The 142,595-nt window shown below is 46.6% G+C and overlaps 3 protein-coding genes and 3 long non-coding RNA genes across 12 annotated transcripts; 4 read left to right on the forward strand and 2 right to left on the reverse strand.

The window, feature by feature from the left end:
- Positions 1-4,144: 4,144 nt before the first annotated feature.
- Positions 4,145-6,718, reverse strand: LOC308460650. The gene is made up of 2 exons (XR_013978687.1): positions 6,309-6,718; positions 4,145-4,749 (listed from the first exon to the last, which is right to left on the reverse strand). It is a non-coding gene; the product is annotated as an uncharacterized lncRNA (long non-coding RNA).
- WNT9B (Wnt family member 9B) lies at positions 5,697-25,805 on the forward strand. 2 transcript variants are annotated; one of them, XM_080976948.1, is made up of 4 exons: positions 5,697-5,915; positions 20,794-21,050; positions 22,341-22,606; positions 23,443-25,805. In XM_080976948.1, the coding sequence occupies exons 1-4, from the start codon at positions 5,806-5,808 to the stop codon at positions 23,917-23,919; spliced, it is 1,110 nt and encodes a 369-aa protein (XP_080833074.1). In that variant the 5' UTR covers positions 5,697-5,805; the 3' UTR covers positions 23,920-25,805. The 2 variants fall into 2 exon arrangements, with proteins under 2 accessions (XP_080833074.1, XP_080833075.1); XM_080976949.1 differs by lacking the exon at positions 5,697-5,915 and adding an exon at positions 18,389-18,420.
- Positions 25,806-28,580: 2,775 nt separating this feature from the next.
- LOC308460691 lies at positions 28,581-31,786 on the forward strand. The gene is made up of 2 exons (XR_013978727.1): positions 28,581-31,520; positions 31,604-31,786. It is a non-coding gene; the product is annotated as an uncharacterized lncRNA (long non-coding RNA).
- A 35,722-nt stretch (positions 31,787-67,508) lies between these two features.
- Positions 67,509-81,984, forward strand: GOSR2 (golgi SNAP receptor complex member 2). Of its 2 annotated transcripts, XM_080977126.1 has the most exons (6): positions 67,509-67,636; positions 73,476-73,540; positions 75,533-75,641; positions 76,952-77,084; positions 77,534-77,674; positions 81,275-81,984. In XM_080977126.1, the coding sequence occupies exons 1-6, from the start codon at positions 67,608-67,610 to the stop codon at positions 81,434-81,436; spliced, it is 639 nt and encodes a 212-aa protein (XP_080833252.1). In that variant the 5' UTR covers positions 67,509-67,607; the 3' UTR covers positions 81,437-81,984. The 2 variants fall into 2 exon arrangements, with proteins under 2 accessions (XP_080833252.1, XP_080833253.1); XM_080977127.1 differs by lacking the exon at positions 77,534-77,674.
- On the forward strand, positions 81,945-117,910 carry LOC308460438 (la-related protein 6-like). 5 transcript variants are annotated; one of them, XM_080976851.1, is made up of 4 exons: positions 81,945-82,039; positions 111,216-111,386; positions 113,906-114,119; positions 115,976-117,886. In XM_080976851.1, exons 2-4 carry the CDS (start codon positions 111,226-111,228, stop codon positions 117,086-117,088), a joined length of 1,488 nt encoding a protein of 495 aa, XP_080832977.1. In that variant the 5' UTR covers positions 81,945-82,039; positions 111,216-111,225; the 3' UTR covers positions 117,089-117,886. The 5 variants fall into 5 exon arrangements, 2 of the variants coding, with proteins under 2 accessions (XP_080832977.1, XP_080832976.1); XR_013978565.1 differs by lacking the exons at positions 81,945-82,039; positions 111,216-111,386; positions 113,906-114,119; positions 115,976-117,886 and adding exons at positions 84,088-87,670; positions 88,525-88,625; positions 89,667-92,304; positions 92,896-94,993; XR_013978566.1 differs by lacking the exons at positions 81,945-82,039; positions 111,216-111,386; positions 113,906-114,119; positions 115,976-117,886 and adding exons at positions 84,088-86,073; positions 87,572-87,670; positions 88,525-92,304; positions 92,896-94,993.
- On the reverse strand, positions 97,831-100,153 carry LOC308460692. Its single transcript, XR_013978728.1, has 2 exons — positions 99,874-100,153; positions 97,831-98,188 (listed from the first exon to the last, which is right to left on the reverse strand). It is a non-coding gene; the product is annotated as an uncharacterized lncRNA (long non-coding RNA).
- Positions 117,911-142,595: the final 24,685 nt, after the last annotated feature.

Consider the following 142,595-nt stretch of genomic DNA (forward strand, 5'->3'; position numbering starts at 1 on the left):
AAATAATAAAAAATTTAAAAACAAGAGCAAAAGAATTAAAAACAAACTTTAGAAGCTCACTGTAAGGGATGGACTCTTAAGTGCCTGCATAGTCCTGGCTTCTTAGGGTGTATTGAATTTTTCAACTTTCAAATTCCGAAAATGAGGGATGCTAAAAAGTTGTAACATGGCTTGGGAATTGAAAAGATATTTTGGTTAAAATAATATAATTTAGTTTTGCTTGGTAAGTAAAAAGTGTGTAAAATTGCATAGAAATCATTTAAAATGATTACCACATACATACAGTTATCTTGTATATTATGATTATTTAGCATGGCATTTTCAGAAGGTAAAATTAAAATTCTTTGGTTTTCTGTAAGCAGTTTATGCGCTGCTTCATCAAACGCAGACTTGCCAAGCTAAATATTGTCGGCGCACAAAAATAATAGCGTATCTGAATGCCTCACACCCAAAAACCCCTTCTCTGAAGAAATTTGCAAAAATTAAGTTTCCCCCCCTAAGATGACACATCCTACTAGCTGGGCTAGGTGATATCTGGTTTTCAACATCCTGATATATCACCATCTAGACATCACAATATACCAATATATCACAATGTCTGAAATAAGGATGGAGCTATGTAGAGGCATCGGCTGGCTTCACGGTTTTTCCTGCATCGTGATTTTTGCCACGACCTGCTCTGGTGAGTTGCTGCCCCCTACATGAGGCAGGGGAAGGCTGAGTTAACAGGCTGAAGAAATCGAGAGAAGCATTACAGTACAGTGGTGCCTCGCAAGACGAAATTAATCCGTTCTGCGAGTGTCTTTGTCTAGCGGTTTTTTCGTCTTGCGAAGCAACCCTATTAGCGGCTTAGCAGATTAGCGCTATTAGCGGTTTAGCGGCTATTAAAGGCTTATCGGCTTAGTGGCTTAGCTGCTAAAAGGCTATTAGCGGCTTAGCGGCTTAGAAAAAGGGGGGGGGAGCAAAAAAAATATCTCAAGACTCGCAAGACATTTTCGTCTTGCAAAGCAAGCCCATAGGGAAATTCGTCCTGCGAAGCAACTCAGAAACGGAAAACCCTTTCGTCTAGCGGGTTTTCCGTCTTGCGAGGCATTCGTCTTGCGGGGCACCACTGTAGTTTGCTTCCCAGTTTTTCCCACGTGATTTTTGCATAGGGCACACACACACACACAATTGTGATTCACAAAATATTGCCAGGTCAAAAATTATGAAACCGATATCACAATACGGACTTCAAACCGGTTTTGGACGATATATCAATATATTGCCCAGCCCCACATACTAGCCTATGCATAGCCCTGGCAGAATAGAAGTTTTCAGCAGGTTTTAAAAAGTTGGCACAGATCGCTCCCACTAGCAGGGGACAAGACCAATGACACTATGCTATGTTTGGAGGAGAGATATTTCTTTCCTTCACGGGCAGCACAGAGATGCAAAGGGCTGCTGGAGGGAGGGAGAAATCATTTTGGATCAAATCTGTGCTTCCAGGTGCTATAAGAAAGCTGCAGAGACAGCACAGGATAGTGCGCACCCCGGAAATGATCTCTTTCAGCTTCTGCCTTCTCGAAGAAAGTACAGGGTTATAAAGACTAGGACTAGCCGCCTGAGAAACAGTTTCTATCCAAATGCAATTTTGCTTTAAAACGCAATGTAAGGAGTTTCTATGGGGGTGTATTGTATTTTAAAAATGGGGTATCAGAGTTTTTAGGGGGCTAACCAGGTTGGGATAGCTGGGATAGCAGGCTTGTTGGTTTTGAATGTCTTATGTAGATTTCCCCCCCAATTTCGTTGTTCTGTATGGGACAATGACAATAAAGATTATCGTATCGTATACCTAGTCACCTTCATATAGTTCCTCATCACCTATAGGACCTCCTTCTCTCCTCGGAGCCTGTCCAGTCATGAAGAGTGGCTTGGGAGGGGCCCTGTTTGCATCCCACCAGTGCTTGAATTGCATCAGGTTGGGTCACAAAGCGCGACGTTATTTTTTTGCTGGAATTTTTTGAAGGATGGGCAAGAATGACGGAGCCATGCTCCACTCATGCTGTGTTGCAGCTGGAGCCAGCAGAACGGCTGCCAGATCCGACGCACACTCAGCGCAGGAGAGGAGGAAAACATACAGAACGCAAAATAAAAGAGCAGTGTCGAGAAGACAGGTGTGCTCTTGGTGTCCATGGAAGCATCACCAGAGTTCACCTGCCATGTGTGCATGATGCCTGCAGCGACAAGGACCAAATGTGATGTGTAGAGAGAGCGGGTGGCGCTGTGGTCTAAACCACTGAGTCTCTTGGGCTTGCCGATCAGAAGGTCGGCGGTTCGAATCCCGTGACATGGTGAGCTCCCGTTGCTCTGTCCCAGCTCCTGCCAATCTAGCAGTTTGAAAGCATACCAGTGCAAGTAGATAAATAAGTACCATTGCGGTGGGAAGGTAAATGGCGTTTTTGTGCGCTCTGGTTTCCATCATGGTGTCCCGTTGCATGAGAAGCGTTTTAGTCATGCTGGCCACATGACCTGGAAAGCTGTCTGTGGACAAAGGCCTGAAAGCGAGATGAGCACCACAACCCCATAGTTGCCTTTGAGTGGACTTAACCATCCAAGTGTCTTTTACCTTTTGAAACCTGCATCATGCCTCCAGCGGCAAGGACCAAATGCAATGTGGAGAGCTGATTTGTGCTGTCAAACTGGGGAGAGGATGTCTGTCATGTCATCACACCCCCAACAACAGAAGGAACACATAGTTTTCTTAGTTTGACTTAAACCTAGGAGAAAGTTGCAGGAATAAAGGAAGCAGGCTTTTCGGTCATGGGAAAGATGAAAAACATATATCTCTGAGTTTCATACATTGACAGGTATGGGTAATGTTTTATCATTATTAATATTTTATTGGAAGCATTTCATTTATAAAGAGTGAGAAAAGAAAGGAAGAAATGAATGAGAATAAAAAAAGAAAAAAGACAGTTACATTACCATACATTAATATAAAGGTAAAGGGACCCCTGACCATTAGGTCCAGTCGCGGATGACTCTGGGGTTGCGGCGCTCATCTCGCTTTACTGGCTGAGGGAGCCGGCGTACAGCTTCCGGGTCATGTGGCCAGCATGACTAAACCGCTTCTGGCGAACCAGAGTAGCGCAGGGAAACGCCGTTTACCTTCCCACCAGAGCGGTACCTATTTATCTACTTGCACTTTGATGTGCTTTTGAAATGCTAGGTTGGCAGGAGCAGGGACTGAGCAACGGGAGCTGTGGTTTAACCCACAGCACTACCCGCGTCCCTCTACATTACCATACAGGTATGTATATTCTTATTCTAATACACATACAATTGTCAATAACCTAATATATTCTCTGTAAACTCATTCCAAATATCATTGCATTTATCCAAAGTCTGCATCTATAAACTATCTGTTCATATATTGCCGATGATGTCCTGTTGTCAAGCCACTAATTAAGGGGCATCGTATCTCTGTTCTTCCAATTCATCAGTATCCCTCTCTTGGCTACCATTAGGGTGCACTACACATATAAATAAGTATCATATTTTAAACAGTCATGGCTTCCCCTGAAAGAGTCCCGGGAACCGCAGTTTGTTACGGGTGCTGAGAGTTGCTAGGAGACCCCCATTCCCTTCACAGAGCTACAATTTCCAGAGTTCCCTGGAAAGAAAGATTAACTGTTAAACCCATTTTGGGGGAAACCGTAACTGTTTAAAGTGCTTTAAATGATGATGCTTTAAATGTATAGTGCATATGGGGGCCCAATACTCTGCAAGCATCCCAGGGAAAAATGGGACACCCTATTTTTCCACGAGAGAACGGCGGCCATTTTGGTTGCTGTAACCTTGCGCAATTTCACAATGAAATCTCATCCCCCCCCCCCGAAAAAAGTGCCTTTTCAGGGCCACGATCCCAAAATGTGCATGGGAATCAGCGTGGGGAACATAACTTCTGCAAAGCAGAAAACATATCCCTCCCTCCCAGGGCCAGATTTAGGTTTGAGGAGGCCCTAAGCTACGGAAGGTAACAGGGCTCTTTATATGTCCAGCTGTTCTTTGTCAGCAACAAATTGTCGCTGGTTTTTTGTGTTGAATGTATGCTATATGTTAATTTCTGGACCTAGTAGGTATCTAAAGCCATTGGCGCATGTTGCCATGCAACCAGACCATGCAGAATGCAGGCACCCTATATATAGAAATGAGCAAACCAGTGATTTTATTTTTTCCCCAATTTTTTTAAAATAAATTTCCCACAGTTATAACAAATATGACATAGAAAAAAAGAAAAGAATACACACAAAGAAAACACAATACAATGTTGAACAAAAACAAAAGCCAAAATGGGATCTTAAACACCTATCCCTTAAAGAAAAAAACCCAATTTCCCTTGCATTGTTAACTGACCTCCTCAGATCCCTCCCTTTTGAATTTCATTATATCTGCAGGTAACAGCTCTCCAGTAACATTCTTAACTAAAATTAATTCCAGCAATTAACTATCTTATTCTCATTTCCTACTATTCTAAATCTAACTTACTCACAATCGCATCCTCATTTAATCCTAGGCCTATTTGGTACTTTCAAATGACTTCTAATTATTTATATTACAGTATTTATTTAAACAATCCTTAAATTTATTCCAATCTTCTTGATATTCCTCTTCTTTCCGGTCGCGGATCCTTCCAGTCAGGTCGGCTAGCTCCAAAAAGTCCAACATCTTCCAGTGATATTTTAGGGAGCAGGCGGGGCCCATTACCTACATCACAGGAGTCGACACAACACAAAACACTGTTACTCTATGTAGGCTTTATTTTATTTGTTTTTTATCTGATACAGTGGTACCTCTAGATGCAAACGGGATCCGTTCTGGAGCCCTGTTCGGATCTAGAAGCAAACGTAACCAGCGACGGCACGTCAGCGCACGTGTGTGTTGCTTTTCGCCGCTTCTGCGCATGCGCACGACATAATTTTGAGCGTCTGCGCATGCGCAAGTGGCAAAACCCAGAAGTAACGTGCTCCGTTACTTCTGGGTTGCCGCGGAGCGCAACTCGAACGCGCTCATCCTGAAGCACCTTCAACCCGAGGTATGACTGTATTTTGGAAATGTACATCCAGGTTTTTTCCTTTAATTTTTTTTTGGGGGGCCCCCAAGAGAGTGGGGCCCTAAGCTATACAGTGGTACCTCAGGTTACATAGGCTTCAGGTTACAGACTCTGCTAACCCAGAAATACTGCTTCAGGTTAAGAACTTTGCTTCTGGATGAGAACAGAAATTGTGCTCCGGTGGCGCAGTGGCAGCAGGAGGAGGCCCCATTATCTAAAGTGGTGTTTCAGGTTAAGAACAGTTTCAGGTTAAGAACGGACCTCCGGAACGAATTAAGTACTTAACCCGAGGTACCACTGTAGTTTGTTTAGCTTATACGTAAATCCGGCATTGATTGTTCAGCATGATGCTGTGCTGTTACACCGCGGAGAGGGTAGGCGCCAGAAGAGAGCGCACTCTGCACATGGTCAGGGGCGCCCTTCCCGCGCTTCCCTTCGACGTTCTCCTTCCTTCCCTGGGCGCGAGGGCCAGTCCCAGGATCTCCGGGCGCCTCTGGCGAGGTCTCCGCCCCGCACCCCATCCCACCCCGGGCGGCCCTTCGCCTCTCACCTTCCCGCTGGGGGGCGGGGCCGAGGGAGGGCGCGCCCCTCCCGCCCCGCCAGGTGCCCTTTTTAACGGGCTGCCGAGGCGCCCGGGCGCCGATTGCGCAGCGCCATGCCGAGCCCGGGAGACGGCGGAGGATCGCGACGCAGGAGCAGCGGCCGGCAACATGCGCCCGCCGGAGAAGCCTCTGCTGCTGCCGCCGCCGCCGCCCCTGCGCGTCTCGGTCGCCGCGGCCGCTTGCTGCCTGCTGCTCCTGCAGGTGGACGCGTATTTCGGGTCAGCGGCGCTTCGCTTCCCTCCCTTTTGCGCGATCGGGCTTGCTCAGACTTTCCGCATGCAATTTCCCTTACATTTTCCCTTCCCCAATTTTTTGGTGAGATTTCCCCTCCCTTTTTTGCACTTACACTCCTTTTTCTGTCTGTAGTTTCTCTTTTTTGTTCTATAATTTTATATTATTATTTTCTGTTTTGCATTTTGAAATATGCATTTAAACAACCTTAAAGTATCAATGACTTATTCTCTTTCCGTGGCTCATTTTGCATACATAAATCCCTGCATATTTTTACATCAACTATACCATTATTAGTCTCTTCCCCCCCCCCCTTTTTTTTTGTGCGATCCCGGCTCTTCTGTTTTGAAGTTCCTTCCATTCCTGTGCGCAAATTCTACCTTTTCCTTCTCGTTTTGCTTTTCTTTTCCTCCCTTAGCTTTCGACTTTTCTTCATTTCCTCGCCCTGCTTTTCAAAGTTCACGCGCTCCTCTTCTTCACTTTGCATCTTGTTTTCGAAGGTCTTTTTCTTCGGTTAGCCAATCTGCTGGGTTAACTTGCCTTGTGGATTACAGCTTCACGACCTGGCTGCGATCCTAAACACACTTCAAGCCAGCCCCGCAGAATCCGGGATCCTGCTGCACACCAGCTGCTAGGTTGTTGCACATAGTTGAGACACTGGCTCGTGCACATGCACTGGGAAAATGTGGGAGCATTGAAGGGTCCAGCCTCCTGGGTCCTGCATGCATTTTAGGGGTGTTGCAGAATGAGATTCTCTTCCTCCCCTCCTCCTGCCGCTGTTTAGTGAGCTTGTGTTTCCACTTGTAGCAGCAGATCTCTACCAGCAGAAATCTCTTTCATCTGCAAAATGCATCGGAGCAATTGATAGAAAAGTGATGTTGCTTTGCACAACAGCAATTTGGGGGTGGGAAGAGATCTGTCAGTGTAAATATTCAAGACTGGAGTTTTCAATGCAGGCGATGTTTTCGTGCATGCATGTGTGAATGTAACTGTTTTTGCACAGAGGTTGATATTTGGATCTTTCCTTTCTCCATTTTTGTCTGTGAATTTGAAACCGCTTGCATTCAACCTGATGATGTTTAGGGTTTGTATGACTGACATACATATTCTGGAGTTCGCTTGTCTCTGTTTATTTCTTGTTTTAAAAAAAGAGCTTTATCCATAACTCTTGCTAGCTGAAGTATGAGTGAGTTTGTTCTGTTGTGCTTGGGGCGTAATATGCAGGTTGACCTGTGGAGGGGGGGGGGGAGACAAATGTCTTCATTATATTCATCATAGAATTATACAGTTGGAAGGGACCACAAAGGTCATCCAGCCCAGCCCCCTGTAATGCAGGAATCTTTTGCCCAACGTGGGATTTGAACCCATGACCCTTAGATTAAGGGTCTCATTATTATTCTCTGTATGTAAACAGGAGCTCTATGGTCTGGTTTAAGAAGGGAAATGCCCCATTTCAAAGCAGTTCCATGCGTCATCTTGCAATCAATTGCATATTTTATGTCTCTTAATCCACAAAGAGTTCTTCACCTGCTTATCCTTCCCTGGTCTTTCCAGTAAACACAAGGATCACATGGATGCTGTTTTACAACATCTGGGTTTGTACTGGAATGGGTGCAAAATTGAGGGATGGACATGTGTGTGCGTGCCTCTGTCTTGAAACGCAGTTGTGTGAAAATCTGGGTTTCTTAAGACTTGGATTTCAAGGGTGCATATTTGTGTGTTTGAAGTATCAAATGACTCTCCCGCTTTGGGGTGAAAAGCACGTGAGTTCCAGCTCTTGAAACGGAAAACTTATAGTCACAAACGTATTTGACACTGAGCTCCACTTAACTTGGCAATACTGTCTTAAGAGTAACATCCATGGGATTGTGCTGTCAACATTTCAATATTCCGAGGCGATAAACAGTGTATATCGAACCCTTCTTGATGACGTGTGGGATTCTTGTTTCGTTTCTCTCTTTTTGCTTTACATGCAAGTTTTGGATTCTCAAAACGCAAGCTTCCATTTTGCAAAACTAAGTTCTTAACTCTGCACTGGCAAATGCAAGTGTTGCTGTGTTTTGATAAAGAAAGAAATGGTGCTCCACTGCGGGCTATTTTTTTTTAATATAATGGTGGATCACAATATTATTATTGCTGATCTTATTATTCTATATGTATTACCTTTCAGTTCTGAGTTTGCACCTCTGCTTGAAATGTTGTTTCTTCAATTGCGAAAAAAAATATCAAGCTTCCCTTTTTGCAGTCTGAATTTTGAACAGTCAACTTCTACATCAGGTTAGATTAGTACATCAGTTCTTCCCCTCTCCCCCAAACAGAACGAGGGAGCTCTGGAAATAACACCAAATATAATTAGAATAGTCTCATTCTTCATTTGTAAGAAGGCCTTAAAAATGATTCAAATAGACACATGCTGTGTGATCCATTCATTGGGGCTGGCTTCTGTGTTACGCCTGGATAAGTGCAGCCTTAGGGGAAATACTGAATCTAAGACTGCAACCCTATGCACACTTTAAATAATACTCATTGCTTCTTATTTCTGTGAGTAAATATACAAAATTCTGAGTTTCAAACTTGGCACCCCTGGGGCTGAACCAGAAAAAACAACAACTTGTCAATCAGATTTCTGAGAAAGATGTACTTTACAAAGTTGGGAAAACACTAAGAATGTGAAATCTTGAATTTCAAAAGTTCAGAATTTTGAGGTGGATTCCATATGCATGTACAAAGGTCATCTGCATTCCTTATACAGTGGTACCTCGGGTTACATACGCTTCAGGTTACAGACGCGTCAGGTTATAGACTCTGCTAACCCAGAAATAGTACCTCGGATTAAGAACTTTTCTTCAGGATGAGAACAGAAATTGTACTCCGGCGGCAGCAGGAGGCCCCATTAGCTAAAGTGGTGCTTCAGGTTAAGAACAGTTTCAGGTTAAGAATGGACCTCTGGAATGAAATAAGTTCTTAACCTGAGGTACCACTGTACAAAGGGACGCGGGTGGCGCTGTGGGTTAAACCACAGAGCCTAGGACTTGCCGATCAGAAGGTTGGCGGTTCAAATCCCCGCAACGGGGTGAGCTCCTGTTGCTCGGTCCCTGCTCCTGCCAACCTAGCAGTTCGAAAGCACATCAAAAGTGCAAGTTTCCCGGCGGGAAGGTAAACTGCGTTTCCGTGTGCTGCTCTGGTTCGCCAGACCCGGAAGCTGTACGCCGGCTCCCTTGGCCAATAAAGCAAGATGAGCGCCGTAACCCCAGATTCGTCCACAACTGGACGAATGGTCAGGGGGTCCCTTTACCTTTTTACCTTACCACTGTACAAGGAACTTGTTTTGGCTGTGGGAAGTGATAAGAGTGCTCCTGAGTTTGCGCAAAGTGCCTTTTCCTCACAAGCGAGTGGCTCCACTCTGCCTCCACATACCGAGGATTCTTCAGGAGAAAGGTTTTGTGATTCCTGGGCAAGCTTGAGCATCTGAACCTTTTGCAAGCATGTGGTGCCGTAAGATGCACCCCAGAGTGAAAAGCAAGCTTGGAAACTCAAACAAGTTGCAAAGTTCCACGGGTACAACTGAATAACCCTCATCCTTAGATGCATAGTGAGGGTGGGTCATGATATGCACTTTCTTAATCAGAAGCCCAGGAATATAGCTGGCCATCCATTCTAAGGCCAAATGGATGAAATACTTCTGTTTGGGTGCTTTTCGCATCCTGTGTTTTATTATCCTGCGAGCAGCACATGCCAGGAATTTATTATAACCTACTTCAGTGTAAGGGACACGGGTGGCGGTGTGGGTTAAACCACAGAGCCTAGGACTTGCCGATCAGAAGGTCGGCGGTTCGAATCCCTGCCATGGGGTGAGCTCCCATGGCTCCCATTTCAACCTAGCAGTTCGAAAGTACGTCAAAGATAATAAATAGGTATTGCTCCTGCGGGAAGGTAAACGGCGTTTCCGTGCGCTGCTCTGGTTCGCCAGAAGCGGCTTAGTCATGCTGGCCACATGACCCGGAAGCTGTACGCCGGCTCCCTCAGCCATTAAAGAGAGATGAGCGCCGCAACCCCAGAGTCAGTCACGACTGGACCTAACGGTCAGGAGTCCCTTTACCTTTACCTTACTTCAGTGTAGAGTCTTAGACTGGGAAACAGAGATATACTGTATAACATTCTTTTTAAAAAGAAAAAGGCAGAAAACAAAGGCTCTCAAGCTGATCCTTACAAAGGCAGGCCCAAACTATTGGTGTAGGGTGTAAGATAGACGCCCCCCCCCCCCCGTGAGTTGGCAAGTCCCTAATTTCAAATCATAAATCCAATACAGTGGAACGTCAGTTTTCGAACGTAATCCGTTCCAGAAGACCGTTTGGCTTCTGAAAAGTTCGAAAACCGAGGATGAATGGGCTGGTTGCAAAGTCAATGGTGGGGATGGGCGGAGAAGAAAACTCCCCGGAGGCCGTTCAACTTCCAAAAAACGTTTGAAAACAGAAGCAATTCTGGGTTTTCGGCGTTCAGGTTCCAAATTGTTTGGCTTCCGAGATGCTCGAAAACCGAGGTTCCACTGTAATTAATCGCCTAAGGCCCCCTAAGTTCAAGACCTGTGCTCTTCCAATATGGGACAAATAATACTAGCCTGCCATTTAAAAGGGCTGTTGTTGTAAGCATTAATTTGTGCGAAATACTTGATAAGTGCTAAATGTTAGGTTTCATAGTTCCTGTTCAGCAGAGGGAGCCTCATAACCAGGCCTTTTTTTCCCAGCTGGAACTAAGTTTCGGCACCTTTCAGGTGGGTGCCATTGCCATTTTAAGAGGACATAAACATGTAGGGCCAAGGAGGAGCCTTTCCGCATCTGAAGTTTTGTTGTTGTTTAGTCGTGCCCGACTCTTCGTGACCCCATGGACCAGAGCATGCCAGGCACTCCTGTCTTCCACTGCCTCCCGCAGTTTGGTCAGACTCATGTTTGTAGCTTCGAGAACACTGTCCAACCATCTCGTCCTCTGTCGTCCCCTTCTTCTTGTGCCCTCCATCTTTCCCAACATCAGGGTCTTTTCCAGGGAGTCTTCTCTTCTCATGAGGTGGCCAAAGTATTGGAGCCTCAGCTTCAGGATCTGTCCTTCCAGTGAGCACTCAGGGCTGATTTCCTTCAGAATGGATAGGTTTGATCTTCTTGCAGTCCATGGGACTCTCAAGAGTCTCCTCCAGCACCATAATTCAAAAGCATCAATTCTTCGGCGATCAGCCTTCTTTATGGTCCAGCTCTTAGTGGTAGGTTAAGGAAGTGGTTCACTTCCTTGATCACAAGAATCACGATGGTTTGTAGATGAGGATGTGTTGTAGTAAGTATTGCGTCAGACCTAGCGCTTTTGAGTTGTGCCTGAAAGCCAACAAAGCCGCCGTAAATGCTGTTAACACAAGTACAAATTGCTCCTAGCATAACGAGCCTTTGGCTAATTAAGCAGTCTTTTAAACTATGTGGGGGGGGTAGTGGTTATTGTTTCTGTTGGTTATTATGCTGTAGATTTTTGTGTTTTTACATTTAAACTGTGATCTTCGGATGAAGGGCGGTAGAAAAAATAAATAAAATAAACACTGGCCTGGCCCCCATCAAACCTGAATTTTTGCAGATGAAACAGCCTTTTGATGGCCTGGAGAAAAGTGATAGTGCTTGCTCTCTCGTTACGCAAATTGAATTGCTGCTTAATGACACAAGAGAGGAGAGAGGCTGGTGAAAAAAAGCAGGCAACTTTCTCCTGGCAACTCGCCTCCTTTTTAAGCTCAGAGGTTGAGTTCTCTCCATAGCTGAGATAGAAGAGGCTTTGCTCAACTTGATGAAACCTGCTTCTTTTGCATTTAAAGGTACCGCACAACTCTAGAAGTGCCTGGGCATCATTTCCCTGGACTTAGTACAGATTTGTAAACCTAGGTCCCGTCCCCCCCCCAAAAAAAACCCCTTGTATGTATGTTTTGGAAGACTGAAGGATTCGCAGTCAATCCTTTTGTTTAAACCTATTTTCCTGGCTGCCCAAGTTCATATTTACAACCACACGTGGCAGCATACAGTGGTGCCTCGCAAGACGAAATTAATCCGTTCCGCGAGTCTCTTCGTCTAGCGGTTTTTTCGTCTTGCGAAGCAACCCTATTAGCGGATTAGCGGATTAGCGCTATTAGCGGTTTAGTGGCTATTAAAGGCTTAGCGGCTAAAAGGCTATTAGCGGCTTAGGAAAAGGGGGGGGAAAGCGAAAAAAATCTCAAGACTCGCAAGACATTTTCGTCTTGCGAAGCAAGCCCATAGGGAAATTCGTCCTGCAAAGCGCATCGAAAAACGGAAAACCCTTTCGTCTAGCGGGTTTTTCGTGTTGCGAGGCATTCGTCTTGCGGGGCACCACTGTACTCACTAATACCTCTTTAGGCACTGGGTGGTACGTAACTTCGTTTTACTCATAGCAGAACCATTGAAATCATTGGATTAGACCAGTGTTTCCCAACCTTGGGTCTCCAGCTGCTTTTGGACTACAACTCCCATCATTCCCAGCTAGCAAGACCCAGTTGTCAGGCATGATGGGAACTGTAGTCCAAAAGCAGCTGGAGACCCAAATTTGGGAAACAGTGGACAAGTCCAACGACTAGACTAAAACTTGTTGAATACCACCCATTGCTCCTTACTCCTGAGCTCTCTTGTCCATGTTTACCTGTTCTCTGTGGAAACCAGTGGCCTGAGACTTCTACTTTGCAGCGGGTTGGGCTGGATGACCCTTGGGGTCCCTTCGAACTCTACAATTCTATGATTCTATAATTTACTCACCTGTGAATCCTATCAACAATGCTGGCTCCCAGTGTCCTCAGTTGTCCTCTTGTCTATGTGTAGGGATTGCCAGTGAAGACTATGGAATTCTGGGACTGGCAGTTCTTGAGAGCACATGTCACTTAGATTGGCATGTTGTTGTTTTTTCCTCTTTGAAGCATCAAGTCCCATCAGTCTTCGCCAGCATGGCACCCTCTAGTTGTATTGGACTACAACTCCTATCAGCTCCACTTAGCATGGCGGTGCTCATGTTGACATCCATCAGTCTTGAGAGACAATGGAGTGCGCCTCTGGGGATGAAGTCAAACCAAGGGGGAAATATGTCAAAACAGGAGGGTTTCTCAAGAAGCTGCAGGGTATCTCTGGATTGTGGCCAATCCACCAGCAATGAAAGTGTGCTCTGGAGTTTGTGTTAAGTTTTAGACTCTGCCTGCGCGTTGGCATCCTGTTGTGTTTTTTCAGAGTCTTGGTTCTCCTCTTCCCAGATTCGACAGTCTCTGCTCAATACTGTTGGAGCACCTGTTTCGTTCGGTTTTTTAATTTTTGTGGGGGCGGGGAGAGCGGCCCTAGCAGGGTCAGAAGCCACTTTTAATTGCAGGGAAATTCCTGGAATGGACAGGATACCAAATGGGATTTTTCTCCTTTCAGGAAGTGTACACACACAAACACACACTCATCGGGACTTCTACTAAGCAAGAAGAGGCAATATTCCCTTTTCCTTCCAGCTATCATTTCCTTAACACAAAACAAATATTGGTTATTGCCTTAGGTGCCTTATTGCCTTTGGTTGTTTAAGCAACTTAAGGGAGCAGCAGCCTTGTGACAGCTGCCTGCCTTTAATTCTCGGAACATTTCACCCAGCTGTTTGTCAGAAACGGTGTGTTGGTCTTCAGACTGTCGTTTTTGGGTGGAACTCTTATTAGGGGTTTCTCAGCCACAACAAGAAACTGAGTAACGGCAGGGATCTTCCGTGAACTTGTCCATTCTTCTCCTGCAATGCTCAGATGCAGGAAGTTCTGGGCACCTGTGTTGCGTTCTCAGTACCTGAAGAGTGATGAGGATGCCTTTTAATCCTGACCAGCACTCTCTCTGACAAACTTGCTGAGGTTGCAAAGTAGATAAAGGTAAAGGGACCCCTGACTGTTAAGTCCAGTTGCGGACGACTCTGGGGTTGCGGTGCTCATCTCGCTTTACTGACTGAGGGAGCCGGCATTTGTCCACAGTCCATGTGGCCAGCATGACTAAGCTGCTTCTGGCGAACCAGAGCAGTGCGCAGAAACACCGTTTACCTTCCCGCCGGAGCGGTACCTATTTATCTACTCACACTAGTGTGCTTTCGAACTGCTAGGTGGGCAGGAGCAGGGACCGAGCAACGGAAGCTCACCCACTGAGCCCCTTGGGCTTGTCGATCAGAAGGTAGGGAGTTCGAATCCCTGCAACGGGTTGAGCTCCTGTTGCTCTGTCCCAGCTCCTGCCAACCTAGCAGTTCAAAAGCACACCAGTGCAAGTAGATAAATAGGTACCGCTGCGGCGGGAAGGTAAACGGCGTTTCCATGCGCTCTGGCTTCTGTCATGGTGTCCTGTTGTGTAAGAAGCAGTTTAGTCATGCTGGCCACGTGACCCAGAAATCTGCGGACAAACGCCAGCTCCCTCATCCTGAAAGTGAGATGATTGTCGCAACCCCATAGTCACCTTTGACTGGACTTAACTGCCCAGGGGTCTTGTACCTTATATATATAATTGGGGCAATTTATTCCAGTAACATCCAGCACAGCTATCACCCTTGACACTTGCCTTGCTTTAGTAGGGCAAAACCACTGACTTGATCTCAAAAGGGAGCTAGTGGGATGGCCTGTAGTTTGATGTCAGAACATCTTCTTTGTAGAAAACCCAAGACGGACTTTCTGTGCCCAGATCTCCCTATTCCCATCATGCGCTGCAGTGCGGAGGTCTTGGAGCATCAACAGGCACTGGCATTGTAGCCATTATTGTGGGGTGGCAGTCACCAATGGTGTTCGTGGGGCAGGAAAGAAATACAGTGGTACCACGGGTTACATACGCTTCAGGTTACAGACTCCGTTAACCCAGAAATAGTGCTTCAGGTTAAGAACTTTGCTTCAGGATGAGAACAGAAATCATGCTCTGGCGGCGCGGCAGCAGCGGGAGGCCCCATTCACTAAAGTGGTGCTTCAGGTTAAGAACAGTTTCAGGTTAAGTACGGACCTCCGGAACAAATTAAGTACTTAACCTGAGGTACCACTGTAATGGAGTTGGCACCTTGCCAGACAGCTCTGCTTCTCTGTTGTTGTTCATTAAATTTGTATACCGCCCTATAGCAGCGGTTATAACGTAAAATCATAATCTAAAAACACAAAATACTTAATAAAAACAAAATCAACCCAATAACCCCGCCCCTCCTCAACAGAGTTATAGACAACAGTAGTTAGGCTTTTCCGCCAGCCAAAGCTGATGGAAGGCACACCGTGCCATGGAGGCCACCTGAGTCTTAGGTAACGGTAAAGGATCCAGGAATAACCCCAAGCTACTGCTGCCTTCCCATCAAAGAGCCTTTATGCTCCTGAGATTAAATGCCTTCCCCTCCATGGTGACCAAAGGTAGATTCTCACATACAGTGGTACCTCAGGTTACATACGCTTCAGGCTACAGACTCTGCTAACCCAGAAATATTACCTCAGGTTAAGAACTTTGCTTCAGGATGAGAACAGAAATCGTGCTCCGGTGGTGCGGCAGCAGCGGGAGGCCCTATTAGCTAAAGTGGTGCTTCAGGTTAAGAACGGTTTCAGGTTAATTACAGACCTCCGGAACGAATTAAGTACTTAACCCGAGGTACCACTGTGCTCCATATCAAGCCTGTCTTGTGTGCCTTGAACCACAGAGTACCAGATTCAATGGACCACATTATCTTTGATTGCTCTCTACGCAGTAGACCTCGCCAACTGATGCTAAGCAAAATGTTGGACCTCCGGCCTATAACTCGGAGAAGTCGTCAAATGAGGTTTCTCCTGGCAGATCGGGACAAAGATATTACTGTTTTAGTAGCTTCCTTTTTAGCCACAATTTTACCCAAAAGGGATCCCAACGAACTATCCTTTCAGGGAACAGACAGGGCAAAGCAGAATGTCTAAGTGCACACGATCACAGTGTGGCCTTATGGCCCTTGACAGCTTCACCCTTGTCCTTTAATTATCCCAGTGACCTTAAATGTTTATACTACATTGGCTCCCAGTACGTTTCCGAGCACAATTCAAAGTGTTGGTGCTGACCTTGAAAGCCCTAAACGTCCTCGGTCCAGTATACCTGAAGCAGCGTCTCCACCCCCATCGTTCTGCCCGGACCCTGAGGTCCAGCGCCGAGGGCCTTCTGGCAGTTCCCTCGCTGCGAGAAGCCTAGTTACAGGGAACCAGGCAGAGGGCCTTCTTGGTAGTGGCACCCGGCCTGTGGAACGCCCTCCCACCAGATGTCAAAAAGAACATCAACTACCAGACTTTTAGAAAACATCTGAAGGCAGCCCTGTTTAGGGAAGCTTTTAATGTTTGATGCATTACTGTATTTTAATATTTTGTTGGGAGCCGCCCAGAGTGGCTGGGGAAGCCCAGCCAGATGGGTAGGGTATACATAAATAAATAAATAAATATTATTATTATTATACTGTGGTGCCAATAGAGGTATTTGATTAGATAATCCCAAGCTACGAACGCACTCCTTCAGAGGAAGTGTAACTCCATCAAGAGCAGGCAGCCTCCCAGCGATCAGTCTTATCTGGATTGGGTTTAAGGTGGTTGGCACTCATCATTATCGAGGCAAGACACCGGTCCAGCTCTTCCACTGCCTCACCTGCAGATGTAAAAGAGAAGAAGAGATGAGTGACCGGGAAGGACGTCTGGATGCCTTGTTCAAGGGTCCTTGGAGTCCACTAAGCGTGTAGAAACAACTGTCTTCTTTTGGGGTGGGGCCTGTTTTACTTCCATAACCGATAGAAACCTGGGAGTGAGATGGATGGAGTTGCAGGGAAAAGGACTGCAGCTGTAAAAGGGTGCCACCCCGACCTAGGGCTTACATCTCCTTGAAGCTGCTACCATCTTGATTTGGTAGTTTGGAAATTTACTCGTTTAATGATTAACCGCCGCCGCCCACTGGCCGGAAGAAGAGTTCTGGAGAGTGGAGATGGTAGGAGCATTCCACTGCCGGGGTTGTGGAGGGAGGGCAAGCGATAAGCATCTCTCTGTTGGCTTGTTCTCCTAGTGCTGGAGGCCTTTTGGCTGCACGATGGCAAAGGCATGCTTGATAGATCACAGGTTCTATCGCACAGCATCTTCAGGGGACAAGCTGTGTTGTGTTGGGTCCAGCAAGGGTCCAGCTTTGGGACTGGGCTTTTTGCATTGCAAAAGAAGCGGCCGACCACCAGTTACCCTACTAAAGGGAGCATCGGGAGAGAAATATAAAGGGATCATGCTTTTCCTGCTTGCCAAGACAAACCCAGGGGCAAATTAATTGTGAAAAGGGGGGAATATGGTTTGTGAATTTGATTGCAGCAGAGATTCTGTGTCCAGGGCAGCTGTCTACCAGCTCCATCTGGTATGCAGGCTGAGGCCCTACCTGCCCGCAGACTGTCTTGCCAGAGTGGTGCATGCTCTAGTTATCTCCCGCTTGGACTACTGCAATGGGCTCTACGTGGGGCTACCTTTGAAGGTGACTCAGAAACTGCAATTAATTCAGAATGCGGCAGCTAGACTGGTGACTGGGAGTGGCCACCGAGACCATATAACACCGGTCCTGAGAGATCTGCATTGGCTCCTAGTACGTTTCCGAGCACAATTCAAAGTGTTGGAGCTGACTTTTAAATCCCTAAACAGCCTCGGCCCAGTATACCTGAAGGAGCGTCTCCATCATTGAGCCCAGACACTGAGGTCCAGCTCCGAGGGCCTTCTGGCAGTTCCCTCACTGCAAGAATGAGGTTACAGGGAATCAGGCAGAGGGCCTTCTCGGTAGTGGCGCCCACCCATCCGATGTCAAGGAAATAAACAACTATCTGACTTTTAAAGGATATCTGAAGGCAGCCCTGTTTAGGGAAGTTTTTAATGTTTGATGTTTTATTGTGTTTTTAATATTCAGTTGGGGGGGCCACCCAGAGTGGCTAGGGAAACCCAGCCAGATGGGTGGGGTATAAATAATAAATTTTTACTACTACTACTACTATTATTATTATTATTATTATTATTATTATTATGCAGGGGGCTTGCGCATTTCAGCCCTTCCCCCCACCCTCACAGGTTTTTCAATCCCTGCTCCCAAGCTGCTTTCCCACTTACGGGAATAAAATATGGGGACTGTCTTTTGGTTCTTTTGCAGATGGCAAAGCAACTTTGCTGGGGGTCAGGGTTTTAATTGCAAAAAATAGCCTGTAGTGAAAAGGAACAAATTTTGCAGACCTGAAGGCTATGCGTTTCATTTTAGACTTTTAAGATTTATTTATAGGACCAGTCGTACATCCTTTCATTTGTAGCTTGGCTCAGGGTTTCGCTGCTGATCACAGTTGTTATTGTGCTGGCTGTATGCTGGTGTTGTTCTCTTCAATTGGTGAGAACGATGACATTGGTGACAGCGCTGGGCCCTGGTTTAAGATTAAGCAAAGTCTTGGGGTTGAGGGAAGGAGTGGCCGGCAGATGTGTGTTAACTTTATTGGGTGAGCTGTTGCAATAATTTCCATTGTTGGTGTTAAAGGAGTGGTGTCCTGCATGAGTAACTGATATTTCCTCCCTAACTTTTCAGTCTCGTTGGCCAAATACTTTCTTCCTCTCAACTAGCACAATGTAAAGCTTGTGCAGTCACAGATACCTGGTTCGGATTCAATAGACGCTTGTCGGTGATGTTCAATATTAATAAGCAGCAAAGGCTGGGAAGACACCAAGAAGGCCAATTTATTATATTTATAACATCACTCACGACATGTCCCAGACTCCCCAAGGAAGCTAACAACAGGATAAAAGCTATTCATAGCACCAATTAAATATCAAGCACAGCAGCCAGTAAAATTATGAGGAAAAACAACCAAAGGAGGAAGAGGGCAGCATAAAAGCCAACCGGCAATGAGGCCAAAGGCCTGACAAAACCGGTAGTGCGATGCCATAGAGGAAGAGCAACATCCTGGGGCAAGGAGTTCCATAGGTGAGGCCGTGGGGAAAAGGTGCTTTCTAACTTTCCTGCCAATTACCAGAAAGGTGTAGCAAATACGCAGGAGAACTTCCACAGCTGGCCTTAGTGGAAGGGCAGGTTGTATTGGAGAAGAAAATCCTGTAGGTATCCCGGTCCCAAGCCATGCAGGGATTTTAAGCTAACAAGCTTGTGTCTAGAAATCTTTCGGGATTGGTTCCTAAACCAAGCTGTGCTTGAAACCCTAGCAATTGTGTTTTGCTTGCAGAAGCTGGCAGCTTCCATCCATGTATACTGTGTTGACGTCGACCTGTCTTGATTTGACTTAAGACGTAGAATCATAGAATCATAGAGTTGGAAGAGACCACAAGGGCCATCGAGTCCAACCCCCTGCCAAGCATGAAACACCATCAGAGCACTCCTGACATATGGTTGTCAAGCCTCTGCTTAAAGACCTCCAAAGAAGGAGACTCCACCACACTCCTTGGCAGCAAATTCCACTGTCGAACAGCTCTTACTGTCAGGAAGTTCTTCCTACGTATGTGAGTCTAGCAAGCTCTGGGCTATCCTATCCAGAAAAGAGCTGCTATCGATCAATGTAGACAATACGTAGCTAGACTCTGTATAAAATAACTTCCTATGCTCCTAGGTGTTTTGGGTCCCACCCATATTTTGTATGATATCAGGAGGGATTCTTGGCCTGTAGATACATCTTCAACAAACCATGTAGGTACCACCTCATGGGAGTCAGTTGGAGGGTTGCAATTTGGTTATATTTTTTCCTCCTCTAGCTCTTAATACCGAACATTTCCTTTAACTAGTTCCTCACAAGCCCTCAAGCTCAGCTTTATATTTTTAAATAATATTATAGGGGGTTTTTTCCATATAGAAAGTGAATTTGTTACTCGACAATTACATTCCGATTCAAGAAAACTAGTGACTTCCCGCTCACGCGACATCAATGTTTATAACCCGAATTACATAGAATTGTGTTTTAAGGTTCCATTTTCTCTAATTTCATCTTCTCAAGCACGTTTCTTAATATATTCTGCTATTTTCTTACAATTCAAACCTTGCTGTGGTCTTCATACATGGGAAGTAACTTTTGATATAGACTAGAAAGGGTTTCCAGTCCTCTTTAAAAGGTTCTAAATTTGTATCTTTTATCAGCGCCGTCAATTTTGCCATCTCTGGATATTCCAAGATTTTCATCAAACATTCTTCCTTGGAGGGCGTTCTCTCCTTCTTCCATTTCTCAGCATAGAGGATCCTTGCCACTGTAGTCACCTACATAAATACCGTCAAGGCTTTCTTTGGGATTTCATTCTGGACACTATTCAAATCTTGGAAGAAGAAGAAGAAGAAGAAGAAGAAGAAGAAGAAGAAGGAGAAGGAGAAGGAGAAGGAGAAGGAGAAGGAGAAGAAGAAGAAGAAGAAGTGCTTTTAAAAAAAATGTTTAGGGGTGTTCTCAATTTCCTACTCATATTGAAATACTGCCCCTCAATGAGGCCAAACTTAGATTCACAAAAATGTTTAGGAGTATGCGTACCCCTGCGTACCCCAAGAAAAAGTGCACTAATAATAATAATAATTCATTCTTCTGCATATCAGAGCCAGTGTGTATCTTGGGAGCACTGCACATATAACTACATAGAGAGCTTTCCTAGTTCATCTTGGCCTGCTATAATTTTCAGTGGAATCGGTTCACACATTCCCTTGCCATTCGTCAAACGGAGAACCACTTGATTTCTTACTTGCATGTGTGAACCAGACCTGTACACACCTGGGAGACATCCCAGGGACGGGTATATTATTGATGGTTTGCCAATGTTAATCTGCAGCAGGGAAAAAGCTGTTGCTGGTTCTACTCTGTTTAAGGCCATAACGTATTTCTTCTACCCTTCAGCCTGACTGGGAAGGAAGCGCTAACTCAGTTTCCTCTGCTGGGGCCCTCGACCAACCCTGCCCACTGGAAGGCTCACCTGAAGCAATGCGACCTGCTTCGCTTATCCCGTAAGCAGAAAAGGCTTTGCCGCCGAGAGCCAGGCCTGGCTGAGACCCTACGGGATGCCATCCGTCTCGGGGTCGTGGAGTGCCAGTATCAGTTTCGCAACGAGCGCTGGAATTGCAGTCTGGACGGACGGGCCGACCTCCTGAAACGAGGTATGAGTGCCTGCTTGTCGGTCAGCTTCCGAAAACTAGGGTGGGGAGAAAAATCTAGGCTTTCTCCATTTGGGTCTTCCCCCTTCTCCTCACCCCCCAACGCCATCATGGAAGAAAGAAAAGCAAACCAGGGTGGAGGTTCAAAGGTTTGCATTTCTGAACACCTTACGGCCAGAGTCGATCAAGTGATAACGTAGAACCCCCTGTGAAAACCTTTGCCAGGCTTGTTCGCTACTCTGAGCAACTAGGGTACCTGCTGCTGTTAAAAAACAGTTGCTTATTTATTGCGGTTCTATCCTACTTGTTTTTTCGGGACGCGGGTGGCACTGTGGGTTAAACCACAGAGCCTAGGACTTGCCGATCAGAAGGTTGGCGGTTCGAATCCCCGCGATGGGGTGAGCTCCTGTTGCTCGGTCCCTGCTCCTGCCAACCTAGCAGTTTGAAAGCACGTCAAAGTGCAAGTAGATAAATAGGTACCGCTCCAGCGGGAAGGTAAACGGTGTTTCTGTGCGCTGCTCTGGTTTGCCAGAAGCGGCTTAGTCATGCTGGCCACATGGCCCAGAAGCTGTACACCGGCTCCCTCGGCTAATAAAGCGAGATAAGCGCCGCAACCCCAGAGTCGGTCACGACCGGACCTAATGGTCAGGGGTCCCTTTACCTTTACCTTTATCCTACTTTTTGCTCCAAGGATCTCATTATTATTATTATTATTATTATTAATAATAATAATAATAATAATACCCTGCCCATCTGGCTGGGTTTCCCCAGCCACTCTGAGCGGCTCCTAACAGAATATTAAAAATAGAATTAAACATTAAAAACTTCCCTAAACAGGGCTGCCTTCAGATGTCTTCTAAAAGTCAGATAGTTGTTTATTTCCTTGACATCTGATGGGAGGGCTTTCTACAGGGCGGGCGCCACTACCGGGAAGGCCCTCTGCCTGTTTCCCTGTAACCTCACAGTGAGGGAACCACCATAAGGCCCTCGGAGCTGGAGCTCAGTGTCTGGGCTGAACAATGGGGGTGGAGATGCTCCTTCAGGTATACAGGACCGAGGCCATTTAGTGTGGCATATATGGTTCTTCCACTCTTCATGTAATCCTCACAGAAACCCTGCAAGGTACGTTATGGTTAGGCTTGCCCAAGGTCGTACAGTGAGCTTCATGGCCAAGCAGGATTTGAACCCGGGTTTCCCAGTTTGTAGTCGGACACCCTTGCCATTCTTCCACACTGGCTTTCCTACTCTTTCTTACTTCCTTTTCTCTGGGTTCCCTGGCTTCCTCTTCCTCAGGTTTCAAGGAAACGGCCTTCCTGTACGCGGTGTCCTCGGCAGCTCTGACCCATTCCCTTGCGCGGGCCTGCAGCGCTGGGCGCATGGAGCGCTGCACCTGCGACGACTCTCCGGACTTGGAGAACCGCAAGGCGTGGCAGTGGGGAGTGTGCGGAGACAACCTCAAGTACAGCACGAGGTTCCTGAAGAACTTCCTGGGCCAGAAGAAGGTCGGGAAAGACCTGCGCGCCAAGGTGGACATCCACAACACGAACGTGGGCATCAAGGTGAGGACAGAGGACCCACACAATTTGCCTAGAGAGAGAGAGAGAGAGAGGAGTAGCAAAAGCAGATTGTCCCTGGTTATCCCCAATCTCCAGTCTTCACCTCAAGAGCCAAGCTAGGCCCGGTAATGCCATATCTTTGTCTTTCCCTGAGAACGAATATTCTGTGCTGTGTGCCTTTTCACAGTTGCACAGCGCAAGTGTGTATTAAGCAATAGGACACTAGAGCTTTTCTTTGGAGAGTCCCAACTCTCTGCCTCAGAATCATTTTTCACGGTGCGGGCCATGTTTACCACATGGGGAACCTTTCAAGGGACGCACGCTAGTGGTGGACAGGGTCCAGAATAAGGGAAATGTGTGCTTTCTACAGGGTGCACATTAACGTCTGAGTTTTTATTTTGTTTTATATCTGTTGGAAGCTGCCCGGAGTGGCTAGGGCAACCCAGCCGGAGGGGGGAGGGTACAAACAATAAAATTATTATTATAAAGAGAGAGCACACGAGATAAAGGTAATAACAAAAATGGAAAAAATAAAGAGGACTTCCGTTCAACTGTGACTAGATTTTTAAAAAACAAATACAGTCATACCTTAGTTCTCAAACGGAATCCATTCCGGAAATCTGTTGGACTTCCGAAAACATTCAAAAACCAAAGCGTGGCTTCCGATTGGCTGCAGGAGCTTCCGTTCGAGTCGCCAGGCGTTCGAGAACCGAGGTATGAATGCAAAAGAGTGCACAACTGTTCAGTGGCCTCAGGATTTCCCCCCTTTATTCCCTCGCAGCGTTTTGGCTTTCCACTCGTGACCCTAGCAAATGCCTGTCTTTCTCTCCCTCCCGCAGGCCGTGAAGAACGGCCTCAAGACCACGTGCAAATGCCACGGGGTTTCTGGCTCGTGCGCCGTCCGGACCTGCTGGAAGCAGCTGTCGCCATTCCACGAGACGGGGAAGCTCCTCAAGCTTCGCTACGACGGCGCCGTCAAGGTCTTCAGCGCCACCAACGATGCGGTGGGCCAGTCGGAGCTGGCGAGCCCCCAGCCCCACAGCCATTTGCCGAAAGTCCCTGCCGGCCCCCGCCCCACCGACTTGGTTTACATGGAGGACTCCCCCAGCTTCTGCCGGCCCAGCCGGTACTCAGTGGGCACGGCCGGGAGGACGTGCTCCCGGGAGGCCAACTGCGACAGCATGTGCTGTGGCCGGGGCTACAACATCCAGACGCGCATGGTGACCTTCTCCTGCCATTGCCAGGTGCAGTGGTGCTGCTACGTTGAATGCCAGCAGTGCATGCAGGAGGAAGTGGTTTATAGCTGCAAGCAGTGAGAAGCGGGCGCTGGCAAATCTTGCGGGGAGACCGGCCTGCTCCTCCTTGGACCGCACGGAAGGCCGGCAGCTCGACTCGGTCCTCTCCTTTACATCGGATATGGAAGTTAGCAAGGAGTGGGACTTGTAAGCTGCTGGAGTTCTGCAGCCCTGGATTTTACGGTTCTGTGGACCAGCAGCCAATCTCCAGGACTGCCTCTGCTTTGGGAAGGCCGGCGCCAAGAAACTAGTCAAGGACCTATTCTCGTAAGATTTCTAAGGAGCTGCCTTGTGTTGTCGATCTAGCCTAGTCCAGGACTCTTGGCTGGGAGTGGCTGCCTGAGGTTTTGCGCAAGGGGTCTTCCTCAGCCAATTTTTCTAAACGGCAAATGAAACTGGAACCTGAGCTGTGTAAAGCATGGACCAAGCTGCCAGAACTTCTCTAAAACAAGGCCCAAGGGTCTGTTTTAAGACAGGGGTCTTGAGTCGCAGCTAGCCCAGGAAGATCTGTTTCGATGAGCTTCCAGGAGGGTGAATGAATGGGTTTTCCATGGCCGCTACACAGCATTTTCTTTGAACCATGTGCCTCTTTCTGGGTAGCGCTGCAGCCTTTAGTCGCAGCCCCAGCTTCGGCCGATAGCACCATCAGGCAGCTGCTGCAGCCCCGCCAGCAGGGTCCACTGCTGATTTCTACCCCGGTACCCCTTTAGAGAAGCAGCAGAGCACCTCCGTTTAAAGCTCTCACAATGCCTGGCGTAACATTGCTTGAGGTCATTGTGATAGATCTAAACGGTTGCCCCTAGCCGGCCGGTGCTCGATTCAGGCTACTGTTGCTGCCAGGACTCACTTGAGGTGTCTTATGTGAGAAGGCACTTTGTCGTGCCCCACCAAAATTTGGACCTGATCCTGCATGGCCCCACACGACCTGCTCAAAGGGGAACTGGGCTGTGCACCCCCAGTGGTAAGCATCGTCTTTGGTTCTGCCCTGCAGTGGATTTGGGGTGAGTTGTGGGGTATCATGCCTGAGAAGGCAGAGATGAGTTGCTGCGTTCTTAAGGGACCCGAGCACATACAGGAGGAGCAGAGAATTCAGGAAGTGCGAATGGACAAAGGCCAGCACCTGCCCCCATTTTGTTAGGTTTTGGAAGAGCTAAGATTTGGGGGAAGAAGAAGAAGAAAACTCTCATAGCTTGAGTTTGCAAATAGAAGCATCTATTGGGCAATGACGGGGGGCAAACCTAGGAATGTGAACACTATTTCCAGTGGAACTATTTATAGTTGCGGGTGAGGGTAGATGGACAGGTCCACTTGTTTTTATGTGAAACGAGCAAAGAGTTAAAGCGGCTAAGGACTGGGCAGCTTCCATGACAGGTCTGTCTGTAAGCCTGGGTCAAACATACTTGCTTTCTTTCATGTGATTTTCTTGGTGTGTGTGTTTTTAAAAAGAGTGTTTTAGATGCCGTTCATCATTCATTGCCCTCACAGCCCTTGGCCTCAGCTGCCCACAATACTGGTGTGTTTTTTTTGGTCACTTGGCTGTAGCGGCTTGTGTGATCTTCGTTAGTGTCATGATGCTAAACCAGACGTGATGTCGCAGCAACAAAGGAGTAAAACGGACCAAAAATCTAAAGTGACCCACCCAATATCTGAAGGAGGGAGCCAGTTTGATGCTGTTTTTACTTCAGCTTGATGCTGGGGGCTTTTTGGCCTTCCCTGAGGCGGAAGTGATAACTACCCATAGAAAACAACAGAGAAATCTTTACTTTTTGTGTAGCTGCGGTTGGGCGGTAACGTTGCTGCTCGGGTAACTAAAAAGATGGGAATTTTTGTTTTGTTTTTTAAAAAACTTTGGTCTTATGTAACTTTTTTTTTTTAAAGGTTCATGAATATATATATATTTAAAATTATCCTTCCAATGCTAATAAAATCCATTGTTGCTATCCCCATATCGTGGGGCAGAATGGGGGCTGTGGCTAAGGGAGCCTGGCTTACAGCAGCCCTGCAAAGTATTAAAGTTTGATGGCCATATTGGGGGAGGGGGAGTGGGACAAGCGTATGGCGGTCTTTGTCAACTTGGCGCCCTCCAGGTGTTCTGCACTACAATTCCCATCAGCCCCTGCTAGCACACTGGCTGACCTGGGAGAGTAAAGTTCAGCCTCCCTGCTCTGCCACAAAACCTTAATGCCAGCCATTCCCCTTCAGTGAACTTGACCTCCCCTAGGATTGCTGTGAGAATAAAAGGAGAACTGTTGAACAAGAACGGGTTAAAAAAACTGTGATAGCTTGGATTTCGATGCTATGGAGGGAAATAATTTATCTCCTGCTTACTAAAAGTCCTACGCAAGCAATTCTTGTCAGATTCTCAGCTGGTCCCTTGCTGGGAATCCTAGTTTCCCCCAGCAGCTTTGACAAACTACAGTTCCCAAAATTGTTTGTGCTTTAAATGCATGGTGTGTATGCGGCCTGGCGGTGATATAGAGAAAGTAGCGACACGTCAGCAGCACAGCTATAGGTGTTGTTGGCATCCGTCTGTCTCGAGGGACAATGGAGTGTACCTCCAGGGGTGAAGTCAAACAGCACCGAAGTGATGTTCTTGGCTTGCAAGCCTAGACAGTGTGTCTGGAGGTCCTGGGCTGCCCACACGACAAGACCCCCTGTTGGCCTCGCTGATGGGGTCTAAAGGAAAACAGAGCAGTACATTTGGCACCAGCTTGGTTGCAGGAGTTGCCGGAAGGAGGCGTAAAAGGCGCCATCCAACCATCTTAGGGACTCTACTTTAGATTTGTGTAGGGTTTACTCCTTGCTTTTTCTTCTCCTGAAGATATCCCGCAAGGCAGCGGAGGTTTAGGACCAGAGTTTTCCTCCTTCTAGATGGGCTACCTTCCCAGGTTGACATGCCCCATTTGTCTTCCCTCTACATCACATGCAGAAACTGCCTTCTTGACCATTGGACCCACTGTTGGTCAGGTCTGCTTGATCCCCCGGAGCCTGTCTTCTCATGCAGGGGAAGTCCCTAAGTCACAGAGCGGTTGAGACCCATTTGCTACCCTCACCCAATTTAGCCAGCCGGTCAAAGCCATTCCCAGGATTTGGCCACTGTCACATGCTGACAGCTTCTAGGAGCCACAGGTGAGAGCCGAGTGCAGGACCAATGTACTTAAAGATCAGCTGAAGGAATGGGGAACCTCAGGCTCAGGATATAATAATAATTATATATATATATATATATATATATATATATATATATATATGCATGCGCTACCCATCTTACTGGGTTGCCCCAGCCACTCTGGGCAGATCCCAACAAATTATAAAACCACAGTAAAACATCAAACATTAAAAACTTACCTATAAAGGGCTGCCTTCAAATATCTTCTCATCATCCCTTTGCAATCCCTATAGGTCATGGACCCTCCCAAGCCACAACCCTCACCAGCTCTGCTTTGCACCCTTGGGTCTCCCCTGTGTACTGAGCTATCTAGGGGATGCGGGTGGTGCTGTAGTCTAAAACACTCAGCCCCTTGCCGATCAGAAGGTTGGTGGTTCGAATCCTTGCGATGGGGTGAGCTCCCGTTGCTCAGTCCCAGCTGCTGCCAACCTAGCAGTTTGAAAGCACACCAGTGCAAGTAGATAAATAGGTACCGCTGTGGTGGGAAGGTAAACAAAGTTTCCATGCAGTTTGGTCATGCTGGCCACATGACCCAGAAAGCTGTCTGTGGACAAACGCCGGCTCCCTCGGCCTGAAAGTGAGATGAGCGCCGCAACCCCATAGTCGCCTTTGACTGGACTTAACCGTCCAGGGGTCCTGTCCCTTTTACTGAGCTATCTGCCAACACACACAGGAGCAGGTCAGATTATTCCTTCTGTCTTCCACCCCAGCCATTGCTCCTAGCAGCCCTGTTTGTGACCAAGAATGGAAACCTTCCTTTCTTTACAACAAGAGGTTCTCTGGATTCCATGTTGGGGACCGCATTCTATGTTCCATGGGCCACTGGGGGTTTCACCTTCTCTTTTAACCAGCGCACAACTGCTACATTTCTCCTGGCGATCACCCATACTCTTGCATTTGCCAAAGGCATCCTTGGAGCTCAAATCCCATTTGATGCAATGATAATCTCCACATGTTTGCCAGCTGGGCTCTAATTGGTCGTTATTCTCAACCACCCTAAGTACCCTGGCAATTATTAAGCATGAGCTGACCCATTATTTATGTGTTAATCCTTAAGGAACATTCTCTCTGAGGCTTCCCACGGGATTTGAGGACATTTGGCTGGTTTGCTAGATCAAAGGAGGATGGGGGGGGAGAGAAGAGGAGGGACTTTTTTTATTTATTCTCCCTCCCCCACAACAATCTGCATACAGTACTAGAGCCTGCAGTGGGTCCATATGCAGAGGACAGCTTGACCAAGCCTGTGGTGCTAAATAACTCCAAATGAGTCAAGCCAGTTGCAGGAGCTGGCTCACATGACTTTTGACTTGCCATGCTCCACACAACCTAGTGTGTGGACTACCAGGTTGGTTTTGCAAGTGTGTTGGGGGGAACTGATCCAATGAGCTGTACATGCATACCCTCCAACATTTCTCTGATGAAAATAAGGACGTCCTATTCTATTATTATTATTATGGCACTCTGGGCGGCTTCCAAAATAATAATAATAATAAAACATTAAACATTTTTAAAAAAACACTTCCCTATACAGGGCTGCCTTCAGATGTCTTCGAAAGATTGTATAGTTACATATCTCCTTGGCTCGGGGGTCGCATCACTCCATACCGTCAAACATTTCTCCAATGAAAATTAGGATGTCGTATTTCATACTACAGGGACGTGGGTGGCGCTGTGGGTTAAACTACAGAGCCTAGGACTTGCCGATCAGAAGGTCGGCAGTTTGAATCCCCGCAACGGGGTGAGCTCCCATTGCTCGGTCCCTGCTCCTGCCAACCTAGCAGTTCGAAAGCACGTCAAAGTGCAAGTAGATAAATAGGTACAGCTCCGGCAGGAAGGTAAACGGCGTTTCCGTGCGCTGCTCTGGTTTGCCAGAAGCGGCTTAGTCATGCTGGCCACATGACCCGGAAGCTGTACGCCGGCTCCCTCAGCCAGTAAAGCGAGATGAGCGCCGTAACCCCAGAGTAGGTCACGACTGGACCTAATGGTCAGGGGTCCCTTTACCTTTATTCCATACTACTACTACTAATAATTTTATTATTTACACCCCGCCCATCTGACTGGATTGTGCCAGCCGCTCTGGGCAGCTTCCAAATTAGATGAAAACATGAAACATTAAAAAACTTCCCTATACAGGACTGCCTTCAGATGTCTTCTAAAGGTTGTAGAGTTACTTAACTCCTTGGCTCAGAGGTTGCATAATGCCATACCCTCCAACATTTCACCAATGAAAATAGGGACATCCTAAGGGAAAGTGGGACACTCTGGAATCAAATCAGAAACTGGGACGGCTTCTCTAAATCCGGGACTGTCCCTGGAAAATAGGGATACTTGGAGGGTCTATATTAGGCACTGTGGTTCAGAGGTTCCTTGCTGGGCGGCTGGCAAGGGCAGAAGGCTTTCCTAATCCTGTTACCCAAGATCTTTTAACTGGAGATGCGCAGAATTGGTGCTGAGCTCTTCACGTCCTCTATTTTACTTGGAAGCTGAGCTGAGGCCTGGGTGGACCTCAAATGAGGAAGGATTCACAAATGAACTCAAACAACTTTGACAAGCGTTTTGATTTGATGTTTGCACGTTTGGTGCACGGTGACAGATAGGGCTGGTCAATATCCGGTTTTCAGCGTGGCGATACATCACCAATTAAACATTGTGATATACCAATGTATCACCATGTCTGAAATGAGGATGGAGCCATGTACAGTGGTACCTCGGGTTAGGAACTTAATTCGTTCTGGAGGTCCATTCTTAACCTGAAACTGTTCTTAACCTGAGGTACCACTTTAGCTCATGGGGCCTCCCGCTGCCGCCACGCGATTTCTGTTCTCATCCTGAGGTACAGTTCTTAACCTGAGGTACTATTTCTGGGTTAGCAGAGTCTGTAACCTGAAGCATCTGTAACCTGAAGCACCACTGTAGAGGCATTGGCTGGCTTCACGTTTTTCCCCAGATTGTGATTTTTGCATAGCGCACACACATCTTGATTCGCAATATACTGCTAGTTCCAAAATTATGAAACCAATATCACGATAGGGCCTTCTAACCAGTTTTAGATGATATATCTCCCAGCCCTAGTGACAGAGCGACTGGAGTCATAAGCGTGTGACTTGGTAGGTATTTGAATCATTGCAGAGGATAGTAGATGGCGTTTAAAATTTCCAAATCTTGGGGAGGTGAAATTGGAGATTTTCCAAGTAGATGGTCTAGGCAGTGGCAGTTAAGGTTTGGGTATTCAAGTGTTGATGGGCTCCCAGGGAATATGGGAACTGTAGTCCAGCAACTTTTCAGTTCCAGAAATGTACTCTTGAGTAAGAACTAGATGTTTGTGGACCCTGACTTTGACAATCCTGTAAGGAAGGCAAGAATTAATAATGCTGAAAGAATTCTCTCTTTAGTAGAAACATGCCTCCAGAGCAATGCATTGTGGGTACTGCTGACCTGTTTTTTTAAAAAGGGAACGGTCTGTTTATCTTTGTTAATTTAACTGCTGGATGCAATGCAAAGTACTGACTGTAATAAACTCTTAATTCCATTAAGGGAAGATGTGGGTTTTTTTCCTACCTCAAAAAATGTACAGCTGTTTAGGCTGGGAGAGAATATTTATATTATTTATGTCCTTTGTACAGTTCCCATAAAGTTGTATGGATAGGGTTTTGTCACTGTCCTCATTGTGTATGACTTTTAATTGTACTTAACACAGTGTATGCCTTAATTTTTAATGGGTATATATAGATATGTGTATCTTGTACTGCTGTAGCTTTTGTGCTTTTCCAGAGCTGTTGCGCTGATCTTTGACGTGCTCATAAATCCCATAAATATCTTTTGTTCAGTTTTCACTTTTAAAAGGAGCTCTGTTTGTTCGGTTTTAAAGTGCATATGGTCATAGGGGAGGTGGTTGCTGAGCAGAGTGAAAATTATAGCAGTTCAAGGATGCATACACAGTAGACACTGAGGACACTTCCAGAAAAATGAGTATATAGGTTTTGAGTACACTGGATACCTGCAAACCACATTCTTCAACAATTGGGGTAGTTCCTATTTTGATTAAAGTTAGCTGCGTCAACCCATTTAAATCACATTACTGATTATTCATCACCTGCCACACTTACAGTATGGTGTTAAACCAGGAGTAGCCAATTCACTGCCCTCCACATATTTTTTTGGGACTACAACTCCCATCAGTCCTAGCCAGAATGATAAATGATGAGGGATGATGGGAGTTGTAGTAAAAAACCCCTGAAGGACACCATCTTGGCTACAACTCTGGGTTAAAGTTACAGACTTGGAGGGAAAGACCCACATTCAAATACATACATGGCCATGAAGCCCATTAGGTGATCTCAAACACTCTCAGCCTAACATTTCTCATGGGATTGTTTTGAGGCCAAGTCTGCTGTCTTGAGCATCGAACGAAAACCTCAGTGTTATGTACTGAGCTTGGATCCCAGAAAAATAGGTAGGATCCTAGAATGCAACAATCTTATTGGCCTGCAGGAGCAGCCCAGTCAGGCCCCAGGAGGAAGTTAATCAGCCTATTAGGTCAGTAGGATCCTAGAATGCAACAACCGATTGGCCTGCAGGAGCAGCCCAATCAGGCTCCAGGAGGGAAGCATCGTCAGCCAATCACACAGGACCCATTGTGTAAATAATGTATATAAAGCCTGAGGTTTTAGGGGGGAAGTCATTCACTGTTTATGAGCTGCAATAAAGAGCATGAAATCACTACGTGACTTGGAGTATATTTCACTCAGCAAAGCAGAGGTGCCTTTCAGAGTTGCTGAAAGAGGTTTGAGAGAACTTGCAATTGGATAGAAGCTATTGTTTGTTGCGGAATGACCATTGGAAAAACCATTAATGCTTCCATTTTATTTCCCTATTGCATATCTCATAGCATGAAAACATGGGAAAGGGTTTAGAAGATGGTGGTCTTGTTGACCGGAATGGCTGCTGCTAGAACAGGGTCTAAGATGGAGGGCAAACATCCATGGTGTCCTTAAAGTATGGTGAAATTCTCTATGCATTCCAGATGGGTTAATAAAAAAAGCAAACATTGGCTATGAGAACTTCTCTCATCCCTGTTTCTTCAGAAGCGGGCCTATAGCCAACTGTCAACTACCACCAATCCATTGCTTATAAAGTTTTATGGAGGTCTGGGGGGAAGGGAGGGAGGAGTGGAGAAGGGAGAGGGAGGCAATGGGATTTTCAGCATGGATGAACAGATTCTTGCTCACTCGGTTTGCCAAGGAGCCATTTCCCATGACATTTTAATCCCAGTTTTGATGAGAACGAGGGAGCCTGAGAGACTTTCTCAACCCTGTTACCTCAGCACAGTTCAGAGGCGAGATGTTTGTGGGCATCAGGGAGCAACATATAGTTTAGGCTGGGGCATACGAAGGTAGGAGATAACAATGAAAATGGCCAGGTTTTTAGGAGCTCTTCGGGGCTTCTCTATGGGGCCTCTTCTACAAGTGAAGCGAAACAATGACTAGTGCAGCAAAAACATGGCCCCAGAGAGAGCTTTTTAGTGGTGGCTCCACAACTGCGGAATTCTCTTCCTGAGCTGCTCAGCCAAGTCCCATCTCCTGACTTCTAAGCGGGCTGTGAATAGGTTTCTATTTCACAAGGCTTTCAAATGAGTCACTTTCCCCTTAGCTCATGTCTATTTTGCAACACCAATGTGTGTGTGTGTGTGTGTGTGTGTGTGTGTGTGTGTGTGTGTTAAGACAGGCTACAAATGGTGGAAACATACTGATAAAAGAAATAAAACCTTTGTATGCTTCACTTGAAATGCAATGCTTTTCAACAGAATATGTTCCCACACTGAGCTGTGAAGAATGAAACAAATATTAAGGAAAGAGAAATCAGAAAATTGTGCACCTGTATGCACACGGTTGACCTTGATTCTCATCCTACGCCTGCTAATTCATCCCCCCATAACACTCTCTGCATTTGTTCTCCCAACTGACTTTTCCTCCATCTAGCCAGATCTTTCTCCATTCACCTTTCTCCAGATCTCTGAATAATAATAATAATAATAATAATAATAATAATAATAATTATTATTATTATTATTATTATTATTTATTTATTTATACCCCACCCATCTGGCTGGGTTTCCCCAGCCACTCTGGGAAGCTCCCAACAGAATATTAATAATGATAATAATAATAAAAGCGATAAAAGATCAAACATTAAAAACTTCCCTAAACAGAGCTGCCTTCAGATGTCTTCTAAAAGTCAGATAGTTGTTTATTTCCTTGACATCTGACGGGAGGGCGTTCCACAGGGAGGGCACCACTACAGAGAAGGCCCTTTGCCTGGTTCCCTGTAACTTCTCGCAGTGAGGGAACTGCCAGAAGGCCCTTGGCGTTGGACCTCAGTGTCCAGGCTGAATGATGGGGGTGGAGACGCTCCTTCAGGTATACTGGGCTGAGGCCATTTAGGGCTTTAAAGGTCAGCACCAGCACTTTGAATTGTGCTTGGAAACATATTGGGAGCCAATGTAGGTCTTTCAAGACCAGTGTTATGTAGTCTCAGCGGCCGCTCCCAGTCACCAGTCTAGCTGCCGCATTCTGGATTAGTTGTAGTTTCTGGGTCACCTTCACAGTAGTCCGTACTTCATACTGTAAAAGGTAAAGGTAAAGGGACCCCTGACCATTAAGTCCAGTCGTAGCCGACTCTGGGGTTGTGGTGCTCATCTTGCTTTATTGGCCGAGCGAGCCAGCGTACAGCGTATGTGACCAGCATGACTAAGCCGCTTCTGGCGAACCAGAGCAGTGCACGGAAACGCCATTTACCTTCCCACAGGAGCGGTACCTATTTATCTACTTGCACTTCATGCTTTCGGACTGCTAGGTTGGCAGGAGCAGGGACCGAGCAACGGGAGCTCATCCCGAGCAACGGGATTTGAACCGGCGACCTTCTGATCGGCAAGTCCTAGGGCTCTGTGGTTTAACCCACAACGCCACCCGTGTACTGTAGTGACTTTTAATTACAGGTGCATGAAATAATCTTGAATTTCAGATAGGGGTCTCCTCCCCAAACAGTGCAGACAGTCTTTTATGGAAAATCTGGGTTCACATATGGCCACTGGGCCATATTTGACCCACCAAGAGAGGTAAATTCTACCTACACACTCTTCACAGGCAAACAATGGACAAAGAATATTAGACAAAGTGGTATCTGTGGCGAAAAATATTTGCTGGCAGGCAAGTTTAGAGTTGTAGTGGCTGAACCACTGGCCTGCTACTGATCACCCTAATGGCCCTCCAGGAAGTCTAGCTGATGACCATGAATCCCTCTGATAATGAATTCCTCATAATTTGCAAAGGAAGCAGTTACCAGAATGGCTTCATGCCGTTCCCAAATTGCACGGCCTGCAATGGAAGTTATTTGGTGGTTGTGCAGTCCCTAAGAAAGCCCAAAGACCAAGACTTGGGGAAAACCGATGTCTTAGATTGACTACAATGTGCCAAGCACTTTCTCTGAAGGTGTCCCATTGTGTCACTCTTCCAGTGGCTGGTGACTCCTTGGAAGTCAACGAGATATATTGGTCATTTATATCTTTTAATCTATCCCTCCAAAACTTTGACTGGGGGCACACACCATTTGTTTAAAGTACACTCCCTATAAGAATCATGAAGATTGTAGCTTCCCCCTCACAGAGCTACAGAGTATAGATCCCAGGATTCTTTTGCGTGAAATGTGAGGACAACGGCCAAGATGACCTGGAAACCAAGCCGTATGAGGAATGGTTGAAGGAGCTGGGTATGTTTAGCCTGGAAAAGAGGAGTTGTGATAACCAGATATCTCAAGGACTGACACATGGAAGATTGAGAAAGCTTGTTTTCTGCTCTGGAGGGTAGGTCTTGAACCAATGGCTTCAAGTTACAAGAAAGGAGATTCCGACTACCGTGGTACCTCGGGTTAAGTACTTAATTCGTTCCGGAGGTCCATTCTTAACCTGAAACTGTTCTTAACCTGAAGCACCACTTTAGCTAATGGAGCCTCCTGCTGCCGCCGCACCGCTGGAGCACGATTTCTGTTCTCATCCTGAAGCAAAGTTCTTAACCCGAGGTAATATTTCTGGGTTAGCGGAGTCTGGACCTGAAGCGTATATAACCTGAAGTGTATGTAACCTGAGGTACCAATGTAAACGTCAGGAAGAACCATCCGACAGTAAGCTGTTAGACTTCCTCGGGAGGTTGTGGATATTCCTTCCTTGGAGGTTTTTAAGCAGAGATTGGTTGGCCATCTGTCATGGATGCTTCAGTTGAGATTCCTGCATTGCAGAGGGTTGGACTAGATGACCGCCGGGACCCCTTCCAACTTTACAATTCTATGATTCTATGAAATGTATGGTGTGCATTAATGAGAGACTTAATGCTGATATTTGTCTTATATCAAGTTACTACAATGACGACGAAGCCAGACAACTGCTTTTCTTTTCTTTAAACTTACTGTGACTTTTAAAAATGTATTTGTTGAGCAGTATTACTGAAGCAAGAGTTTGGCCATCTTTTGTAAACCCCACGCAAGGCCTAAAGTGCTAAGCACCAAAACATTCAAAGAAGCTTTGTGCTACAGCTTTTAGATGATTATGGGAAGCTGCCTTCTGCTCGTAAAGCACCAACTGGTGTCGTGTGCCTCCTTTCTCTCTTTTGCAATAAGTTGATATTAGATCACACACATATCTTGCTCAGACATATATATGTATGCATTTTCCCTTCAGGGCCCAGGTGTGACCTTATTCATAAAGGCATGCGTGTATTCTTCTTAGGTTTCAAGAGCTTCCCAACTTTGCAAACTGCTGGCTACCTTTGCTGTGATGATATTGCAGGTGCTGGGGCTTTTTTCCAAAGTGTTACCTAACAAAGCAGCCACATTCCATACCACTCTCCTAAGGACTTGGCGCACGCTGCCTCTCCTCCCACCGCTCGTGCGGCATACAGGTGTTAAACCTCGGGAGTTTCCCAGAATGCTTCTCTTGAAGGCCAAGGGCCCTTCTGATATTTATATATCTAGCTGATTTCTACATCACAAGCCTGACTAATGGTTATCAGGAGGGCTTGTGGACAGACAGAAAAAATCCAACACTAGGAAAATTATGCTTCTGGTGCAGAATGTGCAGCTGGGGTAGACATAATAATAATAATAATAAAAGGTAAAGGACCCCTGGACGGTTACGTCCAGTCAAAGGTGACTATGGGGTTGCAACGCTCATCTCGCTTTCAGGCCGAGGGAGCCGGCATTTGTCCACAGATTATGTGGGCAGCATGACTAAACCCCTTCTGGTGCAATGGAACACCGTGACGGAAACCAGAGTGCACGGAAACGCCGTTTACCTTCCCGCCACAGCGGTACCTATTTATCTACTTGCCCCTTCTTATGTCTTCTTTATCTTTAAACTGGACTCAGACCAGATGTCCCTTCAAATACAGTGGTACCTCGGATTAAGAACTTAATTTGTTCTGGAGGTCTGTTCTTAACCTGAAAGTGTTCTTAACCTGAGGTACCACTTTAGCTAATGGGGCCTCCTGCTGCCGCTGCACAATTTTTGTTCTCATCCTGAAGCAAAGTTCTTAACCCGAGGTAATATTTCTGGGTTAGCGGAGTCTGTAACCTGAAGCGTATGTAACCTGAAGCGTATGTAACCCGAGGTACCACTGTAGAGGAATAACCTCTGGCAGCTGTCCAGATGGACACACGGCCACCCAATAAACACAAATTTTCTGGACACATCACTTGACTGACCTGAAGAAACCACAGCAACCAAGTCAAGGCAGATGCAAGAAATGTTATCCTCAAATTGCTTGGCAAACAGGCCTCAGCTTGCTTCTGAAAGCAGAGGGGGAAATCGGACAGGATGTTGGGTGGTAAAGAAATTCATTCCGTAAAAATTCCCCTGGAGCTTAGAAGAGATGCAATTCCCCTTGCTCCGCGTCCGTTTCTCCTCCTCCTCCTCCTCATGCTTAGGTTCGAACTGAATTGCAATATGTTATGACTGGGAAGAGATGTGCAATGTACTGTACCATTATTCTGCTCCAACAGTAATTTGAGTTGTGTTGTGATTTATGGGAAGAAAAAACTCTGGTTCCAAACCTCCGCTGCTTTGCAGGATATCGTCAGGAAAAGAAAAGACTAAGGAATAAGTCCTACCAGTGGTGGCCAAACTCGGCCCTCCCGATGTTTTGGGACTACAGTTCCCATCACCCCTGACCACTGGTTCTGTTAGCTAGGGATGATGGGAGTTGTAGTCCCAAAACACTTGGAGGGCTGAGTTTGGCCACCACTGCAGTGGAGTCCCTAAGAAGGGTGAGTGGTGCCTTGTATCCCTCCTTCTGGCAACTCCCGCAGCCAAGCCGGTGCCCAACGTATTGCTCTATTTTCGTTTGGGCCACGTCAGCGAGGCCAAGAAGGGGTCTTGTCATCTGGGCAGCCCAGGACCTCCAGGCACACTGCCCAGGCTTGCACCCCAGGGAGGTCACTTCGGTGCTGCTAACACAGCGTTTTGGCTTCACCCCTGGAGGCACACTCCATTGTCTCTCGAGACAGACGGATGCCAACAACAACAACAACTATTTATTTATTCCCTGCCCTTCACCATGTTATAAGAATTCTAAGGAATGTATGTATGTATGTATGTATTTGCCTTGTAAATTTATGAACATAAGTTTATAAACCACATGTCTGAAATAGTAAAGGTAAAGGTAAAGGGACCCCTGACCATTAGGTCCAGTCGCAGACGACTCTGGGTTTGCGGTGCTCATCTTGCTTTACTAGCTGAGGGAGCCGGCGTACAGCTTCTGGGTCATGTAGCCAGCATGACTAAACCGCTTCTGATGAACCAGAGCAGCGCACAGAAATGCTGTTTACCTTCCCGCCGGAGCGGTACCTATTTATCTACTTGCCCTTTGACGTGCTTTTGAACTGTTAGGTTGGCAGGAGCAGGGACCGAGCAACGGGAGCTCACCCCGTCACGGGGATTCGAACCGCCAACCTTCTGATCGGCAAGTCCTAGGCTCTGTGGTTTAACCCACAGTGCCACCTGTGTCCCTTGTCTGAAATAGTACAGGAGAACAAACCTGAAGCCATTTTGACTCTTCCAGCCACCTCAAAAATTCTCTGCAGTGAGGAAGAAAATGGGAAAACCTCCCCATTTGTCTATTTGCTCACAAATCCTGTCTTAAGGGTATATTGTGTATGTATAGGGTGAGCCTGTGATCTGGATTCAGGAACTAAGTATTTAGCATCTCAAAAGGAATGGCCAGGCTGGCCATGTGAAGCAATCAAGTGACCATTATCAGTATGCTGCCAGATAGGATGTCTGCTGTAGCCTGCCTCCTGCTGCGATGTATGTATGTTTTGGGAGATGGTCTCTGGACGCGGGTGGTGCCGTGGGTTAAACCACAGAGCCTAGGACTTGCCAATCAGAAGGTCGGCAGTTCAAATCCCCGTGACGGGGTGAGCTCCTGTTGCTCGGTCCTGGCTCCTGCCAACCTAGCAGTTCGAAAGCACATCAAAGAGCAAGTAGATAAATAGGTACTGCTCTGGCGGGAAGGTAAACAGCCTTTCCGTGCACTGCTCTGATTCGCCAGAAGCGGCTTAGTCATGCTGGCCACATGACCTGGAAGCTGTATGCCGGCTCCTTCGGCAATAAAGCGAGATGAGCGCCCCAACCCCAGAGTTGGCCACGACTGGACCTAATGGTCAGGGGTCCCTTTACCTTTACCTCTGGCTACAGGGTGGGCAACTTCCAAAGTCTATATAACGGCATGCACACCGTTATTTTAGGTCCCTCCTGCCTCCTGCGTGTGGTTGTGAGCACCCTGTTGCAACAGTTAATAAAGATCAGGCTTTCTCATACCGATAGAGAACCTGCTTAAGGACTCTACATGGGCTCTTGGATACCCCATAAGGGAAAGGGAGCAGTATTTTTCTTATGAAAACTGTAAGGTCCCCGAGTGGGTTACAGCATTAAAACACAACATTAAAAAGCAGTTTAAAACAACCTAGAACTGCAAATAGAAAAAGAAGGAAGAAAACACTCCAGGCCAGACTTGCAATGGCCTAGAGAGCTTTTTTTTGTACTTTCCCCTATAGCATGGAGGACAAATCTGTGACCCTCTGGGTGATACTCACACCAGTCCCAGCCAGCAGGGTGAATAGTCAGGGGTGATAGAATCTGTAGTCCAGCAACATCTGGGGCGTCTTGGTACCACCAATCCTGTCCTACACATATATAAAGCCTCAGACCCGGCCTAGTATTAGCTCCTCTGACTGACAATACCTTTTCTGCGTATTTCCCAGCCCTGCAAATGGAGATCCATTAACTGAAAATAGCTGTTGTTGTTTAGTCGTTTAGTCGTGTCCGACTCTTCGTGACCCCATGGACCAGAGCACACCAGGCTCTTCCACTGCCTCCCGCAGTTTGGTCAAACTCATGTCGGTAGCTTCAAGAACACTGTCCAACCATCTCGTCCTCTGTCGTCCCCTTCTCCTTGTACCCTTCATCTTTCCCAAAATCAGGTTCTTTTCCAGGGAGTCTTCTCTTCTCATGAGATGGCCAAAGTATTGGAGTCTCAGCTTCAGGATCTGTCCTTCCAGTGAGCACTCAGGGCTGATTTCCTTAAGAATGGATAGGTTTGATCTTCTTGCAGTCCATGGGACTCTCAAGAGTCTCCTCCAGCACCACAATTCAAAAGCATCAATTCTTCGGCGATCAGCCTTCTTTATGGTCCAGCTCTCACTTCCATACATCACTACTGGGAAAACCATAGCTTTAACTATACTGTTACTGTGCAATTACCTGATTTATATCCTCCTTTTTGGGCTAGTAATGTAGTTGTTAGAATGGGCTGCTTTTTTAAATGTTTATTCCACTTCTCTGTAAGAGTAACCAATAACAAATCTAATTTAAAATTTTTATTAAAAACAAACAAACCTAAAATGCAAATGAAATGAAAACCAGAAAACCTTGCAGGGAAATAATCAGCTGCACATATTAAAAAAATAATGTCCTGAGAAACTGAGTTCAAAAGCCTTGTGAAAGAGCATATATATTTCATACACACTCTTTACAGTCGCAAACCTCAACAGGGATGGGGTTCTTCCACCACAGCCTTGGGGCTGCGATTCACCTTCAGATGTTCTCTCATGGCAAGAATTCCCAGGGCAAAGCCCTAGACCAGGTGTGGGGAACAAGAAGTTGCTGAGCTACAGCTCCCACCATCCCTGCCCGTTGGCCATGCTTGCTAGGGCTGATGCAAGTTGTTGTTCTGCAACCTTCCGCTGAGCAAACGTTCCCTAGGTCAGTGACTGTAATCTACAAGGGAACTTGCATTCCAGGTGTTTAAAGTGTTAAGAGATGCATCTATCCCTACCATTGGGCAGAATGAGGCAGTGGCCTGAGGCAGCAGAAGGCTGCGAGTGGCAGAGAGGTCTTGAAGGACAGAGCTGTGTGGCATGGATGGTATCAAGCTAAGCTGGCTTGTTGTTGCCTTCAGGGTGATGGAAGACGATGGAGTCGGATTCAGCTGCTGTTCCAGTTGGTTTTTGTGTGTCATATTCTTCTCTGCCTCAGGCGGCAAAATGTCTTCAGGCCTTGGAGACGCATTTCAGGTTTCAAAACACTTGGCATGCTTTGCCACAGTGACACAGACCCTCCAAGTGTCCCTATTTTCCAGGGACAGTCCTGGATTCACAGAAGCCGTCCCAGTTTCTGTTTTGGTCCCAGAACGTACTGCTTTTCCTTTGTTGTTGTTGTTTAGTCGTTTAGTCGTGTCCGACTCTTCGTGACCTCATGGACCAGAGCACGCAAGGCACTCCTGTCTCCACTGCCTCCCACAGTTTGGTCAGACTCATGCTGGTAGCTTCGAGAACACTGTCTAACCATCTCGTCCTCTGTCGTCCCCTTCTCCCTGTGCCCTCCATCTTTCCCAACATCAGGGTCTTTTCCAGGGAGTCTTCTCTTCTCATGAGGTGGCCAAAGTATTGGAGCCTCAGCTTCAGGATCTGTCCTTCCAGTGAGCACTCAGGGCTGATTTCCTTCAGAATGGATAGGTTTGATCTTCTTGCAGTCCATGGGACTCTCAAGAGTCTCCTCCAGCACCATAATTGAAAAGCATCAATTCTTTGGCGATCGGCCTTCTTTATGGTCCAGCTCTCACTTCCATACATCACTATGTATGGAACCATGGCTTTAACTATACGGACCTTTGTTGGCAGGTGATGTCTCTGCTTTTTAAGATGCTGTCTAGGTTTGTCATTGCTTTTCTCCCAAGAAGCGGGCATCTTTTAATTTCGTGACTGCTTTTCCTTAGGACATCCCTATTTTCATCAGAGAAATGTTGGAGGGTATGAAGTTATCCCCGGGCCAAGGAGATCAGGAACTAGACAACCTTTAGAAGACATCTGAAGGCAAAATGGACTGTTTCAAGAAGTGGCAGAGAGATATTTCTAGATTTGTCTGGCAGGGCAAGAAGCCTAGAATAAAATTTAAAATACTAACAGATGCAAAGGAAAGAGGTGGATTTGCCCTGTCAGACCTTAAACTTTACTATGAATCAGCAACTTTTTGCTGGTTGAAAGAATGGCTGCTTCTTGAAAACACAGACATTTTGGATTTAGAAGGTTTTAATAATGTATTTGGATGGCATGCATATCTGTGCTATGATAAGATCAAAGCACATAAAGCATTTAAGAATCATATTGTCAGGAAAGCATTGTTTAATGTCTGGATAAGATATAAGGATTTATTGGAAAATAAAACCCCAAGGTGGTTGTCACCGATGGAAGCGAAAGCATTGAAAAAGCTCAATATGGAGGCCAAATGGCCGAAATATTGAGAAATTCTGGAACAAGAGGGAGACAGATTGAAACTGCAGAGTTTTGAGAAACTAAAAAACAAAGTGTGAGATTGGCTTCATTATTATCAGATAATGGAGGCATATAATTCGGACAAGAAAATTGGCTTCCAGGTGGAAAAATCAAAATTAGAAACAGAACTGTTAAAACCCAAAACTAAGACTTTATCAAGGATGTATAACTTGCTGTTGAAATGGAATACTCAGGATGAAACGGTGAAATCTGCTATGATTAAATGGGCACAAGATGTTGGACATAACATAATGATGGCTGACTGGGAACAGTTATGGACCACAGGTATGAAGTTTACGGCATGTAATGCCTTAAGAGAGAATATTATGAAAATGGTATACAGGTGGTACGTGACTCCAGTCAAGCTTGCAAAAATCTACCATTTGCCCGATAACAAATGTTGGAAATGTAAAGAAACTGAAGGTACATTCTTCCACCTTTGGTGGACATGCCCAAGGATTAAGGCTTTCTGGGAGATGATCTACAATGAATTGAAAAAAGTATTTAAATATACCTTCTTGAAGAAACCAGAGGCCTTTCTCCTGGGCATAGTCGGCCAACTGGTGCCAAAGAAGGATAGAACTTTTTTTATGTATGCCACAACAGCAGCAAGAATACTCATTGCAAAGTATTGGAAGACACAAGAGCTTCCCACACTGGAGGAATGGCAGATGAAGGTGATTGACTATATGGAACTGGCGGAAATGACTGGCAGAATCCGAGACCAGGGAGAAGAGTCGGTGGAAGAAGATTGGAAGAAATTTAAAGACTATTTACAGAAATATTGTAAAATTAATGAATGTTAGAATGATGTTGGATAGAAATTAAATGGTTTTTAGCTGAAATATTATAAGGGAATATGAAAAATGGATTACTAACAGGTAAAAATTTAATGTTACAATACTTTAAGATTAAAGATTAGGATAAACAAAGAGGGGAAGGATTTGCTGAACCAACAAACTGAACTGGAATACAAAAAAGGGAGGCATGAGGAGGTCCGGGAAACAAGCTAATGAAAAATAAGTAATGGAAAGATTGACTTGTTTTTAACTATTTTAATTTTGTATTTTTTCTTTTTTCTATTTTTATTTTGTAATATTTTGAAAATCTTAATAAATATCTTATTAAAAAAAATAGAAGACATCTGAAGGCATCCCTTTATAGGGAAGTTTTTAAATGTTTAATGGTTTATTATGTTTTTAAATATGTTGGAAGCCACCCAGAGTGGCTTGGGCAACCCAGTAAGAGGGATGGAGTATAAATATAACCACCACCACCACGGAATAGAATGATGACCTAGTATCATTCTGGGAAACTGCAAGAAACCACAAAGTGGCCAGACCCGCTGGCCAAGGCTAGATCAGCCTGCCACAGCCCACTGACAGAGGAAGGGCCCCACAAGAGGACATGTCGAAGAGAGCCCCTCAAACCTAGAAGTGGCTCCGTCTCTTGGGCCTGATCCAGAAGGCCACCCCAAGAGTGTGACATTGATGAGGTTTGAAGTGTGGGAGGCGGCCCTGTTTAGGGAATTTTTAATGCGTGATGTTTTATTGTGTTTTTAATATTCTGTTGGGAGCCGCCCAGAGTGGGGGAGGCCTGGCCAGATGGGCGGGGTATAAGTAATAAATAATAATAATAATAATAATAATAATTATTATTATTATTATTATTATTATCCTCAATCATTCAAACTTCACCAGCTCAAATGGCCTTTGCGATGAAGGCAGTATATAAATGTAAAGGTAAAGGTAAAGGTAAAGGGACCCCTGACCATTAGGTCCAGTCGTGACCGACTCTGGGGTTGCGGCACGCATCTCGCTTTATTGGCCAAGGGAGCCGCCATACAGCTTCCGGGTCATGTGGCCAGCATGACTAAGCTGCTTCTGGTGAACCAGAGCAGCGCACGGAAACACCATTAACCTTCCCGCCGGAGTGGTACCTATTTATCTACTTGTACTTTGACGTGCTTTCAAACTGCTAGGTGGGCAGTATATAAACAGTTGTATATCGGCCTTTCTCAGAGAATGGAGGAACATTCCAAGGGAAATGAATATTCCCCACCCCCTTGCCAGCAATTTACTGCCCTTGTGCCCGGACTAGCCCGGGAGGTTTAGATACCAAACTATTTTCAATACTCCTGGCTTCCATTCAGCTTCAGCCCCTGGCATGCCTTGCTCTGAGTAAGGGAATGAAATAGAATCCAGGGAGAAAGGGGAAATGGGGGGGGGGGGTCATCCGAAACCGGCATGTTGCAGATTAAGAAAAGTTCTTCTTTACCCCCCATCCTCCTCCTCCTCCTCCTCCTCTTCTGCACCATGTCATTTCTAAGCCTAAAGGCATCCAAACGGCATAGGAGCACAGGTGTGCGCCTTTCCTGCTCCAGAGAAGGGATCAAGGAACTGCTGATGGGGAAGGTATTTGCGGAAAGAGACACGCAAGTGACATTCTCTCCCTCTCGCTCAATCGCGTGCACACTCGTTCGCACTCTGCAACCCCGTAGCTGCCAGCCTTGCTTCTCATGTTTCCTCCCGCTCAAAGTGCAGAGGATGGCGGGTCAGGTTTAAACATGAGGAATCTCCTGCGACTATTAGCCCCAAGGGGGACTGAGAGTAGGATTCTTTTGGGACAGACAACAACATGTCCCGAGAAATAATAATGCCTTGTGGTGCTCAACTTTGAACTCTGAGGTGTAACTAAAACCAGCGGGTGTGTCTCCAGGAATGTGCAAGGATGCGATAGCACAACGCGGCATTCTTGCAATCGAGCTTACGCACCCCCCCGCCTTATTGCGGGGAATCAAGGCAGGTAACGTGACGTCACTGGAGTTAACACAAAAAACGTGAGAGAGCTAAACACGGCCTCCTCGTTGCTGGCCCCAAAGACACAAGTCCGTCTAGCGGGGCATTGCGTGTCAGGGTTGGAAGTAAGAAGAATCGCCTTGTCGAGAACCCAGCAGAAATCGCCTGGTCCTGTTTTCCATCCCCAGGAGTGCACAAGTCAGATGTCGCTGCAAAAACCCCCAAGCGCAACTGCTAATACCGGGCACACGGAAATAAATGAAGGAATGAATGAAACTGGAGGCATTCCACTCCAGTAACACATTAATGTGCCCCAACCCATAGCTTGGGAATGACTGTTTTACACAAAACACAAGGAACAATTCATTGCCACAAGATAATGGGGTGACTTGGAGGTTGCCTAACTTCTCATTGAAACACAACAAATGCTCCTGGAATCCCAGCCAGCCAGCCAGCCAGCCAGCCAAGCCCTATCCCATCAGACTCCATTCCAGCTCCACCACCCCTGTCAGTTTTCCTCCCCCCACCCCACCCAACAGTCAGCATTTTGTGTCCACACAGCATGCTCAGACCTTGTTGGGCTGTTTTAGTTCCCCTATTATTATTATTATTATTATTATTATTATTTAATGAATTTATACACCACTCTATATGCAGAGATCTCAGGGGTCCCTTAGATTCCCACTCTCCCAAACATATATATTCCCCCCCCCTCCAAACTTCTGCAATGTTGGGGTTCCCCCAACCCTGCAGATACTAACTCTGGTGCGTGGAAGATGTGTCTAATAAAAACTATTAGCCATTGTAAGAGAGAACGAAACGTCCATGTTTTTTTAAAATGTATTTTTATTACAGATTTATTGGTTTACAAAAGTAGGTGCAATGTCTCTTTTTTTTTTCAAGTTACATTTTCTACAGGTCAGTTTCATTTGTTGAGACATTAGCAAAGAGAACCTGCACAAACGACGCTGACACAAAACCCCACACATAGATTAAGTTAAACGGAAGCATTGCCGCATCGTTCTGGCCGGACGCTGAGGTCCAGTGCCGAGGGCTGTCTGGCGGTTCCCTCATTGCAAGAAGCAAAGCTACAGGGAACCAGGCAGGGGGCCTTCTCGGTAGTGGCGCCCGCTCTGTGGAACGCCCTCCCATCAGATATCAAAGAGATAAACAACTGCCTGACATTCAGAAGACATCTGAAGGCAGCCCTGTTCAGGGAAGTTTTTAATGGGTGACATCTTATTGTATTTTTGGTCTTTGTTGGAAGCCGCCCACAGTGGCTGGGGAAACCCAGCCAGATGGGCGGGGTATAAATAAATAATAATAATATAATAATAATAATAATAATAATAATAATAATAATAATAATAATTGGTGGGGCCTGATGCAAAAAATACTCGGGATTATGCTTTTTTCCTCCCTACTCTCACACTGCCCTTGGATGGAATGGAACGGAACGGAATCATGCAAAATCGCAGAATCGTAAGAGACCATGAGGGATTTAGTCTAACCCCCTGCAATGCTTCAATCTTTTGCCCATCATGGGACTTGAACCCACAACCCTAAGATTAAGAGTCTCATGCTCTACCGACTGAACTATAAGAAACCACCAAAGTACCATGGACTGGAGGCAAACAGGTTTCCTCTAACTTACTCCGAACCACTCTTAGGTTTGCCACCTTTCCTTATTCCCTACTGAACTCAGGCCCACACCTGCTTGCCCCCGTGCTGCCCCAGGATCAGATCTGCTTGACCAATCTCTCCAGCTGTCTCTGTCACATACGTGTAGGTTCCTCTGTTGCTGCCAGTGGCTCCCTCATCTCCACCACAACAGGGGTGGAAAAACTGTGGCTATGCAGATATTGTCAGCGGCCAACTCCCCAGCCCATGGGTAGAGATCAGTGGCGTAGCGTGGGGGGTGCAGGGGGGGCTGGCCGCACCGGGCGCAACATCTGGGGGAGGGGCGCACTCGCACTCGAGTGCTAAAATCCATGGGTTAGGGGGCGCAAATTACTTGCCTTGCCCCGGGTGCTGACAACCCACGCTACGCCACTAGTAGAGATGCAAGCAGCAGTCCAGCATCTGGGGACACTTGCGGTGGAAACAAGGAACAGATGTCCTGTTTTGGGAATATTTGAGAAGACCAAAGAGACACGCACACTGGCAAACTTAACTGGTATGGCTGGTTTAGCTGTAGCGGCTAAGGAGCTGAACTATATCTCAGGAAAATTGTGACTTGAATCTCACCTCTACCCAGTGTCATTTCTCTGGAAAAAGAGGTGCTAGAACTCACCACAAATGCCTCCTGTGTTAGAAAGGCAATGGCGCCCACCTGAGAGGTGCCAGAACTGAGTTCCGGAAAGTTCCAGCTGAAAAAAAAAGCCCTGCCTGTACCATCAACCCGTAGGTAGGCAAACTAACCCCTGTGTTGGAAAGAGAAGGTCAGCAATGTCTAGGCAACACGATGACCACGTACATACACAATAGGCAATCTTTATAGAATACCTTCAAACCATAGCAGTACAAAATGAAATCTTTAGTCTCAAAGTCTCTGAAAATCTTAAAATGAAGCGAGGTACCAGACTTTGTATGATGAAAGACAAGCTGTGAAGTTTTGTGTATTCAGCAAATATGATGTCCAACGCTGAAAAGTGATTCCGGATATTGACTACTGTTTCGTAGAATTCTTCGTCAGTGTGGTGGGAGGATATAGAATTGCTTCATAAACCCATCTTATTTTGAATGAATGTATGTAAATGAAAATATAAAATGCTGTAGAACAGTGCTCATGTAATAATGACTATTACATGAGCATTGATATTTTCAATTACCTACATTCATTCAAAATAAGATGGGTTTATGAAGCAATTCCATATCCTCCCACCACACTGGTACCTCGCTTCATTTAAAGGTTTTCAGAGACTTTCAGACTAAAGATTTCATTTTGTACTTATTAGGGTTTGAAGGTATTCTATAAAAAATGTCTATCGCGTATGTACATGGTCATCATGTTGCCTAGACATTGCTGATGTACCATCAAGAAGAAGAAGAAGAAGAAGAAGAAGAAGAAGAGGAGGAGGAGGAGGAGGAGTTTGGATTTGATATCCCGCTTTATCACTACCCGAAGGAGTCTCAAAGCAGCTAACATTCTCCTTTCCCTTCCTCCCCCACAACAAACACTGTGAGGTGAGTGAGGCTGAGAGACTTCAGAGAAGTGTGACTAGCCCAAGGTCACCCAGCAGCTGCATGTGGAGGAGCGGAGGTGCGAACCCGGTTCACCAGATTACAAGTCTACCGCTCTTAACCACTACACCACACTGGCTCTCAACCCACCAGGTGGCCTTCAGCTGTGGGGTCTGCTTCCTTGGAGGTTTTTGTATGAGGCAAGAATATGCTGGAGATGTGTTGGGTACTGTTCCTGACAAATAAGACTTCCCCTTGACCACCAGCGGCCTTACATGCACATCCTGTTCCCAGAGGCAATCGGTTCACCTCTGCTCATCACCTCTCCTCAACACCACCGCACGCCCCACCGATAGCAGCTGCAGAGGACAATTATTTTCATTCTTCAGGGGCTTTCCCCTCACTCTTCTCCTTCTCCCGACTCCCTCCCACCAGTGCCCTTTTGGTTGCTTGTCAGTTTGGATTACAGACCACTGTCATTCCCTTTGACTCAGCTTAAAATACTTGCGGTTTCATAATGTGTCAGAAGACCTGCATAAGGAGAGAGCTTTGCCCGGATGATAGAGGGTGTCAAGGAAGGAATGCATTGCTAGGAATTCCTCAGGGCAGTCATTTATTAGATTCCTCATGGACTATCAGAGGGCAAACGTGTTGGGAGGAGTAGAGGAAGGGATTGCCACTGCCGTAGATGTTTGCTCGAAGAAGTGCCTGAGGTGCGAGGCTGGCAACACGCTAATATTTTGTTGATTCAACTAACAACGAAAAAGGGAGGGGGCAGAAGAAAAGTTGGGTTCTCCAAAGACACTGGACTTTGCCAGGCTCCATTTATGTTTTCCCAGTTTTTGCCAGGCACTGCCTGCAATATCCCACTCTGTTGTCCCTAACCAACTTGCCAATCGAAATAAATTTAAAAATTAAAAAAAAAATGTCCAGTAGCACCTTAGGTAAAGGTAAAGGGACCCCTGACCATTAGGTCCAGTCGTGGCCGACTCTGGGGTTGCGGCGCTCATCTCGCTTTATTGGCCGAGGGAGCCGGCGTACAGCTTCCGGGTCATGTGAAAACACTTCCGTGTCATTTAAAAACGTATCTCTTTTTCCACAATGAGATGGTACTTATTCCCAAGTCAATCTGTTTAGCATTAGGACCACAGAAGGAATGCCAGTGCTACAATTGTTTTAAAACCTGAAGTTGCATATACTCAGAATATTTATTCATTAAAAGAAAAAGAGAGCGAGAGAGAGATCAGGGTTGGCAAACTCTTTTTTGTTTGTTTGTAGGGAACATTAAAAGAAGCAGCAGAGCATGGAAAGGGGAAGAAACATGTTCATTGCGTGCCCCATAAATGAAGTAACACACATGGCTGTCAAAAGCACCCCTCTCCCTCGGGTAAGACCATTAAATCCAAGCTGCACCACCGATATTCTCCACCAGCTGCCTCAACCAGTCTCCATCTTTGCTCTTTCTTTTGAAGCATGGAGGAGACGCCCACTCAGGAGACAGGTGTGGGAAGCTGGTAGTCTTCCTAGGAAAGAGGGTGTGGGAAAGCAGTCCCAATAGAACAAAAGGAAGTTGTAAATATGAGTCAGAAAAATGCAAATATAGGCCCAATACTAAGTTCACGGAACGTGCCCCAGCAGTGGTGTAGCGTGGGCTGCCAGTGCTCAGGGGCTGTGCGGAGGGGAAGGAGGGAGGGAGGGAAATGGACCGAGTACACATGTGCATTCAACTGCCTAACGGCAACTGTGTCACCCAGGAGATAAGAAAAGAAGAGCTGTTCCATTGTCTGGAGAGGTCACTTCCTGGTTTGCATGGAGAAGCCGTTTTCAACGGAAATGCACAACAGTATTGAGGCAGCAATAGGGACGCGGGTGGTGCTGTGGGTTAAACCACAGAGCCTAGGACTTGCTGATCAGAAGGTCGGTGGTTCGAATCCCTGCGACAGGGTGAGCTCCCGTTGCTCGGTCCCTGCTCCTGCCAACCTAGCAGTTCAAAAGCACGTCAAGTACAAGTAGATAAATAGGTACCACTCCGGCGGGAAGGTAAACGGCGTTTCCATGCGCTGCTCTGGTTCGCCAGAAGCGACTTAGTCATGCTGGCCACATGACCCGGAAGCTGTATGTCGGCTCCCTCAGCCAATAAAGTGAGATGAGCACCGCAACCCCAGAGTCGGTCACGACTGGACCTAATGGTCAGGGGTCCCTTTACCTTTTATTGAGGCAGCAGGGGGTGTTGAAATGTTGCACCCTTAACCATTATGTGCCCGGGGCAACCGCCCCTTTGTCCTGCCCGTGCTACGCCACTGTGCCTCAGCTCTCCATAAGGCCTTCTTGTCAGAACACTTGGTAGACGCCATTTTGGGGAGACGTGGAAGGGGAAGCCTCAACAAGGCTCACACACAGGCCTTGATGGGACTTTCGTTTCGTGACTCCCGGTTGTGCAACCTTGCCGCCCTTGTTCTAGGCAGGACAGCTGGTGAGCAGGCTGTCCACGTGATACACCTTTCCAACCAAAAATGGTGGAGAAAGTAATTATGGCTTCCATCGTGGCTCTGCCTCATGGAGTGGGTGGGGTGGGGCGATGGGAGCCTGGGGCGATGGGAGATGCATTAAAGATTAAACCAGAGACATGAAGAATAAAGGTTGACGGCTGGCGTTGCAGGTGGGAGCGAAAGGAAAGGAATAAATATGTTGGAGAGACTCCAGAACAGGCCAGGCCTTGGCCTCGACAAACGGCTGATCTCCTACTTAGCTGCAGCCCCACACCTTAGATCGCTGAGCTGAACAGCATCTCGCCTGAGACGCCTGCAGCTAAAATTCCACCGCCTGACCTCACAGGCTTCCTCTACCACCAACAGAGCAAGCTGAGAGGTGCAGGGCAGGGGGAGCGCTGAAGAAGAGAGGTCAACCTCTAAGCCCGCACCTTCACTGTGCCTCCTGAGAGGATGCAAGCTTCAGGCTCCCATATACCGTGTCTACATTATACAGTGGTACCTCAGGTTAAGTACTTAATTCGTTCCGGAGGTCTGTACTTAACCTGAAACTGTTCTTAACCTGAAGCACCACTTTAGCCTATGGGGGCCTCCTGCTGCTGCCACACCGCCGGAGCACGATTTCTGTTCTCATCCTGAAGCAAAGTTCTTAACCTGAGGTAATATTTCTGGGTCTGTAACCTGAAGCGTATGTAACCTGAAGTGTATGTAACCTGAGGTACCACTGTATATCCTAAGCCAGCTTTCCCCCAATGTAGTGCCTTGCAGATATTTTGGACTTCAGTTCCCATCGGCTGTACCCGGCACACCTGTGTGGGTTCGTGTGTGAACCACAGCATGAGGGAAGGAACTTTTATTCTTTCCTCCTCCGTCATACTCCCAATGACCCCCTGCACACACACACTGTTTGCTCCCATAGTGAGGGAAGAGGGTGGTTTTTGTCAGCCCTCCAGCAGGGGAGAAAGGATATTTGGGGCAGGTTCCCAGATCAGTGATAGAGCATGTTTTGCATGTAAAAAAAAAACCCCAAATTCATTTCCCTGGCATCTCCAGTTAAGGAAAAGTCCTAAAAGTTTTGGAAAGTCTCTTGTCTGAAATGCTGGAGGGAGCTGTCACAGGTTAGTCTAAACAACTTGGAACCAGAATAATCATGGCTCGATTCTCTGGCTTGCTATAAGGCAGGTTGCTAGGTTGCTAGGTCAGTATTCTTAGGAGGTGAAGTTCAGAGACAGTCGCTTGCTGAAGGCTTATGGTAGAGGTGAGATTCAAACCACAACGTTCCTGAGATGTAGCTCAGCTCCTTAGCCACTAAAGTGGTACCTTGGTTCTCAGACTTAATCCGTTCCGGAAGTTCGTTCCAAAACCAAAGCATTCCAAAACCAAGGCATGCTTTCCCATAAAAAGTAATGCAAAATGAATTACTCTGTTCCAGACTTTTAAAACAACCCCCAAAACAGCAATTTAACATTAATTTTACTATCCAACAAGACCATTGATCCATAAAATGAAAGCAATAAACAATGTACTACTGCAGTCACACAATCAATCAATCAATCAATCAATCAATCAATCAATCAATCAGTAGCTGAACTGGGTTCCACACAGTCACAAAAACAAAAAAAAAGAGCCGCAAAAACAAAAAACGCAAAATAAATAGCAAAAACAGACAGAACAGACCTCAGCGTAACACTCAAAACTGAAGTGTGGGACTCAAAACGGAAGCATAACACTCAAAACGGAGCACGTTCGGCTACCAAAAAAAGTTCACAAACCAGAACACACACTTCTGGGTTTGCAGTGTTTGGGTTCCAAGTTGTTTGAGTACCAAGGCGTTTGAGGACCAAGGTACCACTGTACAGCGAAACCAGCCATACCAGCTAACTTGAGTAGTGTGGGTTTCTCATTTGTTTTAGGCTAGCCAAGGGTGGAGTAAACACCAACACCAAACTGATAAAGAGATAAATCAAATGCTTTCATTTGCCCTAATGGGGCAGCTTCTACCAAAAGGACTCAAGCACCAATCCACTGAGAATTAAGTTCCCCCCTTCACCCCACCACTGCTGTCTAAGGACATTTCTCAACATGCCTTTCTCATCCATTCCTTCTCTGGCCACCCCATTTTTAGCTGCAGTCCCTCCAGCCAGACTTTCTTTAACCTCTCTTGTAAAATACCCTCAGCGATGAGTTTGACAAGTTTTTCTCCTGAAGTGTGTCTTTCCTTTCTCTCTCTATCTTCATCTCCCTCAAGGCAGGAATCTACACACACACACACACACACACACACACACACAAACTCCACCTTCTTTCAGACAACCTATCTTGTGTGTAACAACTTTGCCCTGTACTATTTGTGACACCGAAATGAGCAGCTGAATCTAATGGGTGGGCCGGTGATTAGAAAAGGTCTTGACATGGTCAGCTTCAGCCATTAGTGCAAGGTCAAAGGTTTCTACAAACATTTAGCATTCATTAAAAGCTGAAAACTTCTGTCTGTGTGTGTGTTGTGGGTTTGCCTACTGCTTCAGGCTAGCCACTGGCATGCTTGTGGAAGAGCCTGTTGCGCTATCAGATATACAGGATGGCCTGGCTTTTATGGAGTCGCTAGCAATATCCTCCACTCAAGGCAACTAGCTCCTAAATTGAACAGTGCTTTTACTCAGATCTGACTCTGTTTTCTGACGGGGGAGCAGAGTGACAGCCTGCCTTCCTCTTTTGCCACCTGAGGCCTTTGTTCTACCTTCAAGACCACCAGACAGCCAGATGAGAGTATTCGCGTTCAAATTGGACGTGCACGCGTAAAATCCAACATGCATATGTCCAGTGTACACAGTAAATAACACAGATTAAAATCTAGGCATTGGCTACACCAGGGGTAAAGGTAAAGGTAAAGCGACCCCTGACCATTAGGTCCAGTCGTGACTGACTCTGGGGTTGCAGCGCTCATCTCACTTTACTGGCTGAGGGAGCTGGCGTACAGCTTCCGGGTCATGTGGCCACCATGACTAAGCCGCTTCTGGCGAACCAGAGCAGCGCTCGGAAACGTTGTTTTCCTTCCCGCCAGAGTGGTACCTATTTATCCACTTGCACTTTGACGTGCTTTTGAACTGCTAGGTGGCAGGAGCAGGGACCAAGCAACGGGAGCTCACCCCGTTGTGGGGATTCGAACTACTGACCTTCTGATCGGCAAGTCCTAGACTCTGTGGTTTAAACCACAGTGCCACCCGCGTCCCCCACATAAGCATGCCTAGATCCAGATTGTGTAGCCCAGGGGTAGTCAACCTTTTTATACCTACCGCCCACTAATGCATCTTTCTTGATGGTAAAATTTCCTTGCCGCCCACCAGTGCTTGATGGAAGGAGGATTCAGATAATAATAATAATAATAATAATAATAATAATAATAATGTATTATTTATACCCCGCCAATCTGGCTGTGCTGTAGAACCCGCTACCGCCCACCTAGAATCCTGAAACGCCCACTAGTGGGCGGTAGGGACCAGGTTGACAACCCCTGGGCTACACAATCTGGATCTAGGCATGCTTATGAACTGTCACTTACCTGCATGGATGTTTGGCAACGTTGGAAGTGAGACAGCTGCGTCTGCAGGATAAGAAGGGAATGCGTTCCCTTAAAAGAAAATTATATAAAGATGTTTTATCGATGGTATATTACACCAAGCAAGCTGACAAAACCAGCTCAAACCTTTGTCGGAGATGGAAATAATCTGAGGGAACAATGCACCACATGTGGTGGAAATGTAAAAAGATAAGAAACTTTGGGGAAATTAAGGTAAAGGTAAAGGTACCCCTGCCTGTACGGGCCAGTCTTGACAGACTCTAGGGTTGTGCGCTCATCTCACTCTAGAGGCCGGGAGCCAGCGCTGTCCGCAGACACTTCCGGTTCACGTGGCCAGCGTGACAAGCTGCATCTGGCGAGCCAGCGCAGCACACGGAACGCCGATTACCTTCCCTCTGGTAAGTGGTCCCTATTTATCTACTTGCACCCGGGGGTGCTTTCGAACTGCTAGGTTGGCAGGCGCTGGGACCGAACGACGGGAGCGCACCCCGCTGCGGGGATTCGAACCGCCGACCATGCGATCGGCAAGTCCTAGGCGCTGAGATTTTACCCACAGCGCCACCCGTGTCCCCTCCACGCCACCCGCGTCCCCTCCTTGGGGAAATTATTTATAATGAATTTCTAAAAAATGTTTAAATTAACTTTTCTCAAAAGACTGGAAGCCTTTATTTTAGGAATCATCGATGCAGATATTCCGAAAGAGCTGAGAAAGGTATTCATGTATGCAACTACCGTCGCGGGAATGTTGATAGCTAAATGGTGGAAGGGAGATAAAATACCAACTAAAATGGAGTGGCAGGTGAAAGTACTTGAATATGTAGAATTGGCAAAGATGACAGGAAAAATTAGGAACCAGACAGACCAAAAGTTTAACAAAGAATGGGATTTATTCAGATTATATTTAAAAGAACATTGTTCTCACATGAAATCCTTGACATGCTTTGGTTAACTTCTGCAATGTAATATGCTACAAAGATTATGGATAATTCATGTTAAGTTAAAGAATATACAAATATGCAGTCAACAAGGAAACGAAGGACCCATACTGAGGGTGACGGAAGTCTCAACATATGGAAGAACTTTATTTTATATGTAACATTTTCTTTGTATTTGATGTGATTTGTTTTTGTTGTTCTTTTTGTGGTGAAGGGACTTAATATTTAAAATCAATAAAGATTAAATTGCAAAAAAGGGAATGCATTCTGTTGCAGGAGGGTAATGAAGACGATGAGGGATCCATCATCATCATCACTTTTAATCTGTATACCGTATTTCTTTCTTATAATACCCAAGGCAGCTTACAAGCTGAAGAAACAAAGAATGTACACCTTATAACAATCCACTACAATACAAAAATGTGATGATAATAAAACATAACTTTAAAATAAGCAACCTGTTAAGTTGTGGGTGAACATATCAGACGACACAGTGATTCTTCAAACAGCTCTTGCTTATTCACTGGCCAGAACAGAACTGGTCTGAAGGGTTCAGCCAACCTGCTTATATAGAGAGAGCTCAACTACAAAGCAACAGTAACAACTTTCTGTAACTTTCTGTAGCTGTCCAATCACTGAACGCCACTTTCAATTCCTTATTTGAATATGTGGACCTGAGTGAAAACTATCTACAGTATCCCTCTGCTGGCCCAGGGTGAGAACTTCAGTACATAACAAATACATCAAATAATCCAGAAAACAAGTCCAATGAAGAACCATAGCTGTCAAGTGTCCCTTATTTGAAGGGACAGTCCCTTATTCCAGCGCCATGTCCCGCTGCTGTCCCTTATTGATGGATGTCCCTTAAATGTCACTTAAATGATGTCCCTTAAATTTCAAAGGAAGCAGCTCCTCTCCCTCCCTCCCTGCCGGCCAGGGAGGAGGGAGGCTCCAACTGTGTTGCTTGGCTGTGTTGCTCACCCAATAAGAAGTCTAAGAACGACTGGGGGGTGGAACTTGCATGCCTTGTGTGTGGCTAGTTAATGCAAGCTGAGGGGTTTTTTGAATGCTGGACGCCATTTTGTTGCACGTGCTGCTGCAAACTTTGCAGTGCAAAGCCAGGCCGGGGAGCCATCTTAAGTTGAGGCTGCATAGGCCTTGTGGTGCATGTGATTCAGATTCTATTCAGTTGAACTTCTGGTTACAAATTTGGTTGGACAGTGTTCTCGAAGCTACCAGCATGAGTTTGACCAGACTGCAGGTCCCTTATTTTCAAATCTGTAAGTTGACAGCTATGTGAAGAACAGTAGAAAGAACTGGGTGTACTCAGCCTGCAGAAGAGAATGTTGATGGAAGGTGTGACAGCTGTTTTCAGATATATCTGAAGTGCCATCATGCAGAAAAGGGAGCAGATTTGGGATGTACGCACCATACAATGAAATCGCATTAAAAGCACCTTGCTTCCCCCCACCCCCCAAAAAACTTGGGAACAGTAGTTTATACCCCACAGAGCTACAATTCCTGTACCCGTATAACAAAACACAGTTCCCAGGATTCTTTGGGGGAAATCACGTGCGTTGAATGTGCTTTCAACTTGTGGTGTGTACACAGCCTTCTAGAACCAATGAGTTGAGTGGGCAGGGAAGCGATTTTGGCCAAACAAGAGAAGACACTTCCTTGGGGTAGGAGATGTTCTGCAGTGAAACAGTCTGCCTCCGAAAGTTTTCTTTTGCTGGAGATATTTAAGCAGAAGCTGCTCAAGTTGCATCCTGCACTGAGCAGGGCTTTGGGCTCAATATCATCCCAGACCCCTTCCAGAATTAAGATTCCATGCATGGGGGGTCAGAGCTGGGTGACAGTATCGTCTGACCTGCCCCACACTGACTCTGTCCTTCTTCCAACTTTGTTCACACCCCAAGAGCTCAACAGCAGCCAGTCTGAATATTCCAGGGTAAAGTCTAATTACCCCAAACTCCTAGACGCCAGGAATTTCTTTTGTTTATCTGATTTTATGGTTGTCATTAAACTAGTTGTGAGGTGGCTAGGTATTAACAGTGTGGAGAAATTGGGGGCTTTCTGCCGGGTCTTGCTTAATCCCATCTTTGCACCGTTCTTCCTCCTCCTCCTCCAGGTGTCATGCTGGGATGGAGGAGAGCGAGGGTCCCTGATCCTGCACCCACACAGAGCTGCAAAAGACTGGGAGCGTGCTATGACACCCATGGACATATGAGCCCCAGAGTATTGCTAGTCTTCCTAAACTGCTAGAGATGGACCACATTTCCAGGTTCAGGATAGACAAAAGGAAGTATTGTTATTGTTTAGTCGTTTAGTCATGTCCAACTCTTCATGATCCCATGGACCAGAGCATGCCAGGCACTCCTGTCTTCCACTGCCTCCCGCAGTTTGGTCAAACTCATGCTGGTAGCTTCGAGAACACTGTCCAACCATCTCATCCTCTGTCGTCCCCTTCTCCTTGTGCCCTCCATCTTTCCCAACATCAGGGTCTTTTCCAGGGAGTCTTCTTTTCTCATGAGGTGGCCAAAGTATTGGAGCCTCAGCTTCAGGATCTGTCCTTCCAGTGAGCACTCAGGGCTGATTTCCTTCAGAAGGGAGAGGTTTGATCTTCTTGCAGTCCATGGGACTCTCAAGAGTCTCCTTCAGCACCAGAATTCAAAAGCATCAATTCTTCGGCGATCAGCCTTCTTTATTGTCCAGCTCTCACTTCCATACATCACTACTGCTTTAACTATACGGACCTTTGTTGGCAAAAGGAAGTATACCTTCGTACAATTGGTAAATAATGTACGCAGACAGTGAACATGCATGCGTACGATGCCCTTCCAGTTATCTCTTCCTCATAGGGAGATGTGTAGCTGCACCAGCAGAAACCATCCAAAAGTCTTGCATTTCCAGATGGCATGCATTGTCACAAGTTAACCAAAGTTTTTGTGACAGGTCTCTTCTGCTGTCGGTTGCATTGCAAAAGCCCTGTCCCAAAATGGCTACCAGGTGAATTTGGGTTTCCTACCATTTCCTCTCTCCCTCGGCAAATATTCTGTGCCATTAAATAGCTACTTGCTAGGCAGAAATTCAACCAGTGCAGTCTGTCTGCCCACCCACCCACCCTGGATCAAAATGCAGTCATGGGGGAAATAATCGTATCCTGAATTGAATCCTGTCACATATAGCTGTTAAAAGCCAAGAACTCCTGCCAGAGAAATGGTGCCACACAACGGTGGATTAAAAAGTCACAATGAATCATAGCTGGGCCCAGAAGAGTGCCTTCAACTTTTGACCTGTTTCTAATAGCTCTGTTCATGTTCTAGAAGCGATAAGACATTGAATTTCTTTCATGAAACACGTGGAGCCTGGGGGCAATTGTAATTAGACGCAGCTACATTTTTAATCCCCAATGCACTTAAAAAGAAAAGAAAAGACGTTCTCCGTTTTAAAAAGCTGCCCCATGTTCCGAAAACATTGCAGTCCCATAGAACAACATTGCAAGGTCTTTAGCAATGGAAGTGGGGCAAGGGGGAGGGAAATAGTTCCGTGACAAGGGCATCCAAATAGGTTCCAGAAGGTTCCTTCCAGATTTAATACCTACAATGCCTACAGCAGGGATGGCGAATCTGCGGCCTTCCGGTGTTGTCACACTAAAACTGCCATATTTCCAGCCAGTTGGCCAGACTGGGCAGGGGCTGATGGGACCTGTAGCTTAACCGAGAACTGTAGCACACTGAGAGCCAGTGTGGTGTAGTGGTTAAGAGCAGTGGACTCGTAATCTGTTGATCTGGGTTCGCTTCCCCGCTCCTCCACATGCAGCTGCTGGGTGACCTTGGGCCAGTCCCACTTCTTTGAAGTCTCTCAGCCCCACTCACCTCACAGAGTGTTTGTTGTGGGGGAGGAAGGGAAAGGAGAATGTTAGCTGCTTTGAGACTCCTTTGGGTAGTCATAAAGCGGGATATCAAATCCAAACTCTTCTTCTTCTTCTTAACAACTTTTGGAGACACAACAGGTTCTCCAACTTTGGCCTACAACGAAAAAGCATCCCGGGCTCTGCCTGGAAGCCTTTTCCCATATCACCTGGCATGTGTGTCTGTGGAGGAGACACTTTCTAGTTAGTGAGCAGGACAAGGAACACAATCTGTCAAGCAGAAACCTCTCACGGGTACTTAATATTCCAGGTTTCAGAACTTGCACCAAAACCAGGCAAGCTGTGCCCTCAGTTAAGTCCATAAGTAGAGACAGCACCTCACCGTTCTGGCACTCGGTCCTTTTAAGCTTCTTCCCACTGTAGCATACCCTCCAACAATTCTCTGATGAAAATAGGGACATCCTATTCCATACCCTCCAACATGTCTCTGATGAAAATAGAGACATCCTCTCCCCTCCATTATTTCTCTGATGAAAAGAGGGACGTCCTACCATACCCTCCAACGTTTCTCTGATGAAAATAGAGGCATCCTAAGGAAAAGTGGACATTCCAGGATCTTCTCTTCCGCCATGGTGCTGGGGGCCTTATAGGAATGTGTCCAATGTCTGAGTGAGAAGTACTGTAGAGGAAAATGTTAGAATGGGATTGTGTATTATTATGATTTGTTACTATTACTTAATAAATTTATATCCCACCATTCCTCCCAGGAGGGACGCGGGTGGCGCCGTGGGTTAAACCACAGAGCATAGGACTTGCCGATCAGAAAGTTGATGGTTCAAATCCCCGTGACGGGGTGAGCTCCTGTTGCTCGGTCCCCGCTCCTGCCAACCTAGCAGTTCGAAAGCATGTCAAAGTGCAAGTAGATAAATAGGTACCACTCCGGTGGGAAGGTAAACGGCGTTTCCGTGCGCTTCTCTGGTTCGCCAGGAACGGCTTAGTCATGCTGGTCACATGACCCGGAAGCTGTACGCCGGCTCCCTCGGCCAATAAAATGAGATGAGCGCCGCAACGCCAGAGTTGGCCACGACTGGACCTAATGGTCAGGGGTCCCTTTACCCTTTATTCCTCCCAGGGCAGTGAACACATCAACAATAAAACAAAGCAGCTAAAGTCAAACAGATGCAGACTGTTTTGCATCTGTGGTCCTCCAAACTTTGGACTCCAACTCCCATCAGCCTCAATCTCAGTCAAAGGTGAAGAATGATGGAAACCAGGAGTCCAACAACATCCCAAAGGCATCTGGTTTCCTCATCCCTGTTCTAGAGCAAATAGTGAAGTATGTCAAAATAGAAACCGATCTTCTTCAACAGTCCAGTGCAGTTGCACGAAATGGTACAAAGAGGAAAAGGTGAGACTATTACTAGTTGGCGGAGAGAATTTGTGCCAGACCAAGATGGTTGCATTCGGTCAAATTAACTCTGAATAGTGGTGACTTCAACAACAACAACAACAAAACACACATACACCATCGGAAGAGTGCTTAGCAAATTCCTACCTCACAACGTCTTCCTGTTCCTTGCACATAAAATCAGGACAGCTGAACGGGACTGCAGAAGCAGCTCATTTTGTAAACTGGGGGAGCCTTCTATGTGGGAACCATAAAATAATGAAAGTGTCTAGATTGCCTTTTTTTTATTTGCCCAGAGAAGTGGTTCCCTCAGAACTGAGGGCCCTCTTCAAAAAAATCGAAAAAGGTTTTTTGGTGGAACTGGGATCTCATAAGCCGACTGTCACTTGTAAGCATTTTTGTTGGGGGAGCCCCTGGTACTTGTCTTGTTTTCCTCTTCCCCCTCTGAGGGCTTTGAGGCATTTTTCTGAGCTCTGGCTTGTGTAAGAGCGAATCTGTCAACGTTCGGACAGGCGGGCCCCATCGTGGCCCGAAGGGGGACCAACCAACCAAATGAGGAGGCATCCATCCAGCACTTAACTGAAATTCCTCATTCCTTCACTGTGCCCTCAGGCCCAGCACTCCTTCGCTTTCAAAAAAACACCCCCAACCCAGTATAAAATTATTGGTATTAAGAAGGGCAGGCATGTTTCTTAGACAGCTCAGGAATAGCTAGTAAAACAAGGGACATTTCTGAGTGTCTGGATCAAATTCCAAAAAGGGCAGTTGCATAAAGGCCGCTTCACATCTTGCAGGGTTGTCTCCAACAAACTTTTACTCAGAGTAGATCCATTGACATTCATGGACCTAGGCTAGGCACAGCCGTTTGTTTCAGTGCATCGGCTCTGAGTAAAAGTTAGTTGAATATAAACTCTCTATAGGGCACCAAGGCTTCTCTTAACAACATAGTAATTAATCTACCATATTTCAGTAGAGATTCCTGGATACTTACTAAAGCATGGTAAAATATATACATTGAATATAACAACCTGTGTTTTAAAAGACAAATATATATATATATTAATACACATTGAAAAGCCTTGGAGAAAATAAATATTTGCCGGGCATGGAAAGGTAGCAATGCAGGCACCAGGCAGGTCTCTCTTGGGAGGGAATTCTTAATACAAGTCACCTCCACTCAGAAGGCTCTGTCTGTCTCTCTCTGGTTACCATTGGCCTTACCTCTGATGGCGGAAACATCTGGAGAATGTCTGAAGATGGGCCATTGTTCCATCTGCTTTGTGTGCTTTGAGTGCTCTCCTAAATCAGGCATCCCCAACCTGTGGCCCTCCAGGTGTTTTGGCCTACCACTCCCATGATCCGTAGCTAACAGGCCCAGTGGTCAGGGATGATGGGAATTGTAGTCCAAAACATCTGGAGGGCCAAAGCTTGGGGATGCCTGTCCTAAATGTTTGGAGGCAACTAGTGGATCATTAAAAAAACCAAAACACTAAAATTATAACTGCTCTTTAGAAATGCTTCGCGGGAGTTGACATTCTTTCAGAGTTGCAACAGGTGGAAAATGTTGCCGACAAACTGCCAACAAACAGCATTGGATGGGGCAGATTGCCAGCAAAATGCAATGCAGGTGTTTAAAATATTGCATTGGCTGCCTGTATGTTTCCGGGCCAGGTTCATGGTTCTTGTTAGCAGACCACAAGCTTTACATCAGTCAACAGTGTGATGCTGCAGCAAAAAAAGGTAATGCTATTCTAGGCTGCATCAACAGAAGCATAGTGTCAATATCAAGGGAAGTAATAGTCCCACTCTATTCTGCTTTGGTCAGACCTCATCAGAAGTACTGTGTCCAGTTCTGGGCACCACAATTTAAGAAAGATACTGTACTGACAAGCTGGAACGTGTGAAGTAGTGGAGGGTGACCAAGATTACCAAGGGTCTGGAAACGAAGCCTTATGAGGAATGGTTGAAGGAGATGGGTATGTTTAGCCTGGAAAAGAGGAGACCGAGATAAGATACGACAGCCATCTTCAAATATCTCAAGGGCCGTCACATGGAAGATGGAGCTAGCTTGTTTTCTCCTTTTCTGGAGGGTAGGATTCAAGCCAATGGCTTCAAGTTACAAGAAAGGAGATTCCAACTAAACTTCAGGAAGAACTTTCTGTTTGATTGTGGAACAGACTCCCTCAGAAGGTAATGGGCTCTCCTTCCTCTGAGTTTTTAAGCAGAGATTGGGTGTTCACCTGTCAGGAATGCTTTAGTTGAGGTTCCTGCATTGCAGAAGGGCTGGACTAAGTTACCGTTGAGACCCCTTCCAACTTTACAGCACTATGCTCGACATGCCACAACATTAGAAATTAATAGTTGGCAACTGTGTGTGTCAACATGCATGTTATGACCCTGTATTTTCAGTCCAGAAGGGGTTGGATTGCAGGATCTTTTGTTCCCTCTCAGATTCCGCAACCCAACATGGCAATTCTTGTGTATTCTGAAGAACAATTCTCTTTTGATATATGCTTTAAAATGACTGATATGGAAAGCTCCTTTGCTGCAGCTTTTTACCAGGGCAAGCGTCCTGGGCAGCGTAGAAGATGAGAAGGCAAACGTCCTCTGAGGCTTGAGGGGTGAATTGGTGAAAGGCCGTTGTGAGGGATTTGTGCCACAAACAAAAAAAGGGTAGCTCTCACCCTTGCGGAGGACCAGCAGGGAGGCCATCTCCTGCTTTTGTTGACTGCACAGTATATCTGCAAATCACTCAGTCAGACCAAGGAAATTGTAACCTTTGCCCTCAGAGTTAACAAGAGCTGCTAATGTGCAATCGCCTTTTCGCCATCAGATGCTGCTGGCAAGGATCCTGCCCAGGAATGACCTGAGGACACAGCAGACAAGCCTTAAGTGATTGTCTCCATCTCTTTCTATCCTGTTTACAATACAACAGCTTTTCCTCAAACAAAATGCTTTCTCGTGTGTGTGTGCTAAACACACCCCTTCATGCTCCTGGGGGCTGGCTATTTGAGCCAATTTACTGGTCTCCCCCTCCCTCCAAACCATCCACATTTCTCGAGATGTATGTACCAGGTAGCTGCACCTGGACTAAACAAACAAATAAATTCGGTTTTCAAAATATAGAACGAGAGAGGCAGTATCAATTGACCTCTCTCACTGGGAAAGCACAATTGATCGTGTTGGTGGCTTGGTTCACACGACCACCCTGATGCTGTTCTGTCTCGCCATAACTAACTCATACAGGCCTGGATGTGTTATAGTTGTGAAGGAGTGGCCCTTTTCCGTGGTGGCACCCCATATTCGGAATACCCGCCTCCATAAAGAGGCTCAACAGCTGTTGACATTACAATCTTTCCAGCCCTAGGTTAAGACTTTCTTGTTTCCCCAGGCCTGTTAAAAGCTTTACACTTGGCATTTAGCTGCTTGTCTTTTAGGTTTTTATTGTTTGCGGGTGGTTTTATGATTCTGCTTTATGTTGTGCTCTATGATTGAGCATTGCATCTCCAGCACTTCTCCGATTCAGACTTATAAATTTGAGCAAGTCTGCTCAGATTTAGATACCATCTGTAAATGATTTTCAGATAGTTCTCCTTCAAAGAGGAACACTTTAACACTCTCACAAACTCTCCCTCACAATCGCCTGCCCCCTCCTCACTGTCGGCCCAAGACTTTGCCTCCTTCGGTGCCTTGTGCCTAACAGATGGTGCCAGGTGAACATGCGTCTGGAGAGAGGGCTCTCCTTCGACTGGACATCGTGTCAGAAAAAGTCCTTCTGCCGGGTAATCACCTGCCTGACCCCAGAAGCAGAAGCACTTGGAGTAGGGCCTCTGAAGATTATCTTAATTGGCAGGCAGGTTCATGTGAGAAAAGGCTTTTAGAGACACTAGCCCCAGGCTGTCGAGGGCTCCTTAGAGGTCAAAACCAGCAGATTTGAACGGTGTCTGACAACAAACTGGGAGCCACTGAAGATATTTAACCCTGGAGTGAGATGTTCATGGTGGTCGGTACCAGTTAACTATTTTGGTTACCGTCTTCTGCACTTGTTGGCATTCCTAAAGATTTTTAAAAGGCAGCTCCACAATACGAGAACAAAGATGGGGGAGCGTTAGGTCCAGGGATCCCTTGCCCTCTGTACCCAACCCCCAGGACTCTCCCAGATGATCCACGCTCCTCCCAAACTTCACATCTTGCACCACACCTTCCTAAGGCAAAAGCCTGCCAGCATAAAAGTGCACTTACCAGCCAGCAAAAAAACAACAACACACACAAAAAACCCCAACAGTAATCCATGTGCATTAATATGACTATATTAGTTGCAGCTCCTCAATGTCCTCTGTTATTGCACCCATAAAGGTAAAGGTGCCCCTGCCCGTACGGGCCAGTCTTGCCAGACTCTAGGGTTGTGCGCTCATCTCACTCTATAGGCCGGGAGCCAGCGCTGTCCGCAGACACTTCCGGGTCACGTGGCCAGCGTGACAAGCTGCATCTGGCGAGCCAGCGCAGCACACGGAACGCCGTTTACCTTCCCGCCAGTAAGCGGTCCCCATGCGATCGGCAAGTCCTAGGCGCTGAGGTTTTACCCACAGCGCCACCCGCGTCCCATACATATTGCACCCATACTTACCGGTAATTCATGTTGTGCCGATGCCTGATTATCGCGTTTCAAAGCAACTTCTCTATTTCAAACTTAAAAATGGAAAGCATAATGCTGGTGGTCAACAAAAGAGGTTTAAAGACTGTCTCAAGGCAAATCTTAAAAGATGTAGTATAAACACCAACAATTGGGTAACACTTGCCTGCGAGCCCTCCAATTGGAGAACAGCCTTTACCAAAGGTGTCATGGGCTTTGAAGACGCTTGAACTCTGGACACAAGGGAGAAACGTGCTAAGAGGAAGGCATGCTTGGCCAACCTTCGCCATGTCCCCACTGTGGAAGGACATGTGGATCCAGAATTGGCCTCCACACTCACTTACGGACTCATTGTTAAAACCATGTTTATGGAAGACAATCTTACTCAGCCACGAGTGATCGCCAAAGAAGAAGACTTAATTTACTGGGACAGGACTGTAGGTGCCATTGTTAGCTGAGCTTGAGAAAGACCAACCTACAAGAACGTCACTTAAAATCAGGGGGCATCAGTCCTCAACTCCTAAAGGGCCATACAGGCCCCAGCTGGGGGGGGGAGAACAGAAGTGGGTGGAGGTGGGAGCAATGGTCAAGGAATGTGGAGTTGGTTATATTAGTAGAAAGGTAATTTCCTGTAAATTTGCGAAGTCCTCAGTTTGACCTGTGGCTGAATAATTAGAGGCACGTTTCTCCTTAATCTATTAGCAGTTGAAGGTCATGCCATGAATTTCCTGAAAGGCAATTATCTTCAGATAATACCAAGAAGGTATTTAGAAATTACCCAGCATTTTAAGTTCTCATAAGGTAAACATCAACGTAAGAGTTCCCTTGCTGCATCAGATCAAAAGGTCCCTCTTGTAGTCCAGAATTTTGCAACACCAGCCAGACCAAATGCCTTTCCAGGGGCGGGATTTGGAAAGAGAGCACAGAAGGAGCACAATTGTTCACTCAGGCAAAATATAGTCATTCACACTGGATGTACACCCCACAACAGGTGGGGCAAAGTTTTGGATTTGAAATTCTATTTCATTCCTGTTTGTCTCCGATTGCTGTTTCTGGTCTCCGATTGCTGTTTCTGGTCCTTTTGTTTCTTGCCCTTTTCCTTTTTTAGCCTGTCACAATAAGGATCAGAACCTTGAGGTTCTGTTAAATGCATGAATGCGCTTCACAGAAATCCTCCCCTTTCATGAGAGTGGGCATGGGGGGGGGAGCTGAGAAGAATCATGACAGTAGCGAATTTAATGGAAGGTGGACAAGGGTGGTGAGCAACCTTCAGGAAGGTTGAAGTGAACCGTGAGACCCACAAACCCGATACCAGATGCAAAAAGAATTATAGACGGAAGAACTGAACTGAATTAATAGTTTGTGTATGGCAACTTTTTGTTATACTACACCCTCCCACCTCTTTCCAATTTTCATTCCAGCAACATAACTGGGTTGGAAGAGTTGCTTTGTTGGCGGCAACATAACTGGGTTGGAGGAGTCGCTTTGTTGGCAGCATGGGAATCAGAAATACTTGCTGACATAGGTGTCAACTCCCTGGGGCCCTGGGTTCCCGAGTATCCACAAAATTCCCCATGAAGGGATTGGACACCCACAAAGTTTGGTGCCAGGGCCATGCATGCTGCATGGCACCCATGGCCACAGGGCCAAGTTGGCACTCCTGCTTGCTGAGCTACTTCACATTAGCCAGAGATCTACGCATCTCTGGAGCAGAGGACAAATAACATTATCCTATTCTACACTTGAGGAAGTAGTGATGGATGGAAGTGAGAGCTGGACCATAAAGAAGGCTGATCGCGGAAGAATTGATGCTTTTGAATTATGGTGCTGGAGGAGACTCCTGAGAGTCCCATGGACTGCAAGAAGATAAAATCTATCCATTCTGAAGGAAATCAGCCCTGAGTGCTCACTGGAAGGACAGATCCTGAAGCTGAGACTCCAATACTTTGGCCATCTCATGAGAAGAGAAGACTCCCTGGAAAAGACCCTGATGTTGGGAAAGATGGAGGGCACAAGGAGAAGGAGACGACAGAGGATGAGATGGTTGGACAGTGTTCTGGAAGCTACCAGCATGAGTTTGACCAAACTGTGGGAGGCAGTGGAAGACAGGAGTGCCTGGCGTGCTCTGGTCCAGGGGGTCACGAAGAGTCAGACACGAGTAAACGGGACACGACTAAACGACTAAACAACAACAACAACACTTGAGGAAAAGAGAGAAAAGAGCGGTGCCACTGTTATTATTGTTTTATTATTCAGTTGCGCGTGTCCATTTCAGAACGTGAAAATAACATCTCCCGCAGACTGAGGACAGATAGGGTTATTTTCGCCTTCTGTACTCTTGCAGAACGGGGAGAGAGAGATGGAATGGACTTTGCCATTAATGTTATTATTCAGCTGCATATGTCAATTGCAGTGCATGCAAATATAAAAACGTACTGCATGATGGCAAACTGACATCAACTGTGTGTGGTGGTGAAGGGGGAGGCAGCTTAAATCCAAAACCCCGGCTTAGAAAGCGCAGCTTTGATAAAAGATTTGATAAAAATCATCCCGGCTGCCTCTTCCGCCAGCTCCGCCCCGCTCCCCGCCTCCCCGCCTCCTTTCTCTGCACCAGTTGCTCAGGCGCCGGCAAGGGCAGGCGGCGCCGAGCGGGTGACGTCACAGGCGGGGGCCTTCGGCAAGCCGGAAACCGGAAGCGCCGGTGTAGGGACCGGGTGACGTGTTAAAGAGTGGGAGCTGTGTGGGAGCCCAGTCAGCCGAGCGGCAGCCATGGAGGCGCTTTACCACCAGACCAACAAGTGCGTGTGCGGGGCGGGAGCTTGCAGTAGTAATAATAGTAATAGGCCCTGAGCCCGGCCTTGGCTGGGGAGGGCGGGGTATAAATAAAAATAATAATTATTATTATTAATAACCAGAGTACCTCGTTCTCGGGAGGGAAGGCGGCGGCGGGGCGGAGGTGTTTCAATAAATGGGGGGAAACCGAGGGAGAGCCGTGTGGTGGAGGGAGGTTTCAGTGGGGTGGGGGAGGGGAGTAGTAGCCCTGGTAATGTGACGGAGGGCAGTAATATTCCAGTTCATACTCTGCATTTATATGCCCCCCCCCCCGTTCGTATATGTGAATCGTAGCAACAGCCCTGCTGTACTAGGTCAGCACTGAGTATTTATATCAAGGAGGAGGGGCTGAGTGGAAGGCCACGTAAGTAAAAAGTCTGTGGCAGTTTGAACGAAGTGTAACCTGGTTCTGGTGCCTGCCTGCCTGCCTGCCTGCCTACCCACTGAAAGATCTTCGCACAACATCTCTGAATCATTTGCCTGACAGTGTTTGAAACCCAGCCAGATGGGTGGGGTATAAATAAATTATTATTATTATTATTATTATTATTATTAGAAGCACATCGCCTGCTATATTGGGGGGGGGGGTAGCCTTGGCGCTTTCGTCACTGATTCTCGGCCGAACAGCAAAGGCAGTGGTAGAAACTTTTGATAAGTAGGGTGGGTGGGGGTGCATCTGTTTGCGCCACCAAAAAAGTTCTCCTGCTAGCAAAAGCTAGAGTGGCCAGTAGTTCTTCTTTGCAGCAGTTGGCCAGATGTAATGATACAGAGCAGCATTCAAATGCACTGGAGTTTCACGCCCATCTGTCGCTCAAGAGGATTTGCTTCCTGTCATGAGATCTGCTGCATAGGCACTTGTTGAGATTTTTTAGGGGGAGGACCTAAAAAAGTTTTGCCGCACTGCCACGGCAAAAAAGATAAACTGCTGCCTCCACTGCGTAACCCCGAGCACCATGTCACCCTCTGTCTCTGTCACACAGAGGTGCCAGAACACACCAGAGATGTGACGGAGCTTAGTTCCGGTGAGTTCCGGCTGAAAAAAGGTCCTGGGCATTATTATTACCACCCCATTTTGTAACGTTTGTCTCACTATGCTGTTCCACAGAGCCTTTGGGTCAGATGGCATAATTTTTAGCGTAATGCAGCTCATCATTGTAATCTCGTTCAGCAGCTAAATCCCACTAGGTAGGCCTCCAGTTTCAATTCAGAAATAAGAAGTTTTGAAAACACAGCCCTGGGTGGGGGAGATTGTGAACAGCAGGATGGGGATAAATAATTGGGGGCATGTTGGGAGGGAAGCGAGAACAGGAAAGAATAAGGATGATGATTCTTTGTGTAGGGGTAGAAGCAGCGTGAAGCTTGGGAAGCAGGCTGAGTATCCATGTTGGGAAGAAGGGAGGAAACAGTCATTGATATGGGACACCAAAGGGTAACATCAGGTGGCAAGGACAGAGGTTCACAAACAGGGACTATTTGTGCCTGAAATCAGCACCAGTAAATTTGTGGATACACTTGGGGCTCTGGAGGGTAGAAGAAAAGGGAGATCACCACCTTAGTGACTGTCACAAGGGCTGCTGTTGGAAATCTTTCCTTCTCCCACCTACTATGAGAGACTTCAAAACTGAGAAGGGGAGTAAGTAGACCTGGTAGCAGGAGTCAGGTGATTGCTTACTATTGTTTACTGTGTAATCTTATTCCTGTCTACTCAGAGGTAAGTCTCGTTGAGTTGTATGGGTCCTACACTCAGAGAAATGGGGATAAGAAATGTGCAGAGGGCTTCTCACTTGTATCTTGTTCATCCTTGTAACAACTCAAAGGTCATCCATTTGGATACTGGGCAACTGAGACTGAAACTAAGAGCGATTGCTGTGCCATTAAAATCTAAGATTGAGCTGTACTTTGATTCCCCAGATTTACATGTGTAGTGTAATCTACACAAGGTCCAGACTCTGTTCTCTAGGCACTGGGTCACAGTGGATTCCCCCCTCCCCCTGGCCATAGACACATTCCTTTTGTATTGTGTATAGCTTTGAGTAGTAGCTGTGTTCTGACAAACTCAACTCTGGCCTGGGTGGAAGGGATGGCTTTCAGATTTTTGAAATCCTGAGTGTTAAACACAGTGCCTCTTTAAAACAGACTCTTCTTTGCCATCACCCTTCTAATCCTAGAATGATTCTTTGCCATAATGGGTTGCCAATATTTTTGAACCCATGGGGAAATTTGGAATATTGTAAGAGTGCCATGGGCACCACTTCTTCGGCTTCTCTTTCTTGCCCCAGACTGAGTAAGCACACACAGAATCTTTGATCTTCCAAGGGGTCTGGATAAAAGCTGGAACCAGTGGAACTAACATGGCTCCTCTTGAATTTGCATGCTATTCACAGCATCCTCCAAAATCCACCATTATATTAAAGTTTAAAGTAGTGCAACACACAGTATGAATACGGAGCTGGTGTTTGTCCACCACAGACCCACGGCATGGATCTTCATGATTTTTGCCTGGGATGTTAAAACCGTCAACAAACCACGGAGTACATTTGTGCATAAAACGGTCTCCTATCACTTGGTGGTGATTTTCAGGAGAAATATGAGGATCTATAAGAATTAATGCATGTTGAACCCCTGTTGTATCATGGTGGTGCTGGAAAGCACCAGATATGTGACTTTTATATTTTGGTCAGTGGAGATAGATTTGATGATGATTGGGGAATGAGGGGAACTCATAATAAAAGTATTCAATTTCAAGAGGATCTATTTTACTGGATCTAACATTATGTGTGTGCATCTGTAACAGCGAAACCAGATGTCTTCATCTGCCCCAGCTGCAATAAAACATGTCCCTCCCATGTTGGTCTGTACAGCCACAGCAGCTGCTGTATCTTTCCAACTGTTTGACTTCATCTCTAATGGTGCATTCTTCCACTGTCTCTTGAGGCAGATGGATGCCAGCAATATATGCCTTCTCACTCTCTGTCTCCATTCCCTTTCTCTCTTTGGTTACTTGCTTCTTGTTCCCTTTTACCTCAGACACTTTATATTCTGTTAAGCTGCTGATCTGAGCTTGAAAACTATATATCATGCTGAAAGAGGAAGTAGGAAAGAGCATTACTCTTCCATCTCCTTCTTTTACAACTCTGTAGTTTTCAGTGGGTTGGGGGAGATAACAACCCATGGCACTTCATGACAAAGTGGGGTGTTCACAACTTAGTGGGTGCCAGGGGAAGACCTCAAGGGTGCCCTTATGCCCATGGGCACCATGTTGGCGAGTGCAGTTCAAGCCTATTTCTGCAGTCTAGCACTGAACTTTGTAGCCAAGTCCTACATTCCTGCATCTTACGCTGTTTAATCTTTAAAGCTTTAAAAACCATACACCTTGACAATCTGATGAAAAGAACATTACATGCCCTTACGGTGTTTTTCTTTTTTCTTTTTAAACAAATGTCCAGAGCTAGTCATGGACCTACCAGTTTTGGCATGTGCTCAGATGTTGAGTTGGCATGTTCTTGAAAACCTTCCAAACGTTAAAACTAGATTGTGGAGGCTTCAGAGGTTGCTGAAGCTGTTGTCATGCTTGTTTCCTCACCTGGTGGAGCCTGTTTGTGTTAACTAAATTGAAAATGAGCTAGAGATAGTTGAGTAAATCATAAAGAGTTGGACTGAAGGCCATCTCATTCAATTCTCTGTCCCAAACCAGCAGAAACAGACAGATCCAGGGGTAGCCAAGTGGGTGCCCTCCAGATGTTGACGTCGTTGGACTCTCAGCACCCCTGACTGTTGGCCATGCTGACTGGAGCTGATGGGAGTTGGCATCCAGCAACTGGGGCTTCCCCTGAATCAGTCCTTGATCCCTTCTAGGCTCTAGTGATAGTTGGCTGGGATGATTTCCAAGAAAGTGCTTGCAAAGCGAATGGCTCTCTATGGCATTGCTAGTGTTGCAGCCTTTCTGCCTTGCCCATCAGACTCTAGCACACCTGAGCTGCTTCACTTTGTCAGATGCTGAGTCTCATGATTTCCCCCCTTTTTATTGACCCCTGCTTTTAGTCATTCTCTTGGTGTGCTCAAGTGATTTTTCTGCCACGCATCCGTTTCTAGGAGGTGCCCGTGGGGCAGAGCATTCTTCCCCTCCTGGCCCTACCTGATCTCCCACGTCCTGTTGCCTTTTCTCTGCCTCTGGCCTGATATCCTCAGTCTGTTTCCAAAACAGGTTTTCTAGTTGGCAGGGCTGAGCCGTTCCCACCATATCATTCCCACTCTTTGTTTTGGAGGACATCCCAAAGAGAAGTGCTAGATAATCATGGCGAGACATCCCAGCTTTTAACTTTCTTGCTTGTAGAGTAGAGCTCAAGTGCAACAGTGTTCATTCAGAATTTGGATTCTCCTTTAGCCAATGGAAAGAGATTTCTAACCAACTTTGCATCTGGAAACTTTCTGCTGCCTTAAATACATTGAGGTTTCATTCATATAGCATATTTATTTGACGAACACATAGAAAAGACGGCCAAAATAGGCTGTGTTAATTTTACAGGCTGCATAAATATTTCAGATATTTTTCCAATAGCCAAAATACGGTTGAACTGAAATATTCGGGGGGGGGGGGTCAATAAAACACATTGAATGTGTTTTAAAATGTTAATTTCCAAGTCAGACTTTGAATTTGTTTGAAGTTACCTTCAATATAATTCTTGTAAATATATTAAGACAATTCAAGGGAGTAAGATTCTGTTTAGATTTTAAGGGGGGTGGGGCAGAATGATGATGTAGAATATGGTTAGCATACGAATTTCTCAGCATGCTTGTGCCCACAAATATAGATGCTTCCCCAAAGATAGTCACCTGAAAATAGCTAATTACAAATTTGATTTTAGGTTGGACTGGTATTATAGCCTTTCCAATTGACTGATTTGACAGATATTTTATCAGTTTGTTACGTTGCAACCTAATTTTTGAAGCAGTGCGTTTCTAAAAATGGAAAGAAGTTCATGCAAACCCAGCATTGTCAGCAAGACTGCATAAATTTGTGGCCTTTAAAAAAACCGAAACCGTTCCCGCACACCCATGCCAGTCATTTCTGCCATCAGAACAGTAGTGCCATCTTTTGCAAATATTCCCTCTCTGGTCACCTGGAGGCAATTCTTGCCACAAGTGATGAGGCAGATTGCTTTTTGTATTTCTGCTTTTGCCTGGGTCCTTGTTGCCTTGTAAATATTTCAGAGAATACAGTGGAACCTTGGTTCTTGAGCGCCTTGGTACTGAAACATTTCGGCTCCCGAACGCCGAAAACCCAGACGTAAGTTTTCCAGTTTTCAACCGTTTTTTCAGAATCCTAATGTCCGATGCGGTTGTCAGCTAGGGTTTCCGGGGCGTCTGTGCCAGTCGGAAGCTGCGCCTTGGTTTTCGAACGTTTCGGAAGTCAAACGGACTTCCGGAACGGATTACGTTCGAGAACCAAGGTACCACTGTATATGAGAAATGTTTAGGAAATCTGTTCTGCAACGTATGAGATTACATACTGCCAGGATGGCCATCATAGTACCTGGTGGCTGTGGATGTTGTTGGACTCCCATCAGCTCCAGCCCACGCTGCCGGGGATGATGGGAGTTGTAGTCCCGCAACATGTGGAGAACATCAGGTTGGCTGCCCTTGACTTGCGCAGTATTTTTACTGTTATACCAGGGGTTTTACTTCAATATTCTGATTGCTCTGAGCACTGACGGTTCATTTCGGCCGTGTGTTTGCCTTCTTGAGAAATCCTCCTTTTCTGCCAGAACCCTTGTGATTGACTAGAACTTTTCTTCTTTTCAACAGGCAGGTCCATGAGGTCCAGTCATACATGGGCCGCCTCGAGACATCAGACAAGCAGTCAGTCCACTGTGAGTAATTAATGGAAGAGGGTAACCTCACTGTTGGCTTGGCCAGTGCTCCCTAACCTGTGTTTCCAATATGTGCCCAAGTGAAACCATTAATACGTTTTGACCTTTAGGTGGTGTAATGGGTCTGTGCGTATGACTGTTAGCCAGAAGGTTGGAAGTTCAAGCCCACCCAGGGACAGCTGTGGGCAGGATTCCTGCGTTGCAGGGGGTTGAAATAGATGACCTTCTGGGTCCCTTCTGACTTACAATTCTCTGATTCCAATTTGCTGTACAATGGTACCTCGGGTTACAGACGCTTCAGGTTACAGACTCTGCTAACCCAGAAATAGTACCTCAGGTTAAGAACTTTGCTTCAGGATGAGAACAGAAATTGTGTGGTGGCGGCGCGGCGGGAGTGGGAGGCCCCATTAGCTAAAGTGGTGCTTCAGGTTAAGAACAGTTTCAGGTTAAGAATGGACCTCCGGAACGAATTAAGTTCTTAACCCGAGGTACCACTGTAGTGAGTGAAGGGTAGGATATGGGGAAAGCCATGGGTGGTAGAGTTTTTATATTCTCATTAGCCCAGTGGTGTAAATTTCCTTTTGGAAAGGAACTTCAACATACAAATAATTGCCAAAAAAGAGATGTGGCTGGCAGGTCACCTTTTAGAAGAAGCATTCTTCTATGACTAGGGTGGATAACATGTGGCCCTCCAGATGTTATTGGACCACAGCTCCTTTATCATTGGCCATCCTGGCTGGGGCTGATGGGAGTTAGAGTCCAACAAACTTGAGAGAAACCACACTGAAATAGACCTCAGTTAGTACATGACCCCTGTACGGCTCTCTCATGTGCCCCTACAGGCTGGCCCAAGTTGTTGGAGAGGTTTGAGCCCCATGTTGGGCAAAAGATTCCTGCATGGCAGCGGGTTGAACTAGCTGTCCATTGTGGCGCCTTCCAGTTCTATGATTTTATAATCAACTTTGGTGATAGTGCTCTAAAATGCAAAGATTCTGGCTAACCATTCATCAGGATTGTGGAAAACATACAGGAGAGGTAATAATAATAATAATAATAATAATAATAGCTTTTTTAGCAGAGCTTGCTTTATTATCTTGGTTTATGAGTCCAAAGAGGGAATTAAAATGTAAATTTAAAGACTTGATAAAGCGTCCTCTGGTAGCAGTAGTCAGTAACACAAAGGTGACTTGGGCACTTGAACGATTTGGATACCGCTGCCTAGCTAAGAAACTTTTGGACAGTTGTAATTTCTGAAAAGATTATGCACAGTATCTACCGCTGCCTAGCTAAGAAACTTTTGGACAGTTGTAATTTCTGAGAAGATTATGCACAGTATCTACCGCTGCCTAGCTAAGAAACTTTTGGACAGTTGTAATTTCTGAGAAGATTATGCACAGTATCTACCGCTGCCTAGCTAAGAAACTTTTGGACAGTTGTAATTTCTGAGAAGATTATGCACTGTGTCAGAATCCTGCAGCGAAAAAACAACCCACAGGTGGTTATTTCTCACAAATGCATCTCAACAGCAGCAGAAATTTGGACAGCATGAATCTCTGGCTATATATATATATATGTATTGTACTGCCCCCCCACCAAAATGTATGCATGTTTGCCCATCGTGCTCTGAATAGACGGGATTTGTTCCTTGTTTTGTTGCTTTATTTTCCACATTCCATAAAATACTCAAAACAAATGTTTGCAATACCGCTACTGGCAAGTGGCAAAGTGTTTTCCGCATGCTGAAGTGGCAGGGCATTCCTCGCAGTCCCTGGCCCGATGGTTGTGGTGGGCACCTTCTCCACCTAGCTCCATGATGGGAGGCACTAGGAACATGAGCACCTTCCACTTTCTCTGGTAGAAATCTCCCATTTCACACAGCATGGGCAAGGCTTAACTGGCAAAGCCTGGCAAGAAGGTATGTGCTGGTTAAAACAGTGAGTGTCCATCTGGCCCTGATGTTTCTTACTTTCCCCCCCTCATCTCCTCTTTCAGTGGTGGAAAACGAAATCCAGGCGCGAATAGACAGGATCTTCAGCAACTTGGAACGGTTGGAAATCTTTTGTAACAAGGAACCTCCTAGCAAGCGGCAGAACGCCAAGCTGTGAGTTACCTTCTTCCTTGCCCTCCCAAACTACTTCCTGTGTCTTGGGACATATATTAGTGCAGCCTTCTGACCTGTCCTTGGGGCAAGTTGTTGTTGTTATGGTACTGCATTGCTTGCTGCCTTCCATATGGAATAGAAGGTGCAGGACAATAAATTCATTATTATGAACAAATCAGGCTATGTGGCTTTTTTGTGCCTGTGAATGTTTTCTTAATTACACTGATTTCCAAAAGAACTTCAAGGCAGCTTAAAATTGAGCTCTTAAGGAAAGAAACCTGCTGATACAAGAAGCCTTCGGGCGGTATGGGAAAGAGACTTGGGGATCATAATTGCAGGTCATACATGGCAATCAGTTTGGCACAACCCAACCCTACGAACAATCTCTGCTCATCTTCAGGGGGCTTCGCTTAAAATTATATTTCGCTGGCACTGGACTCGCCTAGCCAAAATAAACACTAGCATCTCTCCTCTGTGCTGGAAAGGCTGCAGAGTGATAGGTTCATATTTCATGCTTGGTGGAGTTGCATGATAGCATGCTCCTTTTAGAAAAAGGTGTTTCCCATTATTTCCAAAATTACACAGCAATCCCTTCCACCCAATTCAGTTCTTGCCTTATTCCCATTAGACTCAAATGTAAACAATAGCCTTTAATGCGGAGATTTTGTGTGTGTGTTTTTTTCTGTTATCAGCAACCTGATTCACAGTAGCCTGATACTGGAAACAACCCATAGAAATCCCCATTGAAATCTGGGTAAATAATATTTGGAATAATGTAGCTCTATCGGAATGCCTCACTCGCCACAGAAGGGTAATTACAGGCACTTCAGGGACAGACACTTTTGGCAAGACTTGGCTTCCTTTCTTTTCCTTTATAAATAAGACAGAAGATACTTTTATTCCACCCACAGCACAAGAATCTCTGCGGAGACTATACTTGAATTGATAATGCATTAATAAATGTACAGTCGTACCTTGGATCCCGAACGCCTTGGTACTCAAAACATTTTAGACTCCGGAACGCTGCAAACCCAGAAGTGAGTGTTCCGGTTTGCGAACGTTCTTTGGAACCCGAATGTCTGACGTGGCTTCCGATTGGCTGCAGGGGCTTCCTGCAGCCAATCAGATGCCGTGCTTTGGTTTCCGGAACAGATTCCATTTGACTTCCAATATATGACTGTATTGCTTGTGTACTGCATATGAAACTTAATAAGACTGTACCATAGGACAAGTTACTGTAGCTAGACGTTGTTCTTGTATTTACATGAAAATCAAAGCTTTCTTCCTCCTTTGTGACTTGTCATTCTCAGACGGGTTGACCAGCTGAAATACGACATCCAGCACCTGCAGACGGCATTGAGGAACTTCCAGCACCGGCGTTACGCACGGGAGCAGCAAGAAAGGCAGCGGGAGGAGCTTCTGGCCCGAACATTCACCACTAACGTATGTCCTCCTGTAAAACCAGTGGATTTGTGCTAATATTCGCCTCCCTCCCACGTCCCAATGTTCATCTATTTAACAGCTGTCGTTCTCAAATGGGGTATTTTTGGGTGGCGAGAAATCATGGGGTTTAGCACTTAAGGAGATCAGCAACAATGTCCAAACTCACACGAGGCAACTTCCCCACCACTGCCAATCTTCTCCTGTAATACATAGGGAGTTTTCTTAGTCTTTGAGGGCACATGGAGCAGCAGCTCGATTTTGTGGCAGTCACACTTATGTGGAAAATGTAAGGACAGCAAGTTTGAACTTCACTGCTGCAGAATAATGCCGATTCTTTTTTTGAAAAAAACCCAAAAACATGGGCTTTTGTTGACACCCTTGTCCTTCTGGGTTCAGAGTGCCAAGGAAAGATAACCAACATACTTCCCTTCCCTCCTCCCCCTTTGCAGGATTCTGACACCACCATTCCGATCGATGAAACCTTGCAGCATAACGAGTCCCTCCAAAATGCTCACCGTGGCATGGACGATCTCATTGGCAGCGGGACCAGCATTCTGCAGGGCCTGAGGGATCAGAGAATGACATTAAAGGTGGGCATAGGATGGGACCTTCAGCTTTTTAAAATATATTTATATATGGGGAGTAGGCACCCACTTTTTCTTCTCTCCCCTCTTTTAATTCTGATAACTTTCCAGAATTCTGAGAAGTAAAACTCAGGTGCAGGTTCTTTTCATCCTTGCCCTCTGTGTCTCTTCTCCAACCTCTCCTCTGTCACCCTGTCACTCCTCTGTTTTTCCTTTTTTTCCCCCTGTACGGCAAAGCCAAGTGTAGCGATCACACACAGGGCCCCCGGACGTTTGACAGTCTATTGACCCTGTGCCGCCACTACGATTGCTTTTTCCACTGCCACCACCCCGTATCTCACGGGCACACACGGAGTCCAGTCAGTTGTTAACATAAACAAATAATCAAGTTTATTTTTAAATGCAGGAACAAGCTTATGGTTTCAGTTAATTGTTCTTTTGTCAGTTTCTTATTCTTAGTTCCTAACAGCTCCAAACTGATTATTCCAACTATCTGTCTGACTCCACCTAACAATTCCTCTCACTCTCTCACAATACAACTCTACCAACCCACTGCCTATTCCTCCCTCTTCCTTCTTCAACTCCCCAACCTCAACCCTCAACTCAACTCAACTCAACTCAACTCAACTCAATTTTCAAAATCTTCCACTCTTTACTTTTACTCCCCCCTTGCATTCTCACTGGCCAATCACATCCCACCTATTTTAACCCTTTCCTTATGACTCATCCTAGGAGGCAAACTCCACACCAATCTTCCCCTTTTGAAACCGCCACCGCTGTAGCTGCACTCAAGGCTTTTGGATACACCCAAATTCCACATGTTGCGAATGTAGCATTAATTCAACCTGTCAGGGTTTCTTGTAGCTTCGTTGTGCCCTGCTGCAAATTTGGACAGAGTTTTGCAAATTTACTCCTGGATAAGAAGCTCTGAGTATCGGTCCAGGGAGGGGGCAAAGCTGGGTGGTGGAGAAAATATTTTGCATGCAGAAGGTCCCAGGTTCAGGAACCTTGGCTCCACCTATTAAAAGGGTCTTCCTGAGACCATGGGGCAAGCAGACAGTAAAAGGCTATGCTGGATAATTCCTTTGTTCCTGGTATAAGGCAGCTTCTTGTGAATTAAAAGAGAATCTGAAGGTTGCCTATCCTACCCAAAACCTTTTCCTGAATCAGGATCCTCCATGCCAGCGGTTCCTAAAAAGAGCAAGACTATTTGCATATGAGGTTTCCCCTACCTTCCCTCTTCTCATTGGCCCACTGTTCCTTCACTCCACTGTTTGCCCTCCTCCTCCTCTAGCTATTGCTGGCTCTGGTCTCCTTCCGCCCTTCAACCAGTCGTTCTGCCTCCTTGCATCTCTATCACTTTCTACGCTCGGGGTCTTCTTCCTAACTCTCTGCCCTGTTCTCTGGGCACTCCACTATCAATGGCACACAGCTTCTGGGGTCCCTAAGCCACGCCGGGTGCTATTGTCTCCCCAGCCGCCACTCCCTGCCGTGCAGAGGTTAAAAGCTCAAGTGTCCTTGGTAGCCGCTGACGTAAATGCCGTTTCCGAACCCCGTGCCTGTTTTTATTCCAACCCCAGCCCTTTTCCTCTGGAAGAAGCAGGCTGGGTGTGGTAGGCTTGAGCCACCGGGCAACCCCTGATATTCCTGCCAAGCTAGAGAAACCGCTTCCCTGCGCTGCCCTGGCCCCACTTGGAACACAGCTGTCCAAACACCCACTCCAGCAGTCTCTCGCCTCTTAAGGCGTTACAGGATGTGACCTTGCAGGCTTGAATGTTCATTTTGGAGTGATGTCATCCTGGAAATGAACTGTAGCCTTTTAGCATCCCGTTGGTAATCACATCGGATCAGATGAGCATGTCGACGTGGCTCTCCCTAGATGGAAGCTCACAGGCTGAATATTCCTAGATGGAAATGTGGAATGCTCCTTTTCAGAGTTCTGGGGTGAGAATTCTCATTCTTGGTGTAGCTGCATCTCAGTAGGCAGCACGGAGGTATCACACCTGTAGCATTTCTTGGCTCTCCTCTCACTGTTGCCCTACACAACGGCACGCCTTTGCTGCTGTTCTTGGAGCCACTCCTGATTTTTCCATCACACCAATTGTGGCACTGCTCCAGGACAGATTCCCTGTGGAAAAGGAAGCACTGGGGTTACATGAATCTGCAGCATAATTCTGGCTTCCTAAGGGAGGACCTCAGTGAAGTGAAAGCCTTCACCAAACACAATTTTAAAAGTGAAATACAGTGGTACCTCGAACATCTCTGTTCCTGAACGTTTCGGCTCCTGAACGACAAAAACCCAGAAGTAAGTGCTCCAGTTTTCAGAACACGAACGTCCAGCACAGCTTCTGCTGTGCAAAAACCTCGCTGTCGGCCAATCGGAAGCCGTTCAGAACTCTAAACAATTCGGAAGTTGGACGGTGTTCTGAAATGGATTGTGTTCAAGTTCCGAGGTACCACTGTATATATATATATATATATATATATATATATATATATATGCAGTGGTACCTCGGTTCCCAAACTCCTCCGTTGTCGTACGTTTCGGTTCTCAAATGCCGAAAACCCGGAAGTAAGTGCTTCTGTTTTCTAACCTTTTTCGGAACTCGAACATAAGACGCAGCTTCCGCTGAGTGCAAGAAGCTCTTGCAACCAATGGGAAACCACGCCTTAGTTTTTGAACCTTTCAGAAGCTAAACAGGCTTCTGGAACAGATTACAATTGAGAACCGAGGTACCACTGTATATGGAATTTGGCCACCAGAGCTTTCTTTTTTAAAAAAGGCATTCTCCACTGCGGCATTTTGTTCCATATCCCCCTGGCCTACCTGTGATTTCTGACTCCTGGTGAAGGGAGAAGCCATATACCTTTGTTTGTTACTGTGCTGATTCTGATTGGTGGAAGGCCTTTCCTCCTCCTGCTTCCTGGTCCTATCGGAGCACAGGTAAAACCTGCATGGAAAAGCAGATGGGTGATAGCCATGGGACAGGTTGTGCTTTCCTGGTGAGAGCTGTGCCTCTCTAGCACTGACCTTCCAACACATGGGCCATGACCCACAACCCTGTTGCTACCCAGCCTAAGATGCTTTGTGAGAGCACTGGTGCTGCCATTTTTAAAAAAAACAGTATGTCCATTTGTCTAAAACAGAGTGTTGCTAGAAAGGAAACTGCTAAATCAAACATAGGGTTCTATATTCCCCCTCCCCCCCCCAAAAAAATTGAAGTGTTGAAAGTATGGTTTTGGGACGGCATGGTAAACCTAACCAACTTCTGACAACAGAAGAACGGCAGGGGAGGATGGAGGCAGAGGAAAGGAGATGGGAAGGTGGAATGGGCCCTGCAATTCAGAGGCATGTGGAAAGCAAGCCCTTGTTCTGTAAAAGCTCATTCTGCTTGGACTGCCACCTGTCATGGATGCTTTAGCTGAGATTCCTGCATTGCAGGGGGTTGGACTAGATGACCATGTGGGGCCCTTCCAACTCTACAATTCTGTGATTCTCAGTAAACAGCAGCTGTCTGTGGAGGATGCCGAAGCCATTCAGAGAGTCTGCCTGTTTGTTTCCCTAACATTGCTGCTTCTCTCTCTCTTGCTCTCTCTCACCTTCAGGGCACCCAGAAGAAAATCCTGGATGTTGCAAACATGCTCGGCTTATCCAACACAGTCATGCGCCTCACTGAGAAACGTGCCTTCCAGGATAAGTACTTCATGATTGGAGGCATGATTGTGACCTGCGTGCTCATGTTCCTCGTGGTGCAGTACCTGACGTGAGCGGTGAGAGAACTTCTCAGCGGACTGTGACGGACTGACTGCCTTTCTTCATAGACTCCCAACGTAATGGTGAACCTCCTGCCTTCTGGACTGGTCATGTTCTCTCCTTACGGCATCGTGAGATGGCTCAGATTTAGCATACGTGGACTCGGGCGTTTGGTGCTGAAGGGGTGCTTACAAAGCCACACGGTGCCGAGATGCGATGTAATTCTTCAGCCAGGTGGTGGGCTGTCTCTCTTTGCCCCACGCAGGTTTAGCAGACATTGGCATGCGGTTGTCATGCGCTGCTCACAGGAGCGGTGCACATTCATGTGGTCACAGAACCCCTGTGCAATTGTGACGGAACCTAAGAAAACTGCACGACTGTGCAATCCGTGGAACTGCAGACCCACTTGGCATTCTTACGAACCAGGTTACATACATGAATGTTGTGGTCAGCTGAGCGGTTTTGATTTATTTTACCTTAATATAGTCCCAGGATGCATTGTCCTGCCATGGCTGAAACAAGTAGAAATCTTCATGGGCCAAAAAGATCATCTTTTTCGGAAGCTGTGTGCCTGCCTCTTATTTAGAATAAGCAGATCCCGAAGGCTAGACAGCAAGGTAACTCATTTTTGAACAATAGTAAAATATTCAGAGTAAGGGATGGCAGCGGTCACCCTCCACCAGAAGCTAGCTCTTGGTGCAAAAGGTTTGGGGCAGAACTGCTGGCTCAGTAGGTACGTTTCTACGGGGACACCCTTGCTGCCATTGGAAGTATAATATATTTGCAAAGTTACTTGCAAAAGGCACTTATAAAAAAAGGTTTTATCACAATCGGGGCCACTGGGTCAGTTCACAAATAATAGGCTGTAGCAAGCACCCTGCACAACAGCAAAGGATATGAGATTCTCAGTTTTTAATTTTAAAAGTTTCTAGTCTTCATGGGTACAAGTGTAGGCTTACAAAGATTACAATGGCAATGCCATAAATTCCATTGAACAAGATTGGCTGACTCACATTGTAACCTGCCCCCATCTCCAAATATCTCATTTTATTTTATTTTTATTAATTTTATTTACATACCACCCTATGCCCAGGGGTCTCAGGGCAGTTCACAGAATAAAATCAAGATATAAAACCACAAAATACATAATAAAAACAACAACCCAATAGCTGCCCCAAAAAAACACATATTAGAGGGGCATAGGATTTAAATCAGATCAACCAAAGGCCTGGTTAAAAAGGAATGTTGCTCATGAATGCTTTTGTTTGTTTGCGCAACAGGAAAAGGCAAAAACTGGAAGCTGGGCAGTAGTACTCTGTCTGCTTATAGGTAAAGTAAAGGTAAAGCGGCCCCTGACCGTTAGGTCCAGTCATGACCGACTCTGGCGTTGCGGCGCTCATCTCGCTTTCTTGGCCAAGGGAGCCGGCGTACAGCTTCCGGGTCATGTGGCCAGCATGACTAAGCCACTTCTGGCGAACCACAGCAGCGCACGGAAACACCGTTTACTTTCCCGCCGGAGCGGTACCTATTTATCTACTTGCACGTGCTTTCAAACTGCCAGGTTGGCAGGAGCAGGGACCAAGCAATGGGAGCTCACCCCGTTGCGGGGATTCAAATTGCCGACCTTCTGATCAGCAAGCCCTAGGCTCAGTGGTTTAGACCACAGCACCACCCCTGCTTATAGGTAACTAGAGATAAACATGCAGAGATGTCACCCCACCTTGCAGCCAGCAAAGTGGGCTCTGTAAACTGCAGGAGACCTGAGGAAGGCTGTGCCACGTGCTCAGGTTTGATCACATCGCCGAACAGTTGGCACGTTCTCTTCTGGTTGCAGATTCCCATACTTAGAGGCCGTGCTGCACTTAATCGCTGTGTTATCAGGGGTTGCAGCGTGGAGCGTTTTCCGCCCCTGCCAAACGCATTAGCACAACAGCAGCTTTTTGCCTTGCGCTGAAATAAACATCGTAGTGTCACGTAGGAGTCGCTATCTGGGCCCCGTTCCTTTATAATCCCGTATTTGATTCTTGCTCCATTCAAACTGATATCAACAGTGTTTGATTTGGTTCAAGCAGATTAAAAACGGCTCCAAAATAGCCAGGGTAAACATTCAACTAAGCTGCGGTTTCTTCACTCTACTCCTTTCCCCCCACTCTGACGTTCCTTGCCTACCCTTTTCCTCTTCAAACTGAAGTGCCTTTCCTTCCCTCTTTGGAAAATTCAGGTGCTGCGTTTAAGAGGAGATCTATAGTTGAGCAGTTTTCTAGGCTCTGTAGATGTGCTATGTCACATTTTTTTCTTTTTAAGGTAGAATTCCAAGAGAGTTTGTGTACGCGTGTTTTTTGTTTAAATAGGCATTTACTGTATTTTTCGCTCCATAAGGCGCACCTAGTTTTTAGATGGGGAAATCAAGAAAAAAAACCTTATCCCCAGCCCCAAAGAGCAAAGAAGCCAGGATGGATCCTGCTCGCTCCCTTGGCTTTTGCTATAGCTGCGCTCAGCCTCTCCCAGCTGGAGAGGTTGCGCAAGGCTTCCTTGGCTAAAGAGGAGGGGCTGCGCGCAGCTATGGCAATACCCCCACCTCCTGCAAAAGCCCACAGGAGCCGTGCATCCTTTAAGGAGCACGCGGTTCCTGCGGGCTTTTCTATGAGGAGGGAGAAGGGACGGACTGGCCGCGTCAGTCCCTTCTCCCTCCTGGGGAAAAGCCCGCAGGAGCCGCACGGAGCTTGTGTGCGGCTCTTGGGGGCTTTTCCTGCCTGCCTCCCCCCTGCATTCGCTCCATAAGACACACACACATTTCCCCTTACTTTTTAGGAGGGAAAAAGTGCGTCTTATGGAGCAAAAAATACGGTAACTCTTTTAGGTTTCAGGGAGATGCAGGAGGGACATCATGAGAGCAAATGAGCAATTAGCACTAAATAATCAAGAGTCCAGCAATCTGGCCTTCTCAGCTTGGATGCCAAACTTCCTAAGCAAGAAAAGCAGAAGTCTCTCTTCTTTGGAAGCAACCAGTTCCATTCATTCCTTTTTCCCCAACCCCTGATTACGTGCAACTGAGTAAAAGTGGCTGTTACAGTGATGCTATAGAGTCATGGTTCCCAATTGGTGGTCCACGGACCCCAGGGGTTTCATATACCTCCCCTGGGGAGGGTCCGTGGCACCATTCGTATGACAAAAACTACCACAGAGATATCAGCATTTTCAAAAGTAGGAGGTCCATGGCTTGGCTTTTGAAAAAACGGGGGATCTACAGTACTTGGATAATTGGGAACCACTGTTATATGTTCATGAACATTCACAGCATTGAGAGTTATAATCCGGAGTGACTTCGTGCAAGTGCATCAAAAGAACATGAGTGGAGCTGAAACCGACAAATTTTACTTCTCAAAGCCTTTTTGATGGGAAAGGAAGTGACTGAATTTCTAATCTGCACCCAGTGGAATTATGTGTGCCTGGGGTGGGAAAGGGGTCTAGTGGCCACAAAGCCCAGCACCGTAACTCCCCCTTACCCACCCTAAACTCTCCTAATCTGCTTAATACAATCCACGACTACAGATGCTCCGCAGGCCCCAAGGTAGAGGTGCTACAGAAAGTATCCCTGCAAAGCAAGTGGTAACAGGTGGCTCAAGTGAGTGAGCCATTCCTTTCCACACTTCAGGCAATGGCAACCATCCACCCAAGTTGGCAAGTGGCCAATGTGACAGTCTTTCTAGCCAGTTATCCCAAGGAACGTGCTGGAGAGATGCTTCCTTGAGCTGGCGGGACCACAGTTCAGACGCCAGGTTTGAAATTCCAGCTTATCCTTAGTGAATGTATCCGGTCCCGGCTTGCCCCTAAAAATCTTAATTCTATAGGTACTGCAGGGATTTCTGGGAGCAAAGAGAAGCGATCCATAGGGCAAGTGGTTAATTATTTCCTGGTTTGGCACTGTGCCGTCGGCCTTCCAGGCTGTTGACGCCATGGAACCAAAGTTTATCGTGTGTAGTTTTAGGTTCAAGGGATTGAGAGCACAAAAGCGGGGGACACCCTTCTCTTTATGCTGGCTAAACACACTTGTGTTGGAGATAAAACTTCCCCGTGTTATCTTGTTTCCTCTTCAATCGACTTGCTGCCGCCGCACCAAGAGATGTTTAAGAGCCCTGAAGTCTTTTTGCAAGCAAGGCTCTCCCTCTAGTGGTGGTAAATGCGTTTTTCACCTTTTAAAGATGTTCAGGTTTTGCCCTCCCCACTTCCAACCAAAGGAATTTTAAGCAAACTGTAGCCCCTATCCCATGGGTAGGCAAACTAAGGCCCAGGGGCTGGATCTGTCCCAATCGCCTTCTAAATCTGGCCCGCAGACAGTCTGGGAATCAGTGTGTTTTTACATGAGTAGCATGTGTCCTTTTATTTAAAATGCATCTCTGGGTTATTTGTGGAGTTTTTACATGCGTAGAATGTGTGCTTTTATTTAAAATCTCTGGGTTATTTGTGGGGCATGGGAATTTGTTCATTTTTTTTCTTCAGAAAATAGTCCGCCCCCCAACTAGATCTGAGGGACAGTGGACTGGCCCCCTGCTGAAGAAGTTTGCTGATCCCTGGTGTAAACAGTGGTACCTTGGTACTCAAACAGCTTGGCTCCCGAACAAATCTGATCCCAGACGCCACAAACCCAGAAGTAAGTGTTCCGGTTTGCAAACGTTTTTCAGAAGCCGGACGTCCGACACAGCTTCCGCAGCTTCCCGTTGAGTGTAGGAAGCTCCTGCAGCCAACCAGGAGCCGTGCCTTGGTTTTCAAACTGTTTTGGGAGTTGAACAGACTCCCGGAAAGGTTTAAGTTCGAGAACCAAGGTACGACTGTATTAAAATACACAAGAGTGGCAATTTGGAAAGGGTCTGGCCCCCTGTTCTCAGATACTTCTGGGAAAAGCAGCCATATTCTAAATGCACATGTGCAATTCAGGTAAACTCTACATGCGTATTTATATTGGACATCCATCCTGGAGCACAGCACTTCAAATGAGAAGTAGCCTTGAGGAGCCTTGCTTTGTAGGAAGATAATAGTAATAATAATAATAATAATTTATTATTTATACCTCGCCCATCTGGCTGGGTTTCCCTAGCTACTCTGGGCAGCTCCCAACAGAATATTAATAATAAAGTGATAAAACATCAAACATTTGAAAAAATGGCTTCTCTTAGGGCTTTGGTGCATTCAGTTTCTTGAAATGGGTAAAATGTAATCGTCTTGCCAGATCTGACCAATGGGTTCTTCTAGCAGCCAGGCATGTTAGCCGAACAATGAGAATCTCGCATGTGGGTCATGGCGGTGATGACTGCTCCTTTCTGTTTGCTCCCAATGTATTGTTGCCGGAGGCTGCTGTCTGTGGATACAAAGGTTCTGCATGGGTATTGATAAGCCAGGACAGTTATCGGCATAAGCCTGCTTCCTGTGAATTTGATTCATTCGGTTCTGGGACGAGATGGCTTCATTTCCTTGACTTTCCTGAAGAGCCCAGGAGAGGGCAGTCAGGTTCTAGTTGTGTTGGCCCATGTTTGCTGCAAGAGTATTTAGGAGAGCTAATGACTCCTGCTGTGTTGGCCTCTTTGAGCAAGATTTTGTCCAGGGGTGACTCATAGTTGTCATTCCCAGGATTAAGAAAAGCCAAGTTTCTTTCTCTTTTTTACAGTTTTCCCATGAGCCCAGCAGGAATGACTCCCTTAACAATGAAATAGAAAAAAGCCAAGTGATCAAATAATTGTCCTGAAATCAATAGTACGTGTGGCTCTTCATATGCCCCTGCCTTATACTGATTGGTGGCCCGTGTAGCCTTGTAGTGCACAGTCTCGGGCACAAATCAATCCCAGCTCTTCATTTTTTAAAGGAAAATGTTTGGGGATGAACCTGGGACTTTGTACAAGAAAGGGCCGTATTTCACCACTGAGCTATGGCTCTTCCATTTCATAAAATCAAGTTGGAAGGGACCCCAGTGGTCATCTAGTCCAACCCCATGCAAGGCAGGAATCTCAGCTAAAACATCCATGACAGATGGCCACACAACCTCTGCTTAAAAACCTCCAAGGAAGAAGAGTGCACAACCTCCGTCGGGAGTCTGTTCCGCTGCCGAACAGCTGAATGATCACCTAGGCTTGTCTGAAACTCACATTTATCTTCAGGCTTGGTAGAGGACCTCCAAAATTAAATGAGTGGAACATGGGGCCCTTTCAGTGATGGCATCTTGCATCTGAGAAGCTTGCTTGGCACAAACTTCGATGGTACGTCAGCACTGGAAGACTTTCTTTCTTTTTTTAATCCAGGCTTTCCAGTTTATTTCTTTCATAGAATCATAGAGTTGGAAGAGACCACAAGGGCCATCGAGTCCAACCCCCTGCCAAGCAGGAAACACCATCAGAGCACTCCTGACGTATGGTTGTCAAGCCTCTGCTTAAAGACCTCCAAAGAAGGAGACTCCAGCACACTCCTTGGCAGCAAATTCCACTGTCGAACAGCTCTTACTGTCAGGAAGTTCTTCCTAATGTTTAGGTGGAATCTTCTTTCTTGTAGTTTGGATCCATTGCTCTGTGTCCGCTTCTCTGGAGCAGCAGAAAACAACCTTTCTCCCTCCTCTATGTGACATCCTTTTATATATTTGAACATGGCTATCATATCACCCCTTAACCTCCTCCAGGCTAAACATGCCCAGCTCCCTTAGCCGTTCCTCATAAGGCATCATTTCCAGGCCTTTGACCATTTTGGTTGCCCTCCTCTGGACACGTTCCAGTTTGTCAGTGTCCTTCTTGAACTGTGGTGCCCAGAACTGGACACAGTACTCCAGGTGAGGTCTGACCAGAGCAGAATACAGTGGCACTAGTATTCACAGGCTTTAGCTGAGTGTTCATGCTTCCAGAGTTTTTAAGCAACATTTTTTAAATATTCTTAGTTATATTTTGATTTTCATTGTACTTCAGATGTGAACTATGCTGGGAATGTTAATGGAAGGGAAGGCACATATTTCCCCCCCCCCCCAAAAAATAAGCAAGTTCTTTAGACTGAGTTTGTCTTGACCAGCTAAGGGAGCCTGACCCATTGTGATCCTACTATGAACGTCACCTCTCCTCTTCCTCAACAGTGGCAGCTGACATTCCTCACACAAGACACAGCTTTCACTGCTGTGAAACCAGCGTCAGGGCAGAGCCTTCAGAGCTTTCTTCAATGCAGCATATCTCTAAGGTTTGCCTACCGTCCTCTAGATCATTCGATGCTAGGTGGGGTTTTTTGGGTCTATGTGTAAAGTCCTGGTGTCCAGCTAGATTTGTTGGAGGTTCTCTTTTAGTGGTTATTGTGAGCACTCAGATCAAGGATGCTTGCAAAGGTAGGGCCATAGAGATCTAGAACAACAGGCAATTCATGCTTGAAATAAATATTGCAACTTGCCAGTGGCCTCTCTTCCTGTGCTAAAGTCCCTCCAAAAAATATTATCTTCTGGAGTCACAATGGTAGAGGCAGCTTTTTTGAGTTGCTCCCAGGCCCTAGTGAAGCATGTGCCCCTGTCATGGAAAATGATGCGATTTGATTCCCGTTGAACAGACCTCAAAGTCATCTCGTCAGGAATTGTGTGTGCAGTGTCACTGTCCTGCCATGGGTGCTGGGACTATAAGTTCCAGTCCAATTCCCGGTGTGGAAAGATGGTCCACGAGGGCTGACTAGCACCCCTCCCTTCTCTCTGCCCCACAGAAAGTTTCTGGAAATCTGAGCGGTGGGGTGGGGCGGGGCGGGGCAGCAGGGCCTTAGTGAACATTTGCTAGGCACACAGTCAAAGGCTCAGACTCTTTTGGGGAGAGCAAGAGACAAATGGGGAGAATACATGCCTCAACTTCTCCCTAACATCTCTGGGTGGGGAGTTCCCCTGCTTAAGGTTGCTGGAGAATCTGCTGCCCGTCTGAGCAGGGCACAATTAGGCTTGAAGAATCTGTGCCCTGACTCGCTATAAGGATGCTGATTATTTACTGCCCCCCAGCCCCAGTAAGAGAAGGGAAATGCGGGGGGGGCATGGTTAGGGGGCTTAAAAGGCCCCTTTTGGTCAATTGAGGGGTATATGACTAACGGCCAGAAAGGTTGTGGGCTGGATTTAGCCCACGGGCCACCAGTAGCCCTAAGCAGATGATGCAAAGCATTTGGGTGGGTATGAAAAAAGGCCAATAAAGGGAAGCTTAACTAGCAATGCAAGGGAATGCGTGGATGGTTGATAATGAACCCTTTTGTCTTGCAAAGATGCCAAGGCAGCTGCTAGCTGGCTCCGATGCAAAACCCCAGACTGGAGGAAGAGCCTGCATCTGACTCATCTAGACAAACTGTAATTAGCAAAGTCCACGGTGGGCTTGGAGCAGCGCCTGCCTCCCTCCCTCCCTCCCTCCCCTCTCTCTCCCAGAGCTGCGTGGGCTGCAGTCCCGTTGAGAGCGAGGTGGAAGGTGTCTCATTTCAGCACCTGGACAGCTCCCAATTCCCATCTGATGCTGAGAGCCTGCCCCGCGGGGGACTGGTGGAAATGCACTTTCGGGATGGAGCCGGAAGCTTTTCCTTTTTAGGGAGCACATTGTAAAGTAAAATAATAAAAATACTTAACTAGTTGACCAATCATGTCTGTTCTGCTCCTCCCCACAAAAGTCCTGCCCCTCCCCAAAAAAATCCTGGCTATGCCCCTGGGAGCAGACAATATTTTGTCCTTTTTTAAAAAAAATAAAAATTGGAGGGGCCTTCGGGATTTGAGAAGAAACTCTCACCCGCTTCTTTCCTCAGTCCCCCCCCCCCCATTTCTTTGTGCTGTGTTCCTGGGAGATGCTGGGTTGCTGCAAAAGCCTTATCACAGCTCCCTCCATGAGACGGGCAAGCATTCCTAAAGACAAGACTAGCACACTGCTAGTTGAGTACACATCTTTCCCTGCGTTGCACAGACAGTCTCAGGCAGCTGGCTTAAGGTGTTGCGAAATAATAATAATAATAATAATAATAATAATAAAAAAAATTTAATTATATCCCGCCCTCCCCAGCCGAAGCCGGGCTCAGGGCGGCTAACAACACTAAAATAGTGCAACAAATAGTGCTGCAAAGGGCAGCAATCGGTTATTTAGGAACATAGAACTCTCTCCTGCTTCCTCTAGCTCCGAATTCTCTATGCAGACTGGAAGCTGCTGTCCAAGGTTTCAGACAGGAGCCCTAACCTGGAGATGCCAGGGACTGAATCATAGAATCATGGCGCTGGAACGGACCCCCAAGGGTCATTTAGTCCAACCCTCTGCAATGCACCCGGGATCTTCTGCAAGCAAAGGAGATGCCCCACCACTGAGCCACAGCCCTTCCCTCTATTGAAAAGGATGCAGGGATTCTTCTGCGAGAGGGAACGGCGTGCCTTTTGAAGCACCTGCAGCCCTCGTCCATTTATAACTTACAGCGGGGGCCACACCCATTGGCCCTGACCCCATGTCCTCTCTCCGCTGCTTGTCCATTCTTTGATTGCCCCTTGTCAGGGACTGGGCAGAGGAGGGGGAGCCTGAACCTGCCAGAGAAGAGGAGACAGTACAGTGGTACCTCGGGTTACATACGCTTCAGGTTACAGACTCCGCTAACCCAGAAATAGTACCTTGGGTTAAGAACTTTGCTTCAGGATGAGAACAGAAATCGCGTGGCGGTGGTGTGGCAGCAGCAGGAGGCCCCATTAGCTAAATTGGTACCTCAGGTTAAGAACAGTTTCAGGTTAAGAACGGACCTCCGGAACGAATTAAGTACTTAACCCGAGGTACCACTGTATAGATTTAGAACAAGGGTTGGCAGATGGTCATAATTCAGAGGCTGCAGAAGGGAGAAGCTGGGAAATAGTGGAAGAAGAAGCAGAAGCAGCAGCAGGGGAGAGACAGCTGACAGACTCGTTTTCCTTAGAAAGCATGCCAGACCCCTCCTCTCCCAGAACATGGTGGGAATTGAAAGTAGGAGAACAGAAAACGCAGAGGCAGAAGGCACAGATCAGCCAACGGAGGGATGATGTAGAATAGGAGAGATGGAGGGGGTGGGGCTTGACTTGGAGCAATGCCATCACTGCAAGAGAGGCACTTTTCAAAGCCTCTCTCTGTGAATATTGAATAAAAGACTTGGTAAGAACTCTCCTTGTTTATTTAATTATTGGTTGCCCACTGTGGGAGGGATCGGATTCCCTGAAGCCTGACACCTCTCAACTCTTCCTTTCATATTGCCCATTTCAGGGAACATAGAAAGTTCCCTTAGACGGAGTCAGACCATTGGTCCACCGACCTTAGTATTGTCTACACTGCTCTCTCTTTACAGCAGCTCTCCAGGGTTTCAGACACGCATCTCTCCCAGCCATGCCGGGAGATGCCAGGAGTCAAACCTGGGACCTTCTGCATGCAAAGGAGATGCTCAGTCACTGAGCTGTGACCCTTCCCCGCACTATTAACCGTTGTATTTTTATTTTACTCTCAGAAAAAGCCACTTGTAGAATGGTCTGCCTCAGGTGGCAATGTAACTTGGCCAACCTTGAGTTCTATGTATCTTGCCTTGTGTGCTAAGGATGTGGGTGGCGCTGTGGTCTAAACCACTGAGCCTCTTGGGCTTGCCAATGAGGTCAGCGGTTCGAATCCCCGCGACGGGGTGAGCTCCTGTTGCTCCTTCCCAGCTCCTGCCAATCTAGCAGTTTGAAAGCACGCCAGTGCAAGTAGATAAATAGGTACCACTGCGACAGGAAGGTAAACAGTGTTTCCGTGCACTCTGGTTTCTGTCACGGTGTCCCGTTGCGCCAGAAGCGGTTTAGTCATGTTGGCCACATGATCCAGAAAGCTGTCTGTGGACAAACGCTGGCTCCCTCGGCCTGAAAAGTGAGATGAGCTCCGCAACCCCATAGGTTTTTTTTTATTATTAAATTTCACATAAAAAGAAACACATCGATAAGAAAAGAATTTAAAAATAAAAAGAAAAATACACAATACAAAGTACAGGAAAAAAAAGAAAAAACAGTTAAAAACAATTCCATCTTTTCATCACTACTTTAGAATTTACTTATTTTCTGGACCTCCTCATACCTCCCTCTTTTGTATTCCAATTCGGTTTTGTTTGTCCAGCAATTCCTTTCTCTCCTTTTTAATCCCAATCCTTAATCTTAATATAATATAACATTAAATTTTTATCTATTAATAGCCAATTTTCCATTCTTTTAACCTTTTTAATCCTAATCCTTAATCTTGATCTGTATATAACTTTAAAGCCTGTACAGCTAGAAACCACTTAATTTCAATCCATCATCACTCTAACATTCTTTAATTTTGCAATATTTCTGTAGGTAATCTTTAAATTTCTTCCAATCTTCTTCCACCGACTCTTCTCCCTGGTCACGGATTCTGCCAGTCATTTCCACCAGTTCCATATAGTCCATCAGTTTCATCTGCCATTCCTCCAGTGTGGGTAGCTCTTGTGTCTTCCAATCGCAACCCCATAGTTGCCTTTGACTGGACTTAACCGTCCAGGGGTCCTTTACCTTTTTTTAAATTATTATTTTTACCAAGCTAAATGTTATGAGCCATCCCTCCACATTGCTGCTGAAGTGTAGCGGCCGCATCCTCGGTTCACAAAGCATATTCCAGATGCAGTGTGTGTGTGTTTGTGTGTGTTTCCCAGAATTCTCCACAGTGGCTTTGGTGGTAAACAAGTCCATATGAAGCTGGAATGTTTGAAAGCCACTTCCTACGGGTAAAAGCTTGTATTAAAGGGCTTTATCCACCTAATTGCTCTGTGCTAGGGCTAATGGTGCTAGCTGCTTCATAAATAATCAAATGTTGGTTAAAAGGGATATGGATTGATTTATGGGCATATTGTGATTGCACGTCTGATTCCTCCCTTTGTGGGCATGAGAGGTGCTTTCGTTTTGTGAGAACTTCCTCTGAGGCACCAGAAAGGCCTATGGGAAAATAGGATGGTGGCATAAAGTTGATTCAAAGCCTCGCTGAGATAGCATCCGTTAAATCTCAGTGCCTATCTGATCGGAAAAGAACACTGTCCCCACTTACACATGTTGGATTGGTTAGGGACAGTGGCGTGTGGCAAAAATTTTCGTAGGTGAACCAGGCCAGAGGCACCAGCTTTCAGGGGCGATTGGGGGGCTGGCATGGTGTGCGTGACATCATGCCTCCCCCACTAAGCCGGGCAGAAGCCTGGGCTTTGGGAAGGAGGTGCCAGGCCTCTGACAGGATGCCTCCTTCCCAAAGCCTTTGATTCCCAGGCATCTCTTAAAGGCCTTTTTACGCTGACAGGACTTTGCAGCTCTTCAAACAACTGGCGCTTATTTGAATAATTTTTAATGGCGCTTCACATTGCCCTGGCAGCTTTTACAGTGGTACCTTGGGTTAAGAACTTAATTCGTTCCGGAGGTCCATTCTTCACCTGAGGTACTACTTTAGCTAATGGGGCCTCCCGCTGCCGCGCAATTTCTGTTCTCATCCTGAGGTAAAGTTCTTAACCCGAGGTACTATTTCTGGGTTAGCGGAGTCTGAAACCTGAAGCGTCTGTAACCTGAAGCGTCTGTAACCTGAGGTACCACTGTAGTATGGAAAGAACAAAGGGAAGGAAGGGAAGAAAAGATGGCAGCCCACATCTGTGAAGGAGGCATAATAGCTTCAGGGCATCGAGGCTTTGTGCCTCCCTGTCTCCCTCAGAGCGGAGGGAGGTATTCTGCACAGTTACCTAGAAAATTAGCTTGACTGACATTATGCTGCAAGTTCTCTCGCTTAAAAAACAACAACCCAATAACAATAACAAGAGAAAGATGGCAAAGCGCCCTTTCTGAAGCCCTGTCAGTATCAGCAGGGTGCCTTGGAATCCGGGTGCCTCATTAGGTGGCACTGGCAGCCCAGGGTGCCTCACCCTTGCTGCAGCTGTGCCTGTCTGCAGGTTTCCCTAATGAGGCCAGCCGTGTCTAGCAATCCTTTGAGGCCTGCTGCCTTGGGCGGGGGGGCGCAGAGTGGGGAGCTACCTTCAGCACCGAGTTTGCAAACGGGAGAGCAGTCAGTCGCTGCCTACCTTTTGATTAGTGCCTTGAGGTAGTGGAGAACTTTGAAAAAGCGACCTAGGAAGGGAAGGATCCCAGGCAGACACACATAGCTCCCTTGTTAGTTTCTTCTGGCAGAGGAGGGAAAGGCTGACAGGCCTCGTTTGTTTTATTTGGCTTTGAAACCCACATCCAGGCACAAACAGCGGGGAACAGCATGGGCCCACTTAATTTCTAAGTGGTAGGTGCTCATATTCTGTTTTGCTACCAGTTTTGCTTTGGAATTCCAAGGAAACAGCAGCAGCAGCAACAACAGACACATTGCTGAAACCAGTGGTTAAAATCAGTGTGGCTTTGAGAGGTTCTTTCTGCCATCTTGATTCAATACAAATTCTATGCAAACACAGGCAGAAACCTACTTCTCAACCTCGGGAACCATCATGCCGAATTTGGTTATGCTATCTTAAGAGCAGTCACGAAATTAAAAGACGCCTGCTTCTTGGGAGAAAAGCAATGACAAACCTAGACAGCATCTTAAAAAGCAGAGACATCACCTTGCCAACAAAGGTCCGTATACGGTAGTTAAAGCTATGGTTTTCCCAGTAGTGATGTATGGAAGTGAGAGCTGGACCATAAAGAAGGCTGATCGCCGAGGAATTGATGCTTTTGAATTATGGTGCTGGAGGAGACTCTTGAGAGTCCCATGGACTGCAAGAAGATCAAACCTCTCCATTCTTAAGGAAATCAGCCCAGAGTGCTCACTGGAAGGACAGATCCTGAAGCCGAGGCTCCAATACTTTGGCCACCTCATGAGAAGAGAAGACTCCCTGGAAAAGCCCCTGATGTTGGGAAAGATGGAGGGCACAAGGAGAAGGGGACGACAGAGAATGAAGTCGTTGGGCAGTGTTCTCAAAGCTACCAGCATGAGTTTGACCAACCTGCGGGAGGCAGTGGAAGACAGGAGTGCCTGGCATGCTCTGGTCCATGGGGTCATGAAGAGTTGGACACGACTGAACGACTAAACAACAACAGCATCTTAAGAGTGAATAAAACAAGCATGTTTCCAAACTATGTTGAAGAACATGTAGGTTGTTGTTGGTTTTATGGTACACTGCCCAGATATCTTACTATTATTGGGCAGTGTATGCTGTAAATTCAAGTATGAACCTAGCCCTGGTGCTCGGGGGGTGGGCAGTGTTGTCTAAGGCTCCCATTGTGCATTCATTTCTCCCCCACTAAAAAAAACCCCTCCAAATAAAACCAAATAATTCTGCAAGGCCAGCCCCTAGACCACTGGCACTTAGCCAGGCTCCTAACCATTAAAGGAGTGCGAACGCTGCCATTAAACAGTGGCGGTATGTTTTTGGTTGAAAGTGGAATGCCTCTCAAATGGCAGCGATGACAGTTTTGACATGTGACAAAAACAGACCTAGTAAAGTTTGGGAAAGCCACCTCCTATTCCCCTTTGTACTGCAATAGCATTGGGTAAAAGAGAGCGCTCTGTGTGTGTGTGTGTGTGTGTGTGTGTGTGTGTGTGTGTCTCAGGAGTGTCACAGCCTGGTGGCAGTTTGTGCCGTACGCATTTGCCGTTCTTCCTGTGAGCAGTCCAATTACTGCAGCTCTGGGAAGCAGAAGTCGCATTTAAAATAACACCTGGTAGCCAAGATGGAATTATAAGCACGACATGCTTGTTACGCAAAAAAGGTCTGTGTTTAACAGCAGCCCAGCATCGCCCCAGTGAGGCGGTCAGTTCAGAGCTACAAAAGGTCCCGCTTGAACACTTTTTTGTGTTCTGAACCTCTTTTCCTCATCTTCCCTGCTCTTCCTCCCACCAATTTGGCATATTCTCTCTCTCTCTCTCTCTCTCTCTCTCCCACACACCCACACCCACACAGACACACACACACACCCACACACACACCCCATCCCAGACATTAGGCTGCACTGGAGTCTCTTAGCAAAACAAAGTATGACTCCTCACCCAGCCCTCCACTCTATTCTAGGTATTGTGGGGTTGGAGTAGCAGAATGTCACTGTAGGAACAAACTCATTTTTAGAATTTGGAATTGGAACGTGGAGGGCCAGTTGCTGTCAGGAGCTCGGCCTGTACTTGAGTAGGACCCTGGCAGAGACACATGCCCGACGGGCATGTTCTCTCCCTTCTGGTCTTTCGTTCGGGAGCTTCAAAAGCTTTCTTCAGCCTGAACATCACAGCGACCGATGCCAACCGACACCAGCACACTTAGGGATCTGCAGAGTTTGGGCATCATGCATAACAGACCTCAGCAACTCAGCATTTTGGCTAATCTACTTTATTTACATATAAACACACACGGAGCACTGCAACATGGCTCCCTCTCTCTCTAGCATCAGACAGCAAAAAGAAAAAGAGCAAAGGACAATAGTCCCACTTCACGAAACACAGTAACACAAACATCCTGACTCCGTCACTTCCCACTCTGTGGAGTCAAAACATATACTGTCATGTGGTAGACAAAAATCCCATGACTGCAATCATGGAGCAGGAATTCTAACAGTCGCTACCAAGGTTAGGGGTGGGGCAGTGACTGGATTCAGTTTGCCTTTAAAGCTGACCCTTTCAAATCCACCCTTCCTGGAACAATGTGAGAACCAAAACACAGCCATCTTTCAATGTTTGCGCTTATCCACATTTAGGAATGCATTTCTCTGACAGCAAGCGATGTTTACAAAATTGCATATATTAAGTGAAAGTGTGCCCCCCCCAAAATGAATATATTAGTGAAAATAACATACAGAAATGCATTCAGGAGAAACCGCAAAAATGTGTACATTTAGAAACTGTATAGAAGAATGTGTCGATTAGGAGAAAGTCACATTAAAATGCTGAAGTTTTTTTAAAAACACAAATTGCTGCAGAAATGTGGAGAACAGAATTTAAGATTGGAAAAATGAGAAACGGAAAAAAATCTTTCCACCCCTAATCAAGATGGATCTCAGGAAGAATCATAGGGTTTTCTTGCAACTTGAATCCTTTGGTTCGGGCCCTGGCCTCCAGAGCAGGAGAAATTGTGTTCACCTGTTTCTTTTCTTTCCAGAAACTTGAATGAAGGAAAATGCAGCCCAGCAGGTGCATTGCTTAGGAAACTTAAGCATGACCAAAGATTAATAAAGGATGTGAAAATACAAATTAGATCAATAATCCCCTCTGCAGCCCTCTGTGTTTGAGTTGGATTTCCTGTACAATCTCCATGGCACAAATACGTGATAAAAGGTTGCCAAGTTGCAAAGGAGGACAGTGGATCGCACGAAGCGGCCAAGACAGTGGGTTTTTTTTTGTGTGGACAGGCGGAGTCCCCCCAACCCCAGGCGACCCCCGAGCGGAATAATGACTCAAAGCAATGTGCTATGGGGATTAAAATTGGTCACAACTTTATTAAATTTCAGATGTAGGGAGAATGGATAGGTTTGATCTTCTTGCAGTCCATGGGACTCTCAAGAGTCTCCTCCAGCACCATAATTCAAAAGCATCAATAGAAATGTTTAAAAATAAATAATGAAATAAAAGACACCCAAGTTCTATTTCAGTCCCCTCCAACATCTGGGGGGTGGTTTGAGGGGGGAGGGTTGCCAACTAGCTGTTTCTTTCCATTTTATTCTGTCCAGCAGATGTCCATTGGCATCTGTTTCTCCTCTTCCTGTTCAATTTTCTTCTGCTGCTTTTGCATTCTGGCTCGTTCTCCACCGCCCCACTCCCATCTTGTCTCTCCTAGACAAGAAAACAAGAACATCATTTCAGAGCCAGGTAGCGGCAGATGGGGCTGACAGAAGGAGAAACATATCTTTGCGCACAAGTATATATTTATATTACACGAGCCGGCGCATAACACCAAATAAGCCCAAACCTGGGACCATAATAACTCCAGCAACTGTATCTATGGTAACGCAAGCTCACATATAACTCTGGCGAGTCACAGTTAATGAAAACCTTTGGGATGTTGGCTGTTTAATTGTCTCCCTTTATGTTATTTTTTTTTGAGGGTGCTTTGAAAAATCATCGGTATTTAAAGAAATGTAAGCTATAATTGTACCTGCCAAAGCCCAAAGCCCGATGTGAACCTCGAAGTCAAGGCGGGGGAAGTTTGTGTGTATGTGTGTAGGTGGGATGGCTTCATGGGGGGGGCAGGAATTATTAGAGGGGAGAGAAAAAGACAATTTTGCAAGTCACCAAACTGGTTCAGCAGTGGCACAATTTCACACTTGATCAAACTGGCCCAACATGGGCTCCTTTTATCCAGCATGAAACCTTTATTGCCTCATTTGCCATACATAAAGATTGAGGCTCCCGTCCAACGCTGATTTGAGCCCATTGTGTGCTAGAGAGAAAGTGGCAGAAATCACATCTGTCTGCGGCGCTCATTATGTATGGCATAAAAAGGACTGATTTGGGGGGTAAATTATACAGGGGGTCCCTGTTGATTTTATAGTTTTCCAATCAACAAACTGGATTTGGAAAAGTTAGGTGCATGCCCTGTTATTTCCACCTGGGGGGTTCATTTGACATTGTTTCCCTTTATTTTGGTCCATAAAATATGGGCTTTTCTTCTTTTTTTTCCAAGAGTAAATTTTTGTTTTTGTTTAGTGAATAATCAAGTCAGGCTTTCCTAAAAACAAATTGCAACGGTTCCATGAATATGATCAAATATATGTGCATAAACGGATATTCTTGAAATATGAGAGTTATGCTACATATAGCTATTAAAATCTTGAGGTTAAATTATTCGTAACTGTCTTCACCAAGCTGGTTCCTTCCAGACATCTTGGATTACAATGTACATCAGCCCTAGCTGATTTATAGCAACGCCAGTTACTTTTCTTTCTATGGCAACAACGAACAATTAAGAACGTAGTCCCTGAAGGATCGTAAGATCAAACAGGCACCGTCTTAGGTTCTGGAAGCATCTGCTTAAAAGAAAAGACACAATTTCGTTTTCCGTTAGATCAACTCACCAACTGACTTGTGCTTGGGTTTTTTAAAATATATTTTTTATTAAATATTTCTTAGTTTACAAAAATACGTGCATTGTCTCTCTTTTTTCAAGTTGTGTTTTCTACAGATCAGTTTCATTTGTTGTGAGACATTAATGTCACATACATTGTTAGGTTAGGAAGAAAAGGGGAAGAGAAAGGGAGGGGGAATGGTGGGTTGGGTGGGGTGGCAAGGCTTCTATTCTTCTACTTAGTGTATGTGTGGGGTTTTGTGTGGGTCAGCGTCAGCTGTGTGGGTTCTCTTACTATTCGCTTGTTGTATTTCCTTGGTGGTGAAGGAGGTTGGGGGTAGCCTAGGGTGTGGTTGGTTGTCTTTGGTTGGTTGCAGTGAGATCTGTTTTTGTGTATGAGTGGGGTATGTATGCGTTTGTTTTGGGGTCTTCCAAGATAATAATGCGCACTCACATCATAAAGAGCTCATAACCCATCTAATCTCAGCAGCCAGAAGCATCATAGCCAGACACTGGAGAGACCTGTCAGGAGCAAGCATAGATCAATGATATCAAATAGTACGAGAAACAGCATTAGAAAAACTAACCAATAAACTGAAACTGACACGGGGCCAAACAGATGAAGACGCCTTCACCCCAATATGGTTTGCCTTTGTCACATACACAGCCCAACAAGACAACAACAAAAATCCGCCGACAGCATACGAATCAATCTGGCTTAACTGACCAACTTACCATATTTTTCTTTCTTTTCTTTTTTTAAAATAACGTTTTTATTCAAAATTAAAACAAAACATATTATCCAGAAACATATCATCCTTATTTCCCATTTTTTCTCCCTACCCCCACAGAACCCACCCACCCCCACCCCCCGACTTCCTTCAGTTCCAGTCTTTGATTTCTCTAAGAATGCTGTTTTCTGCATGTTACACAGTTGTTGTTTGTTGTTGTTGTTGTTTAGTCGTTTAGTCGTGTCCGACTCTTCGTGACCCCATGGACCAGAGCACGCCAGGCACTCCTGTCTTCCACTGCCTCCCGCAGTTTGGTCAGACTCATGTTTGTAGCTTCGAGAACACTATCCAACCATCTCGTCCTCTGTCATCCCCTTCTTCTTGTGCCCTCAATCTTTCCCAACATCAGGGTCTTTTCCAGGGAGTCTTCTCTTCTCATGAGGTGGCCAAAGTACTGGAGCCTCAGCTTCACGATCTGTCCTTCCAGTGAGCACTCAGGGCTGATTTCCTTCAGAATGGAGAGGTCTGATCTTCTTGCAGTCCATGGGGCTCTCAAGAGTCTCCTCCAGCACCATAATTCAAAAGCATCAATTCTTCAGCGATCAGCCTTCTTTATGGTCCAGCTCTCACTTCCATACATCACTACTGGGAAAACCATAGCTTTAACTATATGGACCTTTGTTGGCAAGGTGATGTCTCTGCTTTTTAAGATGCTGTCTAGGTTTGTCATTGCTTTTCTCCCAAGGAGCAGGCGTCTTTTAATTTCGTGACTGCTGTCGCCATCTGCAGTGATCGTGGAGCCCAAGAAAGTAAAATCTCTCACTGCCTCCATTTCTTCCTCTTCTATTTGCCAGGAGGTGATGGGACCATTGGCCATGATCTTCGTTTTTTTGATGTTGAGCTTCAGACCATATTTTGCGCTCTCCTCTTTCACCCTCATTAAAAGGTTCTTTAATTCCTCCTCACTTTCTGCCATCAAGGTTGTATCATCTGCATATCTGAGGTTGTTGATATTTGTTCCGGCGATCTTAATTCCGGTTTAGGATTCATCCAGCCCAGCCTTTCACATGATGAATTCTGCATATAAGTTAAATAAGCAGGGAGACAATATACAGCCTTGCCGTACTCCTTTCCCAATTTTGAACCAGTCAGTTGTTCCATATCCAGTTCTAACTGTAGCTTCTTGTCCCACATAGAGATTTCTCAGGAGACAGATGAGGTGATCAGGCACTCCCATTTCTTTAAGAACTTGCCATAGTTTGCTGTGGTCGACACAGTCAAAGGCTTTTGCATAGTCAATGAAGTAGAAGTAGATGTCTTTCTGGAACTCTCTAGCTTTCTCCATAATCCAGCGCATGTTTGCAATTTGGTCTCTGGTTCCTCTGCCTCTTCTAAATCCAGTTTGCACTTCTGGGAGTTCTCGGTCCACATACTGCTTAAGCCTGCCTTGTATAATTTTAAGCATAACCTTGCTAGCGTGTGAAATGAGTGCAATTGTGCGGTAGTTGGCGCATTCTTTGGCACTGCCCTTCTTTGGGATTGGGATGTAGACTGATCTTCTCCAATCCTCTGGCCACTGCTGAGTTTTCCAAATTTGCTGGCATATTGAGTGTAGCACCTTAACAGCATCATCTTTAAAAATTTTAAATAGTTCAGCTGGAATATCATCACTTCCACTGGCCTTGTTATTAGCAGTGCTTTCTAAGGCCCATTTGACTTCACTCTCCAGGATGTCTGGCTCAAGGTCAGCAACCACACTACCTGGGGTATACGAGACATCCATTTCTTTCTGGTATAGTTCCTCTGTGTATTCTTGCCACCTCTTCTTGATGTCTTCTACTTCTGTTAGGTCCTTTCCACTTTTGTCTTTTATTATGGTAATCTTTGTACGAAATGTTCCTTTCATATCTCCAATTTTCTTGAACAGATCTCTGGTTTTTCCCATTCTATTGTTTTCCTCTATTTCTTTGCATTGCTCGTTTAAGAAGGCCTTATTGTCTCTCCTTGCTATTTTTTGGAAATCTGCATTCAGTTTCCTGTATCTTTCACTATCTCCCTTGCATTTTGCTTGCCTTCTCTCCCCCGCTATTTGTAAGGCCTCGTTGGACAGCCACTTTGCTTTCTTGCATTTCCTTTTCATTTGGATGGTTTTAGTTGCTGCCTCCTGTATAATGTTACGAGCCTCCATCCATAGTTCTTCAGGCACTCTGTCCACCAAATCTAAATTCTTAAACCTGTTCCTCACTTCCACTGTGTATTCATAAGGGATTTGACTTAGATTGTATCTTACCGGCCCAGTGGTTTTTTCTACTTTCTTCAGTTTAAGCTTGAATTTTGCTATAAGAAGCTGATGATCTGAGCCACAGTCAGCTCCAGGTCTTGTTTTTGCTGACTGTATAGAGCTTCTCCATCTTTGGCTGCAGAGAATATAATCAATCTGATTTCGATGCTGCCCATCTGGTGATGTCCATGTGTAGAGTCGTCTCTTGTGTTGTTGGAAAAGAGTGTTTGTGATGACCAGCTTGTTCTCTTGGCAGAACTCTATTAACCTTTGCCCTGCTTTGTTTTGAACTCCAAGGCCAAACTTGCCAGTTGTTCCTTTTATCTCTTGACTCCCTACTTTAGCATTCCAATCCCCTATAATGAGAAGAACATCCTTCTTTGGTGTCGTTTCTATAAGGTGTTGTAAGTCTTCATAGAACTGGTCAATTTCAGTTTCTTCAGCACCAGTGGTTGGTGCATAAACTTGGATTACTGTGATGTTAAAAGGTCTGCCTTGGATTCGTATCGAGATCATTCTATCATTTTTGAGATTGCATCCCAGTACAGCTTTCGACACTCTTTTGTTGACTATGAGGGCCACTCCATTTCTTTTATGGGATTCTTGCCCACAGTAGTAGATATGATGGTCATCCGAACTGAATTCGCCCATTCCCGTCCATTTAAGTTCACTGATGCCCAGGATGTCAATATTTATTCTTGCCATCTCATTTTTGACCACATCCAACTTACCAAGGTTCATGGTTCTTACATTCCAGGTTCCTATGCAATATTTTTCTTCACAGCATTGGACTTTCCTTTCGCTTCCAGGCATATCCGCAACTGAGCGTCCTTTCGGCTTTGGCCCAGCCGCTTCATCAGCTCTGAATCTACTTGTACTTGTCCTCCACTCTTCCTCAGTAGCATGTTGGACGCCTTCCGACCTGAGGGGCTCATCTTCCAGCGTCATAATTTTTATGTGCCTATTGTCTTTGTCCATGGAGTTTTCTTGGCAGGGATACTGGATGGCTTGCCAGTTCCTGCTCCAGGTGGATCACGTTTGGTCAAAGCTCTCCACTATGACCTGTCCATCTTGGGTGGCCCTGCACGGCATAGCTCATAGCTTCTCTGAGTTATTCAAGCCCCTTCACCACGGCAAGGCAGTGATCCATGAAGGGGCACAGTTGTTTAGCTGATTATTATCAATAAAAAGTTTGTGAATGTTTATTCAAAGCCAGCCAAGGAGTCCAGTTGCGTCTTCAAATACTTTGTAAAGGGTTCCCATTCATCTTTAAAGTCACAGTTATCCTTGTCCTGTAGCTTGTATGTCAGATTTGCCAGTTCTGCATATTCCATCAATTTTTCTTGCCATGATTTTTTAGTTGGGGTTTCTTCAGTCTTCCATCCTTACCAATTTACCATATTTTTCCATGTACAAGACAATATTTTTTCCTTAGAAATAATAGGCAAACATTGTGGGTCGTCTTATACACAGATAGCGGGAGGGTGGGCAATTGGTGGCAGCAGCCAGCAGGAGATTGGCAGCGGTGATTGGGCATGTGATTGGTTGCTGCGGCAAGGCCTGCTGACGATTGGCTGCGGCTGCGGCAATGGGGCGGTTGATTTACAGTAGCAGCAAGGTGTGTGTCCAATCAGCTGTGGTTGCGTCAAGTGGGCAGGTGGGCTTTTGGCAGAAAGCATGCAGACAATTGGTGGCCGCGGTTCCAAAAAATAGGGGTCATCTTATACACGGAAAAATACGGTACTTGTTTTGTCTCGCTGGCACATCCAGTCAATATTTGAATGAAACCAACAGCTGTCACCAGAAGTAAGAGCAAGGATCATCAGTGGTGTGGTCATTTTCAGCTCTACCTTCTGTAACACTGAATGGTAAACCCATTGAACTCACTTTGTGGGCATTTAGAATTTGTGCTCATTATGGCACCAGGATGATCCTTCTTTCAGCGCTGTTTGTCCCTACAAAACTTTCAGGGCAGACATACTACTTCATTTCCAATCAGCACATGTCCTGTCACTTCCTGCTGAAATCCTGTTATTTTATTTTATCCCACTATACTGCAAGAGTAGGGACACGGGTGGTGCTGTGGGTTAAACCACAGAGCCTAGGACTTGCTGATCAGAAGATTGGCGGTTCGAATCCCTGTGACGGGGTGAGCTCCTGTTGCTCGGTCCCTGCTCCTGTTTGAAAGCACATCAAAGTGCAAGTAGATAAATAGGTACCACTCCGGCGGGAAGGTAAATGGCGTTTCCGTGCGCTGCTCTGGTTCGCCAGAAGCGGCTTAGTCATGCTGGCCACATGACCCGGAAGCTGTACGCTGGCTCCCTCGGCCAATAAAGTGAGATGAGCGCTGCAACCCCAGAGTTGGCCACGACTGGACCTAATGGTCAGGGTTCCCTTTACCTTACTGCAAGAGTACCCTTCCAGTTAGCAGCAGTAGGCCACATTCACACCATGTATTAAAAAAAGCTATGAAACCACTTTGGAGAAGGAGAACTCTGATCCTAAACCTCTGCTGCCTTGTGGCGATACCCATTCATTATAGGGAGCAGCAGGTGGCGCTGTGGTCTAAACTACTGTGCCTCTTGGGCTTGCCGATCGGAAGGTCGCCGGTTCGAATTCCCGTGACGGAGTAAGCTCCTGTCCCCCTGTCCCAGCTCCTGCCAAACTAGCAGTTTGGAAGCACACCAGTGCAAGTAGATAAATAGGTACCGCTGCGGCGGGAAGGTAAACGGCGTTTCCGTGCACTCTGGTTTCTGCCACGGTGTCCCGTTGTGCCAGAAGCAGTTTAGTCATGACCCAGAAAGCTGTCTGTAGACAAATGCTGGCTCCCTCAGCCTGAAAACGAGATGCGCGCCACAACCCTATAGTCAGCTTTGACTGGACTGAACCATCCAGGGGTCCTTTAGCTTTACCATACCCATTCATGAAAAAGGCTTCAGGAGAAAACCCCAGGGATGAATCCATACTGCTGCCTTGCAGGACATCTTTGCGGGGTGGGAAGACTAAGAAGTAAACCAGGCTTCCTCAACCTCCAGATGTTTTGAGACTACAATTCCCAGCATCCCTGACCACTGGTCCTGCTAGCTAGGGATCATGGGAGTTGTAGGCCAAAAAAACAAGTGGAGGGCCGAGGTTGAGGAAGCCTGAAGTAAACCCTATACAAATCCAGAGTCGACTCCCTCAGGAAGTTGGATGGTGGCTTGCACACCTCCTTCCAGCAACTCCTGCAGCCAAGCTGGTGCCAAACGTATTGCTCTGTTTTCCTTTGGATTACACCAGCAAGGTCAAGAGGGAGTCTTGTTGTCTGGGCAGCCTAGGACCTCCAGACACACTGCGCAGGCTTGCGCCCCAGGTAGGTCACTTTAGTGGTGCTCATGCAGTGGTTTGACTTCACCCCCAGAGGCACACTCCATTGTCTCTTGAGACAGACAGATTTCAGCAAGTGATACACATCTAAGGATAGAAACAACCCAATTAAACACATTTTGCACCACCGTAAAGCAAGCTTAGGGGACATGGGTGGCACTGTGGGTTAAACCACAGAGCCTAGGACATGCCGATCAGAAGGTTGGCGGTTCGAATCCCTGCGACGGGGTGAGCTCCCGTTGCTCGGTCCCTGCTCCTGCCAACCTAGCAGTTCGAAAGCACGTCAAAGTGCAAGTAGATAAATAGGTACCACTCTGGCGGGAAGGTAAATGGCGTTTCCGGGCGCTGCTCTGGTTCACCAGAAATGGCTTCGTCATGCTGGCCACATGATCCGGAAGCTGTACGCCGGCTCCCTCGGCCAATAAAGCGAGATGAGCGCCACAACCCCAGACTCGGCCATGACTGGACCTAATGGTCAGGGGTCCCTTTACCTTTAAAGCAAGCTTTGCATTTGGGGAAGGCAGAACCGATTCCAACACAGGAGGCAGCAGTTACAAATTACTGGTCTCTGCAGCCACAGCATGTGCTGTGACTCTCCAATGGTTTGACTTCACCCGCAGAGGCGCACTCCATTGCCTCTAGAGCAGGCACAGCCAAACTTGGCCCTCCAGCTGATTTGGGACTACAATTCCCATTATCCCTGACCACTGGTCCTGTTAGCTAGGGATGATGGGAGTTGTAGTCCCAAAACAGCTGGAGGGCCTAGTTTGGCCATGCCTACTCTAGAGACAGACGGATGCCAACAAAAATACTGCTTTAAAACAGCCATGGGTTCCCCCAAAGAATTCTGGGAGCAGTAGTTTGTTAAGGGTGCTGAGCGTTGTTAGGAGATTCCTTTTCCCTTCACAAAGCCACAATTCCCAGAGTTCCCTGTGAAGACGGACAGATTGTGAAACCACTCTGAGAGAGCAGTAGATCTGTGAGGGGAAACGGGGTTGCTAAATACCATTCAGCACCCTATTCTCCCAGAAATCCGGGGGGTGGGGAGCCACGACTGTTTAACTGTGGTATCAGAGTGTTTCAAACATAATGTTGTGAACGTGGCCACAGTTAGGGAAGCACTGCAGAATAAATTCACGACTTGTGCACTATTATTGAGTGCATCAGTGCTATGCTGCAGGAAATACTGGCCACAAAAACCCCACATCAGTCTGGAGAGACCCTGAGTAAACATGCACAGGAGAAAACTGATGTGTCTCCTCACACAAAGCTCCCTTGGATTCAGCTGTTAACTGTTGAACCTAATGATGGAGATTGACTTCACCTGCAGATCTCTGTTTAGGCCATTCCTCCTCCTCCTCTTGCTGCCTTAATTCTCAAGCGCCACCACCTGATTTTTCCCTCTGCCCCTCATGGAGCTCCTTTCTCTCTTAAGAACCTGCTTCCTGGCAGTACAGAGGCTTTGCTCTCCACCCATCACTCTGTAGCCCTTGTCTCTGTTTCCCCCCTTCCTTCCTTTTCCCTGAACCTCCATTCTGGAAAGTCGAAGAAGTCAAAGGTCTCCTGGAGCGACTCTCGTTGGCAGGAGTTCTTTGAATCTAGGTAAAGCTTCTTTTGAACTGTTATAGCTGCAAGGGTGGGTTAGGGTTGAAATGTATATTCCAGAGGGCCTGCCAGACACCAGAGTATATTGGCTCTGGGATGTTTGTGTTTCTTTTTATTATTTCACTTTAAAAATGGTCTCTCAATTGGCAGCAGGAGGGTACCCTGAAAAGAGACTTAAGGACAACACTCATTCTGGACCTCCTGGATTGATTCAGTTAGGATAGGGAGACAAGCAGAAGGGTAAAATGGAAACATGTGCCTTTAGGCATATGCAGAGTGCCTTTTCTGGAACTAGCAACCAGTACTTGAGTATTGGGAAGTGAGGGATGTTATATAGAATAAGAGAACAAGAAGAACATACTTTTAAAGAAGATAGGAAAATGTTTATTGAATATATGGGGGGGGGGTGGAATTTTGTACATTTGAAAACCTTGGTAGTATTACGATAAATTCAACAGTGTAAACAAGTTTCGATGGATGTAATAATGGATTACTGAATGGTTTACAGTGGTGCCTCGCAAGACGAAATTAATTCGTTCCGCAAGTTTTTTCTTCTTGCGAGTTTTTTGTCTTGCGATGCACGGTTTCCCATAGGAATGCATTAAAAATCAATTAATGTGTTCCTAAGGAAACCGCCTTCAGACCAGGTCCGGGGACAGTCTGTCCCCCGACCTCTTCTGAAGGCTGGGGGGGGGGGGACAAGGGCTTTTCTTCCCACCCCCAGCATTTTAAAAAAACCCGGGACAGCGGAGGACTTCTCCGCTGTCCGGGGCGATCTTAAAATGCTGGCGGGCGGCATTTTAAAATCGCCCGGGACAGCGGAGGACTTCTCCGCTGTCCGGGGCGATGTAAAAGCCCCTGGGAAGGCAGGCAGGGGGGGACAAAGACTTTTGCCCCCCGCCCGCCTTCAGAAGAGGTCCTGGACCTCTTCTGAAGGCGGGCGGGGGGCGAAAGTCTTTGCCCCCCCCGTCTGCCTTCAAAAGCTCTCCCGGGAAGGCAGGCAGGGGGGAGCAAAGACTTTCGCCCCCGCCCGCCTTCAGAAGAGGTCCTGGACCTCTTCTGAAGGCGGGCGAGGGGCGAAAGTCTTTGCTCCCCCCCCGCCTGCCTTCAAAAGCCGTCCGCGATAGCGGGAAGCTCTTCCCTGCTATCCCGGACTGCTTTTAAAATGCTGGCGGTGGGGAGCAAAGCCTTTCGGCCCCCGCCGGCCTTCCTGGACCTCTTCTGAAGGCCGGAGGGGGGGAAAGGCTTTGCTCCCCACCACCAGCATTTAAAAGAGGTCCCCGGAGATTTCCCTATGGGCTTTCGTCTTGCGAAGCAAGCCCATAGGGAAATTCGTCTTGCGAAGCGCCTCCAAAACAGAAAACCCTTTCGTCTTGCGGGTTTTCCGTCTTGCGAGGCATTCGTCTTGCGGGGTACCACTGTAGTTTATGTAAAATATGCAGGGATTTATGATATGCAAAATGAACCATGGAAAGAGAAGAAAGGAAGTCATTGGCATTTTAAGGTTGCTTAAACGAATATTCTAAATTGTAAGACAGAAAATTTAATAAAAATTATACATGAAAAAAGGAAGTGAGGGATGGGAGGCTTGGTGTGCAAGTTGAGGGGCCTGTGGGAAATGAATGGGGGCAAAAGAAGAGGCACAGACGAGAGGCCTTGACTGTTAAGGACTAGGAACTTGAAACTGTTGCAAAGAGTGGCAGAACAGCAATTAAGGGATGACTTTAGATAGAGAAATGAAATGGCTTAACTGTCACTGCTTTATCACCTCGGCCTCCAAGTCCCCTCACAATTGTAGCTTTGCACAGGTGCTGAAAGTAGCTTCTATTTTTTTTGGCAAGTTTTCACAATACAATAAAAGAAACTATAAGATCCTTCCTCATCTTAACTTTCATCCCCTACAGAGGAAGGTGTACCCTCCCAGCTCTCACCTGGGCTCTTCCCCCTCTTCTTACAGGCTCTCAAAAGGGGTACAAACTCTCCTTTCTCTTCCTCTGTGTGCAGTTCTTACCAAAGTACAATGAGAGAGAGCGCAAGTGTGTGTGTGTGTGTGTATGTGAGAGAAAGCAATAATATAAGAATAATGATAAACACCCAAGGGCGATAAAAGTAAAGAGAGAGAAATAAAGACCTCCAGCTATCCGCCTGTCCGTTGTGTATACAATTATTTCTTCAAAATAGTCAAATGCTCAATCTACATTATTCAATTATTCCTCCTTTTGCTGGACGTTATTTTCCCAGCCTTCCAGCCGGTGCTCTCGGTTTGTTTTCGTTTCTCAATGCGGAAGGTCTGAAGATTTTCCAGTTACTGCCTTCACGACTGTAAAACACCCCCCCCCATTTAGTCTTTATCTCCTTCTCCCAAAAAAAGAGGTGTTTTTTTTTTAAGTCTGTATTTGTATATTAACGCATAGCAGTTTGTTTGCTTTAAAACCTTAATTCGCGTCCCAATCCAGGGCTGAAAGTAGCTTTTTGATGGTGTTGCTCTTTCTTAAAGCTGAGCAGTTGAACTGGCTTGAATCTGATATCGCCTATAGCAGGCATCCCCAAACTCAGCTGTTTGGGGACTACAACTCCCATCTTCTCTAGCTAACAGGACCAGTGGTCAGGGATGATGGGAATTGTAGTCCCAAAATAATAATAATAATAATAATAATAATAATAATAATAATAATAATTTATACCCCGCCCATCTGGCTGGGTTTCCTCAGCCACTCTGGGTGGCTTCCAACAGAACACTAAAATACAATAACCTATTAAACATTAAAAGCTTCCCTAAACAGGGCTGCCTTCAGATGTCTTCTAAAAGTCTGGTAGTTATTTTTCTCTTTGACATCTGGCGGGAGGGCGTTCCACAGGGCGGGTGCCACTACCGAGAAGGCCCTCTGCCTGGTTCCCTGTAGCTTGGCTTCTCGCAGCGAGGGAACTGCCAGAAGGCCCTCAGAGCTGGACCTCAGTGTCCGGGCAGAACGATGGAGGTGGAGGCGCTCCTTCAGCTATACTGGACCGAGGCCATTTAGGGCTTTCAAGGTCAGCACCAGCACTTTGAATTGTGCTTGGAAATGTACTGGGAGCCAGTGTAGGTCTTTCAGGACTGGTGTTATATGGTCTCGGCGGCCGCTCCCAGTCACCAGTCTGGCTGCCGCATGCTGGATTAGTTGTAGTTTCCATGTCGCCTTCAAAGGTAGCCCCACACAGAGCGCATTGCAGTAGTCCAAGCAGGAGATAACTAGAGCATGCGCCACTCTGGCGAGACAGTCTGTGGGCAGGTAGGAGAAGAAGAAGAGGAGGAGGAGTTTGGATTTGATATCCCGCTTTATCACTACCCAAAGGAGTCTCAAAGCGGCTAACATTCTCCTTTCCCTTCCTCCCCCACAACAAACACTCTGTGAGGTGAGTGGGGCTGAGAGACTTCAGAGAAGTGTGACTAGCCCAAGGTCACCCAGCAGCTGCATGTGGAGGAGCAGGGAAGCGAACCCAGTTCCCCAGATTACGAGTCTACTGCTCTTAACCACTACACCACACTGGCTCCGAGTTTGGGGATGCCTGGCCTATAGCATACACTGGGAGCCTTGCAGGAAGCCTTTGATCATAGGACTGCAGAACTGGAAGGGACCATGAGGGTCATGAAGCAGGAATGTTTTGGCCAATGTGGGACTCAATGTGGGCCCTGAGATTAAGAGTCTCACGCTCTACCTGTTTGGTTGTTTTTCCAGGTGCTCCCCATGATCTTCTGGGCATGGGGAGTCTTGTTGGAGGGCCGTGCTGTTGTGTGACTCCCCAACCCACCCACCCTCTTCTCCATCTCAACAGATGAAGGGCGATGGCCCTGTGCAATCCTGAGATGGCCTTGGCCTCCCACCTGAAGCGCAGCAGTCCGGTTCCGGTCCAGGGCGGCCCGTACTCCACTCTCCACTTCTTCCCTCGCACCAACAGGTCTTTCCCTCTGCTGACCCAAGAGGAGCTGGCAGAGACTCTGGATGGGTAAGTAGAAAGGTAAAGGTAAAGGAGCCCTGGATGGTTAAGTCCAGTCAAAGGCGACTATGGGGTTGCGGCGCTCATCTCGCTTTCAGGACGAGGGAGCCGGCGTTTGTCCACTGACAGCTTTCCGGGTCATGTGGCCAGCATGACTAAACCGCTTCTGGCGCAACCAGATGGAAACCAGAGTGCACAGAAACCCTGTTTACCTTCCCGCCACAGTGGTACCTATTTATCTACTTGCACTGGCATGCTTTTGAATTGCTAGGTTGGCAGGAACCGGGACAGAGCAACGGGAGCTCACCCTGTCATGGGGATTCGAACTGCCGACCTTCTGATTGGCAAGCCCAAGAGTCTCAGTGTTTAGACCACAGCGCCCCCTGCGTCCATTCCAAGTCAACTTCCTCAATGGTCCTCCTCTGGAGATACTGCTCCTTGAGGATGCCTTGAAAACTTCTCCCTCTCTTATCCCTGTCCGAGTGAGTGGACGGGCTGTTGCTCTAGCTGTCATGATCCCAGTGGTGTGCAGAAGAAGTGCCCTCTCAACCTGGGGCCCCAGAGCTTGTTAGACTACATCTCCCATCATCCCTGTCTACTGGTCCTGCTAGCTAGGGATGATGAGAGTTGTAGTCCAGCCAACTTTTGGGACCCAAGGTTGAGAAAGCCTGCTCTAGGCTGAGGGGGAAATCGATGGTCTTTCAAAGTAGACCAGTGTTTCCCAAACTTAGGTCTCCAGCTGGTTTTGGACTACAATTCCCATCATCCCTGACCATTGATCTTGCAAGCTAGGCATGATGGGAGCTGTAGTCTGAAAAAACAGTTGGAGACCCAAGTTAGGGAAACTCTGGTCTAGGGAATAAGCCCTGCTCAAAGCAGAAAAATCTCTTAAACAAGAGCTCAGAGGGTCTGGTGGCTCTAGAACAATCATGAAACTGTCAAGAAAGCTTACAACAGTTGGAGTTGTTGCTTTTCATCTAGAATTTGCAGGGCAACCAATATTTGGAATATTGTGTACAGTGCTAGTCGCTGTATCTCAAAAATGTAATGTGCAGTGTGTGGGGGGGGGGGGGGGAACAGTGGCGGACTTCAGGCTTTAATATTTCAGTGGTGCAGTGTGAAATACCAAAATCCCGCCCTCCGCCGGACTCTCGCCTTCCGTTGTTCCTTGTTGTTGCAGCTCCCACTCGGCCCGGTGCCCAGTGAGGGTGAACCGGTTGCCTTCTCCTAAACCTGCCTCTGAGGGGAACCAAGCCTGAGGAGCATAGGAGCCAGCTCCTTGGAGCCAAGGTCCCTTTGGGTCCCCCGATAAAGTATTTGAGGGAGCCGGCCCCCTCCCCCAAGCTGGTGGTCATTGCCGTTCAAATGGTGTGCGTGTGCCACTTCTTGTGATTGATTTTGTGGTGTGGGGTTTCCTCAGACGTCCCCCCCCCCCCAACCAATATCCAGTGTGGCACCTTTGAATTTCAGTGGCTTAATCCTATTTAGTACACCTAGTATGTGGGGGCTTTTGCAGACCTCAGAGACAGCAGACTGACCACTATTCAGTCAGAATGCTGGACCTCTATAGTGGTATATAGTGCCAGGAAACTGGGAATGATATTCACATGTGGTGGGGGTGTAAATATGTACAATGTTTCTCACAAAGGGTGTTTAAGGAAATAACAGAAATCACTGGGTTAAAGCTGACCGAAAGTCCAGAGGTAGCATTATTATCAATTTACGATGGGGTGGAAGGTTTGCAGGCTGTGAAGGACTTGCTCACAAATTTATTGACAGCTGCACGTGTTATAATAGCGAGGAAGTGGAAGGGGCAAGCAGAATATAAAATGGAAGAATGGTATAAAGAGGTGTGGGGTTATAGCTATTAATGATAAATTAACATGTGCCATTAAGGTAAGACGGGGAATACGCAGGAGAAACGATTTTGAGGAGATATGGAAGGTGTCTGTAGAATTTGTACTGTTAAAACGGAAAGGGGTCAAACCATTGCAAGAGGCGTTGAAATTTTGGGAGGTTGGATAGTTACAATAGAATGGTCTCGGGGGTGGCATGCACATTTTATTCTTGTTTGTTTATTATTATTACTTTGTCGTAGTAAAATAATAATAATAATAATAATAATAATAATAATAATAATAATAATACCAAAACCACCCCCAACAAAAAAATGCTGGACATAGGCCTTTGGTCTGATCTGCCAGGTACAGTGGTACCTCGTGTTAAGAACTTAATTCGTTCTGGAGGTCTGTTCTTAATCTGAAACTGTTCTTAACCTGAGGTACCACTTTAGCTAATGGGGCCTCTCGCTGCCGCCGCACAATTTCTGTTCTCATCCTGAAGCAAAGTTCTTAACCCGAGGTACTATTTCTGGGTTAGCGGATTCTGTAACCTGAAGCGCCTGTAACCCGAGGTACCACTGTATCTTCTGCTCTTACGACTCAAGCAATGTGAATCTGCTCACACTTTGGACCTGCTGGCAGTAATTCTGTGTCTGGTTCCCCTCCCCCTCACTCTCCTCCTGCTAGCTGCCCCTACGACCTGAGCGACCTCCTCAGCCTGGACCTGTTTGAGAGCAGCCACTGCCCCACACCCGACTTGCAGCTGATCAGGAGGATCATCTCGCAGGTGGAGTTCTACCTCTCTGATGAGAACCTGTCGAAGGATGCCTTCCTCCTGAAACACGTGCAGAAGAACAGGTTGGGCTTTGTCAGCATTAAGCTCCTGACATCTTTCAAAAAGGTAAAGCGGCGGCACTCGGAAAGCATTCATGGTGGGAGGGTGGAGCAGCGTGTGTTTTTATATATATAATATTTTTATTAATTTTCCATTTTATAATATTTAAACAAATCTTCATTATTTACTTCTTTTGCTCATATGAGCCTGTTGACTTCCCTCCCTCCTGCCTCACGGTTTTTAAAACATCATAGCATTTATACGTTTTCTATTTTACGTTTCACTCATTCAGAATATCACAATTTTTGAATAAATAAAGGGCAGTGACAAATATCGTTACAAGTCTTCTTACAACCCTGCTGGTGTTGTTAACTGCTTACAATGGTCCTTCAAGTATTGTATCAATTTACTCCAGTCTTTTCGGAAAGTTTGATCACCTTGGTTTCAGATTTTTCCGGTCAGCTTCGACAGTTCCGCAAAGTCCATCATCTTCATCTGCCACTCTTCTTTCTTTGGTATTTGTTGTTTCCATTTTTTGAATGCGTTTGGATCCCAAGGTCAAAGCTGCGACCTCTGCATAGCTGTCAACTTTTTCCTTTTCTTGCGAGGAATCCTATTTGGAATAAGGGAATTTCCCTTTAAAAAAGGGAAACGTCGACTGCTATGGACCTCTGTAGCTTAGTGGCCGAGCGACCGCTTTGCATGGCAATGATCCCAGCTTCAGTCCCTTGCAGTTTCCAAGGGGAAATACTCTTGTTCCGAATCTCTGGAGAGCCACTGCAGCTCAGTACAGACAATGCTAAGCTGGAAGGACGAACGGTCTGACTCTGTGTCCGGCGTACGCTCTGTTCCAAGCCACATAGCTCTGTGGCAGTGATCACATGTTTAGCAAGCTGTGCCTAAGGAAGATGGAGCTGTGCAAAATAATAATATTAGCACAGCTCCATCCCTCACTGTGAGAAGTGAAGATACAGGGGAAAAGGTAGTGGTGCCCGCCCTGTGGAACGCCCTCCCGTCAGATGTCAAGGAGATAAAGAACTACCCAACTTTTAGAAGACATCTGAAGGCAGCCCTGTATCAGGAAGTTTTTAATGTTTGATGTTTTATTATGTTTTTATACTGTATGTGTTGGAAGCTGCCCAGAGTGGCTGGGGCAACCCAGTCAGATGGGCGGGTAATAATAATAACAACAATAACAATAATAGCAATTTATTATTTATATGCCAACCATCTGACTGTGTTGCCCCAGCAGTGACCGCTCCCCACATTAACTGGGGGGTGGCTTTTGTGTGGTTGCCCGCAACCCCCCCCAGACTATGAGACTCCCAGCAAAGTAGCCTGGCTTCGCCCCCCCCCCCAGCAGGGTACCTGGAGGTTCCCACCTAACTTCGACAATTAACCAATCCCGGCTGGGGGCGGGGCATTGCCAGGGGAGTTGGTCAGGTAGAGTTAGGACCGCCCCACATTCACAATAGTGTAGCTTACCTGTTAGTCCTCAGTCGGCTCCAGATCTTCGCCCAGTGCCTATGCCAAGGTCGTCCTACATCTGAAAGTTTAATAAAGTTGTGGCCAATTTTAATCCCATAACACGTTGCCAGGTGTCATTATTCCATCCGGGGGTTGCCTGGGTTTTGTGGGGAGGGGGTCTCTGCCTGTCTGTGCAAATAAACAGAGTAAGACATCAAACATTAAAAACTTCGCTCTTTGGGGAGGGGGCATTATTGGGCAGTTGTTCTTATTTTGATTATGCATTTTGTGGTTTTATATTTTGATTTCGTTCTGTGAACCGACCTGAGACCTCCGGGTATAGAGCGGTATATAAATTCAATCAATCTAATCAAATCAATAATAATAAATTTATTACTTTAAAGAGAAGCATGCAAAACTGCCTCTCTCTCTCTCTCTCTCTTTTTTTTAACCAGGTGAAATATTTAACCAGAGATTGGCGGGTGACCCTTTACGCCCTGCAGTTTTCGGAGCTGCTGGAGGTCAACGAGGAAGGGACGAAGGTGCGCAGGAAGACCCCCGTCCCCGAACATCTGGTGAACATCCCTTCGAGCAAGATGCTGCTGGCCTGGAACGTCCTTCCGTACGAGCCGGCCACCCACAGCTCTCTCCAGTTCCAGATGACCTTCCTCAACAACATCACCAAGCTGTTCAGCCCCTTCGGCGACATCGCCTCCATCCGCATCCTCCGGCCAGGCAAGAAGCTCCCTTCGGATGTCAGCAAGTGCTCATCGCGGTACCCAGAGCTCTTGACCAAGTGCTGCGCCGTGGTGGAGTACGACAGCTTGGAAAGCACGCGGAAGGCTTTTGAGGAGCTGGTCCGCAGCCAAGCCGCTGCCTCCTCCCTGAATGGGGACGCCATCAAGGTGGTTAGCCTCTCTGGAAGGGGCTCCAAGAAGAAGAGCGTGACCAGTCAGGAAGACGGTGAAGAGGCCGAGGAGGCTGAGAAGCCTGCAAGGATGTGGAACGGCGCGTTGACTGAAGGCCCTCCGCTTGCCTTTGAAGACTCCTTCTATAGCTCATCGACCGAGTCTGACGGCACGCCCGTATCCACTCCCATCCTGCCTCCGAACTTCCTCTCTGCTCCAGTCTGGCCCACTGCTGGCTTCTGCGCCTCTGCTGGCCAGGCCTTCAAACCCAATTTCTTCAGCATGCCCTGCGCCGGCCCTCGCCCACTCCTGCACAAGCCGCTGTCGTGGCCGCTCTGCTTCCCTCCTCTCTCCGCGCCCAAGCCCAGCAACGGCCCTTGCGGGTTGCAGAAGCCGCCCAACTCCTGCTGGGAGACAAGCGGGCTCGGCGTGGGGGTTCTGTGGCCCCCAAAGCAGCAAGGACCAGCCTGCAGGCAGCAGCAACAGCAACAGCCGCTCCCCTCCCTGAAACCGGAGCCCCTGAGCTCAGCGCCCGCTTCCAAAAGGGTGCCTGAATCACTCAATGCCCGGCTGAAAGTGATTCGGCGTCCTCAAGGCCCGGATGGCACCAGGGGCTTCTACAACACGATTGGGCGGGGGAAGTCTGTTTTGCGGCACTAAACTTTACGAGCCTTTGGGGGTGGGTCAACTTAATATAGGCTTACGGGGGGGAGCAGGTAGCGTTTCTGGGGTGGGGGGGTCAAAGGAGAGGGACCCGAGAGTCTGTCTGCGCTGTGGAGAACTGTCTTGTACAGACACCATGTAGACTTCTTCTTAATCTCCCCCAGCTTGGTTTTCCTCCTCCTTTTTTGGTCTTTTTGGACTCTTTCTCTTTCTGTCTTTAAACCCCTGTCCCCGTCCCCAATGCCTCGTGTGGTTTGGGCGCTTTGTGGGGTTCTCAACTTGCACCTCTGCTTTCAAGACTATCTCTCTGACTCGGGTGCTGTTGGTCTCCATCCAACCCTCCCCTTCCCCGTGACGCCTTTGTTTCTTGTGTGTGTTTTTGGAACTTGACCTTCTGGATTGGTTGCATGGTACGATGAATATGGAGTGTGAATGGCTTAAGATTTGATGGATGCCGGCAGGTTTGTGCATAAGATGAGATTTTGAATGCTTGCCTTGTGCTGCTGTGAGAAATTGGTGATGGATCTGCTGTTTTTTTAAAAAACAACAGTCAATTAAAAAAAGGGTGTGGACATGATCGCTTCGTTTCTCTTTGTTTTTTGGGTTTTTTTTTGTCTATGGAAATCGTGAGATTTATGCACGGCTCTTGATTGCAAGAAAACTCAAAAGCGGTTTACAAAACGACAGCAAGGAAATGGAGGAGAAACTCACCGCCGTCCTTTAAAACATACAAAAGTTAAAGCAATAAAATTGCCTCCAACTTTCTAAGCTTCTTGGTGGGCTTGTCTAAACAAGAATGTTTTTAGCAGGCACCGAAAAGACCACCGTGTACATTCTGATTTTGATTTTTTAAATGTGCGTGACACAATATATATTTCTATACTGTATATGAGGCCCCTAGAACCATAAGAAATGCAAAAAACAAACAAACCACTGTTAATAATAACTCATTCTCGAATTGCCCCCCCCCCAAATCAAATTGCACCCCCTGTGGGGCGTGTGGTTAGGAACCACGGCTCTAGACCATTGCCATCTCTTTAATTCAGCCAAGAGTATGGTTACCAAATGTTTTGCAGATGAAAATTAAGGACGCTTCAATATTCTTGGAACACACCCCGATTTTCACGCTTGAATTGCTGCCCTCCCACTATATTACATATTGCTGAGGCTTTTCTCCGCCCACTGTTGATTAGTTCTGGAAGTTGGAGGGAGCAAAGGGAAGCCATTCGCTGGCATTTTTTTTTTTGTCCCTACGCTTGCATTTAGAGGCAAGAGGCGTTCATCTCCAGCACAACCCCAATTGGAGATCTAACTTCTGGGGTTGGGGGCTGAAGCAGGAACTGTGATGATGATGATAATAATAATAATTAATAATTTAATAATTTATTATTTTCCCCCCGCCCATCTGGCTGGGTTTCCCCAGCCACTCTGGGCTGCTCCCAATCAAGTGTTAAAAACAATACAGCGTTAAATATTAAAAACTTCCCTGAACAAAAAAATAAATAAAAAAAATGCCTAGTTAATCTTATCCATACCGACCAGGCTGGTTTTTTACCCAATAGGCAAATAAAAGACAAAATAAGACATACAATAAATATCATTGAGTACTTAGAATGCAAAAACGAAATCCCTGCAGCTTTACTGTTTATTGATGCCGAAAAGGCATTCGATAACGTATCCTGGCGTTTTCTTATAAAATGTTTGGAAATGACAGGGATAGAGGGCACATTCCTGGAAGGAATAAAAGCAATTTACTCACAACAAAGTGCTAAATTAATTATTAATAATAACTTAACAGAACCCTTTGAAATCTTGAAGGGTACTAGGCAGGGGTGCCCTCTGTCACCTCTTCTGTTTATTATGATGTTAGAGATAATTACAAATAAGGTAAGAAAAACTTCAGAGATACGCGGAATAAAAATAGGAGTGAAAGAATACAAATTGAAAGCTTATGCTGACGACCTTATGTTGTCTTTGGAGGATCCAGAAGAGAGTGTCAGTAAGGTGTTAGATCTGTTAGAAGAATTCGGAAAACTATCCGGTTTTAAATTAAACAGAACAAAAACTAAAATGTTGATTAAAAATGTAGAAGAGAAGGTAAAAAACCACATTGAATCTCAGACTGGAATTAAAGTAACCAAAAAAGTAAAATACCTTGGAATCTGGTTAACGACAAAGAACATTAATTTGATGGAAGATAATTATACAACCGCATGGAAAGAAATAAGGAAGGACTTAGATACCTGGAATAGAATAAAGCTATCTTGGTCGGGGAGAATGGCGGCAATAAAAATGAGTCTATTACCGAAACTGCTATTCTTATTTCAGAATATACCAATAATCAGGGGAACATCAATATTCAAGGACTGGCAGAAAATACTTTCTAAATTCATCTGGCAAGGAAAAAGGCCGAGAATTAGATTCAAATTACTCACAGACCAAAGAGATAGAGGAGGATTCGCAGTCCCAAATTTAAAGTTGTATTATGAAGCCTCATGCCTCTATTGGGTCAAGGATTGGATTATTATAAAAAATAAAGATCTGCTAGATTTAGAAGGATTTGATTTAAGATTCGGTTGGCACGCTTACCTATGGCGTAATAAGGGAAAGATCCATAAAGGATTTTCTAACCATATCTTCAGAGGGCCATTACTGGAGGTGTGGGAAAGAAATAAAAAATTATTGGAACAGAATACCCCTTGGTGGCTTTCGCCCATCGATATCCTGACAATAAAAAAAAAAAAAAATCGAAGGAGAAAGATGAACCTACGAAGATTTATTGGTAAAAACAGAGACCGGTTGGAGGATTAGGCCATATGAAGAAATAAAGAACAAATTGACAGGTTGGATCCAATTTCATCAAATCAACTCTATCTGGACCGAGGATAAAAAAAATGGGATAAGTGAGAAAAAATCTAGATTCCAGATTGAAATATTAGAAAGTAAAACAAACTCCTATCGAAAATGTATAGCCTGTTGCTCGAATGGGACACCAAAGATGAAGAAGTAAAGGAGGTAATGGTGAGATGGGCAATGGACTTTGGGTATAACATAGAGTTTGATAAATGGCAGGCACTATGGAATAAAGGTATGAGATTCTCGGCATGTACAACACTCAGGGAAAATATGTACAAAATGATGTACAGGTGGTACGTAACGCCCCTAAAACTGGAAAAAATATATAAAACTGGTGATAAATTATGCTGGAAGTGCAAGATTAAGGAGGGCGATTTTTATCATATGTGGTGGTTGTTCGAGCCTATTAGAAAATTTTGGGAATCTATTTACAATGAACTAAAAAAAATCTTTAAATATACCTTTATAAAAAGACCCGAAGCCTTTTTGCTGGGGATAATTGGAGAGGAAATCAAAAAGGAAGATCAAACACTTTTTCAGTACGCGACAGTGGCCGCCAGAACTCTAATAGCGCAGAATTGGAAGACACCAAGAATCCCAACCATAAATGAATGGCAATCGAAACTACTCGACTATCTAGAATTGGCAAAAATGACACAGAAAATAAGAAATCAAAAAGACACAAAGTTTAATAAAGATTGGAATAAATTCATGGCATACATGGAAATAGAGGTAAAAAAAACTAAAAAACACAGTAGGTGTGATATAACACTTGTGATGTAAAGAATTTTTTTTTGAGGAAAAGAAACTGCAGATAGAAAAATTTTATAACACATTCCAAAACCGAGATGAAGGGAAGTCAGTCAGTGTTGTGTGTTATGTAGTTAATGTAGTTAATTTGTTGTTGTCTTATGTCAGGAGTATATATATATATTTATATATATATATATATATATATATATATTCTTTATTTAGTTTTTTTTTGGTGTGAATGTGTTGTGTTTGTCTTTTTTGTTTGTATGGTGTTATAAAATAAATAAATAAATAAATAAATTAAAAAAAATAAATAAATAAGAACTTCCCTGAACAGGGCTGCCTTCAGATGTCTTCTGAATGTCAGGTAGTTGTTTATCTCTTTGACATCTGATGGGAGGGCGTTCCACAGGGCGGGTGCCACTACCAAGAAGGCCCTCTGCCTGGTTCCCTGTAACCTCACTTCTTGCAATGAGGGAACTGCCAGAAGGCCCTCGGCGCAGGATCTCAGTGTCCGGGCTGAACGATGGGGGTGGAGACGCTCCTTTAGGTATACAGGGCCGAGGCAGTTTAGGGCTTTAAAGGTCAGCACCAATACTTTGAATTGTGCTTGGAAATGTACTGGGAGCCAATGCAGATATCTCAGGACCGGTGTTATGTGGTCCCGGCGGCCACTCCTAGTCACCAGTCTAGCTGCTGCATTCTGGATTAATTGCAGTTTCCGGGTCACCTTCAAAGGTAGCCCCACGTAGAGCGCGTTGCAGTAGTCCCAAGCGGGAGATAACCAGAGCATGCACCACTGGCGAGACAGTCCGCGGGCAGGTAGGGTCTTAGCCTGCGTACCAGGTGGAGCTGCCCTGGACACAGAATTGACCTGCGCCTCCATGGACAGCTGTGAGTCCAAAATGACTCCCAGGCTGCGCACCTGGTCCTTCAGGGGCACAGTTACCCCATTCAGGACCAGTGGCAGTTTTATCGCTGTCACCAACACACAAAGTTCACGCGCTCTCAAAATCTCTGCAAGACGCACACCCTCTCTCTCTCTCTCTCTGTGCGTGCTCGCACACACATATCACATATTCTTACTGATCTCGATTAACTTTGGTTAACTTTCCCCCCTCTCTGAGGAAAAAAAACAAGGGAGGGGGGGAAGAGGGCCTCTCTGCCAGGAGGAGGGTAAGGAAAGCTGTGGCGAGATGATAAATACAAGACAAGGCTGTCTATTCTTAGAACTCGGCACACTTGAAATGAAATTATAGCAATTAAAAATAAAGCTTTCCTCACCCCCCCACTAGCAGTCATGCGTGCTGGCAGGTACGCTATGTGCAAGAGAGGAGAAAAAGAGATAGCGTGTGGATGCGGAAACGCTCTGCTCCTGTTTGTCATATTTAATGGTTCTAAAAAAATATCGTTTTGGATGACTGACCAGCTTCCAAAATCAGGGATAAAAATATAGAAGTGGGTTATTATTAGCATTCTTCTCTCTTTTATTTACATAATTTGGCTACGTGGCCGATGAACTTGCTTGCGGAGGCAAGTGGAGCTGGCATGGAATACTGGGGAGCTGTGGATGGGCTTGATCTTCTTGGCTGCAATTTTGCTACTCTTACTTCAACACTTCGGCCTCATCCCAAAGGTTCTTCTTTTGTTTGTTCACATGCTACCCTTAAAGCAACTGTGGGGAACCTACAGCCCTTCAGAGACGCTGTTGAACCACAACTCTCATCAGCTCCAGCAAGAATGGCCAATGGCTGAGGATGGTGGGAGTTATAGCTGAGCAATGCGTTCCCCACACCTGCTTTATCAACAGAAGTTTCCAGATTCGATCCCTGGAAGGTGCGGCGCATGCGTGACTGCAGCTGGTTTGAGCCAGATGAACCTGTTGTCATGGGCCAGGAGTTGGCTTCACCTGTTGAGCAGCAGCCTGAAGGAGCAGAAGGTGAAGTGACTCCACCTGCTGCTGATCAGCCTCCTTGCTTCTGATGAGAACCAGCTGGCACCAGCTTTCTAGCTTCAGTCGGTTGCTGGAAACAATATTCCTCGTTCCTGGCCAGAACTCTCTGCTTCTTGCTTCTTTTGACCTTGGGCCCTCGGCTTCCTCGACCCCTGGATCATCTGGCTACATGAACTGAGATATTTCTGACCTTGGGACTGGACCTTGTATACGGACTCTGCCTCCAGGCAAGTACCCCCCTGAGATTCGACTGGTTGGCTGGCTTCTCCCTCCACTGAGCTCTGCCGTGGCTGGCAGCACAGGACTGTAGACTGAATCTGGCCACAACCACACCATACATTTAAAGCACCAATATGGCACTTGGGCGGTCTTGGCCAGGCATGGGCAAACTCGGCCCTCCAGATGTTTTGGGACTACAGTTCCCATCATCCATGACCACTGGTCCTGTTAGCTAGGGATCATGGGAGTTGGAGGCCTAAAACATCTGGAGGGCCGAGTCTGAGGAAGCCTGGGCTAAGAGAACCAGTTTAAACCAGCTGTGCTTAGCTTCTCTGAAGGAATAACACAAACATTATGAACCTTCTGCTTGCTTCTTTCACACAGAGAAGCTTCCAGAACCCTCTGGAATAGGGTTCCACATCAGATCAATAATTCCTACACATCAGATAAATCTGTACTAAGAAATGCAAAATGACACACGCCTCCCAACATCCTTAACAAACTACACTTCCCATGATTCTTTGGGAGAAGCCATGGCTTTAAAGCGGTATGAGACTGCATTAAATGTATAAATGTACACCTGAAGGAGCCTCTCCACCAATGTTGTTCAGATCTGACACTGAGGTCCAGCTCTGGCAGTTCCCTCATTGCGAGAAGTGAAATTACAGGGAACAGGACAGAGGTTCATTTTGGCAGTGGTTCCCACCCTGTGGAACACCCTCCCATCAGATTTCAAGGAGATAAAGAACTATACAACTTTTAGAAGACATCTGAAAGCAGCCTGTATCAGAAAGTTCATAATGTTTGATGGTTTGCTTTGCTTTGCTTTTGTGTTGGAAGCCACCCAGAGTGGCTAGGGCAATCTAGCTAGATGTGCAGGGGATAATAATAATAATAATAATAATAATAATAATATGGATGTGACCTTTGTGTGAGGCATTGTCACCTGTACAACAACCGAACAGTGGGAAGCCCCAGTGTTTTTGCCACCGGACCTCCAGTTCAACGTCAGAACATACTGTGCAATTCCATCATGCAATAAAATAGCTTCTATAATCATTGCTTTATTTTGGAGCCAGTTTTAGGATACATGGTTGGGGAAGTGGCGGTTCCCTTGCTGCGAGAAGCCAAGTTACAGGGAACCAGGCAGAGGGCCTTCTCAGTAGTGGCACCTGACCTGTGGAACGCCCTCCCACCAGATGTCAAAGAGAAAAACAACTACCAGACTTTTAGAAGACATCTGAAGGCAGCCCTGTTTAGGGAAGCTTTTAATGTTTAATAGACTATTGTATTTTAATATTAGCAGAAACTAGGTTTGTGTGGAAGGTGGACGCAGTTGGGTGCATAGAATTATTGGAACCTAAAGATCTTTGGGGATGCGGGTGGCGCTGTGGGTTAAACCACAGAGCCTAGGACTTGCCAGTCAGAAGGTTGGCGGTTCGAATCCCTGCGACGGGGTGAGCGCCCGTTGCTCGGTCCCTGCTCCTGCCCACCTAGCACTTCGAAAGCATGTCAAAGTGCGAGTAGATAAATAGGTACCGCTCCGGTGGGAAGGTAAACGGCGTTTCCGTGCGCTACTCTGGTTTGCCAGAAGCGGCTTAGTCATGCTGGCCACATGACTCGGAAGCTGTACGCCAGCTCCCTCGGCCAGTAAAGCGAGATGAGCGCCGCAACCCCAGAGTTGGCCACGACTGGACCTAATGGTCAGGGGTCCCTTTACCTTTACCTTTAAAGGTCTTTGAGGCATCTCAGCTGAGCTAACCCAGGGATGCTGGACCTGCAGTTCCCCAACCCTCCAGACGGCTAATAGAGTGGGCCAGGAATGATGGGAGATGGAGTGTCACCTCTGCCTTAATCTCCTGACTCCCGTTCTACCATCCTCAGTGGAAGACTGAGCACGGAATGGCTCTCCATCCCCAAACTCCTTAGTGGCTCTGATACACATGGCAGGGCTTCGGACTCCAACTCCCATCAGCCCCAGGGATTACGGGAGCCGTAGTCCATTTGGAGGGCCACACATTCCCCACCCCTTGAGTAAAATCTCTAGCCCAGAAGGAAGTTTTTGCTTTCTGCTTTTGCTGCTTCACCATTTAGAGGAATTGGATCAGAACTGCATATGAGGTTGCCAGCTGACCAGATGGTGGTTTTGTTTCTGGGCTGGTTTGCGAGTTTTTTGTTTAAATGTGCGCACAAGGCTAGAAGCCAGGCATTTAGTCTGCTTGCCAGATTTTTAATTTTTATTTTATTTTAGTAGATGTGGCACATTTTCATTTAATATGCACACGTTTAACTGTGTATGCCAGGCTACAAGTATCCTTTTCTAGCCCCTGATGGGATGTGGGTGGGGCTGTGGTCTAAACCACTGAGCCTCTTGGGCTTGCCGAGTGGAAGGTCGGTGGTTCGAATCCCCGCGACGGGGTGAGCTCCCGTTGCTCTGTCCCAGCTCCTGCCAGCCTAGCAGTTCGAAAGCATGCCAATGCGAGTAGATAAATAGGTACCACTGCGGCGGGAAGGTAAATGGCATTTTCGTGTGCTCTGGCTTTCATCACGGTGTTCCATTGCACCAGAAGCGGTTTAGTCCTGCTGGCCACATGATCCTGTGGACAAACGCCGTTCCCCTCGGCCTGAAAGCGAGATGAGCTTTCCCCATAGTTGCCTTTGACTGGACTTAACTGTCCAGGGGTCCTTTACCTTTACCTTTTCCCTCTCATAGCCCCAAAGTGATGCAATGCCCAACACCACAGGATTGTCAGGAAACCATTTCCTGTTGCATTGTTGAGTCAGTGCCATTCAATTTTGGCGTTTTCCCCTCCAACACTTAGCTTAAAGTTAAAGGTAAAGGGACCCCTGACCGCTAGGTCCAGTCGTGGCCGACTCTGGGATTGCGGTGCTCATCTCGCTTTATTGGCCGAGGGAGCCAGCGTACAGCTTCCGGGTCATGTGGCCAGCATGACTAAGCTGCTTCTGGCGAACCAGAGCAGCGCATGGAAACGCCGTTTACCTTCCCGCCAGAGTGGTACCTATTTATCTACTTGCACTTTGACGTGCTTTCGAACTGCTAGGTTGGCAGGAGCAGGGACCGAGCAACAGGAGCTCACCCCGTTGCGGGGATTCGAACCTCCGACCTTCTGAGTCCTAGGCTCTGTGGTTTAACCCACAGCGCCACCCGCGACCCTTAACACTTATCTTAATCTTCCTTTATTCTTCGACCTGCCTCTTTACAGATCTGTTTCATGGCTCATATTGATCGTAGTTGGCTGGGTTTTTTTGTTTAACAAAATGTGTGATCTATTATTGCCAGAAGTAGGACTGGGGGAGGAAATTGGTGCATTGTTGTGACTAGTGCAGCTTATTAATTTTCCTCTCCAGATTGACAAAGTAGGCTGTCTGATTCATGGAGATAAAATCTCCAAATAAGCACGCCCTGCCGCCCACTGGTCCTCCACAAGGCTGCATCTCTGCCATTCCCCTTGTGCGCATTCGGTGAGGATGTGGGAAGGCAGCATCGCGTACCCTCCCCTGCCCAGATGCCGTGTGTGCCACAGGAAGGGGTGCTTATTTATAATACTTGTTAGTTGCTCTTTATTAGCTGCTTTTTCACCCCAAAAAAGGAGAGAGAGGTGCTTGAACCAACACACAACCCCCACCTGAAAACCATTATCTCTGGACCACTGCAGAAAATTTCTGTAACATTGATACAGTGGTACCTTGGGTTACATACACTTCAGGTTACATACGCTTCAGGTTACAGACTCCACAGCCCAGAAGTAGTACCTTGGATTAAGAACTTTGCTTCAGGATGAGAACAGAAATCATGCTCCGGCGGCATGGCAGCAGCAGGAGGCCCCATTAGCTAAAGTGGTGCTTCAGGTTAAGAACAGTTTCAGGTTAAGAACGGACCTCCGGAACGAATTAAGTACTTAACTCGAGGTACCACTGTATACTCACCAGAAACCATCAGGAGCTAGATATTTTTTATTTTTTAAAAAAATACTTCCTGGGGAAGATAAGGAAGGAAGGAACAAGCCTGATCTCCTGGGAAAAGACATTCAATAAAGGTCACATTCCCACAACATACATTTAAAGTGCACTTAAAGCATACCTCTTCTCCCAAAGAATTCTGGGAACTGTAGTATATCCCTCACAGAGGTACACTTCCTGGCACCTTTAAGAAACTTCAGCTCCTGGGATCCTTTGGACCATGGGTAGGCAAACTAAGGCCTGGGGGCCGGATCCGGCCCAATTGCCTTCTAAATCCGACCCGCGGACGGTCCAGGAATCAGCGTGTTTTTACATGAGTAGAATGTGTGCTTTTATTTAAAATGCATCTTTGGGTTATTTGTGGGGCACAGGAATTCGTTCATTATTATTTTTTTCAAAATATAATCCGGCCCCCCACAAGGGACAGTGGACCGGCCCCCTGCTGAAAAAGTTTGCTGAAAAGTGCTATAAATTGCATGGTGTGGGTGTGACCAAAGGAGGTGGGCACCACAACAGAAATGTTCTTGGTCCACATCCTTTCTCGTTAACTCGGCAAGCCTTCCCCAACCTGGTGCCCCTTTGGTGTTCTGAACTACAAGAGCTACCCAGCTTTCCCTCCTGGCCGGTCCACACACTCCCAGTAGGGAATCTCTACACTGCACGGATGGGTCAGAACAGGGAGACAGAGGGAATGTCTTTCTTTTCCTGGTCTCTAAAGGCAGAGGAGTGGAGCCTCTTTCCTCCATCTCAGACTGCTCCCTGGTGATGGCACCTTCCACACCCTCCTCCTCCTCCAGCAGCATTTGCCACTCCTGTCCAAGCCAGCAGGGTTCTTGACAATTGGGCTGCTTTGGTTCCCCCTGCCTTGGGGTGCCGAGTGTCAGGTGTGCGTGCAGGAGCCAGGCCCTGTGACCAATAGCTCTTTGCAGGACTGGGGCCTTCCTAAGTTTGTTCTGAAGAGGCAAGGCGTGGCCTCACAGGTGAGGCCGATTGGTAACTCACAGCACCTGGTGGCAAGAGCTGGGAAGGGATATAAGGTCAGCAGTTCCCTTCGGCTCCTTGCCACAGCAACATGCTCCCTGCCTTCCTGCGTTTGGCTTCTTGCTTCCTGATCCTTGAACCTCGGCTTCTTGACTCCCTGCTTCTTGATCTTCGGACCCCTGACTTCGTGCCTCCTTGCTTCCTGACCCTCGAACCCTTGTCTTCTTGACTCCTGGCTTTTGGACCCCCGTTCCTGCTCCTACCCCGCCATCTTGCCCCCGGTCCTGATTTCTCCTGCCAGGTCTTCGATCGCCCATGAACCGGACCATGACACCGAGTCTGCTTGTTAGTGTCTGGCCGCCATGATGCCAGATTCCAGCAGTGGCCAGGACACTGAGCCGGAGCTACGGTGATGTTACTGGCAAAGGAGCTAGAGCTCTGAGCTTGATGCTGGTGAGCAGAGGGGCATGTCCCTGAGGCTGGCAGGCAGAAACTTTAACCAGATGCCATGACACCACTGTCCACAGACACCTGCAGATGCTTTTCTCAGTGCTTGAAGAACTGGGTACCATTCACAGTACCAGCTGAACAGTGTAGGGAGCAGGAGATAGGCCATGGAATGCAGAGCTTGCCCTTCACACCTCTGGGATTGCTCAGCTGGTAGAGCATGAAACTCTTAATCTTAGGGTCGTGGGTTCAAGTCCTACACTGGGCAAAAGATTCCTGCATTGCAGGGTGTTGGACTAGATGACTCCCATAGTCCCTTAAAACACTATGATCTTCAGGTCAGAGTGTTTCAACCCTGGTCAGAGCAAGTGGCTTACTTGGAGCTCTCCATGGTGCTGACTTATCCTATGAGCTCTTCTATGGGAGCCAGAACAAGAGAGGGGTCCCCTTGGGGCTACACAGGGAATGGCACTTGAGGAATGAGTTTGCCGTTCGTACATAGGACTTGGACCAAGAGACCCCCCCCAGAACAATTCCCACAGGGGGACAGCAATCTTCTGCTACCACATTCTGTTTGTCAGTTGACCAAGGAACAACAGAGCTGCCAAAGAACAGTGCATCCTCCCCCTGCCTGAAAATCTGGGGTGGGAACCTGTGGCCCTCCAAATGTTGCTGGACTCCAATGCCCACCATCCCTGACCATTGGCCATGCTGGCCGGAGATCATCAGAGTTGTAGTCCAGTGACACCTGGTGGTCCACAGGCTCCCCATCTCTGCTCACCTCTTTTCACAGTTGATTGTGACAGCTCAGTTGGTTAGAGCATGGTTCTGATAACACCAAGGCTGCAGGTTCGATCCCCGTACTGGACATCTGCATAGTCCTGCATTGCAAGGGGTTGTGATTCTGCCCTCCAGGCCATGCACCCCGGAGGCAACAGTATTCCCCAGCTGCATCCAAAGTGTGATCAGGAGGAATGTCTGGATGGAAAGAGCTTTGTCTGAGCTAGAAATAACTGGCAACAGGACAGACCTCCCTGACGAGACACTGAAAACTGAGAAAGTCAGTTTTAGGGTTCAACAAGACATTTGGTAGCAAACAGGTCCATGGATCTGGATGGCGAGAAGACCAGCCACACGAAGATGTTGCCTGCTTAGAAAGTCGCCCACGGGAGAGTAGGCTGCCGACGCAAACATGAAGGAAGATGTCAAAAAATGTGTTTTTATTTTTTTCTCCTGACCATCTGTTGATCCGACAGTGCAGTTTCCACAAATAGACCCAAGGCTTGGAGAGCGAAAGTTTTAACTCTTTGAGGAATGCTTGAGTTATTTCAGGCCGCCTTTTTCAGTACCGTTGTGTATACTATAGAGCTTTCAATTTGGCATTTTAACTGTGCTTATTCAATCCTTACAATGCAATCCCATTACACAAATTGCAAAAGCGATAACTCTGGCTACAGTGCTGTAATATCGGCACAGCCATTCTCCGTGGTTGTTGTTTTTTTATTTATTTGTTGAATTTGTATACCGCCCTGTAACCAGCACGTCTCAGGGTGGTACACAAGATAAAATCACAATATAAAATTGCAAAATACATAGAAACAAAAACAACCCAATAATCGCCCCTCCCCAACACATTTTAAAAGGGCATTGGATGTCGATCAGCCAAAAGTCTGGTTAAAAAGGAATGTGTTTGCTTGGTACTTAAAGGTGTGCAGTGAAGGCGCCAGTCGAACTTCCCTGGGGAGAGCATTCTACAAATGGGGAGCCACTGCAGAGAAGGCCCTGTTCTTGTGTTGCCACCCTCCAGACCTTGGGGAAGATGCTCAGAGATGCAGAGACTTGCCCAAGGTAAACCACTTAGGACAATGATGGGGACCCTGCAGCCTTCCAGACCTTGCTGGACTCCAGTTCCCATCATCACTGATTACTGGTTGTGATGGCTGGGGCTGATGGGAGCTAGAGTCCTGTAGCACATGGAAGACCACAAATTACTTATCCCTGACTTAGGGTACCTCCAGACTGTTGCTGATTTGCAGGAGGGATTCAAGTCCATACCAGAAATTTAGATTTGGGCAATTAAAGTTGATTGCGTGGCGAGTTCCCGCCTCCCCCCCAGAAGAAATGACACAGGACACCAAGAATTAAGGTTAATGGGCAAAATTAGGCCACAACTTTATTGATTACAGGAATGAGCGGTATTGGCTTAGGCATTGGGACCTATCGACTAGCCAGCTTCAGCCCGATTGCATGAAGACCGGCAAGGGTTAACACCAGCAGGGGGAGTCCTGCTGAGGCACGTCAACTAGGAGCTCCCCTGGGGTCACCACTCGGGGGCGTTCCTTAGGCCCACACCTCCATAGGCTTTGGACAGGGCAACGCCCCCCTGAGTCCTTTATCAGACTACCCTTTGCTGTGGGGGAAGGCGATGGCGCTTCCTCCCCCCCTCACATACTTTTAACCTTCCCTTACCAATGCCTAACCGCCAATGCCGCGGAGTTGTGACGAGTTGCTACGAGGTAGGCGAAAAACCAAAAGGCCTCAAATTTGCCAAATGGGAAAAATTCCTACCAGGCCCCTTGCAGCGACCAACCGAAGTCCATAGCAATGTCAAGGAACCTGCCTAAAGGGAGGGAGGGTGGGGAACAAATCAGCTGGCTGGCGCAGCGAAAAGAGGGGGAGCCTCGGCCACGCCGACCCTAAATAGGGCCGGCCACGCCCCCCCAAAAGGCTCTTACATGAAATTAAATGCAAGAAGCTCCCTAATCACCAGCTTAATATCGTAATAAACAATCTGACAAACAGAAATGCAACACACAAGGAAAGGGGTCAAGGAGGGCAGAGGAAAAGACAACTCACAAGCTCAGGCCCCAGTGTCTAGAATGCTGTTCTCATTCCCACTGAGGCAGCCTGATGAAATGTCTGCCGCCAGATGACAGTTGGGGGAGAGGAGGTCTGAGGGAGCTGGCACCCATGGCACTGTTTCTCATCCGTCCTTCCTCCAGGAGCAGAGCTCCGCCAGGCCTCCTGTCTCTCCCTCACCTGCACCTGGGAGCAGCCCTTCCCTCTGATGGGCTCTGTGGACAGGTGGGCAGCAGAGCTCCCTGCATCAGCTCTGCAGAAAAACCAGCTCCATCCGGCACCCCCTTCTCCTCCACTGGGCCAGCCGCTCACGCTCTCTTTTCTTCTTCTGTTTTCCCTTTTCTTTTCCAAACTATAGTAGAAAGATAACACCCAGCATGTAGAAATATAAATGAAGCCTCTCCCAGATTCACGTGTACATAAATCAGAAGGAATCCTCTGTTCAAAATAATATTCAATCAACTGCAATATAGAACACCAAATTTTCCTTTTTGGCATTCCTTCTCCACTTCCAAAAACTTGGGCAAAGCGCAACCCTTTCTGTGACTTTGGATAGCTCTTTGGTGATACCATTAATCTAGGTTCTAGAGTTAAGTCCACGGGTCATGGCAACCTCCACTTACCTCCAGGAGTCTTTTGGACTCCATCTTCTAATGTAGGGACTGAGCGAAGGTCACTGCAGCCCACCTCTGCAAACCTTGAGATGCTGAGGATGCAGGAACCTCCGTTCAAACTGTCACAAGCTCCGTTGCTAGGCAACAGCAGTTGAGAACATGGAATTCACAGCCATAGTGCCAAGGTTCTAGTAGAGTCTGTGTTGCCTAATGGTTAGAACAATGTTAATGCCATGCAACTCAAGGGTGATATATATATGTGTGTGTGTGTTTTCTTTTCTTTTAAGTGTACAGTTTAATACTTTTCCTATTATTTTTATCCTGTTTTTTAGACTCTTGTTGTTTCCTAAAGCAGCTGACACTGATTTAAAACAAGGTGAGACAAGTCCTGCCCTCAGGTTTGGAAACTCCAGAGACAAAACACTCAATGGAAGGGATGTGGAGGAACAAGGTAGAGAAAGAACCCCTTTCACTAGGCCCAAGGAGAGGCCTGAGATGTCTCCAGGCAAGTCCTGTCCTGCTGGGGCCAAGCTGACCTTCCCCACCCACAGCTCTTCTTGGACAGAGATGCAGCAACTGGCCCTGTAGGCCTTTGTGGCCAACTTCAGGGGGGCTGTGGGGCTCAAGCCCCTCTCAGATTCCCCGGGGGGGGGGGCGCTTATCTGGGCTCCATAGGCAGCAGCAGGCAGTGCCTGGCAAATGCCCAGGCTCATCTGAGGGGCTCAGTTGCAACCACGTTATCCTACAGGTTCCAGGATGGGGTGGGTGGGTGTTTATGGAGAATTGGTAGCCTGGCTCCAAGGTCCCATTGCCCTCACAAAGGGGCTTCCTCCTGAGCATAGCTGTCAACCTTCCCTTTTTTTGTGTGGGATATTCCCTTATTCCAGCACCATTTCCCGCTGCTTCCTGCTGCTATCCCGGATTGTTAGATATCCCGTAGACTGTCCCCAGGACAGGTGAGGCTGCTGATCCCTTATTTTCAAATTTGAAAGTTGACTCCTGAGCCCTGAGGGAAGAGAGGTGGGTTTCAGCAAGACCCAAGGCAGCTTCATTGAGCCCTCCAGAGCTCAAAACAGGGCTTTATATACACTTCTGCCCACCCCCTGGCGACACCCACCTAGGGCAGGATTGGCTGCTTAGCCCTAGGCAGCCAATCACAATGCCGGCTTCTGGCTTGTCCAGATTGAAATGTGTTCTAATATTTTCCTGGTAAGCCCCCTTGAATTCCTCCTAAAAGAATAAAGACACCAGAGATCTTATTCATAAGTAATAAAAATTTTTTTTTTACTCATGATCAGGCGGATCCCTGTGATGATCCCTGAAGGCAGGTTTTAGGCTTAAAGTTACAAACGTATACAAACAGGTTTACGCCATATTTAGGTTGACCTAGTGACTGCAGTTAGCAGTCTCGGATGTTTGCAGGACGAAAGGAAGATGGAAAAGGAGAGATACAGTGGCAGCACGCCTTGTCCTTTTACCAGGTCTGGAAAGGTCACGCCCACCCACTAGTCACATGCAAGGAAGGATGCTCCAGGCCAGGAGGAACAGGAAGTTTAGACTGACTGGACCAAACTTTCCCTTGCATGTCCACTCTAGGAAAACAAGGAATGTCGTACTTGACTGGTCTCAGTGGATTACATCCCACAGATTTCAGCATCCATTCAGCTGCATGGGATGACCTCAGGGTCATCCTATGAAGCTGAATTTTGGACAATCCAGGATAGACAAAAATAAGTATTTCTTCGGGCAGTGCCTAGTTTTCAGGTATGAAATTCGCTATCAGAAGATGTGGGGATAGCCACTCACTTAAGCCTTTTTCAGCTGTTAACTGAAAAAGTGGGGGCCACAAGTGGGGGCCACACATTTAGCTACGAAGGCTCCCTGAATGATTGAGACCCCTGAGGGAAATGCTCAACCCCACAGCCTTGCTGATGCACCTCAGTTTCCACTTAGCGGTGCTTTCAGGTGGGGTTAGAAAAAGTTTTGTCTCATTCTTAAGAGGCTTAAGGCTACCAGTGGCTATTAGGGATTATTACCACAGTGTGGAATACCCAGTCTCATATATCCAACATGCTTGTCTAATTAATGCACGAGGGATTAAAACCATAGAGTAAGCTGGCCTGCCAGGCTTAGTGAGGTCACTTCCCCTTACCTTGGGAGGAAATAAGCCTTTTGCTCAACCCCCAGTCTATCTGAGAAGCTCAATATGCTGAGGTCTGAACTGGTTGCTCCAAACTGCATGGCTCTCTCATAAGCTACTCTTGAGTTCCTATACCAAAAATTGAGAAAATTTCACCACTCTAAGCCAAGTTTTGCTGCCTGTGCAACTTGTTTTTGAATGCTGTATAGAAAAGCACATGAACCTGACCTTTGGAGAGTTTGTAAGTAAACTAGTTTATAACTTACCAGACATGTGGGATTTTCCTATGCTGGGGGAAGAGGGAAGTTTTGGCACTGACAAGGGCACATTTTAAAGGTCTAACAGCCTGTATTTCCGCACTTTGCTTTGCTGCATATTTTATGATTTTTAAATCTCTGCTGGGGTTCTGTCACCAAAGACTACTTGCTCTGAACTTGGATCGTGGCATTCAGGAATTGCTTTTTTTTTTTTTTCATTTAAGGGTTCACATGAACATCTCCCAGCAACCCGGTGTGAATGTCTCGTGAAGCCCCTTTGAATGCTATTTTTTCCTAGCGTAGACATTTGAAAGCAATTTCCCCCTAATATAATGCACCTTCGTAAGTTATGTTTTCATAGATGCATATGCATTTATAGCCATGCTTTACTCTGTATAGTGTGAATTATTGTACCGCATTACTTGGCTGGGAGAACAGCATTACAGAATTTTAAGAGAAATGCAAATCTCAAAAGGATGGCTGCTTTTCAGCTAGCCTGTTGTTTTAGAAAGTGAGAATGATGTAGGCCCTCCTTTAAATGCAAAATGAACTGAATTCCTTCCCTGTTCCTACGCCTGACCCAACAAATCTCTTGTTATATTCCTCTGTTTGAACAGATTCAGCAGCTTAATTTCTACATGTCAGGCTGTTGTTAAAGGACAAGAATCAGGGCTAGTGGAGAAGGGGGGTGAGTTTGCAATCCTATTATTGGTTTTCTCCCCCCCCCCCGGCACAATTTAGGGGGCAATGAACTTGATCGGTGCATATTTACTCTTTTTCTCTCTCTCTCTCTGCCACCCTTGTCCCCGGAGCCGTGTTTATTCAGCCTGATGGACTGTATCAAACCGAGAAGCTTAGGCAGAAGCAGTGCTGGCTGGAGCACAGAATTTAGCGTGGGTGTCTAGTCTGATTTTTTCCCCAATTATCTGGAAGAACGAGCATGGCTAATTGAGGTCTAATTACATTCCTCCTGCCATATCAGCTGTCTCATTCCATTAGGCCTGCAATTTGGGGCTGGGGGAGGTGGGAGAGCAAAAGAAAATAACCTGTCTATAGGGGACATTTGTGGGGCCCCCACAAAAATAGGGAGGTGCCGGTTTTAACCCTGGAGCTCCCACAACCCTGCTGGCTGGGGTTTAAGCTGCCACTGTCTGATTCAAAGAGGACTTGCGTGCCTTTAAGTGTTGCATAGAAGCAGCATTAGCTATTGCAGCTTTTTTCCTCAACTATAGTGGTACTTTGGCTCTCAAACTTAATCTGTTCCGGAAGTCAGTTCCAAAACCAAAGTGTTCCAAAACCAAGGCATGCTTTCCCATAGAAAGTAATGCATAATGGATTAATCCGTTCTGGACAACCTCTAAAACAGCAATTTAACATGAATTTTACTATCTAACCAGAACATTGATCCATAAAATGAAAGCAATAAACAATGTACTGCAGTCACACAATCAATCAATCAATCAATCAATAGCTGAACTGGGTTTCAAACAATCTCTCTCTCTCTCTCTCTCTCTCTCACACACACACACACACACACACAGCCACAAAACAAAATAAATAGCAAAAACAGACAGACCTCAGCGTAAAAAGGGAGCACATTCAGCTTCTGAAAAAAGTTTGCAAACCAGAACACTTACTTCCGGGTTTGCAGTTCCAAGTTGTTTGACTACCAAGGCGTTTGAGAGCCAAGGTACCACTGTATTGCAGAAGTGCTGAGAGAAGCCATATCTGGCAGAAATGGCCCTCTTTGTATAACTCTTAAGGCATTATGATTATGATTATTATCATTATCATCTACTGTACTCTACAAAATTCCAAAACATGGAAAGGCTACAATTTTCTTATAGGCACTAGGCCCTTAACAGCTGCAGATGGAAAATCAACAGGTGATTCAGACTTGACATGTCTTGGTTTTCGGGTGTAAAAATGGCCTGGGGGGGGGGGATTTACAGCTCTAAAAGTTTTGGGGAGGTTTTCCCAGAAAAGCTCAACAATGGGTGTCTGGAATTTTACTTTTTGAAATTTTGGAACCCTACCCATCCCGATAAATCCAAACTCTGCCATTAAAGCTTTTCTAGAGTGCTAGTGAAACTAATGCTCTTCCCCAAAAGATAAGACTCTTTGCAAGAAGGAAAGTGACAGGAGAAATGCAGTGGGAAGTGTGGGCTGACACTTGCGTAATGAAACATCCTCTAGTCTAAACCAGTGGGAATGAATCAATTTATTACCGTCACAGACCCGAAGTATGGACATATACAGCGAGAGAGAACATGTAAATATACATAGGTTAAAATTAAACTCTATGAGCTAGAACATGGTAAATAAAATGGATATAAAACAATTAAAATATGTAGGTTAAAATCTTAACCACTAATTTAAAATCTGCATGTTAAGACATTGGCCATTCAATTCATTCAGAGGTTGTCTCCCAGGTTTTCTAGCAGCGACACAGAATTTGGCCACTTCTAAAGAAGGCTGATCACCGAAGAATTGATGCTCTTGAATTATGGTGCTGAAGGAGACTCTTGAGAGTCCCATGGACTGCAAGAAGATCAAACATATCCATTCTTAAGGAATTTATCTGCCCTGAGTGCTCACTGGAAGGACAGATCGTGAAGCTGAGGCTCCAATACTTTGGCCACCTCATGAGAAGAGAAGACTCCCTGGAAAAGACCCTGATGTTGGGAAAGATTGAGGGCACAAGGAGAAGGGAACGACAGAAGACGAGATGGTTGGACAGTGTTCTCGAAGCTACCAGTATGAGTTTGACCAAACTGCAGGAGGCAGTGGAAGACAGGAGTGCCTGGCGTGCTCTGGTCCATGGGGTCACGAAGAGTCGGACACGACTAAACGACTAAACAACAGCAACAAACCAGTGTGGTACAGTGACAGAATATTGGACTAAGACCTGGGAGACAAAGGTTCAAATCCCCACTCAATCTGGCGGCTGTCACTACCTCTTCATTTTCCTCAAAAGCTGCTTTTGTTGAAGGAAGAGGAGGAAGGTGACAGGCAAGGTTATTTAAAATGTTAAGTAACTTACAAAATTGTGGTTCTGAAGAACTAAGCAGCATTGCTAATACCAACCTATTAGCTTAGCCTTGTCTAGAGTTGCATCCTAGAGAACTGTTTATGGGTTTTTACAATTTGAAGTATTTCTTGTTCTACTTTAGGTTAAAGTTGCCGCTGGGATTCTGTGTCTCTGCCTTTAAAAAAAATCCTATGAATTATTGTAATTGCCATGGTAATGATGAGACAAGTTTGATTGCTATGGTAACGGGTGGTTTTTCTTTTTCTTTTTCAATGTTTGTACTTGGGGAAATTTTTCTCCTAAGTTTCCCTGTCTATCTATATCTATCTATCTATCTATCTATCTATCTATCTATCTATCTATCATTTATCTGTCCACTCTCTGTGAGGTTGGAAAGGATTAAATAACACCACAGGGTAACTTCTACTTCATGAAAAAAAGCTTAGCAACATATAGAATTTTCCAGCTTGTTTTGCTTACATTATATTGTGATCCAGCCAATGCCTTGTAAAGTAGGTCATATTACTAACATTGCACCCATATTGTGTCTGGGACGTGGGTGACGCTGTGGGTTAAACCACAGAGCCTAGGACTTGCCGATCAGAAGGTCGGCGGTTCGAATCCCCGCGACGGGGTGAGCTCCCGTTTTTTTTTATTTTTATTTTAATTTATTATTTATACCCCGCCCATCTGGCTGGGCTTCCCCGGCCACTCTGGGCGGCTTCCAAAAGAATATTAAAATACTATAATACATCAAACATTAAAAGCTTCCCGAAACAGGGCTGCCTTCAGATGTCTTCTAAAAGCCTGGTAGTTGTTGTTCTCTTTGACATCTGGTGGGAGGGTGTTCCACAGGGAAGGCGCCACTACCGAGAAGGCCCTCTGCCTGGTTCCCTGTAACTTGGCTTCTCGCAGTGAGGGAACCGCCAGAAGGCCCTCAGTGCTGGACCTCAGTGTCGGGGTAGAACGATGGGGGTGGAGACGCTCCTTCAGATATACTGCTCGGTCCCTGCTCCTGCCCACCTAGCACTTCGAAAGCACACCAAAGTGCAAGTAGATAAATAGGTACCGCTCCAGTGGGAAGGTAAACGGCATTTCCGTGCGCTGCTCTGGTTCGCCAGAAGCGGCTTAGTCATGCTGGCCACATGACCTGGAAGCTGTATGCCGGCTCCCTTGGCCAATAAAGCGAGATGAGCGAGCAACCCCAGAGTCATCTGCGACTGGACCTAATGTTCAGGGGTCCCTTTACCTTTACCTTACATTTCTTCTTCTTTTTTCTGTCCTGAATCTTCCAACATTCAGCATCGTTGGATGTCCATGACTTCTGATGAAATGAGAGAAAGAACCATTTTTCATCCGCTTTCTCCATACCAAACATGATTTTATAAACTTCTATCACGTCACCTGTTACCTTTTCTGTAAGCTAGAAAGTTCCAAATGCAACATCCTTTCCTCAAAGGATAGTGGCTTCATCCCACTGACTGTTTTGGCTACCCTTTTCTGAACTTCTTCCAATTCTACAGTATCTTTTTTTTAGGTGAGCTGACCAGACCTGCACACAGTATTCCAAAGATGGTTGCACCATATCCAAACTTCATTCTGAACTTAAAAATGGAAAGCGTCATGCTGGTGGTCAACAAAAGAGGTTTAAAGACTCTCTCAAGGCAGATCTAAAAAAATGTAGTATAAACACCAACAATAGGGAAATACCAGCCTGCGAGCGCTTCAGTTGAAGAACAGCCTTCACCAAAGGTGTCATGGGCTTTGAAGACGCTTGAACTCAGGACAAAAGGGAGAAACGTGCTAAGAGGAAGGCGCACTTGGCAAACCCTCGCCGTGATCAACTCCCGCCCGGAAACCTATGTCCCACTGTGGAAGGACGTGTGGATCCAGAATTGGCCTCCACAGTCACTTACGGACTCATTTTAAAACCGTTTTTATGGAAGACAATCTTACTCGGCTACGAGTGATCGCCAAAGGAGGAGGAGGAGGACCATAGGCATTATGTTGGTAGTTTTATTTCCAACTCCTTTCCTAATGATCCTTAGCACTGTCCCTCTGCTCACTTTTAGAGCTGGGGGGTCTCCTTCCCTTTCCCTTACCCCCACCCCCATACTAATCACCCTTTATTAGCGTGACGCTTGCTACAGACCTGCTTTATTCATAGCAACTCCCATCTGCAGGAGGTAATTAATCTGTCGTTAACTCTCACCCTGGTTTCGGCTGCATCTGTGCCGTAAATGTGCCAAAAGGCGCACAATAGACTCTGCAGTCAATGAGAATGGGGTGGCAGAAGGGAGAGGGGAGGTCGATTCTGGCATTTGTGCCAAGAGGGTCCCTTCCCCCCCCCCCCCCCGTCGTGCAATTCAAGTAAGTACATATGACCAGCATCGAAACACATTGAAATGCATAGATACCTATTGTAATGTACTGTGCTGCTAAATTCTATGCACGAATACACTGCATTAGATCAGGGGTTTTCGACCAGTGCACCGTGGCACCCTGGAGTGCCATGGGCAACACTGACCTCTGTCGTCCTTTCCTTCCCTCCCTCCTCTGATGCCCTCTCGTGTCTCTGTCTCCCAAAGCAGTTTCTTGCATCAGCCATGGCTATAAGCTCCCCAGGCAAATGATGCCTCTGGGGCTGGCCAAGGGCTGCTGATGCCAGGAGCTGAGATGGCCTCGGAGCAAGCAGGCAAGTGGGTGAGGAAGTCCAGCCAGCTAGTCTGCCAGCTCTTGCTGTTGGGAAATGGACAGACAAGTGGGAGGCCGGGCAGGCAGGAATGACCGCTCCCCACATTAAACGGGGGGTCCCTTTGCGTGGTCGCGTGCAGCCCCTGGACCCATTAGCACAGGCTTCGCCTTCCCCCAGGTGGGTACCTGGAGGTCTCCGCCTACCTCAGTCAGTTGCCCAATCCCGCCTGGGGAAGCGTTGCCAAGGTGACCAGTCCAGGTAGGGGAGGGACTACCTGCCCACACAATAGAGGGAGGATCTTACCTGGGAATCTTCAGTCGGCTCCAGAGCTTCTCCCACCCTACCCACCCTCAGTTAAGACTTCTTTTGCAGGTTAACCTTTTCTCCACAGGTACACGGGCGCTGCTACATCAGGGTCACTGTTGAAGGGCTGGAAAGGAATTCCCCTGCATTTGCAGGTTTTGCCTTTCCCATAGCAAAACGTCACAACTTTGGCGGTATCAGGCCTTGGGCAGAATCCTTTAGTCTATCTTCCCTGAATTGGGGGGGGGCGTGCAGCGGTGACCCATGCCCCCTTCCTCTTTGCGGCAGCGATACCAGGGTTCCCTATTAAAGGGGTTTTTGAGGGGAGGCTTTGACTGTACGCCTAGAGGTCATCATTGCTCTCCCCTGCGGTGGCGGCGGCGTAACAGGGGCGGCTATCTCTGCTTGAACATATGTTCTCCAGAGCCAGCCCATCCCCCCCGACTGGATAACCCTGATGTTCCCCAGATCCCTGGTGGGGTACTGGGAGGGATAAATGCCCAGTGCCTGAGCCAAGGTCTCCCTACACCTGAAATTTAAAGTTGTGGCCAATTTTAATCCCATAGCACATTGTCTTGAGTCGTTATTCCACATGGGGGAGGGGGCGCCCAGGGTTTGGGGAACTCGGCCTGTCCACGCAAAGTGCCAGACTGGCTGTTTTTCTGCTTGCCGCGTGCAATGCTTGCCTGGGAGCTGCGTGCCCAGTTCCAGGGGAGAGCCTTTCTACCATGCAGGCCTGGTGGCGACTGCTGCTGCCACTGCTGCCTGGGGGCATCCTCTTCCCAGGCCCCTGGGGGGTCAGCGAGGGAGGCACCTCTGTTTGGGATGAGGGGGGTGGCTCAGGGACCAGGGCCGGTGGTGGCTGCTGCCCAGAGGAGACCCAAGAATAGGGGAGAGGAGGGTGGAGGGAACACTCCACAAGGGAGGGTGTTGGGTAAGTGGTGAGGGGCTGCCAGCTCTGCAGGCAAGGGGTGACATAACTGGGCTCCTGAGCGCCATAGGGGTGCTGCAGAAAGAACGTAGTTGGCTAAGGGAGCCGTGGACTCCAAAAGGTTTAAAACCTCTGCATTAGATTAAAACTATGCTGTACATTTAATTGCGTGGACAGGCGGAGTCCCCCCAACCTCAGGCGACCCCTGAGCAGAATAATGACTCAAGACAACATGCTATGGGGTTAAAATTGGCCACAACTTGATTAAGTTTCAGGTGTAGGGAGACCTTGACTCAGGCAATGGGTGTTTATCCTTCCCAGTCCCCAGCCGGGGATCTGGGAGACTTCAGGGTTATCCAGAATACACCCCTGACCACCACAATCACCTGGGTTTTCCCAGTTAGTGCCAATTCCAGGAGAACAATCTAAGCTACACACATGGTCCTTCCAGTTTTAAGTACCTGTGGCAGCATATATGACGGTCGGTTTTAGCTCTGCGCTTTTTACTGGGCTGGGTTTGTACTAGTATTTCTTTTTTCCTAGTTACCCCGTAAGTTTATTATTTTCTTACAGCATTTTTTTTTGGGGGGGGTGTTTCTCTTTTACATTTTTTGACACCTAGATACATCCTTTTATGAGGCACCTCAGAAATAAAATTGATAAAAGGCACCTGGAAGACATACGCTTTGAGTTCTGCCTTGCTGCAGAAATGTTGTTCGCCGCAACCCTGTCTTTTAAAAGCAAACCTTGGAGCCTCTTATTGAATGGAACTTGGGGGGGGGGGGGGACCTCTCACATACTCAAGTTATCTTCATTAGGCTCCTTTTGTATCTGCTTCGCTGTGCCCCTGCCGACCTCTGTCTTGCCATCATGAAGACTTGGCAGGGGAGAACAGCCAATTATAATAATCTGCCTTTGCTTCCGAGCACGAGCAAGTAATTTTTCTCTCCTGCTTAGGTCTAGTTTTATCTCACTGGTAGTCAGGTGTTTGGCACCAGGTGTCTAAAAGCTGCTGCCTCTTCTCGCTTGCGTACCTTTTTGATTCAGAGAGTTTTATGGCTCTTCTTTTCTCCCAAACCAGCCGTTCTGCTTTGATGGCATCTCATTGCATTGGAAGGCTCCCTGCCAGGGTCACAGTAGATGTGTGCAGGGATGTGTGAACAGTCTCCAGATGATCTGTAGCCTTCCCCCCCAAAAAAACTGTCCGAAAAGTAAATTATTCTTATCACCATCATTTTAATCTCACTCTTCAGCTAGGTGGGTGGTGGGGAAACCTACAGCACCGATCCAGGGATATTGAAATGTGCCAATTGGGAAAGACATGTGACAAAAGGAAAAGCAGATGGGGAGGGCAGAGGAGGAAAAAATGGTATTTTTTGTTAGAGAACTCAGCCATTCGTGGAGCTGAACCTAAGCACAGTGGCTGGGCTTCTCCTCCCTCGCCCTCTGGTGGTCTCAGTGATGGCACGTGGTAAATGGAGAG

The sequence above is a fragment of the Podarcis pityusensis genome, assembly GCF_964106645.2.
Source record: "Podarcis pityusensis genome assembly, chromosome: 13".
Lineage (NCBI taxonomy): Eukaryota > Metazoa > Chordata > Lepidosauria > Squamata > Lacertidae > Podarcis > Podarcis pityusensis.

Coding starts and splice junctions, on each gene's coding strand:
- LOC308460438 (XM_080976851.1), top strand. CDS start 111,226: ATGGCCCTGTGCAATCCTGAGATGGCCTTGGCCTCCCACCTGAAGCGC. Junction 111,387..113,905: donor CTGGCAGAGACTCTGGATGG/GTAAGTAGAAAG, acceptor TCCTCCTGCTAG/CTGCCCCTACGACCTGAGCG. Junction 114,120..115,975: donor TCCTGACATCTTTCAAAAAG/GTAAAGCGGCGG, acceptor TTTTTTAACCAG/GTGAAATATTTAACCAGAGA.
- WNT9B (XM_080976948.1), top strand. CDS start 5,806: ATGCGCCCGCCGGAGAAGCCTCTGCTGCTGCCGCCGCCGCCGCCCCTG. Junction 5,916..20,793: donor CAGGTGGACGCGTATTTCGG/GTCAGCGGCGCT, acceptor TCTACCCTTCAG/CCTGACTGGGAAGGAAGCGC. Junction 22,607..23,442: donor ACACGAACGTGGGCATCAAG/GTGAGGACAGAG, acceptor TCCCTCCCGCAG/GCCGTGAAGAACGGCCTCAA.
- GOSR2 (XM_080977126.1), top strand. CDS start 67,608: ATGGAGGCGCTTTACCACCAGACCAACAA. Junction 67,637..73,475: donor CTTTACCACCAGACCAACAA/GTGCGTGTGCGG, acceptor TCTTTTCAACAG/GCAGGTCCATGAGGTCCAGT. Junction 77,085..77,533: donor CCCGAACATTCACCACTAAC/GTATGTCCTCCT, acceptor CCCCCTTTGCAG/GATTCTGACACCACCATTCC.